The 119,536-nt window shown below is 57.1% G+C and overlaps 4 protein-coding genes across 11 annotated transcripts; 3 read left to right on the plus strand and 1 right to left on the minus strand.

Annotated features, from left to right (window-relative positions):
- Positions 1-52,206: 52,206 nt before the first annotated feature.
- Positions 52,207-54,916, plus strand: LACRT (lacritin). Its single transcript, XM_025987745.2, has 5 exons — positions 52,207-52,345; positions 53,508-53,546; positions 53,958-54,062; positions 54,353-54,454; positions 54,775-54,916. Exons 1-5 carry the CDS (start codon positions 52,288-52,290, stop codon positions 54,825-54,827), a joined length of 357 nt encoding a protein of 118 aa, XP_025843530.2. The 5' UTR covers positions 52,207-52,287; the 3' UTR covers positions 54,828-54,916.
- Positions 54,917-79,185: 24,269 nt separating this feature from the next.
- Positions 79,186-88,313, plus strand: PPP1R1A (protein phosphatase 1 regulatory inhibitor subunit 1A). Of its 4 annotated transcripts, none has more exons than XM_072765150.1 (7): positions 79,186-79,427; positions 83,774-83,834; positions 85,278-85,315; positions 85,620-85,683; positions 86,105-86,257; positions 87,685-87,791; positions 88,145-88,313. In XM_072765150.1, exons 1-7 carry the CDS (start codon positions 79,344-79,346, stop codon positions 88,151-88,153), a joined length of 516 nt encoding a protein of 171 aa, XP_072621251.1. In that variant the 5' UTR covers positions 79,186-79,343; the 3' UTR covers positions 88,154-88,313. The 4 variants fall into 4 exon arrangements, with proteins under 4 accessions (XP_072621251.1, XP_072621248.1, XP_072621250.1 ...); XM_072765147.1 differs by having other exon boundaries at positions 79,219-79,427; positions 88,148-88,313; XM_072765149.1 differs by having other exon boundaries at positions 79,228-79,427; positions 85,653-85,683; positions 88,148-88,313.
- A 909-nt stretch (positions 88,314-89,222) lies between these two features.
- On the minus strand, positions 89,223-117,282 carry PDE1B (phosphodiesterase 1B). 5 transcript variants are annotated; one of them, XM_072765121.1, is made up of 17 exons: positions 117,164-117,282; positions 115,996-116,128; positions 114,917-115,038; positions 98,872-98,985; positions 98,071-98,253; positions 97,876-97,942; positions 97,447-97,563; positions 95,281-95,421; positions 94,832-94,932; positions 94,615-94,740; positions 94,417-94,518; positions 92,278-92,398; positions 91,927-92,008; positions 91,578-91,686; positions 91,102-91,232; positions 90,556-90,674; positions 89,223-90,443 (listed from the first exon to the last, which is right to left on the minus strand). In XM_072765121.1, exons 3-16 carry the CDS (start codon positions 115,024-115,026, stop codon positions 90,571-90,573), a joined length of 1,608 nt encoding a protein of 535 aa, XP_072621222.1. In that variant the 5' UTR covers positions 115,027-115,038; positions 115,996-116,128; positions 117,164-117,282; the 3' UTR covers positions 89,223-90,443; positions 90,556-90,570. The 5 variants fall into 5 exon arrangements, with proteins under 5 accessions (XP_072621222.1, XP_072621221.1, XP_072621220.1 ...); XM_072765120.1 differs by lacking the exon at positions 117,164-117,282 and adding an exon at positions 116,530-116,622; XM_072765119.1 differs by lacking the exon at positions 117,164-117,282 and having other exon boundaries at positions 115,996-116,505.
- LOC140599856 (uncharacterized) lies at positions 99,175-102,494 on the plus strand (the record flags this gene model as incomplete). Its single annotated transcript, XM_072765146.1, has 1 exon — positions 99,175-102,494. A coding segment is annotated over one exon (1,371 nt), but the record flags the coding sequence as incomplete, so codon positions are not given.
- Positions 117,283-119,536: the final 2,254 nt, after the last annotated feature.

Raw genomic sequence — 119,536 nt, forward strand, 5'->3', positions numbered from 1 at the left:
TCCTTCCCGCGTGGCTTTCCTCATCAGAGTGAAAGCTGAAGTCCTCGAGAGGGCCCGCGAGGACCCCAGACTCGGCATCCTCTGCCACCAGGCCCTCCTGCTCCCTCCTGTGTCCCGCGTGACCTTCCTGCCCCATGGTCCAGCCCCAGGCCCCGGGCCTGCCCCGCTCCCCCGCAGACACCTGCACCCTCGCTCGTCGCAGCTCACGTGCCCCGCCCAGAGGTCTCCCCCCGGGGGGCTCCCTGGTGCCCGTCTCCGTCACCTCCTGGAATCGCACCTGTATCCGTTTGCACCCGGTGCCCCCTCCGCTCAAAAAAAAAAAAAAAGACAGAAGCTCGCGACTACGAGGAGCTTTTCTGCTTTGCCGGCCCGTCTTCCTCGCTCGGGGCCCAACTTGGAAAATAGAAATAAATCTGGTCATTTAACACCGAGGGGATGTGAGGCCGGGATAAGCACACAGGTGGGACGAGGTGGGCAACCAGGGCCGAACGGCAGAAGGGGAGGAGGAAGGCGAGCACCGGAGCCTGGTGAGGGGCCTGCGGTTGAGGACACGGCCCTGGGGTACGGGGGGGGGGGGCGGGGGCTGCCCAGGAGGCCCTGCAGGACCCACCTTCGGCGTCCACAGGGGAGTCGGCCAAGCTGTGTGCTTCCCCCGCAGCGAGCACGTCTCCGGGCCGCAGAGGCCTGCTGCGGGTGCCGGGTGCCCGGACACACCTCGCGGGCACAGGCGGTCATGGCCCAGCACCCGGCTGGCACTTAGAGCGCGACGACAACCGGGCTCATTTCAACCCCCACCCCAGCCGGGGCAAGTGAGCCCCCGGCCTCCCTCACGCACGCTTCCTTGCCACCGGAGGAGGGGGCATCTCTGAACCTTCAGAGCATCCTCTCCCGGGGGCAGAGCAACGGGGCTGCACCCCATGCCAGCCCCCACTTCTCGCCTCGAGCCGGGGAAAGCCCCTGCCCTTGGTAGGGGGTCGGCCGACACCCGAGTTGGGCCTCATTCCCTGGGGAGGCCTTCCTGAGCCCCAGCCCCCAGGGCAACCAGTCTCCCCCCAGGAACTCAAGCAGGAGGGGGGGTTTCTAGGACAGTCCCTTCATCATCTCTTTCAGAGTCTCCCACTGTACACGGACGTCTCCCTCTCCCGCCTGGTCCCTCCCTGTCTCCCGGTGCGTGTGTCTCCATCTCATCACGGGTCTCTGCCCACCCACCCATGCTCAGCCCCACTCTTCCCTCTCTCTTGACTCGTTCAAACACGCTCTGCTCTGTGCAGGTCCCCTCAGTTCTCAGGGACCCGGGCAGGGCTCAGATCCCTTTGCCACAAGGGCCCTCCTTCAGTTGCCTTTGTCCCTCTATCCTTCACCTGGCCCCAGACCCACTGAGCGTCTCTTGCTGCTACCTGAGGGCATTTGCTTTGTCCCTTGGCAGGTGTTTCCCAGGCTCCCGTGCCAACCCATCTGGTATTTATTTTGGCTTTGCTCTGGCCCTGCAGCGCACTCTCCAAAGGTCATGGAGGAAGCAGGCTGGGGAGGAGGGGTGGGCAGTGGTGGAGACGGGGACCCTGTAGGAGAAGGTGTTTTCCAAGTCCGCTACCCTGCGTCCCCTCCATAAGCAGCACACACAGCTCCAAGCTCTCAGCCTGGAATGCCCCTAGGGCCAGTGGCACGCTGGGAACCTGCATGAATCAGCCTCCTTCGGATTCAGCCCTGACCCTGTCGGAAGGCTCCCCTGGGGCTGCGGAGTTGTTACATTCCTTCATCCAGCTCCCATGACCTGCCCTGCTCCTTTTTTTTTTTAATAATAAATTTATTTTTTATTGGTGTTCAATTTGCCAACATACAGCATAACACCCAGTGCTCATTCCGTCAAGTGACACCCTCAGTGCCCGTCACCCAGTCACCCCCACCCCCCACCCACCTCCCTTTCCACCACCCCTAGTTCGTTTCCCAGAGTCAGGAGTCTCTCATGTGCTGTCTCCCTTTCTGATATTTCCCACTCACTTTTTCTCCTTTCCCCTTTATTCCCTTTCACTATTTTTATATTCCCCAAATGAATGAGACCATATAGTGTTTGTCCTTCTCCGACTGACTTACTTCACTCAGCATCATCCCCTCCAGGTCCATCCACGTCGAAGCAAATAGTGGGTGTTTGTCGTTTCTAATACCTGCCCTGCTCCTTGAGGCACTTCTTCCCCCAAGACTGGCCCAGAAAAGTTAAAATTAAATTAAATTAAACATATAACTTGTGATATAGACAGATACCCAATATACCCAGACCTCGAACAGAGATGCCCTAGCGCACACGTGTGCTCCGCTGCCTCCTGAGCAGGGTCCTGGCCCCCCCCTGAGGTGAGCTCACAGCACGGCTCTACTGCCCCACGCTGCTCCCGCCTGCCCGGCCCCTGCTCCCGAGCTGTCCGGAAAGGACATGCAGAAATCTCCTGGATCCCACTCCACTCCCCGCCCAGAAGCCCTCCCATACCCCTCCGCCAGCAGTTGGTCAACGACACGGCCTACGCCCGTCTGCCCAGAGCCCCTTGCCTCCCGCATAAATCAGCTACAGAGCACCTGTCCCAGCGAAGAATTCACAGGGAGCCTGGAGGGCAGGGGCAGTAAGCCCTGCGGCTCCGCGTCAGAACCTTGGGTGAACTTGCAGGGTCTGCCACTGCCAGGGAACCACGTCCCCCTTCAGTGAGGCCTTGCTTGCTCTCCCCACCCCTTACACACACACACACACACACACACACGCACACGCACACCCCTTGTGGCTTCACCCTGATTATAGACCTCAGAGAGTAAGAAAACTCCACGACAAAAATAACTGTACAATCGGAGAAGGACAAACATTATATGGTCTCATTCATTTGGAGAATATAAAAATTAGTGAAAGGGAATAAAGGGGAAAGGAGGAAAAATGAGTGGGAAATATCAGTGAGGGTGACAGCACATGAGAGACTCCGAACTCTGGGAAACGAACTGGGGGTGGTGGAAGGGGAGGAGGGCAGGGGGGTGGGGGTGACCGGGTGATGGGCACTGAGGAGGGCACTTGGCGGGATGAGCACTGGGTGTTATTCTGTATGTTGGCAAATTGAACACCAATAAAAAATAAATTTATAAAAATAAATAAATAACTGACCGTAGATCTCTTGTCTTAAAGAAGAGAGACAACTTCCACCCCAGAGGCAGAGGGTTGTCTTGTTTGTTTGGTTCTATTTTGTCTGTTGCCTAAAAATATACCCTGAGGATCTCTGAATGCGTTTTGTTGGAAAAGTGAGGTCCCCAGAGGCAACAAGAAACCAGGACAGATACACAAACCAGTGGACACAACAGCCCCTGCAAGTGGTGGGCACTCCACAGACACTTGTCTTGGGAACGAGTGAGGGGAAAAAGTGAAAAAATTAGGAGAAAGGGACAACAGGAAAGGGACAGTAGAGAAGTCCAGGAAGAGGCCCCAAGAGGGAGCCGGACAGTGAGAAATTCTGCGTGAGCCATGACCAGTGAACATACCCCGTTGGTGGTTGATTGTCAACATAGAACTGTCGTCCTGGGATGTGTCACCAACAGCTTCATGCTGGTGGCGCTTAGAGGAATTCAGACAAGGGGAACCAAGTCTTATATTTGGGGACATTCAAAGCCGATATAACAGCCACGGGGAAATAAGATAGATACTTGGGGGAATGAACCGGACTCGCCTCATATGTCATTTTTCATGTATAGAAAGGACGTACTACAGAAAGCTGGAGAACAAGGAGACTCCCAGCCTTGAGAAAGACGTTTCTGCAAACACGCAGTCATAGTCTGTATCCACAGAGCAAAACCGCATTCTCACAGCGAAAGGTAAAGTCGGAAAAAACGCTGATCCGCCCGCCCCAGCTCCACCTACACAAGACAGTCGGGGATCCCTGCCCGCAGGCAGCTATGGATGGGATGGCATCTGCCTAGGCCCCTTCCCCTCCAAGCGTTGTCCCGACCCTTTAAGGAAGCTAAACCCCTCCGATGCGTCCAGCTGGTTCTTCATTGTTGCCAACTCAGAGCAGGAAGAGAGGGCGGGAATGGAATTCTACTCAAGACAAAGCAGAGGGAACCAAGCATTTGTGGCCCATTTGGGACATTTCAGGATACAAAGGCCCCCCAAGGTTCCTGGAATCTCAGCAGAGAACACAAACCCTAGCGTCCTTCACACCCCACTGGGCAGCTTCTTTTTCCCCCAAGGCCTCTGCACACATGAACTTACAGGAACATAAAAATCCTATTTGTCCAAGTCATTTCGTGATTGAATTGGCAATTCACGTATCTGGGCTTGCCTCCCTGGTGCCTCGGGGGATGAAAGGATGGGTCGGGCGGATGGGGACTTGGGACCCAGTCCAGGTCCCATCAGGGCTTTAGAACCAGCTCCAATTGCCAAAAGTAGATAAAGGCACAGAGTTACCCCGGGAGCTCCTTTCCTCCTATTTAGGATTCCATCTCATCACAGCTTCCTGTAAGAACCATCCCAGTCCTCAAACAATTCCCTTTGCCTCACATTTATGTCACCTTCAATGACAGGGGTCCCCTAAACCAATTCCACTAAGCTGATTTGTCCTGGTTTTGCCTCTCCCTTTCCACATCCAAGACTCCCAATAAGTCTCTAGCGTGAAGCCCTGCCTTCTCCTTCTCCTCTTTTCTAACTCCACCTCATGGGTTCCTCCCTTCAGGAAGGTTCCCAACATGTGTTGTCCCCCCCAACACACACATTTTCCCAGGATCTAATGATGCCTCAGCCTTCCAAGGCTTTGGGACCAAGGAACTTCACCAACTATGTCAGTGTCCTTGCTAAAGGCACGTCCAAGATCTACATGATGGCAAGGTGAGAAGGACTTTGTCACAAATAAATCAGAACTTCTACCTCCAAGGGGCCGTTGTCCTCTTCAAACTAGTGATTCTGAGAGGCAAAGGGCCATCACTTGTTCCAAAAGAGGACGAATTATCACTTATACGTGGAACCTAAAAAGGTCAAACTCAGACGAACACGGAGTGGAGTGGTGGTGATCAGGGGGTGGTGCGGGAAATGGGGCGTGAACTTCCAGTTCTAAGATTAACAGGTTTGGAGATCTAACGTCTATCATGGTGACGATGGCCAATAACACCGTGTCATATACTTGACTGTGGTTGAGAAAGTAGGTCTTGGGCAGCCCGGGTGGCTCAGTGGTTTAGCGTGGCCTTCGGCCCAGGGCATGATCCTGGAGACCCGGGATGGAGTCCCACGTGGGGCTCCCTGCATGAAGCCTGCTTCTCCCTCTGCCTGGGTCTCTGCCTCTGTGTGTGTCTCATGAATAAATAAATAAAATCTTTAAAAAAAAAAAAAAAAAAGAAAGTAGATCTTAGAAGTTCTCACCACATGAAAGATGTAGGAACTATGTGACAGGATAGAGGTGGTAGCGAGGCCCGCGGGTGGGGGTCATTGTGCAAAACACACACGTAGCAAATCAACAGCACTGAACACCCGGAACTTCAGGTGTGATATGTCAACTATGTCTCCATAAACCTATAAAAAAAAGAAAAGAAAGAAAGAAAAAGAGCATCTCTTGCTTCAAAATATTTGTGGAAATTGCTCTCTTGCAACGGACCTTAGAACCTCCTTAGCAACCAATGCAAACCCGAAAGCCTCGTATCGAGGCGGTCAAGCCCCATTTTCAACCCCAGCCTCTCTCCTTACATTCCTCACCTTGGCACGGAACGGCCTGTGACCGTTTCCAAATATCTACGCAGCCTTCACAGATCGGTGGTGCGTCACGTGACGTGTCACAAGGTGTTTTTCTGAGAAAGCAACCTCTTTGCCCTCTGGCCATACCTGGTGCCCTCGACCAAGGTGTTGACCAGTCACCTTGCATCTGCTCAGGACAACGACTCGTTACTGCGTTGCCGACAGGTGCTTCTAGAAGTCAAAGTGATACGTGTGAGATGCCTCCTGCAAAGACAGTTTACGCTCATGCTTGGCTATGTAGGTCCCTTCGCCCTCAGGCTAGGACGTCCTAGAGGGATTGGGTCACTCCTTCCCACGGAATCTATACTTTCCATCCTCTGCTCTCCAGGACAGGGCTCTGCACGCAGGTGTGAGAACTACAGAGAGAAGCTGCTGGACATGAGGACAGTCAGGCCCAGATCACTAGGACCTTCCACAGGAGGTCCACGGAGGACCCCTCTCGAGCCACCCAGGCACAAAGTGGTATGTTTTTTAACCATCTCAGGAGGGAAAAAAAAAAAAAAAAAAAAAAAAAGAACCATTTCTGGAGTAGGCCCTACCTCGGCCATCCTATGCCTTCCCACTCTGACTCCATTTAGGAGTGACATTAAACTTGGGCTTTTTTTTTTTTATTATTTTTTATTGGAGTTCAAGTTGCCAACATTTAGCATAACACCCAGTGCTCATCCCGCCAAGGGACACTTATTTTAAATTAATGAACAAATCTTTATTCAGATCCCCCTGGCTCCCGCCTCCACTCTTGTGAGTATATCCCCCTCCGATTCCTGGGTCTTGAATGAGGAGCCAGGCAAGGAGGGCTGGAGGGAAGGAGGTATTTCCTGATACAGATTCAGAGTCAGGAACTAATTTACTCTGAATAAAAAAGACTGATTCAAATAGTAGGACCTTCCCCTGTTGGGTTTTCAAGGCTTTTTCAAGGAGAAGGGGTGTGTCCACCTCTGTCTTTACAAGCCCAAGCACATATATGCACACTCACGTGTGCACGCACGTACCCCACCTGGAGCCTTGTCTTCGACCTCACACTCCCCCTTCCCACCCTGTCAAGGCCACACTACCCTCTCACTCACTCATGCTGAAACTCTCCCTCCCCCTCCCTCCCTCCCCAGGTCTGGTCAGCTGCCAAGCCCTGTCCTTGAAGACACCACAGTGTTTACCCAACTCATGCCCTTTTCTCCACTCCCTCTGTCCCCAGGAACTACTACCCCTCTTTTCTAGAGGCTTCTTATTACAGGTTGATTGATCTCACAATCTTTTGTGTTAAGTTCAATAACAGCCCCAGAACGTAAACTTATTGAAGGCAGGAATCTTTCACATTAATTTCTCTGATCCCCAGTGCCTACCAACTGGAGGGAAGCCCAGGGTGGAATAGCATAAAATGGGATTGAACAGAAAATGTAGCTGAGGCCTCAGTCGTCCAACGAATAGGAGCCTCACAGAACCAAACCATACACCTGGGCCTCTGCACTCCCTCCGTCCACCTGCTGAGCCTGTGAGGACAGAAAAAGAAGGAGATGACGATTATACAAAGCTTGATAGTAAATTTTCAAGAATGGACCAAATGACCAGAAAGTCACGGCATCTGCCCAGTGCATCATTAAAGAATAGGAAAGGAAGATCCAGGGATCCCTGGGGGGCTCAGCGGTTTAGCGCAGCCTTCGGCCCAGGGCGTGACCCAGGGGTCCCGGGATCGAGTCCCACGTCGGGCTCCCTGCAGGGAGCCTGCTTCTCCCTCTACCTGGGTCTCTGCCTCCTTCTCTCTCTGTCTCTCATGAATAAATAAATAAAATCTTAAAAAAAAAAAAAAAGAAAAAGAAACAGGTACCTCTGGAACACACACATTCAATTCCTTCCCTCTCTTTACATTTAATAACACTGAACCTGGGACCTATTACATATTAAAGGGCAAAATACTCAGAACGCGTGCTCCTATTTCTCAAGCCCCCATTTCTGTGAATAATTTCCTAATTAATTAACTCCTGAGGTCAAGAGTGAGGCAACTAGAGGAATGGGTCAATAGTGAGTAGTGATGCTTATTAAAGACCCTGCTCTGTGGTAGTTCCGGTGTTGGTGTCAGAGATCCAATCCCCTCTTAGGAAAGATTTGTACAAATTGCAAAGTTTGCAATGGTTGGCTTAGCGTTCAGCTCGAATGCTCTGCTGCTAGAGACCGTTTGGGCTTTTTTATTTTATTTTATTTTATTTTATTTTATTTTATTATTTTATTTTATTTTTTAAAAGATTTTATTTATTTATTCACAAGAGACACAGAGAGAGACGCAGAGACACAGGCAGAGGGAGAAGCAGGCTCCATGCAGGGAGCTTGATGAAGGACTCGATCCCGGGACCCCAGGATCACACCCTGGGCTGAAGGCGATGCTAAACCGCTGAGCCACCCGGGGACCCCCCATTTGGGTTTTAGAGTCCGAGTTCTTCCCTTTGCCCACAGCTCACCCATACACCACACATGCACACACATGCGTGCTCGTGCACACGCACACTCACTCTCCAGTGCGCTCCAGACTCAAACCCTCAGACATTCCTTCAATCCCTTTATCTAACCAACTGCCCAGATCCTACTACCTTTAAATATTTATCCAGAAACCCCCTTTTCTCTACCTACTGATCCTGAAGTACATCACAACTTCATTCTCTTCTAGGCTCTCCCTCGTTCGAAGCCAGATAAATTATCTGAGATAAATCATCCCAAATTTGATCCCAGGCCCAGTTGTGAATCCCTTGATGATAGGAATTTGCCACAGTCATGTCTCTAGAACTAGAAGCTAACAAAAAGTTTGTCTGTTGGAGAAGCGGGGCCCACACTTGCCATCCTGTCCCATCTCCGACTACCTCCCCCCCCACTGTCTCACTGAGAATCTCTCCCCAACACTCTTGATTAGAGAACCAACTGGCCCCAAGCCCCTCAATTCCTGCTTTATTTCTGGGACCCCGCTGCCTCCTGCAGACATACCTGCACGCCGGGCCCTACAGGGAAGGAGCCATTCAGGTGGGGCTGGGCTGCTCCCCACCAACCAGACATGCTGACCTAACCTCCCTCCAACGCTTCTCGCGGGGTCTGTCCTAGGGAAGCTCACGGGGCCGCACTCCACGAGGTGCCACGGAAGCCCACAGGCAAAATCCCTGAGCCAGACTTGAAAGAATGGGCAAGATTCAGAGAACTCCAGGAAAAGCTTTTAATAGAGTCTCTTAATCTGAGGCTGAAAGAATGAGTAAGCTTATTTGGTTTTTTTTAATTTTTATTTATTTATGATAGTCACAAGGGGGGGTGGGCAGAGACACAGGCAGAGGGAGAAGCAGGCTCCATGCAGGGAGCCCGACGTGGGATTCGATCCCGGGTCTCCAGGATCGCGCCCTGGGCCAAAGGCAGGCGCCAAACCACTGCGCCACTCAGGGATCCCTTGAATAAGTAGGTTTAGACAAGCTTTAAATGGGGCAAGGGCTCTCAGGTTTAGGAAACAACAGGGGACAAGGTATAAGTTAATGGAAAACGCTCCCACCTAAAAAAAAAAAAAGAAAAAGAAAAGAAAAGAAAATCTGCATCAAAAGCATAATGTCAAACAAGGGATTGAGGAAAGAAAAACCTAAAAATGTGGCCAGGCCAGATCATTAAAGGCCATGTTTGCTCTGCTAAATATCAGAGATTTATTCTGAAGGGCAACTGAGAGAGTTGGAGGATTTTAAGCAGGAAATAATAAGATCATATTTAAATTATAAAAACCATCCTGGCAACAACAGGAGGATGGATCAGACCATCGACAGGTGAACCTAAGACTGCTCCTCACTGGCATTAAGGGCTCGGCACTGAAAATGAGAAAAAAGGGCAGGAATCCAGAGATCTCTACCGCACTGCACGGCTAACCCGACGCGGGATGCGGGAGGCTAGGAGAGCCCCAAGACTTCGGACGTGGCATCTAAGAATGGACTCGTGCAGTTTGGTGGGATGAGAAACACGGAAGGAAGCGCCGTCGTGGGGGGAGAGTGATGAAGAGGACACGGAGTCTGCGAGGCCCACCAGCAAGCTGTGCAGACTAGTCTCGAAGCCCAAGAGCTACCTGGGACGGACAGAGATGGGCCTGATCACTGAGACGATGGTGAAAGTCGTGCAAAGGCCCTGAGCGCGGACAGTAGCCGTCGGGGGAGGCGACGTGCAAGTGGGGAGCACGTTTCCTTAGAAATGAGGAGAGGCTGCCGGCCCGTGGGTGCCCGGCGTGGTTCGCAGCAACACGTTGGGCCAAGGCCAGCAGCTCGTTTGTGACCCTCTCGCCGGTGCTCAGGCAGAGAGGGGCAGGGTCAGGCGCCGAGCCGGCGGCCTTGGGATTCTGAGTCGGGATTGCGTGTAAGGACTCTAGGCCAGACTGCTTTTCGTTTAAGCCAAACTATGAGCAATTTTGGGCAAACTGCATCATTATTTATCATTTAGGAGCCCGGGATAAACACCACCAGGTTATCTCGCTTGGGCTCAGTGTCCATGAACAATCTTTTGCTTCCTTCCTAGATTATTGTAAACTCGTTTTCTAGGAGGTTTCGGTCCTTGAATTCCCTGAAAGAAGATGAATATGTAGTGAAACAGTAGTAGAGAAGCGCTTGTCGTGCAGGTGACTTGTGATCGCTGAGATTATTACCTCCAAATGGGAGCATTCGGGGAAATGCAGCCGAGGAGCCTGTTCCTGGATTCTCCGTTCCCTTCGACTTCTGTTCACACACGGATTCTGGCTATAAGGGTCTCCTAAAACCCTGCTTTGACGTTTTCCCCTCCACTGGGGTCAGACCTGACACCTGCATCACTGGAAGTTGCCCTAATGTTCTCCTCTTTTCCTAAACAATACGTCAGAAGGGCAGGGCGGCCAGGCCCCCTCCCAGGGTGCAAGTGCAAGAGACCCAGGTGGCCTTTGACAAAGAAAGCATTTCAAGGTGTTAAATATTCTGCTGTATTCATTCCGATGACCTGATAGTTTCCCAGAGGCCCCAGCCATTGGCAGGTCACGTGATTAAGCATCGTCCACCCACGGAGCTCAAGGTGGACTATCTCTGGAAGATCCTTTATTCTGAACAGTTCCAGAGAAAAGCACAGAAAATTGCAGAATGGCAATCGCTTGCCATTTTTTTTAGCAAGTTATAATAGCACAATTGCTGAAATTCAGAGATGCATCATGCCTCAAATCATACGCTAAAAAAATCACAGAAGCAGAATAACTACTCAAGGTTCAAGGTGTGAATTCACAGACTTCAATCTGCGCCTCAGCCATCTCTGTCTGACACCAGGTCAGCTGGTTTTCCTCTCAAGAATATCCTTTCAATACGGTTTTATTACCTTTACCTCTGCCAACCTTCGCCAAAGTTGCATTTTATGGTAATAAATTTGAAGTTGTCAGCACCTTTAATTAACTCTTTTCTGTAGATCATAATATTTTAAGTGAGAAAAATACTCTCTCCCCGATTGCTGAGGTAGCTGGCAAACTCAGAAAATCCTGCCAAATAAAATACTTTATTCTAACTTTGTCTTAATGAAATGTGTAAATATCTCAGCCCAGAAATTTCCACAGATACTATCTTCTATTCAAAGTAGCATAACTTGACAAATATTTTTAGAAGGACAAAAGAATTGACAAGTCATCTTCCCTTATGATCCTTTGAATGTTTCACCAGATTGAGCGCTGCGACATCATAGGGCTTCTTAATTCCATCAAATTCCAGACTAAAATGTCAATTTGTTTGTTTAAATATAGAAGCTCTATCAAAACATTCTTCCCACGAGGTTAAGCTGTTCTAAAATCTCAAAATTAAACTTTGTAAACTGTTTGAGTGCTCATCATTTGATTTGTTTGGTTTTCCACTTGCTTTTATGGAAATAAATTTCAGTGTCCTCCTGTTGCAGGCCTTATTTCCAATCATTGCAATTTATTAAAAGCTTCAAACGCTGAAGTTCTTGGCATTTCGTTTAATGAATATTTTGATTAAAGACGTCCAATGAATTTTAAGCAAAATGTACTCAGAATTCACAGATTAATGTCTATGAATATAAATATTGGCCCCAGGGGATCCCCGGGTGGCTCAGCAGTTGAACGTCTCCCTTCAGCTCAGGGCATGACCCCGGGGTCCCAGGATGGAGTCCCAATGGGGCTCCCTGCAGGGAGCCTGCTTCTCCCTCTGCCTGTGTCTCTGCCTTACTCTGTGTCTCTCATGAATAGATAAATAAATGAATAAATGAATAAATAAATAAATAAATAAATAAATAAATAAATAAATATATTGGCCCCAAATAAAAATTACATGTGCACCATAGATACATTCCTATTTTTTTATCTCAAAACATTTTTACCACCACATTATGATCCACCAAAACTTATATTCGTATTATCACCATAAAAACAAATAATTTTTATCTCCAAATGTAAACTGTTTAACTAAATTTACAATAGCATTCCCAATAATGTCAAGTGGGCTTCCAAAATCTTTATTTTGATTCCATGAATTGGATGGAAAACTGAACCATTATTGAAGTTAGTTGATTTTTCTACTTGAAATATCTGATGACGTTCATATAAACGGGCATCTTTTAAATGTCTGCCAAGTCCTTTTGTTAATGAAGCCAATAATTTAGCAGCCAGAAGTTCACTTTTCACACACGCTCAAGAAAACTTGGGATTTAAAATTAACAAAACTAGTTTAGAACAGCCATCAGGGAAATACAAATCAAAACCACACTGAGATCCCACCTCACCGCAGTGAGAATGGGGAAAATTAACAAGGCAGGAAACCACAAATGTTGGAGAGGATGTGGAGAAAGGGGAACCCTCCTGCACTGTGGGTGGGAATGTGACCTGGTGCAGCCACTCTGGTAACTGTGTGGAGGTTCCTCAAAGAGTTAAAAATAGACCTGCCCTACGACCCAGCAATTGCACTGTTGGGATTTACCCCAAAGATTCAGATGCAGTGAAACGCTGGGACACCTGCACCCCGATGTTTCTAGCAGCCATGTCCACAATAGCCAAACTGTGGAAGGAGCCTCGGTGTCCATCGACAGATGATGGATAAAGAAGCTGTGGTCTATGTATCCAATGGAATATTCCTCAGCCGTTAGAAATGACAAATACCCACTGTTTGCTTCAACGTGGATGGAACTGGGGGGTATTATGCTGAGTGAAGTGAGTAAATCAGAGAAGGACAAACATCATATGGCCACATTCATTTGGGAAATATAAAAAATAGTGAAAGGGAATAAAGGGGAAAGGAGAAAAAATGAGTGGGAAATATCAGAAAGGGAGACAGAACATAAGAGCCACCTAACTCTGGGAAACGAACTAGGGGTGGTGGAAGGGGAGGAGGGCGGGGAGTGGGGGTGACTGGGTGACGGGCACTGAGGGGGGCACCTGGCGGGATGAGCACTGGGTGTTATGCTGTATGTTGGCAAATCGAACTCCAATAAAAAATATACAAAAAATAGGGCAGCCCAGGTGGCTCAGTGATGTAGCACCTGCCTTCAGCCCAGGGCATGATCCTGGAGACTCGGGATCGAGTCCCGCATCGGGCTCCCTGCACGGAGCCTGTTTCTCCCTCTGCCTGGGTCTCTGCCTCTCTCTTCTCTCATAAATAAATAAATAAGATCTTTAAAAAAAAAAAGAAAGTTAAAAATATATATATATACAAAAAATAGAATAAAATAAATTTAAAAATTAAAAAAAAGAACAGCCATTTTGTCTTTTTTTAAGATTTTTTTTTTTTTTTAGAGAGAGAGAGAGAGCTCAAGCAAGGAAAGTGTCAGGCAGACGGAGAGGAAGAACAGGCTTCCTGCAGGGGACCCTGGATCATGGGCAGAGCCACAGGCAGGCAGACACCCACCCAGCTGAGCCACCCAGGCCTCCCAGCACTCCGGTGTCTGAAATGGAGAGTAAATGTCAAACATTTTGTACACGTGTCATGTTCATCAACAACTCTCTCTAAGAAATGAATATTGGCTGCTTAATTTTTGTTTTTCGTTTTCATTCCTTTAGCTGCCAGAAGTGCTCAGAATTGTTAAAACCTCACCAAACAGTATAATAGGTAAATGAGATTTGTACCACAAAACGATAGACCAAAACCACTGTCACAAGGGAAGTCGGCTGCTTCCTGCCCGTCTGTTCCAGGCCTCATCAGCGTCTGGGTCCCAGAGATAGCTCCCGAAACGTCACAACTTCCCTGCTGCCTCTGTCGGCCTCTGCCCTGATTTTTGCTGCACTTTCCAGGCCACTGAACAACTGCTGATTCCCCAGGTGGCTGGCAGGGGGACCGTGTCAAATCCCTCTCCCACCGCCATCCAAGACCTGAAGGAAATCGCAGGCCCTAACTGCTCTAAGTAGGCACGCTCTTATCAGACAGAGTCCCGCATGCTGTCTTTAAAAGGGAGATGTTAAAAAAGAAAAAGAAAAAAGAAAAGGGAGATGTTAGGGGCACCCGGGCGGCTCAGCCGGTGAGCATCTGCTTTTGGCTCCGGTCGTGATCCCAGGATCCTGGGATTCGGTCCTGCATCAGGCTCTCGTGAACAAATAAACAAAATCTTTAAAAAATAATAAAATAAAAATAAAAGGGAGGTGTTAGTCAAATTGCATCTATAAAAGATAAGAAGAAAGGTCATCACCAGGTGTCTTTCTGATTTAACCATGTGTTAAAGTGCGAGCGTGGGATTCTCACGCTCCTCGGTGAGACCATCACTGAACTGCAAAGTGAAGACCTACCCAACTACCTCAGTTTATCTTAATGTAGCCATTAATAATAATAATACTGATTCTTGCTAATAAATGAAAAATCCAGGTCACCTGCTAACCCAGCCCAGACTCTGGGAAAAAAATAGGTCTTGACTGGGGCTGCACAAAGCAAAGCAGGATGTATGGCCGCCCTACTCGATAGTCACTTTAATTATTTTATACTCTTTACTTCTAGCACAGAAAGTATAAAATCCCAAAGTAATAACAAATCCATTTGACTTTTTAAAAAATGCTATTCGGATAAGGGGTATTTGTCAAGGATACCTAAACTGATAAGATGCCCATCAGAATTGCATTAACAGAGCTCAAATATTATTTCTCAGGTTTACTGATTAAGCTTCTCCACTGAAGTATATTATTGTATTCGTCTGTAGGAGAAAGTCAAGATTTTCTCTTTCTTTTTTTCCTTTCCTGGGAGAGAAAATGCTTGGAGGAGGAGCCCAGATCAGATTGCAGCCCCTTACTGGCCCCCTTTTCTGGTTGGGGTCAGGGGCAGAGCAGGATAAACAGGACTACGTACAGTGAAAACCTCTCTCTGGCCCATTTCTTCTGACACTGATGATTGTGGACTCTCTCTCCCGACTGGAAAACTCCGCTTCAATTTTGGCTTGATGAACAGCACCATTAGGGACTCTCAACCACACAGAATATATTTCCCATAGGATCCAGTTAAAATTCTTAAAGTTCTGCATTATGCCTCAAAGCCAAAGATTGACTCAATCTGACAAAAAATATGTTGAATTTCCTGTCTATCAGGCATGTTCCAGGTTCCTGTATGTCAGACATGGGACTCAACATTGACTAGAACAAAGCCAGGGAACAAGTCCAAGAAATCTTGGTCTTTTTGGAGAAAACAAGAATGAAGAGGGCCAGAAAAGTAGATCTCTTAGTATATTTCAAGATGGTAAGTGCCGTGACGCGCTATTAAGGAGTGTGGGTGAAGCCTATCAGAGAAGGTGATATGAGATGTGAAAAGCATTACTCAAATATGGGGACTGGAGATGAAGGGGAAGGTGGCATTCCAGAAATAAGGATCAGCCTGTGCAAAATCCCCGGATAAGTGAGAACAAGGCCCACTGAAGGTACTGACAGAAAAGCTGCATGGCCAGGACCCAGAGCAACATGTGAGACATGGGAGAGGAGGATGCTGGGAGCAGCGGGACGAGGCCGGACCACAAAGGGCCTTGTAGGCCATATTCAATTCTTGTTTTTAAAAATGCCAGGAGATGTTAAAGTGCAGGAGGGAGAGGAGATAATCCACAGAGCGAGACTTCCGAGAAGGCCGAAGACGGGATGAAGGTTAAGTCCTAGACGAGAGAGAAGAAAACTCTTAACATCATAACCGCGGAAGAGGGAAGAAGTGAATGTGAGTCCCTGTAAGATTGTAGACATTGGCAGGAAACAAAAGGAATTTATGCCCAAGCCCTTCTATGTTCCCTACGAAGCCGATGAGCCTACCTGCTGTGGGCAAGGCCGGCTGCGTGGGTGGGAGGGTGACGGAGCTACAGGAAGGTGGGCCGTGGCTTCTGTGCAGAACGGGAGTGCTGTGCGTTGGCCTGGAGCGTCGAGGGCCTGAGGTCATAAGCTCAACCTGTGAATGTGTCGTCTCTTGTCATTTCATGTATTTTCTTTTCTAGATATGCCCAATAAACCTGGAATAAGACCAGAGAAGGCAGAGAACTGGATTCATCAGGGGTAGAAGTCTCACCAGAGTGCATAAAAACAGGGCCGGGGAGTAGCGCTTATTGGCAAAAAGAGCCATCTAGGTGGTGGGCCGTGCAACTGAACCTGCAAAGGGAAACAAGTGGAGGCTGGAGCCAGCAAACATATAAAGAGAGAATAAAGAGGTCAGGGAAGTGAAATTTGGAAAATGGGTATAAAAGAAGAATCAGAATGGGAGCACTGGAAGGCTAGGAGGCTGTGGTCAGTATTTGTAAGTAGAGTAGCTCCGAGTAATGACAGGCCCCTGGACTGGCCACGGGAGCTGGGGTGAACGTCAAGACGAGGACAGGGAACAGGGGACACAGACCGCTGAGTGGGTCGTGTACGTGATCCCGGACGTTGTCTGGAGTAGTGAGACCAACGGGAAGCCCACCACCCAGGGGTCAGTGTTCCCTGAAGGAGGGGCTGGTGGGGAGCTCAGTAGATGCAACGGCGAGAGGGGGTGGGCAGAGGACCCGGGACTCCTTGAGGAGGGGGTGGTGGTGGTGTGTCCGGACGCCGCGGTGGAGTTCTGCCCCTCTCTCTCTGTGTCTCTCATGAATAAATAAATAAAATCTTAAAAAAAAAATTATTATGAAGACTGTTCTTTTTCCCCAGTGGTTAATTTTTTTTTAATTATCACTAATTCTCTTTCATCTGTAATTTCTAACTTGTATTATCCTGTGTTAAGAGAACATAGCCTTCAAGGATTTCTTCTTGGACAATTGATTCAGATTTTCTCTGGTACCTATTTAATCAATTTTTAAAAATTGGGTGTTAAAGAGAATGTCTGTTCTCTCTTCATTGGGTATAACATTCAGAGCAAGCTGGTCCGTTGTGTCATCCAAGTCGCCTATAAACAGAAGGATACCCGGTTCTCGTGAATCGTCACCTCCCGAGACTCACGGAGTCTTGTCTCCTACAGATATTTTGGCTTTGTCAGATACACCTCATTTTCTTTTTTTTTCTTTATTTTTATATTTTATTTATTCATGAGCGACAGAGAGAGAGAGAGGCAGAGACACAGGCAGAGGGAGAAGCAGGCTCCACACAGGAAGCACGGCGTGGGACTCGATCCCGGGACCCGGGGGTCATGCCCTGGGCTGAAGGCAGGTGCTCAACCACTGAGCCACCCAGGCTGCCCCTCATTTTCATTGTAACAGTTTTTGCTCTGTTTCAATGCAAGTTCAGTTCATAAAAGTTTGTAACCATTCTATCTTCCTGGCATATTGTACCTTTCTTCCAGCAATGCCATTTGAAATAGCAAAACACATTTCCTTTAATTATTTGGGTCTTGAATTCTATTCCTCCAGACATGAATATCGCCACCCCATTCACTTCATATGTGTTTAGTCACCCTTCATTTTCAACCGTTGGGCATCATTTTTTTGGTATGTCTTTTATACAAGAAATCTAGGACTTCAGTATATTTTCTAATCTGCCGTTTATTTTCCTGTTGTTCGTTATTTCCTTTTTTTTTTTTCTTTTGTTTTCTTAACCTTTGCTGGATTGATCAACCCTTTGTTTTGTTCCTACTCCTCTATCAGTTTGGAAGATCTATAACTCAGTTAGGATTTGGTTTGGCCACATGAATAGAAACTCCAAAATAAGCAGCTTAAAGGCATGCTTTGTTTTTTGTTTCTTTTTCTTTCTCCTCCAAGCCAAAAAAAAAAAAAAGTCTAGAAGAAAGTCAGTCCAGAACGGGTCTAGAGGCTCCCCTGGCCTCAGAAATCCAGCCAGCTCTTCTCTTTCGGCTCCCCCATCCTTAGAGCATGACTCTCATTTCTCAAGACCCTGAGCGTCTGTGAGGACGTTAGCTGTTGTGTCCAATTGCCAAGCAGGAGGAAGAAGAAGGGCGAGCCACAAAGGGCCCAGGGCAGCGGAGTCAGCTCTTCATAAAAATAGTGAAAGGGAATAAAGGGGAAAGGAGAAAAAATGAGTGGGAAATACCAGAAAGGGAGACAGAACATGAGAGACTCCTAACTCCGGGAAACGAACTAGGGGTGGGGGAAGGGGAGGTGGGCGGGGGGTGGGGGTGACTGGGTGACAGGCACTGAGGGGGGCACTTGGCGGGATGAGCACTGGGTGTTATGCTATATATTGGCAAATTGAACACCAATAAAAAATAAATAAATAAATAAATAATAATAAAGGAGCGTTTCCTGACATTTCACACGGCACTTCCATCTACATTTAGTAAGGTGCCCACTACTTACTGCAGGAGAGGCTCGGAAATGTCCCCTAAATAGACACATTACCTCCCTAAATGAAATCAGAATTCTATGACCAAGGAAGAAAGCAGGACTGGATACCAAATAGGCAAGTAACACGTTGCCACTATCCACAGCCTGGATGCAGTCTATTAGTAAATAAAATTTCTAACAAACCTATTTAAATCTATTTTTGCATCAGTATCGTCCATTAGCATCCATGATTTTCTACCCCCAAAACGAGATCTCTATTACGTATGATTCACCCCTGTTCCATTCAGTCTTCCAAGATCTTAACGAAAGAATGTATGATTTTATTTCAGATACTGTTAATTTTCATGTCAATATAATATATGACATATAAGATAGTATATAATTTTATATACAGCTATACGTGATTATCATTAAAATATCTATAATAATAGTACAGCAGTTGTCACCATGATGGGGACTATATTTCTATTTCAGGAATCATTTCTTTATAATTGTATTAAACACAGTGATCATAAACAGAATTTTTTACATTTAGTTATAAATTCTGTGAGCTTCTGTGCTTATCACGCTTTCTTCTATATCCGGTTCTCCTCTCTTGAAAATGTATCGTTTGTGCACCAATTACTCCCAACCCGGAGCCTGAGGGACATGCTTTCATAGCTCCTCGATTTGGCAAGAGAATGTTTGACCACAGAACTGCGGCTTGAGACCTTGGCACTCGGCTCCTTGTCCTTCAGCTTTCTGTGTGGCACGTAAGACGCTGCTAATCCGATCTGCTTTCCTTTGTGAGTGATTTATTTCCCTGTAAATTAATAAGACTTTTCCTTAGCCATAAAATTCAGAAATTTAGATGGGGGTGTCTTTCAGAATTCCTACCTGTCCATAGGGGGCTCTTTGGATCTAAAGTCTTACGTGTAAATTCCCCTCAGGGAAATCTCCTTCTATTATTTCTTTGACTTTTTTGTCTCCCTTCTGTTCTCTTCTCTTTAGCTTCTCTTAAACGAATACCTGTTCTTCTGGACCTATCGACAGCTCTTAACTTTCTACCCAGAATTCCAATTGTTTTTTTATTTGACATTACCAAAACACACCTTAATTTCCAAATCACTGGTTCGTTCTTTAGCTTCATACTTTCGGTTACTCAGCTCTCCTACTAATTGCTTTCTTTTTACATCATCTTTAAATCTTAAGTCTTAAAAAAATAAAATAAATAAAATAAAATAAAATAAAATAAAATAAAATAAAATAAATAAAATAAAATAAAATAAAATAAAATAAAATAAAATAAAATAAAATAAAATAAAATAAAAATCTTAAGTCTTTCTTGGGAGACCTGGGTGGCTCAGTCGGTTAAGAATCTGCCTTTGGCTCAGGTCCTGAGATTGAGTCCTGCATTGGGCTCTCTGCTCAGTGAAGAGTCTGCTTCTCTCTATAGATAGATAAATAGATAGATAGAGAGAGAGAGAGAGAGAAATCTATATATATAGATTTATATATAATATATTAATTAGATTTATTTATAATATATAATATATAATAGATTTATTATATTACATTTGATATTATAATATATCAAATATATTTGATATACATCAAATAAATATATATCAAATAAATAAAATCTAATTAATTAATCAATTAATTAAAATCTTAAGTCTTTCTTGTTTAATGGCTCCTCATAGAAATCTATCCTAGTTCTGTGGATTTCACAGCCAGTTGATGTTCTGTAAATAATTCTATATAAATCTAATGTATAATAGAATAGAATAATAGAATAGAATAATAATTCTAATAAATCTATATATAGATTATATATCAAATAAATAATTCTGTAAATAATTCTATATAAATCTAATATATAATAGAATAGAATAATTATTCTAATAAATCTATATATAGATTATATATCAAATAAATATATATCAAATAAATAAAATCTGATTAATCAATTAATTAAAATCTTAAGTTTTTCTTGTTTAATGGCTCTTCATGGAAATCTATCCTAGTTCTGTGGATTTCACAGGCAGTTGATGATCTGTAAATAATTCTAAGCTTTGTATGAAATGAAAAAAAGGTGGTTTCGTTGTGAATCGGTTATCCCATACATTAGTCCTGGCTCTTCTTTTTCAAACCGTTCACGTTCCTCAAATATTTGGTGATTCTTTGTTTTAATTGAGGTTCCTTTAGGTCTCCCTGTCCTGACACTCAGTAATGCTATAAACATGTGGCAAAGGTTTCTACAACTTACTGTGTGTTGGTTTCCAGGATAGATCTGTCTCCTGGAAGGCCTAGAGGGGCACATGGGATGAGGATGCTGACTGAAGGGTTTCCCGTTACGGTCTGTGGCTGTAGGGAAGTTGAGCCTGCAGACAAGCGGGCACCTCCTCCTAAAGGACAGTCCTGCTGCTCTTCTCCTTTGTGACCACCTGAGGGCTCAGAGCTGTGCAGGTCCGGTCCGCTCCTCTGTATGCTCACTCTAGGGCAAACCCTTCAGCCAGCCACCCTGGAAACAGGAGGATACGGAGAGAGAAAGACTAGCCCGGCTATTCCAAGAATAACCATTTGCTTATTTACCTTTAGGAGCATCCCTTTGCCCGTGTCTCTTGGGCTTATTGATTCCTGGTGTCAAGTCTCTCCTGGGGGGAGTTCCTGAGGGAGGAGCTGGTCTCACTTCTGCAGTAGCCCCCTCTGGTTTTTATTTCTGCTTGTTTTGAATCACCTGGTTCCAGGAGCTTTCTTTTCCTTCCAGCCTTTAATGGGAAAGCTTTTAATTGGAAAGTATTAATCCATTCAACAAATACTTATGAATTCGTTTTCTGGGCTCTGGAGATACAGCAATGAACTTCCAGATTGAAAGAGGCTAAAAGAGATATGAAAACCAAATATGCATCATCCAAGATTCAGTTCTGGAAAAAAAAAATCAAGGCCTAATAGGGAAGAATTGTTTTGCTCATGTGTTTATTTTTGCTATAAGGAATATGATTGGGACAGTTGACATCATTTGAATGTGGATTAAATGGTAGTATTGTATCTGTTAATCTTCTGATTTTTTTTAAAGATATTTATTTATTCATGAGAGAGAGAGAGAGAGAGAGGCAGAGGCACAGGCAGAGGGAGAAGCAGGCTCCATGCAGGGAGCCCGACGTGGAACTCGATCCCGGGACCCGGGGGTCACGCCCTGGGCTGAAGGCGGTGCTAAAACACTGAGCCGCCCGGGCTGCCCCCAATTTTCTGATTTTAATGAATAAGCCATGGTTATTTAGAAGAATGATCTTTTTTTTTAGGAAATACACATTATGTATGTATGGGCATCCTCTCTCAAATGGCTGAAAATAATAGTAAGTGAGAAAATGGTAAAACTATTATCAACTGAGCAGCTGGGGCAAAGGGTCTACAGAATTCTGTTCTTTGTTGATTTGTGCAAGTTTTCTTAAAGTTTGAAAGTATTTCAAAACAAAACATTGCCTTTTTTTAAGAATATGGCAGAGAGTGATCAAGATATCATCTTTTCCTACTAATAATTCTGTTAATGGGGAATAAGGTTCATATCTACATAAATGAGACTTTCTACCACTTGATCCCAGAATGAAACACAGCTGCCCGTCTATTCACAGACAGGGCCGGGCCACCACAGGCCATCCCCACAGGAAGTTCCTAGCTTGGGGGAGGACAGCAGAATGCAAGGCTTTCTCTGAGCAGGTTGGGCCCCAACAAGACACTTGACCAGTGACACCCACCCAGTATCCTCTTCCAAACTCCCCAGCCATTTTAAGTCATTCCCTTTTTTTTTTTTTTTTTTTGAGAGCGAGAGAGAGAGAGAGGGAGTATGTGGCAGGGGTGGGAGGCAGAGGGAGAGAGAGAATCTCAAGCAGGCTCCACACCCAGCGGGGAGCCCGAGGCAGGGCTTGATCTCATGACCCTGAGATCGTGACCTGAGCCGAAATCAAGTTAGATGCTCAACTGACTTGAGCCACTCGGCATCCCTTAAGTCATTCTCTCTTAGGGGTGAAGTAAGGCCATGAGTATTATGCATGGAGGTTTCTCAACATGGAAAGAAACATTCTGAATGAAGGAAAACTGGTCAGTCTTCTCTAATAACATATGCCAAACAAAAGGTTAGTTGTGAAAGTATTTAAGGAGATACTCTCAGGGAGGTAATAAAGCTTAAAACACGCACACACACACAAAGAAGCCAATGGACCCAAACAAATGATTCACAGGAAAGAAAACACAAAAAGTCTAATAACCCTATGGAAGGATGTTCAAACTCACTGGTAACCAGGGAAATGCAAAGTAAAATAACAACCAAATGTTATTTATTTATTTATTTTTTGTCCATCAAATGGCCAAAATTTTCATCACTGATAGTCTCTAGTGGTGGCCAGTAAGGGTAAGGGAAACAGGGACGTTCGTACGGTATCGAGGAAGATATAACCAGAACGACTTTTAGGAAGACAGTATCTATCAAGATTTTTAATGAATCTATCTTTTGAACCAGGAATTCAACTTTTAAGGCTCGATCCTTCAAAACTTTTCACTTGTGTACACAAAGAATTCCACTTTAGTGTTACTAATAGTAGGGGGAAATTGGAAACAGCCCCCTAAAAATCCATCAGTAGGGAAGTACTTTAAAAAGAGAGAGTGCATTTATTCTTTGAAATACTAAGCTGATGGTTTAAAAGAATGAGATAAGGCTCTATGTACTAATAAAATAGGAAAGATACGTGAGAGGAGAGGTCAAACCATGAAGACATTGAGCTATAGACATAATATAGTCCTATTCTTTTTTTTTTAATTTTTATTTATTTATGATAGTCACAGAGAGAGAGAGAGGCAGAGACACAGGCGGAGGGAGAAGCAGGCTCCATGCACCGGGAGCCTGATATGGGATTCGATCCCGGGTCTCCAGGATCGCGCCCTGGGCCAAAGGCAGGCGCCAAACCGCTGCGCCACCCAGGGATCCCTATAGTCCTATTCTTAATGTCTAAGTCCACACCTGCCTTTGTAAGTGGGTCATAAAAGATTTGAAAAGACGCATAGAAGATTAAGATAGCTTCTCACAGGGAAGAGAAAAGAATTTCAATTGTCGAGTAAAAGGGAATTTTCACCTTGCCATATTTCCTGAATTTTTATGAAAGCATACATTGCCTTTGAATTTTTAAATAATCAAAATGAAAAAAAAACACAGTCTGCTAAGCATGCAAATGTGTAGTTATATTAGCATTGAAAAATATTACCACAGAGCATCCATTGAGAAAAGCCTACATGACAAAATTCTTTTGAATAAGACCTTTTTGTCTTTCTTTTGGGAGAAGCCTGCAAGAAGGAAATAAAAAGGAGGGATACCAAGTATCTTCCCTTCTAAGGCAAGAGCTCTACACCTTCGGAGGCCAGAGATGTTTCAAAGGTTCCTGCCGTTCTCCATCACCAACCTCCAGATTCTATGAAAGAAACTGGAGAACTATTGGAGCTTAAAGCCCCATGGTTGGGGATTCCTTTGGAGAGGAACGTCACGGTGCCAGCGAGGAAGAGCGCGCATCTCCTCTCACATTAAGCTTCACATTAAGCTAAATGAAGGACGTGTCAAGAGAAGCATTTAGACAGCATGATGTGTGTCCTCTGGGTTTGAAGGAATGAGAACTGATATTACCCTTTCTCCAGAAAACTTCAAAAAAGAAGAAGCTGTGCCTGTCGCACATGTCCAGAAGCTGGCAAGGCAAGTGTTGCATGGGTTTCCCATGGGCCAGAGATAGGGTCCTTGGGGAAGGAGCCTCACCAGGTTGCCTTGAGATCAACTCCACTAGGAGGGTACCCTGTAACATGACACAGGAGAGTGGGGGTCGGGGACACAGAGGGGAACATCGCAGCCAAGCCAAAGGTAGTGCAAGTGAGAGACCCTCAGTGATGGGAGGAGGCAGTGGATAACCCACGACTGCAAGAAGCAATCATACGCGGGATCTGCTGCATCCGCTGAGTGCCACCACCAGGCTACCTCTGCCGGTTTCCCGTATCTCTCCTCTACTCTATTCCGATCCTAGAAAAGTCAAATGCAACCTCATGGATGGGGAAGGAGTAAAAGAACAGATGGTAAAAGGAGAGATTAAACTTGCCCTGCGTTCCCTCCCCCACTACGTGCTTCCAAGCCAAAATCATCTCTAAGGGAAAGGAAAGGTTTCAAGTGGATGGAAGTTCAGGGTTTTTATATTATACTCAAATAGACCTTTTATTGACTGACAGTGTTTGAAAAAGATATAAAAACTGTTTGCAATTTCATCCAGGCACAGGAAGAAAGATTTTACAGAGCAAGTGTCCAAAACTGGTGATGAAGTCCAGCTCATTCAGGAAACCACTCACATCTGTAAACAGTGGCAGTGATCCCACAGCCACACTGTTTCGCAGAAAAATGCTCAGCTGTTCTGCATTGTTACCTTTAGTCCAGGAGTGAGGTTTCTCTTGAGGCTCAGCCTCATTCGAGATGTGTAAGTACATTCGCTCTGCTCAGAGAGGCTTTTGAGAAACTAGAGCTATTGTAGGACAATTGTGGGAAGAGAGACCAGTGGCCTGGGAGGGTCCAAATTCAGGGTTGGCTCAGCACTGGGTTCTGACGGGCCACTCCCAGCTCCTGAACACGGCGTCCAAGACCCCCGCGGCCTCCTCTTTCCCAGCTCCGCTCTGATCCTTCTTGTCTCCCCCACCCCTCTCCTGTCAGGTCCCTGGGAGAGGACACCCTAGGCCTGCAAGCATGCAACTGTATCTTTCTGTCTTGAACTTACGCTGAGATTAAAATCTTTGAATCTGCCTAAGTGTGTAGACTGGGATAAAAGAAGACACAGAAACAATCCGTGAAGAAAACAAGAGGAGACGAAGTCCTGTCACATGCTTGTGTGTAGATGCCCAGATAAACTGAAAAGCGTAACAACAGCTCTCTCTGGACGGTAATGTTCCAAGTGACTTTTTTCACTCTCGATTCTTTTTATCGTCCCACATTTTATTTTGTTAATTGTTCTAAAATTACCATAAAGTATATCTGTATGAAAATATATATATATTGAAACGTCTAGATGGACAAGTCAAGGCCGGCGTCTTGGGAGAACACCCGCAGCACCGTGCAGATATGATGGGGAGTGGGATGCTAAGAGCCTGCTGGTTGCAAAATAGAGGTGTGTATCTGCAGCCCCCTTTCCATCAGCATTTAAAGAGAGTCAAGTCTCTGTCATCTTTTTTTTTAATAAATTAATTTTTTATTGGTGTTCAATTTACCAACACACAGAATAACACCCAGTGCTCATCCCGTCAAGTGCACCCCTCAGTGCCCGTCACCCATTCACCCCCACCCCCTGCCCACCTCCCCTTCCACCACCCCTAGTTCGTTTCCCAGAGTCAGGAGTCTTTCATGTTCTGTCTCCCTTTCTGATATTTCCCACACATTTCTTCTCCCTTCCCTTCTATTCCCTTTCACTATTATTTATATTCCCCAAATGAATGAGAACATACACTGTTTGTCCTTCTCCGATTGACTCACTTCACTCAGCATAATACCCTCCAGTTCCATCCACGTTGAAGCAAATGGTGGGTATTTGTCATTTCTAATGGCTGAGGAATATTCCATTGTACACATAAACCACATCTTCTTTATCCATCATCTTTCGATGGACACCGAGGCTCCTTCCACAGTTTGGCTATTGTAAGTCTCTGTCATCTTAAAAAAAAAATCCCTCCTTCAACATCCTATTCCTGAAACACACAGGTCTGTCACCACCCAAGCCAGACTTCTTGAAGGCGTCCTTGCTCATTGCCCTCACTCCATTTCCCATTGACCCCTTCATCACTTCTCAGGAAGCAAACCGACCTCTACTTCCCCTCCTTGGCCAAACTGCTGAGATCTGAAGAGTCCTTCTCTCGCTGACCATCGCAGTCACAGATGACAAAGTGCCTAGGAGGCCAGAAGGTCTACTTATGAAACACCAAATAGGGCATTGCCCCCACCAGACACACGGAGAATTCTGGGGGACTCGAGGACCCTTCATTCAAGACTGTGAACTATTCTTCTTCTTGAATGACATGGTTTCGAGATCATTATTTTTGCTTTTGGAAACCATGTAGGAGGAAAAAGTCAAACCACAGGGTCTAAATGGGAGAGAACGAATCAAATATTAAGATCGAGACTTAATCCCTTAATAGTTTGGTCATGAGCTAGAAGAAAATGCATTAAATGAAAATTAAAATATGAACATCGTTTACAACAAATAAACCTGAACTGCCACATGTCCAAATTAAGAATAAGAGAGATTGAATTGAAAAAAAATTTTTTTTGAAAAAAAAATGAAAAGAAAAAAGAGAGATTGAATTGAAAGACTGAGAAAGGAAGTAGAATGTAGGGATTAGAGCATGCCCTCTGGGGACAGGCGACCTGGAGGCAGATGCCATCGATGCCACTTATTAACCTGGACAAATTGCGTAAGAGCCCTTGCTTTAATTTCCAAATTTATAAAAACACACAGATTAACAGGATTAGGGCCCCACCCGCTATGCTCTCCTTCCCAACACAGTATCTAGTACACATTCATGCTTCTATTTTTGCCATCACTATATCGCCAGCCCCAAATTCTTTCCTGGTTTCCATAACTATATATTTAACTGCTTAAGTAATATCTTGGATAACACTCAGCCAGCTCAATACCACATTCTGGAAACCAAATTCATTACTCCAATCCATCCTCCAATCTGTGCTTTCTCCAGTGTTCGAAAAATATTCTTATTTTTAAAATATTTATTTATTTACTTGTTAGAGGGAGAGAGAGGGAGTGGGGGCAGAGGGAGAGGGAGAGAGAGAACCTTCAAGCAGTCTCCCCACTGAGCACGGAGCCCAGTACGGGGCTGGATCCCAGCACCTGAGATCACGACCTGAGCCAAAATCAAGAGTCGGCTGCTTAACCAACTGAGCCATCAGGCTCTGCATGTTCAATAAATATTCTTTTTTTGGGGGGTGGGGATCCCTGGGTGGCTCAGCGGTTTAGCACCCGCCTTTGGCCCAGGGCGCGATCCTGGAGTCCCAGGATCGAGTCCCACGTCGGGCTCCCTGCATGGAGCCTGCTTCTCCCTTCTCCTGTGTGTCTGCCTCTCTCTCTCTCTCTCTCTCTCTCTCTGTCTGTCTATCATGAATAAATAAATAAATAAATCTTTAAAAATATATATTCTTTTTTTTTCAATAAATATTCTTAATGATGGATTTCTCTTCTTTTTGTTTATTCGTATTTTCGAATATTTTATTTTTTCAAGACTTTTAAATAAACACGTGCAATGTAAGTAGTGAATACTTTTATTTGTAAAAAGAAAACTAGTCAGCAGAATTAAATTCATAAAAGAAATATCCAGTCAGGCTTAAAAGGCTTTTTCCCAAAGGACTGTTAGAGCAAAATCCGGATACATGGATGTCGGAGTAACCGGAGAGAGGAGGAAGAGGACAGAAGTCCTTTAAGGTTCATGGGGTATTTCTTGGTAACATAATGTGGTTTCAGGAGGGGGCAAAGGAGGTGACTGAAGAGAGGTGAGGGGAAGGAGGAGCTGGGGAATGGGATCCCAAGCAAACCCTCCTGCGACCAGAAAATCTTCCCCCAACGTAGGCAACAAAGGAAGAGTCTTACTGAACAGGCACCTGCCGGAAGGTGACGCGCATCACAGGTCAATCCCTGAGAAGACGGAGAGAAGTCTCACGGCCTGGTGGAGCCGAGGAGGGACGGGCACAGCACACACGTGATGTCCAGGATGACAGCAAGTCCCCAAGGAAGGGGTCTGACGGCGGTTCCTCTAAAGCCCCCTGGCCACTGGGGCGGCCTGTATGGGGAGGGAAGGTGCACGCCCCTGCCTGGAGGAGGGGAGGGGAGGGGGCTGCTGCCAGGCCTGGGGGGGGAGGGCAGGGTCCCCGTGGGTCGCATTTCAAGGCGCCGCTCCCAGGCCCTGAGCCAGAGCTTCCTGAGGCTGTAAAACCTGCAAGAAGCCCTTTTAAAGATTCACATGTCAGAGAGGCAGGAAAAGGTGGAGATTTCGAGATTTCGAGTTTTCCAAAGTAAAGCCCCAGAGGAAGAAGAAGAAGGGCGAGGCACAGAGAAGGGGAAGTTTGCAGGGAAGAGAAGGAGAGACCAGGTCACGGGGGCCTAGCCTAGCGCTCTGCTCCCGTAGGGACCGCGGGTCGGAGGTGACCCCCCAGCCCAGGTCATTCTGTGCCTCACTACTCGCCCGGGACTGGGAGGGGGCCTGCTGATGGTGACCCCGCACGGGCAGGTAAGGCCCACGTGCCAGTGTCTAGAGACACCTGTTGTTTTGTTCTTGGAACCACTCTATTTTTTTTTAAGATTTTACTTATTTATTCATGAAATACACAGAGAGAGGCAGAAACACGGGCAGAGGGAGAAGCAGGCTCCATGTGGGGAGCCCCACGCGGGACTCGATCCCAAGACCCTGGGGTCACGCCCTGGGCTGAAGGCAGAGGCTCAACCACTGAGCCCCCCGGGGGGTCCCTCGGAACCACTTTAAATAACGCACAATTTGTGACAGCAGGTGGACTTTGAAATTCTGAATTCCTTTAGAAATACCAGTTACTATTTTCCTACGAACATCCTGCAACACAAACATATATGTTCGCACCAGAATATGTACTACACGCACACGCACACGCACACACGCACAGGCTTGTGTATCTACTCTGAAAGCCCCACACAACCCCGTGGTAGATAGGGACAAGCACACAGAGCAAGACGTGCCCCCACTCAGGCCCCGTGGAGCATCCTCTTATGAAGACCCCAGATGTGTATATTCCAGGTCTTTGTCCTATAAAACAAAGATCCTCTACCTGAGTGACTCAGACCCCTAAGGGTCCGCGGAGGTGGTCATGTAGGGCCTCTGCCTATCTGCAGTCTTTCACCAACTGTAATAATAGTTGCACGTGTAAGCAATAAGGATATACAGAAGACAAAATATAAAATATCCCTCCTTTTACTTTAGATTGCATAAAAGTGATGTTCTAACCCTAAATAGTTTATGCCGATCAAGATATAAGTGTCTTACTTAATACAAATGCAGAATTACTCACGTACCTGGATGCCTGGTAGCATAAAACTTAACATTTTGCTCGCCCCAGAGCCCCTGGGTGGTTCAGTTGGTTAAGCATCCAACTCTTGATTTCGGCTCAGATCGTCATCTCGGGATCATGAGATTGAGGCCTGCCTCAGGCTCCACACTGGGCTTGGAGCCTGCTTAAGTTTCTCTCCCTCTCCTTGTCTCCTGCTGGCCCTCCACCCTCCCCCATGCATGCACACACATGCTCTTCCTTAAAAAGAAAAAAAAATTATATACATATATTTTTTTTTTTCCACCAGCCTCTTCTATGTCTAAAGGGAAGAGGGTCATCTTTAAGCAGATGTTCATTATGTGAGGAACCACTAAATAGTTGTTTTCATTGTATAGTTGCAAAATGGGTAGATACCACTGTCCTAGGGGAAGAATATCATCAGGCCCTTTACACGTGGCTGGACAGATCTAGTCTATTTAAGATCCCCCCTCGCTAGAGCAGATCCCTGGAGTGAAAGTGGATGAATATGCACAGAGTCCAACAAGGATCCCAAGATGAGAGGGACCAAGACACTGACCCTTTCCCTCCTGGGATTAAATAGGAACACAGTCCCCTCGCGTCGACTGAAGTCATATCAGTGTTGGGGGGGGGGGGCGGTGTATGCCCAGAAAAGGGTACCAGGGGTCTCCAAAAGGGATTGACTACCCAAGGCCCAGGGTAGGATGTTGAGGTGCTGGTTCCAGCCCAGCATGTGGCTGTGATCAAAGAAACCCTTTTACCTAAAACTCCGGCCTGGTGCCGAGTCTGGGGAACAGAGGTCAGGGCATGAGACCATCAGAGAGAACCATGACCTTGCACCTGAGCCTGGCGCTGGCGCTCCATCCTTCACCGCCCCGGCTGCCGCTCTAATGCAAGAACTCAAAGCCGGACATTCGCCTTCTCTCGGATTCATCGGCCTTGTCACCTGCAAAACGAGTGGGGGAGACACTGAAAAGGAGGCCAAATTGCTTATGGTGTATCCCTGCCTGAAGTTAAAACCAGGAAGATTAGAGCTTCCCAGGCTGCCAAGAGGAAGGAGGGCCGTGCCCAAAACCATAAAGTCGCACGGAAATCGGTAGAAGGAAGAAGATGGGAGTCTTCAAGAATTAAGCACTTGACGCAAGACCCTTAGTTCCCCTCGCTGGGCAAGGCCCGAAGGCTTATCCCCTAAGGAGCGGGAATCCGTTTGGATTATGAGAGAGAAGCCGAGCGCTATAGTGGAAAGAGCCGGGACCGAGAATCAGCCAACCAGGGTGCGGTGCCAACACGGCGACCGAGAGGAGCATTTAAGCAAAAGAAGCAGCCCTGGTCGGGGAAGGAGCACTGACCCGTCAGAGGCGCCACTCGTGCTCCTGACGGAGGTACCGAAGGGGTGCAGGGGGGCTGCAGTGAAAAGTCTAGACCCACCGTCAACTTTTTATTGCAAAACAAAATACAGGTACAGAAAACCGCCCGAAATAAATGCATGTTTACTGAATCACTTAAGGCCAAAACCCATACAGCGCACCACCCATATCCCAGGATGCTGCCAGGCACCATGGAGGCCTATCCGTGTCCCATCCCCATCACACCTGCCTTCCTCCCACCAAAAGTGACCACCATACTGATGCTTATAGCATTTTCCTTCTGTTTGTTCACGGCTTTATCAGCCAACTGTGTATCCCTGTCCACCATAGTTTAAAATTCCTTTTTTTTTTTTTTTTTTTACATTCTGTAGGGTTTTTTAAGTCCCTTAATCTAAAGGTTTCCCCCTCTGCACCTGTCTTCTCCTTTCAGCACATCTACAGAAGGTGACTTTCGACCTGCAGACAGTTGACCTGCAAAGTTTCTGACTGTCCAGATTTTTGCTGATTCTGTATTTTCAGTAAACTGACAGCTGAACCCAGAGCCTGGGTTGATCCTTTTGATAAGACTGTCTGTCGTTTCTGGTTCTTTCGCCAAGAGACAGATAGTTTCTGATCCTCCTTTTAGTGCATGATGCTAACAGTTACCGATGTCCGATGCTGAATCCACTAACTAACCAAAAGTTGCAAAGTGGTGACTTTCTAACATTTTTTTCATTTATTAAATGGTTAAAATGCATTTATAGGAGACACCTCCTTCATATACTATGTGGTTGCCAGTGGTACGGTCCACATAGGCAGAATTAGTGCTCAATTATTTCCCTTTATTTACCAGTTTTAGAGATAATGAATGAATTTTCTGTCATCCTCCAAACATGACCAATAAGCCAGACCAGAAAAGCAAATGCTCCATGACCTCACTTATATATGAAATCTAAAAGAGCCAAATTCATAGAAATCCGAAGTAGAATGGGGGTTGCCAGGAGATGCTGGTCAAAGTGTGTAAAGTTTCTGTTATGCAAGTTGAAAAGTTCCAGAAATCTCATTTCAGTGCCGTGACTGTAGTTGCCAATACTGTGCTGTATACTTGAAATTTGCTAGGAGGAAAAATGTTAAATGTTCTCACCATAAAAAAAAAAAAAATTTAACTACATGAAGCAATGATAATTAGCCTGATTATGGTGGTCAGTTCACAAGGCATATGTATGTTAAAACATCATATTATACATCTTAAATATATACAATTTCCATTTGTCAATTATACCCTAATAAAGCTGGAAAAACTTAAAAATCAGTTAGTGAATATAATTGATTACATTAACAGAATAAATTATTATTAACAGGATTAACACAGTAACAGAATAAAGTAAGTTATATGATTGTCTTAATAGATGCAGAAAAGCATAGGATTAAATTTTATATCCATTCATGATTGAAAAATACTTTAGCAAACTAGGAATAGAAAAGCACATTGTCAAAAAAAAAGCACATTGTCAAGCTAGAATATCTTTTTTTCCCTTTATAAGATTTTATTTATTTATTCATGAGAGACAGAGAGAGAGAGGCAGAGACACAGGCAGAGGGAGAAGCAGGCTCCATGCAGGGAGCCCAACATGGGACTCGATCCCAGGACCCCAGGGTCACGTCCTGAGCCGAGGGCAGGGGTTCCGTGGTTGAGTATCTTTTCTAAAAGATCTACATTAAATACAATATTGATGGTGAATCGATGAAACTTTTCTACCTGAGATCAAGAATGAAACAAGCATACGTGATTTCACCACGTCTGTCCATTATTGCACTAGAGGCCCCAGCCATGGCAAAAAGGCAAGAAAAAAAGTGTAATAATTGGAAAGAAAGAAAGGAAACTGTCATCACCCCCCAACCACACGATCACAACATGATTGTAGATGTCAAAAATCCCAAAGAACTTGCCATCAGGTCATTAGGTAATTGGAGCAAGGTCATCGGATATAGGTTCAACTTAGAAAAACCAGTGGTACTTCTATCTACACGGGGAGGTAACACTTAGAAAATGAAGTCTAAAAATAGCATTTATAATAGCATCACGAAGTCAAAATCGCAGCAATAAGCCTAGGGAAAATTTTCTTCATAGCAGCTACAAAACATCGCTAATATTATACTACTAATCCAAAACTATTAATAAGCAAAGGGATGGGTCGTGATGTCCATGAATGGAGAGACTCGATATTGTAAAGCTGTTATCCCCTAATCGATCTATGGATTCAATGTCATCCCAATAAAAATCCCAGCAAGTTTTTGTCCTGTGTGGGAAAAAAAAAAAATGATTCCTAATTCTTAAAAACACGGGATGGCCAAACAGCCCCAGTATTTACACTATCTGACATCATACAATAATAGTAGGAAAATGACAATATTAATACCCCATACCACAATCAATTGAATATATAAGCAGCTCGTGCTGTGCTTGCCTTTTAAACTCTCATTTACTTTTAATTCCTTGTGTTTAACGCTTGCCACCGCCCCCTGCGAGGTCCTTCAGCTCATCCGGCGCTCCCTCTCCAGCCCATGCCTCAGGACGCACACGTTGATAATAGGGACATAAAAATCTCACTTGTTCTTTCCTTGGAGTCTTAAAGATGTTCCTCCCTTTTTTTTTTTCCTTTTTTTTTTAAGATTTTATTTTATTTTATTTTATTTTATTTTATTTTATTTTATTTTATTGAAGTCATCTGTACACCCAACGTGGAGCTCAGGCTCACGGCCCTGAGGGGGAGTCGCATGCTCCCAGGCCTGAGCCGGCCGGGCGCCTCCATCTCGCTCTTGCACAGCTTCACCTCCGCAAGCCCATAACACCCAACAAGGCCCACGGGCTCCCGCTGCCTTTCGAGCCCAGGACTCAATGACACTCGGCCTTAGTCGCTTACGTGGGCTGGTGCCCGGAGCCGAAGCCACGCACTTCCATTTGCAGCTTCAAATCTGTCCGATATCAGGAAAGTTCTTGAAGTACAGATTTTAGTTGGTTCAGTTCCTTCCCCTTGATTTTTCTCCTTTGGGGACTTGTACCTCCGGGTCTGTGGGTCTCCTTTGCTTCTCTTCAATGTCTGTCACTTCCTCTCGAATTTTCTGTCTTCTATTTCTGTTTGTTTTCGTTTCGTTTCAAACTGTTCCTACTTTCCACTTTGATTTTCCTGGCATTTTCTGTTTTGTGAATTCATCTTCCCATTCTGGCTCACGAAGTCCACTCCGAGGGGATCGTTTTTTTCCCCTTCTGCTTCTCATTCTTTCCTGAGCTTGACCGCTTTGTTTCTGAGTTCACAATTCTGACTTATGTCATATTCTTTTATATCTCACATCGTTTTCTCAATGCCTTTTGTCTCGTTTTGAAATTAATGATTACAAGGTTGGATCTTTCCTGTGGATACGTTTCCTCGGCTTGCTTTCCTTGTCTGTAGGGATGTTATCTTGCTTTTTCTTTTTTATTAAAAAAAAATTAGGGGATCCCTGGGTGGCTCAGCGGTTTAGCGCCTGCCTTTGGCCCAGGGTGTGATCCTGGAGTCCCGGGATCGAGTCCCGCATCAGGATCCCGGCATGGAGCCTGCTTCTCCCTCTGCCTGTGTCTCTGCCTCTCTCTCTCTATGTCTATCATAAATAAATAAAATCTTTAAAAAAAAAAGAAAAAAGAAAAGAAAAACCAAGGAATGTCTAAAAAAATAATTTACATTTGACAACAATACTTTCCTCTTGCTCATTTTTAAATGAAATCAGTACCGCTGGACTTTCAGAAGGAACGTGGCTTTTCTAACGTTGCCGAGCTCCCTCTCCTGATGCTCTCACCGTGTTAAAATAACAGTATTTATACGGCAGCTTAACTCTGGGACACTTTCTGGCTTTGTTCCCCTACCCCAGCTTTATATTTTCTTCCCTACCTTGTGTCTCTCTTGTGTCTTACTCAATTTTTATTCGACTCTCAGAACCTTCTCCTCCCTTCCATTGTGGTCTTGCACCATCCATCCTTAGGGCCCCAGCCCGCGCCCTTCACACTTCACGCAGGCCTGCCCACTCATGGAGCAAGAAAAACCCTTCTCACTTCCAGCTACTCTTCTCAGACTGGTCTGCAATACCTTCCAGGGAAGATCTTTGGGGTCCTTAGGGGGTTTCTGTTCTGGAGTTTGCAAGGCAGCTTGCCGCTGCCCTCTTCCTTCCAGGTGGAAGGAACACGCTCTCCTGTCGGCCGGTGACTTGCTCTCCTCCCCTCGTGTTTGGGGCTGGAGAGGTGCCCGTCACCTAATTTTGTTGTAAATGCCGTACATGACTTTCAGGTTTTGCTCTCCAGCGACTCTACCTTTAAGTGGATATTCAGAAAGGAAAAAAAAATTAGATGTATGCTGCCTCCGCCCCGTTCTCTTAGAATCCCGCTCCCTCCGCTACCGCCAACAAAAGCTAGTTTTCCCAAGACCTTAACGCCATGCTACGGTGTCTAGAATTCATCCTGCAGGCAAAGGGTTGACAGAGGTTTTGAAAGTAAAAGCGGACGTGACTCGATGTGCTCTCAAATGTGCTCTTAATGCTCTTTAATGTGACTTAAAGCTCATTCTCGCCAACCAGGAGCAGAAAGGATGGAGGCAAGGAGACCAACCGGGAGGTGACTGTCCTAGTACAAACGAGAGCTCGGGCATTCTGGACTTAGGATGGATGCGAGTGCTCGGACTTAGGGAACTCGCCGGTGCCCCTGACACCTGACACGCACGTTGCCCGCACACGTTCCGTACTAGGAGCTACATACCCTTTTATTTCCCGCAGTCTGGCTGCCTCCCCCAAGGAGCCAGGCTACAGCGCCCAGGCTGTAACCCCGCTGTCCTTCACATCAGGCCTCTCCGCAACACTGCGCCTCAACCACCCGGAGGGGCAACGGCGTGCTGCCCAGGTCCCCCGTGTCTCCCAGGTCGTGTCTCTTGGTCGTCCCCCAGCAGAGGCTGCAGGAGGGCATCCCCACCTTCCTCCAGGGCATGGTCCTGGTCTGAGGTTGCCGACCCCCGTCCCTTAGTGTCCTCCTTCTCGGGGGTATCCTTGGAGTTGGACGGAGCCTCTCGGGATCGGGTCAAAGGCGGAAGCCGCACACAGTCGGAGCGGTGACTCGGGGCTGCTGCTCAGGACCCCACAGCCCCCACTTCTGAGGTCTCTGGCCTCAGGGAGGCAACAGGTTTAGAGTGAGACCCCCGTCCCCCAACAGGCCAGGAGGCACAGCTGAGCCGCGGGACGCAGGGCATCCCTCCTTTGCCCGCAGGAGGTGGGAAGCAGGAAGCGATCTCTATTTCTCTGCAGCATTCATTCATTCGGCAAACACACATCAAGCACCTTCCATGGACGAGCGCCGTGGGATTACCAAAAATGAGACTGGCTGGACTGGGGGGGACGAGGGGTCTGACGGAGGCAGGGGTGGCCTGAGAGCACTTCTGGGGGGACGGAGACCACGGATGGAGGCCACGGCTGCCTCCCCGACACCCTCCGGCCTCCTCCTCCTGCACGTCTTCAGAATGGCCCGTGGGCCTGGGAGATGCAGGAAGCACAGGAGCCCGATAGAAAACTGTCCTCACGCCAGTGTTTCTCCGGGGCCAGCGTGCGTGGGGCCAGGGGCAGAGCGGCGGGGAGGAGAGGCGGGAGCACGGACTCGGAATCCTCCGTGCTGAGAGCTCCTGGCCCGGGCAGGCCGCCCGGCATCAGCCCCAGGCCCCGGGAGGCCGCGGACGGTCGGCACCGACGGCCGCGGGGCCTCGGGACAGCGGCAGGGACAGAGGCCAGCAGAGGGCCTGTGGCTCTCCAAGGAGGCCCAAGGGGCCACGGGCGAGGCTGCAAGATGCGAGCGGGCCCTTGGAGCCACCCAGCACGAGGGCCCGGGCATGCCCAGGTGACACACCAGGGTGACACCCCAGGGCCAGAGGTCGCCGTCTGCAAGCAGCGACTGCAGCAGAGGGGAAATCAGATGGAGGACGCAGAAGCAGGCGACTCCACGTCACCGATCAGAGGCGACGTTGGGGCCTGGACGTGTCCCACTGACCGAAACCGTCCCTCGGTGGGTCCCTGGCCGCCGCTGGGCTGCAACGTGACGGCCCCGAGCCCCGAGCCTCCCTGAAACCTCAGCCCTAAATTACCCCCCGACCTAACCCGCCCCTTTCCTGACTCTGGGCCCGGGAGCTGAGCAAGAGCCTGTGCGGGGACGAGGGGCAGCCAGGCCAGAGCCGCGGCCCCAACGGCTGTGCAGGAGGCACCGTGTCGCGTCAGCCCGGCCGCCCTGGGCTCCGTCCTCCTGGCCCAGCACCGGCAGCGCACAGCGTTCAGGGCGACTGCACGGGGGGCCGCTTGGGCACCGGGGAGCCAGCCCTGGCGGCCCAAGGGGGGCCTCTGCGTCCTGCCCCCAGGCCTGCTGGGGCTCCCGGACAACTGGCCAGAAGCGCGAGGCCCCGCGTCCCAGTCCCCCGGCCTAGGAGCTCGGTTGAGCCCCCGCCGGAGGCCCAGGTTGTAGAGCTCATGCCCTGAGGAATCACGGCTTGACTTATCCAGCTGCACATTCTTTGTGCAGAAGGGAATATTTCAGTTGAGTTTTGGGCGATGTCAGAAGAAAGGTTGTCAAGAGAAATCTAGAAAACTCAGAGGCAAATCCGAACATTTAAAACAGAGTATCTTGGGGTGCCCGGGGGGCTCAGCGGTGGAGCACTTGCCTTCAGGCCAGGGCAGGACCCCGGGGTCCCGGGGTCGAGTCCCGCGTCGGGCTCCCTGCATGGAGCCTGCTTCTCCCTCTGCCTGGGTCTCTGCCTCTCTCTCACGAATAAATAAATAAAATTTAAAAAAAAAGAAGTCACCGCTCTGGAAGGCCACCCTCACGCCAGTGGACCCCGCTGCTCCCAAACGGTCGCCCTTTGCAAACGACTTTTCAGAAGCAGTCGGGGAGACACAGAGGGAGCCTTGTGAGGAAGCAACCAGCTGGAGCTTCAGCCCAGACCTCTGTCCACCTCCTTCCTCACCAGTGACTCCAGCAGTAAATATCAGCTCACCTTCCGGAAGGACACGATGTGTCCCTTTGGGATGTTCAAGGCCTGGGACGTTGACCCGGAGAACGGTTTGCTGACAAGCTTGTACAAGAGCCAGTCGGTTTACCTCCCGCTCACACCTGACGCACCCGACCCGGTGACTGGTTGGCTTCTAGCAGCTCAGGGGAAACCTCGCGCGTGCAGCGGCCGGAGGTGCTCGCCAGAAAGGCCAGTGAAGTCACAGAGTGGTCGGCGGGAGGTGACCCGGCAAAGGCACCTTCTGGCCGTGTCTTAGGTGCAGGGACCGTCGTTCCCATCCTCCTAGAAGAAGGGCCGCTCCTCCCTCCGCACTCTGCAGGCCCCGGCCTACAGCTGAGGGCCGGACTCCGCACCCAGGCGGAGAGGAATGGGAAGGAACCCCCAGGACAGGGGGAGGTCCCGATCGGCCCCCCAGCAATCACCTGGGTGTTTAACCAGGCACCCAGGAACAGTCACCCGCTCGAATAACCCAGAGGACTGGGGGGCCCTTTTCTTTAACCGCATCCAGGGAAAGGGACTTACAGTCCTCAGGGCGTCCCCCTGTCCCTGCTCCCTCCCAGGCCCCCTCCCTCTCCTGTTTGGGTAACAGCCTCAGCGTGCACATGGGTCATTACACAGCTGTTTTAAGTCAATAAAAAAAACATCTTGTTTTAAATTGATGGGGAAAAAAGTCTTTACCGCGCAGACGTCTGACCCCTGACCCCTTACCACCGTTCCTGGGAGCACCCACCCCTTTAATCCCTGAAGCACTTTCCGGGGGAGAGGGGCAGGTGGGGGGGTGCAGAGGCTGCTGGCAGCGCTGACTCCAGCACCCCCAGGGCCAATTTCCTCCTGGAAAGGACTTGTGCAAACAGCCAAGAACTGTTCCTGTTGGCTGTGCCACGATGTGTCAGGATGGCTTCTGAATCAGGAAGGAAGTGTCCTCCTCCGCCTACACGTTCCTTCCACCCCAGCACCCGCCACACGCACGCCAGACCCCACACGCACCACGTGCACGCACACCGTGCTCTCCTCCCACCTCCGACCCTCCCCTGCACTCGGTTCCAGATCTCCAGGACTGGAGCAGCGCCCACCGCCCATTCTCCTGCCCGTAAGGCCTCCGGACATTTCATCTGACGTTGCTGCCTCCTCCTCCTACGAGCCCTGCGCTACCTTAGACCCTCATTTTCTCCCCTCTTCCTGGTACTCCTCACTCTAGGCCATATGAATACCAAAGGCTTTAGTTTAACTCTATTAGCTCCAAGCCTGGACTGTGAGCTCCACGGCTCCATGGCAGCCCTGTCACGCTGACCTCTTCGATGCCAGTGTCAGTATCTGCAGAAGGACTGGGGCCACCCCCCACCCCTACCTTCCTCTGATTTCTCCGTGCTCGACCCCACAACGGCCTCCACCCGACCTTTGCTATGAGACTTGATTCACCCCCTGACTCCCAACTTTATTTCCACCATAGACTACAGGAACTAGCCGGCTTTTCCTCCTGAGGATCCTGCTGGAAGCCATTACTTTAACACAGTAGCACGATTCTCTCTCTAGCAAAATATTCCCCGTATCTCAACCTGTCCCGAGGGCCCTTCCTGGGGAGTCCGACCGTGGACCACCTAGGAATCCAGAGCCCAGTGCCAGCCCTCTTCACCGTGGAGCCCCAAAGAGGCTCTCCACGCCTTTGAGAGCATGGAAGCTCTCTTTATGGGAAGCTCAAGGAAGCTTCCATAGCCTAAGTCACCAGATTTCTACACCACAGGCACAAAGCCCACCTTGCAAGCCAGAGGGAGTTATCGGGCGAGATTCACTTAGTAAATCCCACAGATACTCCAGCAAAGTGCACATCAAGGGACTGAGTGTATCAGTGAAATTCCCAGTTTCCAGTAGATCAAGCTAAACATAGTTCACCAGTTCCACATGCCTTCAGCCCAAATTCTGAAGGTATTCTCGCTTTATCCAAAAAAAAAAAAAAAAAAAATAGGGCCTTTGTACTGTGTTAGGCATTTTTTTTACTTATTTATTTGTGTGTGTGTGTTAGGCATCTTGATTTGGGCTGGGGGTACATAGACAAACAGGGTCTCTGCACCCCACAGCTCGCGTGGTGCAGGTGACTCAGCCCTGTGCAGGCCGCCCGGGGAAAGGCCGGGCGATGCTGAGAGGGGGAAGCACAAGGAACCCACAGGGACACTCCGCCCAGCCGGGTGGGGACGGGAAGGAGGACAGGAACGCCACGGAGACATCTGGGAAGAAGGTCCTGCTGATCTGAATCTTGGAGGACGAGTAGAAAGACGCCACGCCCTCTAGACCCACCTAGACCTGGGAGGGCATTAAAGACAGCAGGCGGAGGAGAACGCAGGAAGAGGCAGACAAAACGAAATTTATGCAAGAGATTGAAAGAAATTTGAGATGACTAACCCAGAGTCCCGATGATGGAATGGGGGGGAGTCGACGTGGAAGGGAGACAGGAGCCCCTCGTGAAAGGGCGTGTGAGCTCGCCCCACCTCGAGAATTCAAAATCACTGGACGGCTGGTAGACGGAAGACTTGCCGAGGCTTGTGGAGGGAAAGTCGGGCAGGGGCTGTTTCCTCAGTGGAGATAAATGGAGAAGGCCTAGGAACGACAAAGAGGCAGCTGTAACGAGGGAGACTCGATGGGCGTCCGTGTCCTTGTAACCCAGGTGGCCAGGGAGAAGGACAAATGCAAAATTCCCCTTAGGTCTCTATTTAGATTGCTCGGCGAAAGGCGGTGCTGTCAGAGCAGAAAATAGGGAGGGACGATGAGCAGGGGACGGCGGGGAGGACGGAGCCGGATGAGGCCCTCTGCAGCTTGGAGGGTTTCAGAGGTTTCCCTGCCTCCTGTGACGGCCCGTCAGCTGCTGGGGACTAACGTCCAGGCAATGGATCGGGCTGCGGTGGAGACGTGGAAGTCGTAAGTGTGGGTCCCAGGAGGCGTCAGAGTGTGCGTAAGAGAAAAGGAGAAAGGCTAAGACAGAGCACCGCGGAGGTCCCGGGCGTCTCTTCATGTGCCTGGCGGCCCTGGGTACGTCTCCTCTGTCTGTTCGCGTCTTCTGCCTATTTTTTTTTTTATTGGATTGTCTGTTCTTTGGGTGTTGCGTTTGACAAGTTCCTTAAAGATTCCGAATTGCCCTTCACCTGCAAAAGATATTTGCAAATCCAGGGCAGCCCCGGGGGTGCAGAGGTTTCGCGCCGCTTTTGCCCCGGGATGTGATTCTGGAGACCCGGGATCGAGTCCCACGTCGGGCTCCCTGCATGGAGCCTGCTGCTCACTCTGCCTGTGTCTCTGCCTCTCTCTGTGTGTCTCTCATGAATAAATAAATAAAATCTTTTAAAAAAAAAGATATTTGCAAATCCACAATGAAGCACAAAATCAACAACTCCGGAAATGACAGGTGTCGGTGGGGATGCGGAGAAAGGGGCACCTCTTACACGGCTGGTGGGAACGCAGGCTGCTGCAGCCGCTCTGGAGGACAGTGTGGAGGGTCCCCAAAAAGCTAAAAAATAGAGCTGCCCTATGACCCAGCAATTGCACTTCCAGGTATTTACCCCAAAGATACAAATGTAGTGATCCGAAGGGGCACTCCCACCCCGATGTTTATAGCAGCAATGTCCGCAGTGGCTAAACTCCGGAAAGAGCCCACATGTCCTTCGACAGGTGATGGATAAAGATGTGGGGTGCACACAACGGAATAGCCCTCAGCCGCCAAAAAAATGAAATCTTGCCGCTTGCAATGATGTGGCTGGAACTAGAGGGCATCACGCTAGGCAAGATACCTCAACCAGAAAAAGACGATTATCACATGGATCTCGCTCAGTGTGTGGACTCTGAGAAACAAAACAGAGGATCGTGGAGGAAGGGAGGGAAAATAAAACAAGATGAAATCAGAGACGGAGACAACGCATGAGAGACTCTTAGTCACGGGAAACGGACTGAAGGGTGCTGGGGGGAAGGGGCGGGGGATGGACTGAGGAGCGCATGTGATGTGGGAGCCGGCGGTAGACAAGGCTGATGAGTCACTGACCTCTGCCGCTGAAATTAATAATACATTATACGTTCATTAATTGAATTTAAATTTAGAGAGAGAGAGAATAGAACAGTGGAGGACTGGAGGACAGGGAAGGGGCAGGGGAAGCTGAGTCAAGGGCGGAGGGGTGAGGGGTGGCCAGAAAGAGAGGTTGGGAGGGAAGGGGAGAAAGGGGGAGCCCCGCCCTGGCTACGCTTGTGAGCCGTCCCGTCCCCGTGGGACTTGGCAAGTGCCCTGGAGGATCCTACCCCCAGGACCTGAGACAGAGCCAGAGGCCATGTGACGCGTCCAAAGCCACTCGGCTCCTAAACGGTAGACGAGCCCCCCACCCCTGAGCCCGGGGACCGGGGGGGAACGGCCTTCCTCCCCTAGGCCGCGGTGCCCCCCACCTCTGCCCCTTCGCCGCGTGCTGCCCTCCTGCTAACTTACGGGGAGACCGTCCCGGAGTCGAGCGTGGTCGGCCGGGGCCGAAGACGCCTTAAGCATCGCTCCTCGGCCTTCCAGCTGTGATCGGGCGAAGACTCCTTGGTAACATCTGCAGCTCATGGTGTGGGGAGCCCCAGAGAAGGTCCCCGCGTCCCCGTCCGCCCGAGGGCAATCTGCTGAGACAGACTTGGCCGGCTGTGGGGAAGCCCCAGCCACCCCACGGCCTCCCGAGGAGCAGAGTCGGACTTCCTGGGTCACAGGACCACGTCCCCTCCCGCCAAAGCCCCCTCCCCAGAAAGGTGTCACCAGAGATAATAGCCCAGGGGACAGGTGGGAAGGGGAAGGGAGAGGTAGGCAGGGGATGCCCAGATGCGACTCGGGTTCACACTGGCCCCGGAGCTGCTGCCCAGGAGTGGCCCGCGGTGAAGGTGGGCACCGGCCAGCCCTCGTCGGACTTAACAGGTGGCCCTGGGGCGGGAGAGGAGGGGAGGGAGAGAGCACACCACTGGTAGACTGGTCACCATTAAAAGAGGCCCAGAAAAAAAAATAAATTAAATAAATTTTAAAAATAAAATAAAATAAAATAATAAATAAAATAAAATAAAATAAAATAAAATAAAATAAAATAAAATAAAATAAAATAAAATAAAATAAAATAAAATAATAAAATAAAAGAGGCCCGGAAAGACAGTGGAACACGCCAGATCCTGGGTCGTCTGAGGACCCGGCGTGTACCTGCCTCTGTACACCGAAGCGTGGGGTTCACGGCTTCTCCTCCTCCCGGCAGCTCGGGCTAGGCCCCGTGCCTGTGAACATGAGCCTTCCCCCGCCCCCGTCCTTACACTCCGCAGGTGACAGGCCCTCCCCTCATCCCTCCCCTCGTCCCTCCCCTCATCCCTCCTCAACAGAGGCAGTTCTCCCAGGTGTGTCCTGAGACCCGCTCCTGCCTCCCACCACGCTCTCCACGCAGGAGCCCTCGGATCGACCGCTGGCCCCCTCTGGCACCCGCCTGGCCCTACAGCCTGGTCTGGTTTGTCCTCGCTGCTCCGGCCACTGTGGCGTCCTTCTTCTCCTCCAATAAGCCAACATCTCCCACCTGCCTGGACTCTTGCACATCTCCCTGCCCTTCCTCACCCCATTCTTTTACCCACCCCCGGTCTTCAGATGCTTGACCCTTTACGTCTCCACCCTCCAGGTCTTCAGATGCTTGACCCTTTACGTGTCCACCCTCCAGCGTAATGGGTTGATTTCCTCAGAGCAGCCTCGCTGAGGCCCCAGAACGGTCCGGTCCGGTCCCAATCATCGGTCCCACTGCCTCCTGTACGCCCCCTCCCACCACCACCACAATGCAGTTAAATCATTGGTCATGGAATTAAGTTAATTCCTGCAAGCTCCCCCGCGGACCGCCAGCTTCCCCAGGCAGAATCCTCCTCGAAGCTAAATGCTCCACCTCTGACGCGTATCCGGCGCTTCTAGGTGCCTCGTTTATCTTGCGGAAAGAATGAAAGGAAGGAGGGCTGGGGCCTCACAGCACGCGGTGGCCAGCACCCATCCTGTCCCATGGCTGAGGCCAGGTCACGCCCCTTCCATCTTAGGTACGAAACTTAGGCATCGGGATCCCTGGGTGGCGCAGTGGTTTGGCGCCTGCCTTTGGCCCAGGGCGCGATCTTGGAGACCCGGGATCGAATCCCACGTCGGGCTCCCTGCATGGAGCCTGCTTCTCCCTCTGCCTGTGTCTCTGCCTCTCTCTCTCTCTCTCTCTGTGACTATCATAAATAAATTTTAAAAAATTAAAAAAAAAAAAAAAGAAACTTGGGCATCGAACAAGGCATGGAGGAAGGCCAGAGAATGATTCCTTTCGCATAGGGATGTTAGGAGTAGCGCAGGTCTGTGGGTTGGCTAACGGAGAGGGGGCTCTGGTGTAGGTGTTGCAAGGCCTTCATGGCGGGTCCCATGTAGCAGACATTTCTCTCCCGTCTGTCCACACCCACACACTCTTGTGACCGAGCTCTAGGAGCTTCAGGCGGCCCCGGTTGGATTTGGCTCCCCCACTGCACCCTACCTCACGTGGCCGCCCTTTCCTCCTTTGCCGAGGCCCCAGGGGCTGCTCTGCCCCGGGATGAGGGAACCATGAGCCCCACCTCCCCTCCCCGCCCCAGCCCTGGGTGGGAGGCTTAATGATGGAGCGTGAATGAAGGGAAGGAGGAAGTAGAAGAGGGATCCAGGGCAAGGAGGGTTGCGATTCCCACCTCCAGGAGGCAGGGGCAAAAGAGACTTCCTGGAGGAAAAAAAAAAAAAATCATGTGCTGGAGCAAGATAGAGCCTAGGAGAGAAAAGGGAATCCCTATCTGGAAAGGAACTGGGCGACCTGGAAATATGGGAAAGTTTGTCTGGAATAGCAGAAGGAAGAAGCATGGAGGGGAAGGGTTCGTCAAAGGTTTCTTTTTTTTTTTTTTAATAAATTTATTTTTTATTGGAGTTCAATTTGCCAACATACAGAATCACACCCAGTGCTCATCCCGTCAAGTGCCCCCCTCAGTGCCCGTCACCCAGTCACCCCCACCCCCCGCCCTCCTCCCCTTCCACCCCCCCAGTTCGTTCCCCAGAGTTAGGAGTCTCTCATGGTCTGTCTCCCTTTCTGATATTTCCCGCTCATTTTTCGTCAAAGGTTTCCATCACGTCCCACCCTCCCCAACACTCCATCCAAAAGCTCCCCTGTGGCTCCCCGTATCCCACCACATGGCTCCACTTCCTGGCCTGACGCTCAGGGCGCCGGTGATCTGCATCAAGCCTACCTCTCAGATCTAATTTCCCGGGCCCCCACTTCTTGCATCCTTCACATCAGGCAAAATGAATGACTTCCTGCTCCCAACTTCCCTTCTGGATACCTGTCTAGCCCCTCACCCGTCCAGGCCTAGCGTGCTTCAGCCCCAGGGGCTCTCCAAAGCCTGCCCCTGCCCCGCTCTGGCCAGAGCCTAAGAGTTTCTCCGTGTCCCGCCTCTCTGCGAGGCAAGCGTCCCCTCCCGCTGAGCTCCATCCCTCCCACACCTGTGCTCACAGTCCAGCCTTGCAGAGGACCTTGCTCCGCTTCACGGTTTCTGCTGTGCCCCACTCACATTCCCACGAGGGAGAAGCTAGTCCCCTGAACAAAACCTCGCCACACTAGGAGATTGGTTTAGGGGATGAAAAACGGAGCGTGGGGGGTGCCAGACAGGGGCAGGCATTCTCTCTTGTCTTTTCTTCACCCTCAATTATCATCCACTCAAGAAAAGTCCCTAAAAGAGAGGAATCATCTTTGAGGCACCAGGGAAAGACCTGGGAGATGCTAAAACTCAAAAGGTGTAGGAAAGAGTGAATGTCCCCTAAAGCAAGGCCTGGAGAGGGTAAGCACCATGACTAGGGGTGAGGAGGGAGCTCTTGTCCCTTGCACCCTCTCACCTCTTGAAGCAGCCAACACGACCAATGCAGAAGCCCCAGGGTTAGGGCAAAAAAAAGCCATCAAAGCCATCAAGGATGTTCTAGATCCAACCGCGGGCAGGGAGCGGGAGGGTTGGTGCACACCTGCTCCACACGCAGGGTTGCTGGGAGAGTAAAATTTGCTGTGCGTATCCCAAGGCCTCCCAACCTTCCCGTGAGAGAGCAGTTGGTCCCCTCAGCAAAGCCACTTCACTTTAGGGGTCTCCGTGGTGCCTGGGGAGGGGGCTGGAGGTTCTCTTACAAATAAAACAACCCTTGAGGTGCCTGGGTGGCTCAGCCGTTGCACGTCTGACTCTTAGTTTTGGCTCCGGTTGTGAGCTCAAGGGCCTGAGGTCAGGCCCTGGGTCACGCGCCACGTTTAGCATGAAGTCTGCTTGGGATTGTCTCCCTCTGCCCACCCCTTTAATAAATAGATAAATATTATAAAAGATAGAGAGACGATAGATGATAGATGATGGGTGGACAACCCTTCTGTCCTCAATGAGCATACGTTCCAGAAAATGGCCAAAATGGAGCAGAAGATGTTATTAAGGGACTCACAAAGCCAACATCACCTACAATTCAAGCTCTAGAAATCAAGGATGAAGGTGAGTGTGTCCCGAGGTGAGTGGGGCATTGGCCTCAGCAGAAACATGCCCACCCCTCCCCCAAGGCCACTTCCCTAAGTCAACCCCACACAGAAGACCTGGGACCCCCACCGCCCCTCCCCACTGGCCTTCCCTCCTGCCGTGTCTTCAAATATCTCCGGTTTCTCCTCCATATTCCAGCTACCACGGTTGCCTGGTGCCAGATCGCCCGGGGCTCGGCCCCAGCCCTCCCCCTGCAAAGCCTGCCCAGGTGGGAAAGAGGAGCCCCTTCAGCCTCTGGCGAACCTCAGCCTCCGTCCCAACTTCCGCCCAAGGCCCTCCAGGGGTTGGGTGAGGCTGGAAAGCAGAAGGCAGGGTTGAGGGGGATGGACAGGGTGGAGCCGCCGAGGCAGCACTCACATTCCCTGCCCTCTCACCCTTCCCTCTCCAGCTTCAACTCTCTCTCCTCCTGTCTTTCAACCTCCTTTTCTCATTTTCCTACACGGATCCTATACGATGACATCCATGATGTTAAAGATGAAACTAACTTGGGGCCAAAACTATAACGGGAAACTGCAAAATGATGCCCAGAAGCACCAGGCTTTAGCACAGTAGCATTAAAACCTAAAATTAACAATAATAATAATAATAATAATAATAATAATAATAATTTAATTTAATTTAAAAACAAAACCAACAAAAAAATAAAATAAATAAAATAAAATAAAATAAAATAAAATAAAATAAAATAATAAAATAAAATAAAATAAAAACCATGGGATGCCTGGGTGGCTCAGTGGTTGAGCATCTGTCTTTGGCCCAGAGCGTGATCCTGCGGTCCTGGGATCGAGTCTCACATCAGGGAGTCTGCTCCTCCCTCTGCCTGTGTCTCTGCCTCTCTCTGTGTCTGTCATGAATAAATAAGTAAAATCCTTAAAAATAAATAAATAAATAAATAAATAAATAAATAAATAAATAAAATATAAATAAATAAATAAAATTTTAAAAATAAAACAAAACCATTATTAAACTGAAAGCACCAGGGATCCCTGGGTGGTGCAGCGGTTTGGTGCCTGCCTTTGGCCCAGGGTGCGATCCTGGAGACCCGGGATCGAATCCCACGTCGGGCTCCCTGCATGGAGCCTGCTTCTCCCTCTGCCTGTGTCTCTGCCTCTCTCTCTCTCTCTCTCTCTGTGTGACTATCATAAATAAATAAAAATTAAAAAATAAATAAATAAACTGAAAGCACCAAACTTAGAGTAAATGTGTGTGTCGTCCTTAAGGAGAAGTCAAGTGAAAAGCACAGTCGGGCCCCCACCGGCTGGAGGAGCCCCCCCATGAGGGCACCCTGGTCCTTCACCCTGAACCGCAGCTTCCAGACTGCACCTTCCGCAGAGAGCTCCCAGAAAGTTCTTTGACTCACACCCGCCCCCTCACCCTAGTCCGCAGGGGCTGAGCCTCAGTTTCCAAGCTGGCTGCCGTCTTATTCCCCATTTTCCCTGCCCACTGACATTCTACTGTGGGCCAGAATGTTGAGCGAGACTTTGTCCACGGCCCCGGAGTTGGCACTAGGGTGCCCTGCCAGAACCCGCAGGCCACTTGTCCCTACATTCCATGGGGGACTTCTGACACCTGGAGCATTACACCCCCCTGCTCTGCCCCCTGGGACTCACCAAGAGTTGGAAAAGCCACCCAACCCCAACCAGCCCCGGGACTAGCATTCTCTCACGTGGAGTAGGAGAAAAATCGAGTCATCGAGGGCACCGGCTCTGTGGGGAATTCAGTGCGCCCACCAAGGGGATTTTTCTCGAATGCCCCCTTGAAGGCGGGGAGATGCTCTCACCATCCTCCAAGTCAAGTAAGGGGCTATAGGAATCACTCATAGACCGGAGGTTCTAGTCTAAGGGGCCCTCGCTGGATGGGACCTTGCCCCAAACTGGCCTGGAGCTGCCCGGGCTGGAGCACAGAAGGACGGCTCGGGGGACAGCCTGTGTCCCCAGGGAGTGGGGGAGGCCGCACTACTATAAACAACCACCCAAAGCGTAAAGTCTCAAACACATAAGTTTGCATCTTTCTCACGTATCAGATTCTCTTATATATATAAATTTATTTTTTATTGGTGTCCGATTACATTATCAGATTTGAGGGAAGAGGGCAGTGGTCAGTCTTTTCCGTGTCGTCATTTAGGGACTCAGGCTGGCAACTGTCCTGCCGACTTCAAGACCTGCCCTCATCGAGGCCATCCTGTCATCTCCATCATCGTTCCAGCTGCAGAAAACTCCTTCTGAGGAGCGTGCAGTGATTGCTTGCAGGTTTGTGTGGGCGACACTAGCAAACGGTACGTGTCGTCGGCAAGGACTCAGTGTCGTGGCCACCCTTACCCGCAAGGGTTGGGAAGCGTCTCGCGGGAAGACGATCAGATGACAGTCGTGTCCCCGTGGCAGCTTCTGCCGTAGGGCAGCGTGAACAACAGAAGTGGCTGCTTCTCACCTGAGACTTGTCGGGGCAGGAGGTTTCCCCTGCAAGGCCCTGGAGGAGATGCAAGCGGACACTCCCGCCTCAGCCTCCGGAGCCTTGGGAGGGCAGGGAAGAGAACTGGGGGCGTCCCGGTGCACTCGTGGACACACTTGGAGCAGCGGTCGAGGCCCAAGAGTCTCCTGGAGGGTCCCAGGCCAGGGGGCAGGGGGCAGCACCTGGGAGGGAGCTGGGCCGTGGGTCCCCGGCAGGGCCCCCGGGAACGCCGCTTGTTGACGGGTCCCATGGCCACGGCGGGAGCCAGGGGAGGCTGAACACCATCCCCTTGGGGCCTGTCACCCCCTGCGTCCGCGGAAGTCCCTAGAGGAGCAGACGAACGGAGGCCACGCCGGAAGCTGAGGACCCTGCCCTGAGCGAAGGTCGACCAGTTACCTCAGGAGATCTCGGCCCGCCCTGCCCCAGCTCCTGAGACTTGGGCCACCGCCTGCCCTCTCCTGTCGCTCCAGCTGAGCGTCTGCTGGGGAAAGAGCAGGAGGGAACGTCTTGAACTGGAAGGACCCTTGGCAAGCGAAAGACACTGAAACACGTCGAATCGGCTCAGTAGGTCCCTACAACGTGGGAAAGGGAGGCTTGGAAGGAAGCTCCGTTTGCAGAAGAAGAAAACGCCGCTGGACCCTGGCGGGTGACTTAACTGCTGTTCCCAAAGACGAGACTAACCCACGAGGACCAGGATCCGCCGTCACGGAAAGAGTCAAGGGCCGGACGCCCGGCTCAACGCTCCAAAAGCTCCGGGAAACACAGACAAAGGGACACGGAGCGACAGAGCGAGCGCGGCCAGACGCGACATCTGAGGCCTCCAGCTCCGGGGGGCAGACTCCGCACTATTTTTTGCAACTTCCCTGTAAGTCCCAAGTCATGTCAAAATAGAAAGTAAAAACACCACATGAAATGTAAAGACGGAGGAGGGGGAGGAGGAGAAATAAATAAACGAGGCGACTTCACATGGAAATCCAGATCCCCTTCTCCCTGGGAGAGGTGGGACGCCTGGCGGGGTCCGCTCGAGGGGGGCCGAGCGCTCCGGCTCCGCTCCTACCCCTGAGGTTGGGATGCGTCGCTTGTCCTTGCCCTGTTGCCTGCCTTGCGTAGACAACAAGCAGGACACGAGCAAAGAGCCACTGGCGACAGAGTCAGCGTGGATGTCCGCTGCCCTAGAAGATGAGACGTCATCACAGAAGGTGGCTTCTCACCCACGGACATGAGCTGCAGCCCTTTTCTTTACTCTCCAAGCCCAATTCCCTGCTAGGCCGTAAAGCCTGGGGTCACATTGCCTCTGCGCCCCCGTTATAAAATACTGACATTCTCCTATGGGACAGACGTCCGCGCCTTCCCTCTCACGCCCACTTATGTCAATACCTGCCTCGTTAACTCAGGAGGCCACGCGGAGGATCAGAAGAGGAAACGGGCTGAGCAGTGACATTTGAAAAGACCCTGCTCCGTGACAGCTCCGGGGTCGATGCCAAAGCCCTCATTTCCTCTTGGAAAACGCTTGTGTAAATAATCGGTTTGCTCCTGCTGCATTTTTTCGATGTGCTCGTGGAAACTGGGCTCTAGACTCGGAGCCTGTCCTACTATCGTGCATACACGGACGCAAGCACCCACGCACACATCCCAGGGCACTGATACAGTCAAAACTCTCCGCTGACCCTCAGGGTCTCCCCATCACGCTCGGGCCAACACCACCACACCCCAAGGCTCCCAGGCCCGAACCCTTAGGCGAGTGGTCAATGCTAAGTCCTATCCCTGGGGTGATTCAGTGCACCCCTCTTCTTCACCTACTGGCCACCATCAGATGCCACATAAATCTGAACAATCAAATTACACAGGGAGGTAGTGGGCGACCAGTTACGTTCACCGGTTCCCACTCACCACGTTGGGAGTCGACCAGCTGCCCGAAGTGACTGTCGTCTGACCTGGAAGTCAAGGATGGATGAAGCAGGGCTAAGGAGGGCCCGAAAGGACCCGCTCCTCATGCCTGTGGTGTCCCACCCTATCAGTTTTCTCTTCCTTTATCTCAAGAGGAGACTAATGCCCTAACCCCGGCACCTGCACGCCCTCATGTTATAAACCTCCTGATACCCCCTTTCCATACACCAACCTCCAGAGCAGCCTTGAGGCGGAAAAGCCTGCAGGACCACTCGGGGCCTAGGGAAAGCCAACGCCAAGCAAATGTAGAACCACAGACTGGTATCCGGGACCCAATTCTCCACCCACCGGCGCCTCAGTGGGCTCCTGTTCCTACTTGACCTCATTCTACTTAGCACTTAGCACCAGCCTGAGCCAAACCCACCCAGAAAGAGGAGCCCTCTGCAAACTACGAGTATCCCACCCATCTGCCTAGAAACGTATCGTCTCAAAAAATGCTTAGCCGTGCATTATCTTACCCAATCTCCATCACCGTCCTCCACCTAGGAGCTGTAACTCCTGGACGGCAAAGGAAAACCCTAAAGTCCTCCAGGACAGAACCACGCACTGCCCTATGTCTAATGACAAAGCCAGAACTTGAAACCCCGACCTCTCGAATCCCAGCTCAAGGAAGGAAGAAATCCCAAGCCGAAGAGAATCATCTGCTCTTCTGGACTGTTCACACCATGGGTCAGCTCCCCACTTGGAGGGAGAACCAAGTTCCAAATTGGGGGAACCACCATGGTCCTGGAATCACAAGATCCCGTCAGAAATGTGGGCTCCCATCAGTTGGGCCTGAAGATGGAGGTTGACGGGACCCACGTGGAGCTGGGGAGTTCCCCCTGGCAGGTAGATAATGGCTCCGAGCGCAGGGGACAAGTCTAGAGAAGTCACTTGTGCCTCCAAAGCTGTCCCCCTCCAAAGAGGAGGAAGGAGCCATGGACTCAGTCCCCAAATAGTGTGGCCTCCTGGCGAAGGAGGTGTTGGGAAAACCCTCAAGGCCCCCACTGAGTCCTGTGGGCATCAAGGCAAGACGTAGACAACGTGACCTTCCAGACCCACCCAACCTCCTCCAGGGAAGCTGCCTGTCCTCTCCCGAAACCCCCGACAGACACATTCCAGAATCTCCCCCAAAAGAAAACTGGCTCTGCACCGGGTCCCTGAGACCTCAGAGACGGGACCCATAGGGCAAGTGGGACGAAGAAGAAAGGAAGGAGGAAAAGGACGGCTGGAAGTCGGCAGGGGAAGGACCTCCCGGCACGGCCCCACCTAGCCCGGGTTGGCTCAGCGCGTGACAGTTTGGGGAAGAAGGGGAGGAGGAGGACACGGAAGTCACACGCCTCCCAGCTGGGTTCCCATTGGCCCTTGGGATCCTTAAAAGGGCCCGGCAGCACCAGCACTGGCATTCTCGGACCCTCTGCGGATTCTGTGGGTGCAGCTCCCGCGTCGTCCCACAGCATGAGGTTCTCGGCTCTCCTCTGGCTGGCGGCTCTGGCGGGGGCCCTGGTCTCTGCCGGTGAGTACGGCCCTCCCCCTGCAGCGCCCCGCAGCCCCGACACCCGGGGCTCACCTCCAGGCTTCGTTCCTCTCTGATTCTCCCAGCGGGGTGCTGGCTCCCCCTGCCCCTGCGAGGGACTGACCCCTGCCGCCAGCTTTCTACCCGCAGGCCCTTTACTCCCCGGGTGGGGACCCAGGAGCCCCCTGGCTGTGCCTAGTCTCCCGCTTCATCTCTTCACACGCCGTCCTTTGCCCACTGTGCTCCGGCCACCTGCCCTTCCTGCGGGGCTTCCGGGCCACGCACACAGCTGGGCGGGTTGTCCCCTTGCACAAGAGCACCAGGCAGGGAGCAGCGGGGACCGAAATCCAGCCCATACTCCGCGCGCCCGTGGCCCCGGGTCTCAGGATGCCTCTTTCGGAGAAGAGTCTGAAAAGCACTATTCAGGCCAGGACGGCCCTGCTGCTCCTCGAACCCGGGGACCTTCCTTCTTGCTCTTGCCTCTGCCTGGAAGTCCTTTCCCGTCCCTGTCCCCTCCCCGCAGCCAACCCCGAGTGTCACCGGCCCGATGCTGTCTCATCCGTCACACGTCAGTGTAGATGGCAATTCCTCAAGAAAAGCCTTCCCTGCAAATGTAGGAATCCTTAGACCCCTTATCACACCCCTCTGTGCTTGCCCTCCCGGCACCATCACGCTGTGACCCCGTGACTATGTCCTGGAGTGGGAGCTGGGTCAGGGCGGGGTCTTCCCACGTCCTGGGCACTGAACCCCCCTCCACTTAGCAGAGAGCTTGGCGTGAGCATCGTGCTGAAAGGATAAAGACAATGAGGGCTTGGGTCCGAGCCCAGAAACCATTCAGGCATGACCCACGGCCCCTGCGCTGTCCCCGTCTGCCACGGGGGGGCCCTGAGCGCCTCCAAGCACCGCCGGTTCCCCGCGGGGATCTCAGGGCATCCTCACAGGCCAGAGGCAATGGGGAGAACCGGCTTCCAACAGCCGTAGGACGGGTTAGACACCAGAAAGACCGCCCGGTGGATCCGCCGATGGGCGAGGAGGACCAAGGGGGAAGCGTGTCTCCTTGAGCCCATAAACTCTCCCAAGGGCTGAGGATAAGGCGCGGGAGGCGGGATGGGCTCGGTGGGTCAGGTTCAGTCCTCACCGCTGCCTCTTTCTCCCGCCGCAGAAGGTGACTCCTCGGATCCCGCCCCAGGGGCTGCGGCCGGTGAGTCCTTCCCTCCCTTCGGGCTCTGCCTGCAAGGGGAGAGGCCGGCACCGGGGTGGGGTGGGGGCCAGAGGCGAGGGAAGGGCCCCTGCAGGGTGCACACTGCTAGCTCATCGTTGTCCGCCCTCACAGGCAGGAGGAGCCCTGGAGGCTTTCACGGGGGCACCGGCCGCACCCCCACCCCCGTGACCTCTTCCCGTGCAGGCCGCACCTCCTGGGACCGTCCGTCCTGCTGAGGGTTAGGGGCTCCCTGCAGGGGTTGGAGGGGGGGGCACTCAGCCCCAGCAAGGCCTCGAGGGTAGAGACCTTACCGGACCTGGGGCGTCCTGGGGTGTCCTGGGGCCCTGCGGCTCCTTCCAAGCTAGGACACGCTCTGACTTTGCTAAAATCAACAAATTGCACTGTCTGTAGCCGACCCCGGAGGCTCGACACCCGCCGCGGACCCCGCTGCGCCCCAAAAGGCGGCCCAGGAGCCCGAGGGCGCTGCCCCGCATGGAGAGGACCAGAGCCCACTGAGTGAGCTTCTCCGTCTGAGGGCGGGCGACAACCCAGAGGGGTGTCGGGGGGCTGCTGGCGCTTGGCCCACGGAGATGGGCCCGGGGACAAGCACAGCGGGGGGCGCGTGTGCACCCCGACCCGGAGCTCTGCGGGGTGGCTTGCGGCCTGCGTGGTTTCTCCCCCGGCCCCCCCCTTCCCCGCGGGGAAGAGCGACCACATCTCGTGAGGGGCGGCGGGAGGGGAAGGCGGGAGTTTTCTTGAAATGACGCGACTTTCCTGCTAAAGTCATTCTTCTGCTCCCCAATTAGAATCCCTGGTAAGCAGAGGTCTCACGCTCGCAGGACGCCGCCTAGAAGGAGCAGAAAAAAGGCTGGATAAGGGACGTCAATTCAGGAAAAGTCTTTATGACCGTGAGTGCATCCCAGGGCAAAGCCTTGTGGGAACAGGAGCACCCGGCACCCAGCTTCGGGGCCCTCACAGCCCCCCCGAACCTTCCCTCTTTCAAACGTCTCCAGTTTCTCATCCACACTCGAGCCATGTGGTTGCATGACGCCAGGTTGCACCTGGGGTCTGAGCCGCAGCCTGAGATCCCGCCCAGGTGGGGAAGAGGGGTCCCGGGGGCCGCGTGAGGTTGGAAAGCAGAAGACAGGGCTGAGGGGGATGCACAGGGTGGAGCCGGGGCCAGGGTGGGGGGGGCCCGGGCCACATCCCAACCTCTACATCCTCCTAGGTGGAGCCGAATTTCCACGAAATATGAAAAACTTTGTTTCACAACTCAATTAGATGGAGTCTGAGACGCCGAAGAGGGGGGTCCCGGGACTCCAGGCCCCAGCCGCGCTGCAGCCCCTTGTGATTAAACTGAAGCATCCCACTCGCCTGTGTCTGTGCTCTGTGGGGGGGCCCCGGGGAGACTAGGAGCGGAGCCCTCCCCAAAGCCCAGGGCCGGGCGGCGACCGTGAGGTCACAGCCTCCCGCGAGCCCTTTAGCCCACGTGGAGCCACGGCCACACGCACTGGGCCTCCTCCCCGGTCCAACCCCTCACTGCGGCGCCCAGTGACATTCGGGTGTTTCCAGAAATCAAACCAGTCTCCAAAGCAGCAGGATTTGTCCTGGGGAAGACGGTCAAAGCCTGAGTCATCCTATTAAAGCCACGTTCTGCTGCCCCCCTTGCCCTCCACTCACAGCTTCTCCACCGCCACGGCCACGGCCACGGCCACACCCATAGGGTCGGGTCAGGAACATAAGGAGCCGCCTAGAGAGGCCACCTGGACCCGGGACAGGGATGCACCGGCTCCTCCCGCACCCCTGCTCCCTCCCCCGAGCCAGGACCGCCCCTCACACCCCTCACGCACCGCACCCCACACGCCGCACCCCACGAGCTGCGGAGGAGCCCAGCCTCTGCCCGAGTAGGCGCCCCAGATCCCGCAGCCCGGCCCGCATGGCCCTTCCCCACCCTGCCCGACACCCCTCCCGTAGCCCTGGAGGCGAGCGCATCCGACCTGGACCCTGTTTTATTATTTTTTTAAGATTTTTTATTTATTTATTCATGAGAGACACAGAGAGAGAGAGAGAGGCAGAGACACAGGCAGAGGGAGAAGCAGGCTCCATGCACCGGGAGCCCGATGTAGGACTCGATCCCGGGTCTCCAGGGTCACACCCTGGGCCAAAGGCAGGTGCCAAACCGCTGAGCCCTACAGGGAGTCCCTAGACCCAGTTTTAAATGAAAACGGGAACGCATGTCCCTTCTCCGTGGCCCCTCCACGACCGCACACCCTCCAGTCGGAGGCCCCCCAAGTGCCGATTCTAATCACCACTGGGTCACCCACTCCCCACCCCCGTAGACCGCCACCCTCTTTCTGTGTCCCCAAAAATGATTCTGTGGAAGCCCGAACCCCTGGCACCTCGGGACGTGACCTTATTGGAAATCGGGTCCTTGCAGCTGTAAGGAGCAAAGTCCTACCGGGCGGTGCGGGGCCCCTAGTCCAACGTGGCCATCGTCCTTCTACGAGAGAAGCTTGGACCCCGAGTCGCCCGAGAGCCGACGGCCACGAGACAGTGGGCTCAGGACCGAGGGTGGGCAGCAGACCCTAGAAGGGGGCAGCACGATTCAGAATCGTCCGTTGGGCCTCACGGCGGGAAACCCTGGGCTAACACACGCTCCCATCCCCAAGGCCACCCCGTCAGCTCCCGGCTTCACCCTATAACCAGAAGCTCAGAGTCTGTGACCCCGGGCCTCGTTGCCTCCGCCTCCCAGGCCCTGGCAACCCCCAGCCCCGCTCTGTTCCTACAGGCCGGAGGTTTCCGGATCCCACCTAAGCGGAATCCTACAGTCTTCGTCTTGCTCCGACTTCTCTCCCTTAGCGTGAGGCCCTCAGGCTCCACCCACGCGGACGCACTTTTCCTTGTGGCTGAATAACATCCGCCACGTTGACACGCGTGTCCGAGAGCTTTCACGGCACAAACCTTTCACCACCTTCGGTACACGTGTTCCTTTTTTTTTTTTTTTTTTTTTTTTTGTACATGTATTCCTGAGTATTTTTGTTCCTTCTTTTTTGTTTTGTTTTTTTTTTGTTTGTTTTATTTTTTTTAATTTTTGTTCCTTCTGACGCTATCGTAAACAGCATTGTTTTCTTAATTTCTCTTTCTGATAGTTTGTTCTAAAAAAGAAAAAACTTTTTTAACCAATTACCCCTTCACACATCTTAAGGCTAGCATCTAGATTTTTTTTTTATTTTTTTTTATTTTTTTTTAAGTAGGCTCTGCACCCAACATGGGGCTCAAACTCACGACTCCGATACCAAGAGTCACAAGGTCCACTGACTGAGCCAGCCAGGCACGCCGAGATATATGATTTTTTTTAAGATTTTGTTTATTTAAAAAAAAAGATTTTGTTTACTTATGAGAGAGAGAGGCAGAGACACAGGCAGAGGGAGAAGCAGGCTCCATGCAGGGAGTCCGATGTGGGACTCGATCCCAGGACTCCGGGATCACGCTCTGAGCCCAAGGCAGATGCTCAACCACTGAGCCACCCAGGGGCCCCATATATAATTTCTTCCAATTTAAAGTAATTTAACATACAGCACAGCACTGGTTTGGGGATCAGAATCCAATGATTCGTCACCCACATCCGACACCCGGTGCTCATCCCTCTTGGTGCCCGTCTCCCACTCAGCCGGTCCCCTCACCCACCTCCCCTTCAGCGACCCTATGGCTTGTCTCCCTCTTCGTCTTTATCTTATTTTATCTTTCCTTCCCTCCTCCTATGTCCTCCTGTTCTGTTTCTTAAGTCCCACATACGAGTGAAGTCCCACGGTACTTGTCTTGCTTTGACTTACTTCACTTGGCACCGTCCCCTCTGGTCCCACCCACATTGTTGCAAACGGCAAGATCTCGTCCCTCGGGGCGGCCGAGCCCTGTTCCACCGCACACGCACACGCACACGCACACACACAGCCCATCTCCGTCCGGGCATCACCGCTCCAAGGACTCTGGGCTTCTCCCGTGACTTGGCAGGTGCCGACGGCGCTGCTACAGGCGCGGGTGCGCGTGCCCCTTGCAGTCGGCACTTCTGTATCCTGTGCATAAACGCCTAGTGGCACACTTGGTGGGTCACACGGCAGCTCTATTTCTAATTTTTTTGAGGAACCTCCCGACTGCTTTCCAGAGTGGCCACGCGAGCCTGCGTTCCCAGCAACAGCCCCTCCCCTCCAGGTCCCCGCCGCCACCTGCTGTTCCCCGAGTCCCTCATCTCAGGCTTTCCGACAAGCACACGGGGCCACCTCCTCGTGCTTTCGAGCCGTATTTCCCTGGTGATGGGACATGCTGAGCATCCCTTCGTGTGCCCGTAGCCATCTGGATCTCTTCTCTGGAAAAGGGTCTATTCACGTCTTCTGCCCATTTCTTAACTGGATTATTATGTGTGTTGAGTTTGATAAATTCTTCATCGATTTCATTTCGTTGTGTTTTGTTTTCCTACATTTTTTAATTTAAATTCAATTTGCCAGCATATAGCATAACCCCCAGGGCTCATCCCGTCCAGCGCCGCCCTCCGTGCCCATCCCCCAGTCACCCCGTCCATCCGCCCACCTCCCTTCCACAACCCTTTGTTTTTCAGAGTTAGGTGTCGCTCGTGGCTTGTCTCCCTCCCTCTCTAATTTTTCCCACTCATTTTCCCTCCTTTCCCCTATCATCCCTCTATTTCTTCTATTCCCCGTATGAGTGAAATCATATGATGATTGTCCTTCTCCCCCTGACTCCCTTCACTCAGCTAATCCCCTCCAGTTCCATCCACGTCAAAGCAGGTGGTGGGCACTTGTCCTTTTTTTTAAATTTTTTTAATAAATTTATTTTTTATTGGTGTTCAATTTGCCAACATATAGAATAACACCCAGTGCTCATCCCGTCAAGTGACCCCCTCAGTGCCCATCACCCATTCACCCCCAACCCCTGCCCTTCTCCCTTTCCACCACCCCTAGTTCGTTTCCCAGAGTTAGGAGTCTTTATGTTCTGTCTCCCTTTCTGATAGTTCCCACTTATTTTTTCTCCTTTCCCCTTTATTCCCTTTCACTATTATTTATATTCCCCAAATGAATGAGACCATATAATGTTTGTGCTTCTCTGATTGACTTATTTCACTCAGCATCATACCCCCCAGTTCCATCCACGTTGAAGCAAATGGTGGGTATTTGTCGTTTCTAATGGCTGAGGAATATTCCATGTACACATAGACCACATCTTCTTTATCCATCATCTGTCGATGGACACCGAGGCTCCTTCCACAGTTTGGCTATTGTGGACATTGCTGCTGTGAACATCAGGGTGCAGGTGTCCCGGCATTTCACTGCATCTGGATCTTTGGGGTAAATCCCCAACAGTGCAATTGCTGGGTCGTAGGGCAGATCTATTTTTAACTCTTTGAGGAACCTCCACACAGTTTTCCAGAGTGGCTGCACCAGTTCACATTCCCACCCACAGTGCAGGAGGGTTCCCTTTTCTCCGCATCCTCTCCAACATTTGTGGTTTCCTGCCTTGTTAGTTTTCCCCATTCTCACTGGTGTGAGGTGGGATCTCATTGTGGTTTTGATTTGTATTTCCCTGATGGCAAGTGATGCAGAGCATTTTCTCATGTGCACGTTGGCCATGTCCATGTCTTCCTCTGTGAGATTTCTCTTCATGTCCTTTGCCCATTTCATGATTGGATTGTTTGTTTCTTTGCTGTTGAGTTTAATAAGTTCTTTATAGATCTTGGAAACTAGCCCTTTATCTGATACGTCATTTGCAAATCTCTTCTCCCATTCTGTAGGTTGTCTTTTAGTTTTGTTGACTGTATCCTTTGCTGTGCAGAAGCTTCTTATCTTGATGAAGTCCCAATAGTTCATTTTTGCTTTTGTTTCTTTTGCCTTCATGGACGTATGTTGCAAGAAGTTACTGTGGCCGAGGTCAAAAAGGGTGTTGCCTGTGTTCTCCTCTAGGATTTTGATGGAATCTTGTCTCACATTTAGATCTTTCATCCATTTTGAGTTTATCTTTGTGTCTGATGCAAGAGAGTGGTCCAGTTTCATTCTTCTGCATGTGGATGTCCAATTTCCCCAGCACCATTTATTGAAGAGACTTTCTTCCAGTGGAGAGTCTTTCCTGCTTTGTGGAATATTAGTTGACCATAAAGTTCAGGGTCCACTTCTGGGTTCTCTATTCTGTTCCATTGATCTATGTGTCTGTTTTTTTTATATAAATTTATTTTTTGTGGGTGTTCAATTTGCCAACATATAGAATAACTCCGCACTCATCCTTTCTAATGGCTGCGGAATATTCCATTGCATATCACACGTCTTCTTTATCCATTAGTTCCTTATAGATTTTAGATCATCTGATGTCATCTGCAAATATCTTCTCTCATTTCATAGGTTGTCTTCCCCGTGCAGAAGCTTTTTTTTCTTGACGACGCCCCAATAGTTCATTTTTGCTCTTGTTTTCCTTGCCTCGGGAGACGCATCTAGTAAGAAGTTGCTGAGGCTGAGGCCTGTGTTCTCCTCTAGGGCTCTGACGCTTTCCTTTCTTACATTGAGGTCTTTCATCTATTTTGAATTTACTTTTGTATATGGTGTAAGAACCTGGTCCAGTTTCTGCATGTGGTCGTCCAGTTTTCCCAACACCATTTGTTGAAGAGACTCTTTTTCCCACTGGATGTTCTTTCAGACTTTGTTGACGATTAGTGGACCTTAGAGTTGGGGGCCCATTTCTGGGTTCTCTGTTCTGCCCAACTGCTCTGTGTGTCTGTTTTTGTGCCAGGACCACACCGTCCTGATGACTCCAGTTTTGTAATAGAGTTTGAGGTCTGGAATTGCGATGCCTCCTGCTTTGCTATTCTTTTTCAATATCATTTTTGGCTAATCACGGTCTTTTCTAGTTTCCATACAAATTTTAGGAGCGTGTGTTCTAGCTCTGTGGAAAAGGCTGGTGGCATTTTGACAGGGATTGCATTAAATGTATAGATTGTTTCGGGGCGGTAGAGACATCTTAACGATATTTGTTCTCTCGATCCATGAGCACGGAATGTTTTTCCATTTCCTTGTGTCTTCCATTTTTTTTCATGAGTGTCCTATAGTTTTCAGTGTATGGATCTTTTACCTCTTTGATTAGTTTTATTCCCAGGTATCTTATGGGTTTTGGTGCAATTGTAAATGAGGTCAATTCCTTGCTTTCTCTTTCTGCCGCTTCATTGTTGGTGTATAGAAACGTAACAGACCTCTGTATGTTGACTCTATGTGCTGTGGCTTTGATGAATTCATGTATCAGTTCTAGCAACATTTGGTGGCATATTTCGGGTTTTCTATATAGAGAATCACGTTGTCTGCAAATAGTGAATGTTTGACTTCGTCATTGCCCATTTAGATGCCTTTTATTTCTTTTTGTTGTCTGACTGCTGAGGCCAGGACTTACAGGGCCGTGCGGGACAACAGTAGTGAGTGGACATCCCTGGCGTGTTCCTGACCTTAGGGGAGAAGCTCTCAGTTTTTCCCCATTGAAGATGATGTTACCTGTGGGTCTTTCATATATGGCCTTTATGATGTTGAGGTATGTTCCATCTATCCCTACTTTCCAGAAGGTTTTTATCAGGAAAGGATGCTGTATTTTGTCAAATGTTATTTTCTGCATCTATATTGGGAGGCTCAGATGGTTCTTGTCCTTCCTTTTATTAATGTGGTGCATCACATTGATTGATTTGTGGATGTTGAACCACCCCTGCAGCCCAGGAATGAATTCCTTTTTTTTTTTTTTAAGATTTTATTTATTTATTCATGAGAGACACAGAGAGAGAGAGAGGCAGAGACACAGGCAGAGGGAGAAGCAGGCTCCATGCAGGGAGCCCGATGTAGGACTCGATTCTGGGTCTCCAGGATCACGCCCTGGGCCGAAGGCAGGCGCCAAACCACTGAGCCACCCAGGGATCCCCAGGAATGAATTCCTGATCATGGTGAATAATCCCTTTAATGTACTATTGGATTCAATTAGCCAGTGTCTTGTCGAGAATTTCTGTATGCATGTTCATCAGGAATATTGGCCTTTAATGCTCCTTTTTAGTGCAGTCTTTGGTTTTGGAATCAAGGTAATGCTGATCTCATAGAATCAGTTTGGCATCTAGAGCTTTTTATTCAAGGTTTAAATAATTGCAAACGATGTATATTAACGTCTGTCATACAATCCGCATGGCTCACTACCTCACTAACTTCAGGTCTTTGTTCAAATACCACTTTTTCAGAGAAGCCTTTCCCGGCCAGCCCATCTAAAATTGCCACTTTCTTGGGGCGACTGGGTGGCTCAGTCGGTTAAGCATCTGCCTTCAGCTCAGGTCATGATCCCGGGGTCCTGAGATCAAGCCCCACATTGGCCTCCCTGCTCAGCGGGGAGAGTCTGCTTCTCCCTCTGCCCCTCCCCTCGCTCCTGTGCTCGTTGGCTCACTCTCTTTCCCTTTCATATAAATAAATAAAATCTTTAAAAAAAAAAAAAAAGAAAGAAAGAAAGGAAAATTGCCACTTTCCTCCCATATGTTCCCAACTTTATTTTTGTCCTTAGCACATCTTTTTCTTCTTGTCAGCTTTTTTTGAGGTATTATTTAATGCACCAAAAAAAAAATGGCACATATTCAATGTAAACATTTTGGCGAGTTTGGACATATGCATACACCCATGATACCATCCCACAATCAAGGTAATAAACATATCTCCAAGGGATTTCTTTTTTTTTTAAGATTTTATTTATTTATTCATGAGAGGCACAGAGAGAAAGAGGCAGAGACACAGGCAGAGGGAGAAGCAGGCTCCATGCAGGGAGCCCGACGTGGGACTCGATCCCGGGACTCCAGGGTCACGCCCTGGGCTGAAGGCTGATGCTCAACCTCTGCAAAAGATTTTTGTGTCCACTTGCCGTGTGTGTGCGTGCATGTGCGTGTTATGAGCACTTAGCATCTTAGCACCGGATCCGCCCTCTTCACAAGCTAAGCGCACGGCACGGTATTGTTCACTACAGGCACCAGGCTGTGATGCAGGTCCCTAGAGTCCGTTCACCTTGCAGCCCTTCTCACCCTCTTGTATCCTATATAATTTACTCACCTGCCTGTTTTCTTCACCAGGATGTAAGCACTGTGAGGACAGGGGTTTCCGTTCTTCTCACCGATATAGCCCCAGTGCCTAAAACAGTTTCCAGAACATACCAGGCTCTCAATACACATTAGCCGAAAAAGTGAATGAATCGCCACTTTCACCCGCCTCTGCATTCTCATCCTGTGACATCTATTTGTCCATACTCTTGTTTTGTGCAGGTCTCAGCCTATCGGTAACACACGTGGCGCCCTTGTGCTTCTTATTACGATTGCAAGATGCCCTTCGGCAATAACATCGTGGAACCTGGAAGACGAATCAAAGCTTTATGACTTATGAAACCTGAAAATGCTGGGCCACCCCGCAAGGCCGTGGGGAAGAAAGAGCATGCAGGCCTGGGGGTCTGCTTTTATTGGGGTCAAGGGTGGGGACCTAGGGCTTCATAGGCTCACTCTTCATTGGTGAACCTAAAATATAAGAGCGGGAATTTAAAGTCCTGGGAGAGAAAACACCAGCAGCACAAATGGTCCGTCACGGAACCCCCCGAGAGCTCTGAATCAGGAGCCCGGCGAGCGAGGAAGGGGGCTGGCTCTCCGCGGAGCCCGGCCTGGCTAGTGCGTGCTGGAGACGACCCTCTTGGAAGCGGACGCCTCCTGGAGGTGATGCTGCGCCTGTCAAAGCTTACGCCGGGCACTTGCATGACGAGAAAGAGAAAGCCCAACCGCCGGGGGTTTACACTACACGCCCCTAGTCTCAGACCACTTTTGGCACCTGTGCTACGTCTTCACCAGACAGGAAGCTGGGGGAGGCAGGTCTGGATACAGGAGCCATCCGGGTGTCTCCAACTCTCTAGGTAAGAGACGCTTAGCAGGGGGTCCGCGTAGCGAACGGGGAGTCGTGTAGGAGCCAACCCCGGAGGCCCGGACCCGCACACAACGCTCCTCCCATCTTCTGCACTAATACCCACTCCCCGGACTCTGGGGGCACCTGCCTTCCCGCACCCCCACCCAGCCCGGGTCCTCTGGCCCCACAGGGGAAGAAATCTCCAGGACCACACATCCAACCCGAGGTGCGTTTGGAGGCGCAGTGATCACGACAAGCCTGATGCAGGGGACCAGCTTCCCCAGACGCCGGTTCAGAGAACCTGCAGCCCGGATGGAGCCTCCTCAGCCCCAGAGACAGTGGCCCGGCAGAGGGACGTGGGCAGGCAGGCAGCCCTCGTGGCAGGGGCCTGTCCAGCCCAGCACGGTCACCTGGTTTGGGAGGGGTGGGCCACCTGGGTTGGGGGTGGTGGGTCACCTGGCTTGGGGGGGTGGGTCACCTGGCTTGGGGGAGGTGGGCCACCTGGCTTGGGGGGGTGGGCCACCTGGCTTGGGGGGGTGAGCCACCTGGCTTGGGGGGTCACCTGGCTTGGGGGTTGGGCCACCTGGCTTGGGGGGGGTGGGCCACCTGGCTTGGGGGGGGTCACCTGGCTTGGGGGGGGTGGGTCACCTGGCTTGGGGGAGGTGGGCCACCTGGCTTGGGGGGGGTGGGCCACCTGGCTTGGGGGTGGGCCCGCAGGGTCACTGCAGGGAAACCAGCCAAGGTGCATGCAGACCCATCTGCGTCCAGGTGGAAGGCTAACCACAGCTTTATACCCCCCCCCACTTTCGTGAAATGACCAAAATAATTAATAATAATAATAATAATAATTGTTTAATTAAAACAGGCTCATTTCCAGGTTTGCGGTTGTGTTCCTGCTTCCTGGGGTTGCGGATGGCTCATGTGCAGATAGGGATCATATTCTAAATAAATCATATACAAATTAATGGGGGGGGGAACGCTTAGTAACATAATTCCAAATGTAAAGAGGGGGAGCAAAGACTCCTCTGCCAACGTCTCATCCCTGAAGCCAGCTGACTCGATCACCACAAAAACAATAAGCACAGATACGGAAGTTCCAGTTTGGATGAAAACAGAAGGCGCTACAACCCCAAAGAACGCTTTCGGTGGAGAAATCCTGCCAAGTTCCCTGAAACTGGAACCGAGCCGCGGGCGGATGGGAGGATGCTGGCTCAGCCCCGGAGGGCCGGCCCCGCGCAGCTGACCAGGCGCTTCTCTAAGGGACACGAGCACTGGGAGCAGCGAGCTCGAGAGCCCTGCCGGTAACCAGACCCGCCGTGTGTACGCTCTCCGCTCCCGAGACACACAACACCCAGCAAAGGAAGACACAGGTGGAGGCAGCGCTCCTTAAAAATAGAAGAAAACTGGAGCCTCGCTGGGGGAGGGCGCCCCGGGAGCCGGGCGCTGGGTGTAGAGTTGCGGTTGTGCAAGATGAACAAGCTCTGCAGATGCCTTTCGCAACTACTGAAAGTAACACCAGTGATCTTACAGTGAAAGTGGTTTCTAAATAAAAAAATTATTTTTAAATGGGCGCCTGCGTGGCTCAGCAGTTGAGCACCTGCCTTCGGCTCAGGGCCTGACCCTGGAGTCCCGGGATCGAGTCCCACGTCGGGCTCCCCGCATGGAGCCTGCTTCTCCCTCTGCCTGTGTCTCCGCCTCTCTCTGGGTCTCACGAATAAATAAAAAGTCTTTAAAAAGTGGTTTCTATGGTAATTCTATGATATGTGTATTTTACCGCAGTCAAAAAATTAAAATTAAAAATAGAAAACTTTAATCTGTAGGTTGAACGGAAAAAATGGTTCAAAAAGACCAACGCTGGGTGGCTCAGTCCGTTAAGCATCTGCTTTGGGTTCACTCCAGGACCTCGGGGTCCTGGGATGGGGCCCCACTTCGGCTCCTTGCTCCGCGGGGAGCCCGCTTCTCCCTCTCCCTCGGAGCACATCCCCTCCGCGCACCCCTGCTCCCGCTCGCTTTCTCTCGCTCGCTCGCTCACTCTTCTCTCAAATAAATAAATCAAATTAAATTTTTAAAAAGACCAATGCTGAGAACTGGCCTAATGCAATTCTTTATCTTTAAAGATAAAGAAAGGGTCGCTGGGCATTCGGGCAAAACTACCAACACATTCACTGAGGGGAAGAACATATTCCGGTTGCCTCCAGACCACACCAGCAAAAGACAGTGAAGAAATCCCGAAAGCAGGCAGCCCCGGTGGTGCAGCGGTTTAGGGCCGCCTGCAGCCCAGGGCGTGACCCCGGGGTCCTGGGATCGAGTCCCATATCGGGCTCCCTGCATGGAGCCTGCTTCTCCCTCTGCCTGTGTCTCTGCCTCTCTCTCTCTCTCTCTGTGTCTCTATGAATAAATAAATAAAATCTTTAAAAAAAAAAAAAAGAAAGAAAGAAAGAAAGAAATCGCTAAAGCCCTCGGGTGGCGGGGAGGGGAGAAAAGTGAGACCCAAGCACTTTGTACTGAATCTAACGTCCCAGGCTAAAGGCAACAAATATTTCCAGGATGCCAAATTCAGGGAATTTCACTCCTGGGAACCCTTTGCGGACACGCTCTCAGACACGAGCCCCAGCCAGCCAAGAGATAAACGGAGAAAATGAGGTAAAAGGACCAGCTGTGAGGGCTACATCCATCTCAGCGCAAGAAGGAAGCCGAAGACGTCCCGGACTTACGGTTACAGGGCAGAAGGCAAGTGCTATAAACTAGGACGTGACCAGAGGTCAGCGTGGGGAAGACGGGGATGGAGAAGCAGGCGGGACTCGATATAAATAAGCTGACACGCGTGACTTTCATAGTCGGAGCATCAAGAACTATTTTTAACCTGCTGAAGCAAGTAACAGAAGTGCGAAGGGAACCACTGCAAGAAGTAATAATAATCCCTGAAAGCCAGAGGGTAGAGAGACGGGCGCAAGGGGAAGCAGCTTAGGGTTTTAACCGTTGCCGGCAGAGGGAATCAACACAGAACTGGGGACGTCGTTTGAAGATTCGGTTACGACCATATAACCATGATCTTTACAAAGATCATCCCTACAGGACTATAGACAAGCCCTGAATGTCTTAGGTTTCATCCGAAGGGCCACACGTGAGAGGGAAGAAAGCAGCACAGGTCGCACCGCGGAACATAGTGAGGGGCAGCGCGGAGGTGAAGCCGGACCGGACGCACCTGTGCTACGTACGGATGGATGGAAACTGCACGACGTCATGCGTTAAATGCAGAAGAGCCTCAGGCCGGACCCCAAGGCAACCCTGAGCTACGAACGGTGGATTAAGGGACAGATCCGTGACGAAGCCACTGTTTCATTTTGTCTTCCCCGCCACCTGGCCGCATTCCTGGCTTCCTCCCTGAATAATTCAGTGCAAAAGCCAGGGGCAGGCAGAGGCGGGCCAGACAGGTGCCCGCGTGGGCCGTGGGCCGGGGGGACCGGGGATTGCCCGAGAGCCGAGCTGGGTGGTGCAAGTGCAAAGAGATGAGGAGGGGGCCTGCCCCGGGGAGGCAGGGGGAAGGGGGGGCAGGGGCCTGGCGTGGGGATCAGAGCCCAAGGGGGCGCAGAGGGGAGTCCACCTGCTGCGGGTGAGTGGGCCGGACTCTCCGGGTGCCACACTGAAGCTGGACGCAACAGGAGCCACGGTTTTCAGGGGCACCCGGGTGACCCAGTCGGCAGAGCCCCTGACTCCTAGCTTGGGCTCAGCTCGCGATCTCATGGGTCATGAGAGGCAGCCCCCCCCCCAGTGGGCTCCGCACTCAGCGGGGTCTGCTCGGGACGCTCTGCCTCTACCCCTTCCCCCACTCGTGCATGCTCCCACTCTCTGTCTCTCCCAAATAAATCAATGTTTAAAAGAGAAAAAGAACTCAGCTTTCAGTATATATACAAATAGACGTAGAAATCCACGGCGATGTAAACGGGCACGTGTTGTACATACACGTACACAGGTAGGTCCATACACGCGCCTCGTCCCCCGCTGTGACCACGGAAGGGCCTGGAAGCACTGACGTCTCAAGAACATGGAGCACCCTGGACCCATATCTTTATTTTTTTTTTAGGATTTTATTTATCTATTCATGAGAGACCCAGAGAGAGAGGCAGGGACACAGGCAGAGGGAGAAGCAGGCTCCACGCAGGGAGCCCAACGCGGGACTCGATCCCGGGACCCCGGGGTCACGCCCTGGGCCGAAGGCAGGCAGATGCTCCACCGCTGAGCCCTCTGGGCGCCCCTAAAGCCCCGAATCTTTGTTCTAAATACCATGAAGGGAGCAGAGTTCCTCGGAGAAACGGCTGAGAGCGGGCAGGGCCAGAGCAGGGAACGTAGGACGCCGCCGCGTCTGGAAGGTGTTCTTGGGCCTCAAGAGGAAAAAGTGCTCAAAGCCGGGTGCAGACACGACAGAAGAACGCGGGGGCGAACCGGGAGGCTGGCGCACCCCCACTACCGCCGGCTTGTCGCAGACTAACCGCGCTTGATGGAGAAGAACATTATAAAAGATAATAATAGTAACAAAATCATAATTCATTGACGAAATAGGGAGTCGTGAGCCCGTAATGACATAAATGAATGAACGGACGGGGACTCGAGAAAGAGTTTTCTTACAGCGGAATGACAGCTAATGAACGTAGAGGGAAGAATGAACTAGAAGATCACCATGGGGCAGCCCTGGGGCAGCCATCAGCGAACCAGCAAGTCTCCCAGAGGCGTCAGTGAGGGGCTCGAGCCGACTGGTGACGGTTCGGTGAGGAGCAGGGCATTTGCGTGGCCTGGACCTTCCAACAAAAGGCGTATTGACCTCAAAGAGGGAAAAGCGTGGGGCGCCGCCGGGGTGGCTCCGTCGGTGAGGCGACCGCCTGGGCTGGGTCATGAGCCGGGGCCGGGATCGAGCCCTCATGGCTGCGGCTCCTTGGGCCCGGAGCCTGCCTTTCCCCACCCTCCGCTCCGCCCTCCCCACTGCTGCGGTGGTGGGGAGGGGACAGCTAAGAGGGAAAGCCCTCGAGGCGGAGTAGCCTCCTCTTCTCTCAACCCTGGGCCTACAGGTGGCCTGCGATGTGCACCCACCGACCACAGGTACAGGTACGTCTGGAGAGCAGGGGTGCAGGGAGGAGGGCGCCTGGGGTCAGCGCAGCGGGGCCTCCCAGCAGCCTCCCAGTTGCAGATATTTGGCCATTCGTGACCTACAGAGAGGCCATATCCTATCCAGAGGGGCTGATCCTTACACCCCTGCTGTGGGGCCGAAGGAAATAAGAACTAGGTTTCCAAACAGGAAACGGAGAAACGCAGTCCTCAGTGCTTTATGCATAGTCACTCGACCAATCCTTGCAAAAAGGGACCAAAAGATGCGATCCCCATTTTCAGATGAAGAACAAGAAGTAACGGGTTCTCACCGCTGTTGTTGGTGTGTCCTCCTGGAATCAGCTGGGGGGGAGGGTGGCCACACGCGCCTGCCCCCCAAGGCCTCCCAGCTGGGTCCAGATAGGGCAGATTCTCTGGTCACCTGAGTCCCGCTGCTCAGGGCAACTCACCTGCAAGTGACAAAATAAGCACGACCTGGGGCGCTGGAGGTTGGGGGGGACTCAGCAGGTGAGCATCCGCCTTGGGCCCAGGACATGACCCCAGGGTCCCGGGATCGAGTCCCGCGCGTCGGGCTCCCTGCATGGAGCCTGCTTCTCCCTCTGCCTGTGTCTCTGCCTCTCTCTGTGTCGCTTAAATAAATGCATAAAATCTTTATAAATAAATTAATTAAATTGAATTAAATTAAACAAAGAAGACAATCAGGATCGGGGACAGCCAACCAAGCATCACTTACCAAAGATTAGCACAAATTATCTGGAGCCAGAATCTCACCCCCGCTTCAGCGGCGCCCAGGAGGCTGCAGGCCCGCGATGCCTCCGGTGCCCTCGCCCTTAGGAGCCCCTGCGCTGGAGCCCCCAGGCGGGTCCCGGGTCTCCTCCAGGGCAGGATGCACCCCCCCGGGCTCCCTCCCCGCCTGGGCCTCCCCGCAGAGCACCCAGCTCACCCGAGGACGCGACCCAGACGTTGCCAAAGGGGCCTCTCCTCCTCCGCGGCTGCCCGGGGACAGCAGGGAAGGGGCGCCCGGCCCCAATGCGTGTGTGCATCGCGGCAGGGAGGGCAGCGGACGCAGAAGCCACACTGCTCGGGGCCGTCGCCCGGCTGCCCAGCTCCCCACCCTGCAGGGGGGCCCCTGCCTCCCGGAGGAGATCCTTTCCACCGGCATCAGTTTTCAAATTACAATTTTGTTTTTATTGGAGTTCGATGCCAACAAAGAGCATATCACCCCGGGCTCATCCCATCAAGTGCCCCCCCCCAGTGCCCGTCACCCAGTCACCCCGACCCCCGCCCACCTCCCTTTCCACCAGCCCCTGTTCTAAGTACAAGTCACCACAAATGTACCGGCTGAAAACAACACACATTCACCATCCGGTGGTTTTCGAGGTCAGAAACCTCACATGAGCCCCCGGGGCAAGAGTAGAGGCGCCAGGAGGGCCGCGTGCCTTTCTGGAGGGGGGACCCGTGTCTGCGCCCCTCCCGGCCTCCGGAGGCCACCTCAGCCCTGGGCTCTCGGGGCCACTGTCCCATCTCCAGAGCCGGCCGCGTCCAGCCGGCCCCCGGGGTCCCTCCTCGCATCCGAGATTCCCCGTGACTACGCGGACCCAGCGCATCCGGGTAACCCCCTATTGTAAAGGCAGCAGATCAGCGACCTGAAACCCAGGCCCTATTTAGGCTAACGGGTCTACAGATTCCGGGGATCGGGACGTGGACACCTCTGGGGCCACGATCTCGTGGACACCCGGGTCCTCCTCCCGTGGGACCAGCCCCGCCGCCCCCTTAGGCCTTGGCGCCACTGGGGTCCATTGCCAGAGGCCCGACCACCCAGGCAGGTGCTAAGGTCTACACCTGCCCCACTGCCCCGGAGGAAGGCGGGTCAGCCAGTCCCTCCCGCCCGTCGGCTCCGTGTTCCCCAGGGCGCCGGGGCCAGGCCACAGCCTCCAGGACCCCAATCCAGACTCACCTCTCCCCAGGCCAGGCCCGCTCTCACCGCCCCCCCATACGGCCTGGTTCCCCATCCTCACCGGCCGCAGTGTCACTCCCCGACACTGACTCATCCGTCACGGCTGAGCCTTGGTAGCTTTGACACCTCTGGCCACCTCCATCTGCCCCCACCTGCCCCTGGCCACCCCCCGGCAGCGCTCCGCTTCTCTGTGTCCAGCACGCAGCCCTCCCGTCCGCCTCCCCAGCCACAGGGGCTGGTTTGCAGCTCCTCAGGCCTGTGCTGGACCTCCCCCGACCTGGGCCTCCCCACCTGGGCCTCCTCCCCGCCTGGGATCCTCCCCACCTGGGATCCTCCCCACCTGGGCCTCCTCCCCACCTGGGCCTCCCCACCTGGGCCTCCTCCCCACCTGGGCCTCCCCTCCTGGGCCTCCTCCCCACCTGGGCCTCCCCTCCTGGGCCTCCTCTTGACCTGGGTTTACCCCCCTCCTGGGCCTCCTCCCCTCCTGGGATCCTCCCCACCTGGGCCTCCTCCCCTCCTGGGCCTCCTCCCCTCCTGGGCCTCCCCCTGGCCTGGGCCTCCCCGCCTGGGCCTCCCTGCGGGGTGTCGCTCCATCTGTGGCCCCACTACCTGCAGGTGCTTAGCGAGGACCCGAGCCCACCCCGAGGCCAACCCCTGGGCGCCGCCTGGTGTCTGGAACCCGAATGAGAAACTACATTCCTACTGGTACAAGCAAGAAAAAGGGGGTTTGAAGCGGGAGGTGCTGCCCTCTGCTGGCCCCTGGGCCCAGCCGCGGCCGGCGTCCCCCTCCCCTGGCACAGAGACGCTGCCCTGTGGGTTCAGAACCTGCTGCCCCTCCTGGCTCGAGCTTACCTGTCCAGGTGCTTCCATGACGAGATGTTAAGCTCAGGGTCTCAGGGACGCCCGGGGGCTCGCGGCTGGGGGTCTGCCTTCAGCGTGACCCCGGGGTCCCGGGATCAAGTCCCACATTGGGCTCCCTGCCTGGAGCCTGCTTCCCCCTCTGCCTGGGTCTCTGCCTCTCTCTGGGTCTCATGAATAAGTAAATAAAATCTTTTTTAAAAGAGAAATTGTTATTTAAAAAAAATACAATTGCAGGTAAGCACCAAGACACAACGGATGAAATCGTATTTATTTACGTATTTGAGAGAGGCCCCCGTCGCCGGGAGCAGGGGAAGGGGCGGAGGGAAGCCCAGCAGCCCCCCTCTGAGCGCAGGGCCTGGGCCGTGCATGCGCCACCCACGGCCTGAGCCGAAACCGAGACGCACGCACTGACACGACGGGGCCACCCAGGCACCCCGAGTTTTAAGGCCAAGTGCCAAGTCACCCTAAGACGAATTCCGAGGGGATCTTTAAGAACTGGTTTCTGGCCGCCTCAGCCAGATGAAGGGTATTTTTTTTTTAAGTCCTAACATGGAGTGAAGGGAGGATTTGGGGGGAGGCACAGTAGGGATAGAGGAAGGAGAAAGGGGCCCCTGCCTTAGAGCAGGCCTAGCGGGCGCCCAGGGGTCACCCCAAGAGCCGAGTACGGAGCCTCTAGAGTTGAGGGCCTGGAGGAGCCGAGGAGCCGAGGAGCCGAGGAGCCCGGCCAGAAAACTCCACTCTGGGCCGTGGGAGAGGAGCAAGCGAGCCCCGTGCACCCCTCGGATGCTGCCCTGTGGGGCTTCCTCAAGGGACTAGAGGACCCCGACGGCTGGGGAAAGGGGCTCACGTTCCCCGAGTCGGGGAGCCGGCGGAGGACGGGGGCAGAGGCCCCAGAGGACATAGAGGGGAGGGGCCGGGACCCTGCCCGCCGGGGGAGGGCGACGCTGCCCATCAGCCCCCGGCGCCCCGGCCCTTCCCCGGTGCAGCTCACTGGGGGGGACGGGCAGGCCTGGGGGGCGAAGGAGGAGGGGGGACCGGACAGACAGGTGGTCGACCCAGCCCCCGGCCCCCAGCCCCCCAGCCCGGGCCTCGGCCGCTCCCACTGAAGCAGGGCCCACAGGCGGCGGTGACAGCAGACGGCCAGGTTGTCCCCGCTCCCGCGCAAGCCTCAATGCCTGTCTCTTACTTGACAGCGAGCAAGATCCTTAGGATTATTCCCTGGTTTGGGGGCACCTGGGGGGCTCAGCGGGTGAGCATCCGCCTTCAGCCCAGGACGTGATCCTGGAGACCCGGGATCGAGTCCTGCGTCGGGCTCCCCGCAGGGAGCCTGCTTCTCCCTCTGCCTGGGTCTCGGCCTCTCTGTGTGTCTCATGAATAAATAAATAAAATCTTTAAAAAAAAAAAAAAGTCTTCCCTGATTTTTTACACGAGGGGAAAAGTCAGCCCCACTGAGCAGCCCAATAAAGTATCGCTGCCCTTCTTCCCTGGTTCACCCCCTGGGCCCTTCACCCCTCACTCTCCAGGAAGAGCCCCCCAGGCCTCTTGAGAGCCAGGCCAGCCCCTCCCATAAGTGCTGAGCCCTTTCCCCGGGGGAGACGGGGAGACGGGGAGGCAGGGCCCCACACAGCGCTCGGGTGAGGCAGTCCCCCTGCCCCCCGGGGCTCTCGCTGCCGGGCTCCTGGCGTCTCCAGAACACTCGTGTGCACCCAGAACCTCAGGTGCGGCCTTGTCTGGAGATGGGGTCTTGGCGGACGTGCTTGGTTGCAGCTCTCGAGATGAAAGCGTCCTGGATTTCGGGGGGAGCCCCGAAGCAAGGAGAGGACGGGCCACAGAGAGGCACCGGCCCCGTGCCAGGAGCCCCCGGGGCCACCAGCAGCTGGGAGAGGCCAGGAGGGGGTCCTCCCTAGAGCCCTGCCGGCCCCTGGATCCCAGGCCCGGGCTCCAGGACCGCGGCCCAAGTCCCCGCCGCTCGAAGCCGCCCAGTCGGAGGCACCCTGTTCCCCTGCGCGTGGCCCCAGCCTGAGAGGACGGGAGGGCGGCTGGCTGTGACCTTGAAATGACCCCCCCCCCCCCCCGGGGCCCTCCCCTGTGAGCCGCCCAGGGGCCCTCCCCTGTGAGCCGCCCAGGGGGAAGCCCAGGCACCTGCCCCCACCTCCGACAGCGCCAACCACACACCCCCACCCCCACCCCTGGCGATGGTCCAGAGCCCCGGCCCTTCCCTCCCAGGCCTGCTGACCTGCCTCCTCCTGCCCCGCGGCTGCAGAATTTTCCATCACATCCGCAAGTCCAAGTCATTAGGTTCAATCATTAACAGGGCGGGTGCCAATTAGCGGGCGGCGGGGGTGATGAGGAGCTGATCAGGCGAGGGCAGGCGGGGGCCCTGGCAGACGGCGAGGCTTGTCCCGGGGGTGCCCACCCCTAATCCTGAAGGCTCGGACCTCCCGGTGCCTTCATCTCTGCTTCGCCCAGAGTCAACGAGGAAACGTTTCCAGGGACGAGCCCCGGCTACCCCCGCCCATTCCTCGAGGGCCCAGTGGGTGCCAGGCCGGAGCTCAGCATCCTGGGGACTCCACCCTGGGGACATCGCCCCGTCCCCTCCCGGCCTGTGACATCAGGGATGCCTGACTTTACAGCGGGGAAAGCGGAGCCTCAGAGGCCAGTTTTGCCCAAGGTCATGGAGCTTCGTGCCCCAGGGACACTGCCCAGAGGCCTGGTGATGCGGAAGGAGCCCCCAGCCCGTGCCCCACTGTGGGGGGGGGGGGGGGGTTGAGGGTCGATGACCGAAGGGTTCAAATGCGTCCCAAGAGGCCCTCGGGCCCGAGCCCGCTTCAGGCTCAGCCGCTGCTCTGCCAAAGCCACCACATCGGGCTCGTCGGGAGCCGCGCTGGCGTGGGTTCCAGGCCTCGGAAGAGCCGCTTCCTCTCTCTGGCCTCAGTTTCCCCTCTCTGGCTCCCAGGGCATGGGCCACGCTGCAAGTCCCCCCCCCCACCCACCCACCCACTACCCGGTTACGGCTCAAGAAGACACAGAGCACTTTGCAAATGAGCAGCCCCTGTGTTTGAGTCACCAGCTCTGGCTCGGTCCCCAAGAGTGCCAGCTGCAGGGGGGCGTACCCAAGCCTGGCACACTGGCAGCAACGGGCTTTTCACAGCCAAGCCGGGCGCGGTGCAGGCAGGCGGGGCCTCCCAGCTGCCCCCTGAGCAGCCCCCCCCCGTGCTACGGCCCAGCTCGCGGACAGGTGTCCCCGGTGGGCGTCGGAGGCCCGGGGGCAGGGTGCCCACACCTCGGCTGCAGGCCCAGCCCTGCCCCGCAGCTGCTCCCTCCTCCTCAGGACTCCCAGGCGTTTCCAGAGGAGCAGAGCCACTTCGAGGGACAGGCTTTCCTGCTCCCTGAGGATTTTCCGAGCACGGGCCCCAGCCCAGAGCCCGCTCGAGGAGCCTCCAGAAGCGTGTGAGGAGCTACAGCAAACTGGTGTGAACATATGGCTCCCCGGGGGGGCCGCCTGGGTGGGGGGTGCTCCTTCGCCCACGAACCAGCCCCCCGCCTCACGGCCCCAGAGCCCCGGGGAGAAGGGTGCACCCAGCAGGCCTCGGCCCGCCCACGGCCGTCGCGTCGGAGGGAAAGGCCAGGCCGAGGCCCAGGTCCCTGCCTCTGGCTGCAGCCCTGGGTCCAGACGTCCCAGCCTGTGGCCGCGGCCCCTCTAACTCAGGATGGCAACGTTCCTAAAAGGGTTTATTTCTTCATGAGAGACACAGAGAGGGAGGCAGAGACGCAGGCAGCGGGAGAAGCAGGCTCCATGCAGGGAGCCCCATGCAGGACTCGAACCCGGGACCCCGGGGTCAAGGCACATTCTCCTCCGCGGAGCCACCAGGGGCCCCGGGATGACAACATCTGAGAATGGGAAGAAACCCACACAGTCACCTGGCCCCCTCCCGTCAGGGATGAGAAAACAGACGGGCGTGTGCCTGGGGGTCGGGAGGAGCGACTGCCCCACCACGGAGGCCCAGAGACCTGGGCGCAGAGGGAGGAACTGACGTCTAAGCCCCCAAATGCCCCGCGGGCCCGGCCCAGCCTGGGCTACAGAACCCCCAGGCCTGAGAAGTAAAGCAAGATCCTAGTCCGTGCGTCCGTCCCGGGGGTGTGGGATCGCTGAACTCACACCTGACGGGCTGCTGGGGTGAGGGGGACATGAACCAAAGCAGAGCGTGCTGAGGGCCAGGAGCAGCCCACGGACCGGAGCAGGCCCGCCCAGCCCAGGGCCGCACCTGCCCCGCACCTGCCTGCCCCGCGGGGAAGGGACGGGGCGGCCCCCGCCCACCGCCCACCACCCGCAGCTGCTCAGGCTCCCACCCCACAGGCTCGGGCAGGGATGCAAGTGAAGCCAGGACGCCCTCGCAGGCCCGCTGTGCCCCACCGGCACCCCTCCCCGCCCTGCCCCCACAGCACCCAGCGGGCTCCTCCCTCCCTGCGCCCTCCTCCTCGCCTCCACCCCAGCACCGGCTGCTCCGGGCCCTCCTCCCACACGGCCCCCAGCAGCTGCCTCCCCTCCTCGCCCCGAGAACTGGAGCTTGAGGAGGCAACACGACGGTGGCCGAGGACTCTGGGGGGGTCCCCGTGGCCGGAGCAAAGTCTGGGGGGAAGGGAGTGTGAAGGGGCCGGGCACAGCACGTGGGGGGGGTCCCTCCCCGCGGGACCAGGCAGGAAGAAGGGCCGCTGCGGGCTGCTCGAGGCTCTCCCGGGCGCCGGCGCCCGCAGGCGATGTTCAACCCTCTCGGGCCAGACTCTTCTCCCATTTTGCAAATGAGGAAACTGAGGCTTGGGGACGGGATTCTGTGGCCCCAGAGTCCCTGGTTCAAGTTCCAGGGTCCTGGTGGAATGGGGCCAGGCAGGGCCGAGTCCCCGACTCCGGGACACTGCGGACTCCATCCTCTGGGAGCCGACAGGAGGGAGGCGAGGCGGGGAGGCCGGAGCAAGTGCCTGCGAGCTGACGGGCCGTGCTCCCCACCCCGTCCTTGCCCTCCAGGCCTGGGGTCCTCGCTCCCCCTCCGTCCACCACCACTTCCAGCTGAGAGAGGAAGGGACAGGGCACCCCCCGCACCCCGCCCCGTCCACGGTGGCACCGCTCCCCGCAGCCAAGGGAGGAACCCGCAGAGCATCCGCGGGGGGGCCAGTGGATTGGGTGGTGACCGGGCGCAGGTTCAGGTGCAGACGTAGGTGTGTGTGCGTGTGTAATGGAGCACGATGTGGCCGCAGAAAACGAGGGGATCCTACAACACGGATGGGCCTTGGAAGCAGCGCGCTGCGAGACGTGAGTCCCTGCATGACCTCACCACACGCGGACTCTAGAACAAAAATTAAAAGAAATAAAAAAAACAAACAAAAATCAAAGTCCTTGAGAAGGACGTCAGCTTTGGGGCGATCGGAGGCAGGAGGAGGGGCAGCGGGGATCGGAGGACGGTGGCCAAGAGGTACAGCCCGCAGGTGTAGGGAGGAAGGGGCCGGGGCTGGGGCGCGGACAGAGAGCTGCGCGGGCGGCGGGGAGCTGGAAACGGGGTGACTCCTGAGTTCTTACACAAAGAGAACATTTTTCCCCTTTTTTCTCCTTTTTTCTCCTTTTTTCCTTTTTTTTCTTTATGGTTACCTATGCGAGACGGTCGCCAGCTGCACCTGTTGTGGTGACCGCGCCACGATAGGCCTCAGTCATCGTGTGAGCTGGGGTCTGTGCCTCCAACGTACACAGTGACGGACGACACGTATTTTTCATTAAAACCAGGGTGGGGGGAGCTTGTAAGAGGGTTGCTGGGGTCCCGGGGCGCTGACCCGCAGCAGGAGGGGTCGGTCCCAGGGGCCAGGGACCCGCAGGGCCCACGTGGCTGCAGAGCAGGCCTGGCCAGACCGACCGCAGGAGCCCAGGCCTGCCCCAGGCCTGCCCCAGGAGACTGAGCTGCCCGGGCTGGGGAGGGCCCGAGGTTATTTTGGGAGGTAAAGGGAAGGGGGGGTGACCTCCAGGTCAGGGGAGGGTTCCCCGAGAGCGGAGGCGGCCAGAGCTGAGGCTGCGCCCCCCCCCCCTCCCGGGGTCGCGGGGTTCACAGGGCCCCGAGGTCACAGTAACCTGCCGGGAACCTGCGGGTGCTGCACTTGCGCGCCCCTCCCGCCCCTGCCTCCCCGGTCCTCCCCCAGGGGTGCACCCCCCGCCCCGGCCCGGCCCCTCCCGCCCCAGGCCTGCGTGGTGCCCACCGGTCCTGCCACGCCCCGCCGGCCTCATCCCTCCTCGCTGGTCCTGAGCCGCGCCTGGGCCCTGCCAGGCCAGGAAGTTCCCCCGCGAGTCTGACCTGCATCCCCGGGACCCCCCCACCCCCGCAGTGCACCTGGAAACCGAGCACCTGCGCCCCCCCCCCCCCGCCTCTCCCCTGCGCCCCCACGGCTGAGCCACAGAGCCCAGCCTCGCGGGCCCCGCCCCCGGGTCCTCCCGCCACGGCCCCCGCCCGCGCACCCCGAGGACCCCGAGCCCTCCGCCGCCCGCTGCCCGCCGGGCTTTCACCTCCGCTCCAGCGTCGTACGCCCCGCGGGGGTCTCCCTCCGCCTTGGCCACCGCCCCCGGCAGCGCCCCCGCCCCCAGGACCTGCCCCGCCGGGGGAGCTCCCGCCCGCCCCACCCGCACGCACCCCTGCCCCACCCGCACCCCACCTGCCGGCACCCCTGCCCCACCTGCACCCCGCACCCCGCCCTCACCCCTGCCCCACCCGCACCCCACCTGCCCGCACCCCTGCCCCACCTGCACCCCGCACCCCGCCCTCACCCCTGCCCCACCCGCACCCCACCTGCACGCACCCCTGCCCCACCTGCACCCCGCACCCCGCCGGCACCCCTGCCCCACCCGCACCCCACCTGCACGCACCCCCGCACCCCCACCTGCACCCCGCACCCCGCCCTCACCCCTGCCCCACCCGCACCCCACCTGCATCCACCCCTGCCCCACCCGCACCCCACCTGCACGCACCCCTGCACCCCACCTGCACCCCGCACCCCGCCCTCACCCCTGCCCCACCCGCACCCCACCTGCACGCACCCCCGCACCCCACCTGCACCCCGCACCCCGCCCTCACCCCTGCCCCACCCGCACCCCACCTGCACGCACCCCCGCACCCCCACCTGCATCCCGCACCCCGCCCGCACCCCCACCTGCACGCACCCCGTCTGCACCCCCACCCGCATCTCCGCCTCCACCCCTGCCCGCACCCCTGCCCCACCCGCACCCCCACCTGCACGCACCCCTGCCCCACCTGCACCCCGCACCCCGCCCGCACCCCTGCCCCACCCGCACCCCACCTGCACGCACCCCCGCACCCCCACCTGCACCCCGCACCCCGCCCTCACCCCTGCCCCACCCGCACCCCACCTGCATCCACCCCTGCCCCACCCGCACCCCACCTGCACGCACCCCTGCACCCCCACCTGCATCCCGCACCCCGCCCGCACCCCCACCTGCACGCACCCCGTCTGCACCCCCACCCGCATCTCCGCCTCCACCCCTGCCCGCACCCCTGCCCCACCCGCACCCCACCTGCACGCATCCCTGCCCCACCCGCACCCCCACCTGCACGCACCCCCGCACCCCGCCCGCACCCCCGCCCCGCCCCGCCCCGCCCCGAGCTCGGGGACCCCTGGCGCCCGCCCCTCCCGCAGCCCGCGGCGCGGCCACGACGGGGTTAAGGCTCGGGCTGGGGGCGGGGCGGGGAGGGGCGGGGGAGGGGCGGGGGCGGGGCGGAGCCGCCGGGCGGCCGCCGAGGCCCCGGGGCCGGGAGCCGGGAGCACCGAGCCGGCAGCCGGGAGCCGAGCGCGCAGGGCCGGGGCCGGGGCCGAGCGGAGCGGAGAGGGAGCGCCCGACCCCCGAGCCCCCGACCCCCGACCCCCGAGCCCCCGAGCCCCCGAGCCCCCGCCATGGAGCCCGACAGCAGCCCGCGGAAGATCCAGTTCACGGTCCCGCTGCTGGAGCCGCACCTTGACCCCGAGGCGGCCGAGCAGGTGCGGGGCGGGCGGGGCGCGGGGACCCGGCTGCGGGCCCAGGAGCCCGGCTGCTCCGTGGGACCCCAGCCCCCTCCTCCTCCCCCCTCTCCCCTCCTCCAGCCCCCTCCCCCCTCCCCCCGGTGGGACCCTCAGCCCCCTCCCCCAGCCCCTCCTCCAGCCTCCTCCCCCCAGCTCCCCTCCCCCTCCCCCACCCCCCTCTCCTCGCGGGACCCCCAGCCCCCTCCTCCTCCCCCCTCCCTCCTCCCCCAGCTCCCTCCCCCGGAGGGACCCCAGCCCCCTCCCCCAGCTCCTCCTCTAGCCCCCTCCCCCTTCCCCAGCCCCCTCTCCTGGTGGGACCCTCAGCTCCCTCCCCCCAGCCCCCTCCCCCGGCCCCCTCCCCACCCCCACCCCCACCCCCGTCCTGCACCCCCCCAGGCGACCCCGCGGGAGTTCCCGAGCTGGGGGGGGGGGCGCCCGAGGCCCCGGCAGCCTCGCGGGAGGGGCCTGGGGCCGAGGCCGGGACGCAGGCAGGGGTGCAGGCAGGGGTGCAGGCAGGGGTGCAGGCAGGGGTGCTGTTCCAGGACTGGACCGGTCCGGGGCCCCCGCCCGCGAGAACCGGAGGAGCCCCCAAGGGCGGGCCGGGGCGGGGGCGGGGGCGCTGGGTCTGCGGCCGAGGCCCCCCCCAGCCTGTGCACGTGGGTCCCCGCTCCCAAGTCCTGCCCTGGGAGCCGCTGGGGGCGGGGGGCCGGGCCCTGCTCAGCCTGGCGCCCAGGGCGTGGGGGTGGGGGGTGGGGGGTGGGAGTCCGAGGCCCTGGCCCAGGCAGGCCTGCTCTATTTTTAGCTCGGAGCAGCCTGGCAGAGGCCGCGTGGATGAGTGTGAGCAAGCGTGTGTCTCAGGGAGAGGGAGCGTGCGAGGGTGACCACCCGGGGCCACTACGACGCCCGTTTGCCAAATATTTGCTCATTTGCTCATTGCTCCATCTCTGTCCCCTGGCCTGGCCATCCCTGCCCTAAGGAATCCCCGGGGGTCACCAGGTCGGTCCTGCCTCGCCCCCCAGCTGGCTGCCAGGGCTCTGGCCGGGCCTCCCCCCGGGGAAAACCTCTGGGACCTCCTGGGATGGGCCAGAGCCTGTGTCCTCCGCGTGGCCACAGCTGTTGGGGGCATCAGGTCGGGCGTGAGGGAAGGGCGGGGACCACACTGTCCCTGGATGTCAGGGGCCCTAAGTGTGGGAGGGGGTCGGAGCCTGCACCTACCTCCTCTCCCTGGGGGCGCCGGGGGTGGCAGTAGGAGGGGAGCCCTGGAGCTGGTGAGGATGAGGAGGGTGGAGAGCCGGAGCCCGGGGAGTGTCCCACCAGCGTCAGGGGCCAGGCCACTGTGCCCCGCACCCCGAGGCAGGGCCCTGAGATGATCTCAGACCCCGAGGAAGGGCCCGTGGGTGTGCGGGGGAGCGGGCGGCCGGGCTGAGGCGCCGGGAAGCACTGCCCTCCGCCGGCGCGGGCGGGTCTCCCTGCCTGACACCTGCACCTGTTTGGTGCTGGAAAGGCAGGTGTCAGCGTGTGGGGTGGGGGGGCAAGGCCTGCGGCTTCAGGGGGACACGGGGAGCTGGGCAGCAAAAAGAGAGCCGGGACTTCCACCCGCTTTCCTCTAATCTTCCAAAACTGGTGTCCACTAGACACCTGCTCCCTGCCATCCGGCCTCCACCCCTCCTGCAGGGCCCCCGGGATTACCCACGCGAAGGGCTCCAGGCGTGGCCGGAGCCCCTGACCCAGACTGACCCGAGCAGGCAAATGGGGTAGAAGCCGTGGGTTAGGGGGACAGAACGGCAGGGCTGCCTGGGCACCCACGGCCGGGGGCGCGGCGGCAGATCGGGGCCAGGCCCCAGGTGCCCTCGAGCGCTGGGACGAGACCCCACTTCGAGGAAACGAAGGGACCGTCTGTTCGTTCCCTAGTAGTTCGGGTGCGGGGAGGTGTTCGAGGAAGGTGGCTGCACCCCCCCCCCCCCCCCCCCGCTGTGGGGACCCTGGGTGCCTAGGAGTCCCATTCAGGGCTCGGAAACTGGTTAAGGAAGGGGCATCGGACGGCTCCCGAGGCCCTCGCTGACACACGTGGGTCCTTCCTAGGCTCCCGCCTCCCCCACCGCCCCCCAGCCCGTCCCTGTGACTCCTCTACCGCCAGCACCCCGTCCACCCACAGTAACAAAGAGGAGCCCCCTCCTAGGGAGGGGTGGCCCTCATCCGCACGTGAAGCACACGCGCACCTGCTGGTGCCAGCGCATCTGCATCAGGACTGGCCACACGGGCCCACGGCTAATGGGGGGGGGGGTCATGCACACACACGTGCGCGCACATTCAGGACCAGTACTGCCAGGGACCTTGGAATGTCACCCCAAACAGATGTCGCTCCAGAGAAAGCAATGACCCGGCCCAGCATACCCTCAGCATATGCGTCCCACTTCTTGGGGGACAGTCCCCCTCTCGGAGCAACACCGCGCCTCTACTGTGGCCGATGCCCACCTGCTGGGCACAGAGAAGGGCGGGCGTCTTACCCACCCCCAGTCCTGGTGACACCACATCGTGGACACAGACACGTAGAAATTTGATCCCTCGGTGTCCTCACCCTGCTGCCTCAGCCCCGGGTCACGTGAGCTCCTTTCCCAGCCATGTGGCCCTCTGTCCCCTCTTCTGCCCTGGAGGGAACCGCAGGGACGCCGGCCCCACGGTCCCCTCACCGCCCAGCCTCGAAACCCTCCAGAGAAAAGGGAAAAGCCACAAGTCCCAGGAGTCCTTGGACGGCCTTCAACAGCGGTCACCTTTGTGGGCAGCCTGGCAAAGGAACGCAGGGGCCCGGGGACGCTCGGCTTTTGCCCGTGAAGTCCTTAGAACGGGACCCCGGAGCCGGGTGGGATGGGGCGGTCCCGCGGGGGCTCCTGCTGGTGGATTTACCACCCCGAGGATTCCCCCTGCCGCGCTTCCTGACCTACTGGAAGGGCAGTGAGTCCAAGGAGAGAGAGGACTTTGGGGAATGAGCCGGGGAATGCAGCTTCACCCCTGCGCCTGCACCCTCACCCCTGCACCTTCACCCCTGTGCCTTCACACTTGCGGTCTCACCCCTGCGCCTTCACGCCTGCGCCTTCACGCCTGCACCTTCACCCCTGCACCGTCACGTCTGCACCTGCATGCCTGCACCTTCACCCCTGCACCTGCACCCCTGCGCCTTCACCCCTGCACCCTCACGTCTGCACCTGCACGCCTGCACCTTCACCCCTGCACCTGCACCCCTGCGCCTTCACACTTGCGCCTGCACCTGCACCCCTGCGCCTTCATACCTGCACCTTCACTCCTGCACCTGCACCCCTGCGCCTTCACCCCTGCACCCTCACGTCTGCACTTGCACGCCTGCACCTTCACCCCTGCACCTGCACCCCTGCGCCTTCATACCTGCACCTTCACCCCTGCACCTTCACCCCTGCACCCTCACGTCTGCACCTGCACGCCTGCACCTTCACCCCTGCACCTGCACCCCTGCGCCTTCACACTTGCGCCTGCACCTGCACCCCTGCACCTTCACCCCTGCACCTGCACCCCTGCGCCTTCACCCCTGCACCCTCACGTCTGCACTTGCACGCCTGCACCTTCACCCCTGCACCTGCACCCCTGCGCCTTCATACCTGCACCTTCACCCCTGCGCCTTCACCCCTGCACCCTCACGTCTGCACCTGCACGCCTGCACCTTCACCCCTGCACCTGCACCCCTGCGCCTTCACACTTGCGCCTGCACCTGCACCCCTGCACCTTCACCCCTGCACCTGCACCCCTGCGCCTTCACCCCTGCACCCTCACGTCTGCACTTGCACGCCTGCACCTTCACCCCTGCACCTGCACCCCTGCGCCTTCACACTTGCGCCTGCACCTGCACCCCTGCGCCTTCACACCTGCCTTCCCCACGTGGCCCCCTGGGCAGCTGGGGCCTGAGGGGTGCTCTCCACAGATGCCAGGCCACAGACTGTTCAAGCCTGTCTTGGGGGCGGGGGGCGGGAACACCGAGGGACGAAGCCTGTCCCTCCTCCCGGGTGGTTTCTGACCACTGGTCAGGATGGACGGAAGGACAGCAGCCAGGGATCGATTCCTTAGAGCAGATGCAGCTGCTGAGACGGAGAGCTGGGGACATGCAGGCGCAGAGAGGGGTCAGGTGGGGCCTTCGGGGGCCCCAGGGGAGAGGGATGGGCCCGAGCATCTCTGACCCGGACGGTAGGGCCAGTGCAGGGGCATTTTCGAGGTGTGTCCAGCAGGAGCCTGGGTCCCGCTGCCCGGCGGCACCGGGCGGGGCTTCGATGCCTCCACGTGCGCTCGACCTCTTCCCTCAGATTCGGAGGCGCCGCCCCACGCCTGCCACCCTCGTGCTGACCAGTGACCAGTCCTCCCCAGGTAAGCCCGGGCTGGGCCGCTGAAGGCAGAGGGGCTGCGGGGCGGCTGGGGCCAGTGAGCGAGGAGGTGCGGGAGGGGTGCGGGAGGAGGGTGGGCCTGAGGGGCAGGGGCCAGCTCCTGAGCCCGGAAGCAGGGGCCGCATTGGCGGGACGGTCGCCTTTGCTCCAGAGAGATGGAGCCGTGCTGGGGGGACACACCTGGCTCCCGGGCCCCCAGGAGCCGGGCTGGTCCACTGAGTTCCAGTTGCTGCGGCAACAGCCTTCGGGTTGCTCCAGCAACTGCCATCCCCCCCAGCCCCCCGGGGCAGTGACAGCTGTGAGGGGAGGGACGGCTGTCAGCCAGCCTGCAGCCCTCCGGGAAGGGGAAGGTCGGGAGCACTCGGGGAGCAGCTGGCGTGGTCACCAGTGCACCCCGCGAGGTCTGGGGGGAACATGGTCTCGGGGAGCCTGATGGGATGGCGGGAGGCAGGTGCTGCTGCTAGTAAGCGAGCCTGCGGTTAGGACGCCCGAGTCCCGGCCTGCACCTGGCCATCCCCGGAGTGCACTCAGCCACCCTGGCCTGCACCTGGCCACCTGGCCTGCACCTGACTACCTCCGACCTGCACCCGGCCACCCCGGCCTGCACTCGACCACCCCCGGCCTGCACCCAGCCACCCTGGCCTGCACCCGACTACCCCTGACCTGCACCCGGCCACCCCGGCGTGCACCTGGCCACCCCGGCCTACACTCGACCACCCCTGGCCTGCACCCGGCTACCCCCGGCATGCGCCCGGCCACCCCCGGCCTGCACCCAGCCACCCTGGCCTGCACCCGGCCACCCCTGGCATGCGCCCGACTACCCCCGGCCTGCACCCGGCCACCGTGGCCGGCACCTGACTACCCCCAGCCTGCACCTGACCACCCCCGGCGTGCACCCGGCCACCCCAGCCTGCACTCGACCACCCCTGTCCTGCACCCAGCCACCCTGGCCTGCACCCGGCCACCCCTGGCCTGCACCCAACTACCCCCGGCCTGCACCTGACCACCCCCGGCCTGCACCCGGCCACCCCGGCCTGCACCCAGCTGGATCGCTCCTCCTCCCTGCCCAGGGCGAGCCTGCTCGTCCTCTAGTGCCCACCGCCCTGCAGGGTGGGCCCCTGACCCCCGACCCCGGGGGAGGGGGCAGTGCTGGGGAGGAGAAGGACTCCCGCACACCTCAGAGGGAGGAGAGGGGCCAAGGGTCCTACTCGGGAACCTCCAGGTGTGAGGCCAGGACGGAGACACTGACCTCGGAGTCAAGGACGGGACCGCGTGCGGGCAGGGGCGGCCCTCAGGGCCAGCCTCCCAGGGGCAGACGGGAGGCTCAGGGCTCGGGAAGGAGGCGATGGCCGAGGCTCCCCCTTGGGACGTCAGCCTCAGAGGGTCTCCCGTCCTCTTCACTTTCTGCCTTCCCTGTTCCCCCCAGAGATAGACGAAGACCGGATCCCCAACCCGCTCCTCAAGGTGAGCTGCTCGCTGGCGCTCAGCCCAGCCCACAGCCTGTCGGGGATCATTCCCCAGACCCCCCAGCCGGTGTGGCCTTTGGACCCCCGTCCTCTGCAGCCGCCTGCACGAGCAAGAGGGGACGCGCCCTGCCCCCACACCCAGGCCCCTTGCTCAGCACCGTGGGGGGGTGGTGCTGGGAAGCCGGGAACCCCCACACACCTTCTGAGGCCCACAACCCACCCACCCCCAGCTCCAACCCAAGAGCCTGCAGGCACAGAAGGGGGGAGGGCTGGCCTCCACCTGTGCCCTGTGTCCCTCACAGTCCACTCTGTCCATGTCTCCACGGCAACGGAAGAAGGTGACAAGGACCACACCCACGATGAAAGGTCAGCAGGACTTCCGTCCCCTTGTCCCCCGCGTGCGGGGGGCTGAGCACTAGACCTACTGACCCCTTTGGAGGGAGTCCTCGGGAAGTCCTTCACCCTCCCTGTTGCCAGCCCTGTGGGTGCCAGCTCCACCTCCGGGGGGCTGGGGGCCCAGGAGGACCCGCCTCACCTGCTGGGCAGGTAGGTGGCCTGGGGAGTGCACCCCACACGGAGGGGACTCGGGGATTCCTCGGAGTCTAGCCAAGACGGGGATCCCAGCCCCTCGGGAAGATCCTTGTTCCTAAAGGCCCCGCCCGCCCTCCCTCCCTCCCTGCAAAGGAAAGATGCTTTGCTGTGTAGCCTCAGTCGCCCAGCGATTGCCCCGCCCCAGCCCGGCCCCTGTCGCCAAGTGGCGGCCACGTCCCTCCCTCTGTGCCCCCAGAGCTCCAGATGATGGTGGAGCATCACCTGGGGCAACAGCAGCAGGGAGACGAGCCTGAGGGAGCCGCCGGGAGCTCGGGGACCCGGGAGCCCTGCCCGCCTGGGATCCCAGACACAGAGGCGGCCTGCAGGCCGGGCGCAGGGAAGGCAGCAGGTACTGGGGGGGGGAGCATGGGGGGGAGGGGGATGGCGGGAGGGAGGGGAATGGGGGAGCCAGGGTGCGGGGAGGGCCATGGGGGGCTGGGGGGCCGCCGTAGGAGGAGCAGCCTCACCTGCGTGGGGTCTGATGGCACAGAGCCGGCCAGGCCTAGGGCTGCGCAGGGCTGGAGGGCATGACCTGGCCCCGCTCTGCCTGCCTTGCTGCCCGGGAAGGCTCAGGGCCTCAGCCTCGGGGCCTCGGGCGGCCTGAGGTGACAGCACACGATGGCCTGGCCTCGGGGTGTTGGTGACAGTGGGAGGAGTCGGGTGAGGGCCCAGCCGCTGGGGCAGGCGCAGCACCGGGCGGGCGGGAGTGATGCTCAGGGGCGTCCGCAGCCCCGCAGACCCCGCAGACCCTGCAGACCCCGCAGCTTGGCAGCCCCCACAGCCCTGCAGCCCCGCAGACCCCGCAGACCCCACAGGCCCCGCAGCCCCGTCACCCTGCAGTCCCCGCAGACCCCGCAGCCCCCACAGACCCTGCAGACCCCGCAGCCCCCGCAAACCCCACCACCCTGCAGACACCGCAGGACCCGCAGACCCCACAGGCCCCCGCAAACCCCACCACCCTGCAGACCCCGCAGACCCCGCAGACCCCGCAGCCCCCACAGACCCCACAGGCCCCGCAGCCCCCGCCACCCTGCAGACCCCGCAGGCCCTGCAGGCCCCACAGCTCAGCAGGCCCCGCAGACCCTGCCACCCTGCAGACCCCGCAGCTTGGCAGCCCCCACAGCCCTGCAGACCCCACAGGCCCCGCAGCTTGGCAGGCCCTGCAGCCCCCGCCACCCCCACCACCCTGCAGCACCTGCAGACCCCACAGGCCCCGCAAACCCCACCACCCTGCAAGCCCCGCAGCCCCCGCCACCCTGCAGAGCCCGCAGCCCCCGCAGCTCAGCAGGCCCCGCAGCCCCCGCAGCCCCGCAGCCCCCGCAGCTCAGCAGGCCCCGCAGCCCCCGCAGCCCCGCAGGCCCCGCAAACCCCACCACCCTGCAGACCCCACAGGCCCCGCAGCCCCGCAGCCCCCGTGGGCCCGAGCCCGGAGCTCTCCGGTTTCACGACAGGCACCCGGGCTTTACCCACTGAGACACCCGCGGGCCCTGTCATCGGACCAGAAACGCCTCTGCACAGAGCGAGGGGTCCCGTCCATGGGGAGAGGCTGCACGTAGCCCGTATGGGGTCAGCTTTAGCCAAAGTGGACCCAAACCTTTTAAAAGTTTTTTTTTTATTATTGCAAATTTAAGAATAGGGCCCTGTAGTGATGGTGGCGATGAGCGGGAACAGCCCGACTGTCCAACCGTCCCCAGCGGGGTCCGGGGCCACCGGGGCTCAGGGCGGGGGCGAGCAGCCCCCCAACAGGCCTTCCCAGCGCTGCCTTTGCCTCCCCAGGGCCTGCAGAACCCACGCGCGAAGCTCAGGAGAGGGGCAGGGAGAAGCCCGGCAGCGAGGAACCCACGGCCCATATACCACCACCGGCCTCCCTGGGAGCCAAGCCGGTGAGAGCCCCCGCTGGCCACCCGGTGCTCGGGGGACAGGCTGCGTAGACAAGGGCAAGGGCTTGGATCTGGACTCGGGCTTAGGGGAACCCAGGGCCAGCTTCAGTCCCCGAAAAGCTGTTGTCCCGGGCAAGAAGACTTGGGGGTGTCAGGCACCCGGGCACAGAGGAGGGGCCGAGCCGAGCCGCAGGGGCAAGGATGAGGTCAGGCGGGTGTGAGGGCCTCCGCGAAGGGGTAGGGTGCCGGGTGCAGGGTGCGCAGCAGTGGTGCCCGCAGCGGGGCTGGCGACGTGGCCCGGGCTCCCCCCTGCTGGACTCGTCGGGCTCACCCCACCCTCCGCCCCCGCCCCACAGCAGGTGTGACTCGGAAGGAGGCATCCTGCCATCGACACTGCGGCTGGGAACGCACGGACACTGGATCTCTTTCTTATTCACTTTTGGGGAAAAAAAAAACAAAACAAAAAACAAAAAAAAAAAAACCCTCTTGTTTTTAAAAAGTGATAAATTTGGCGTTAGGTCCTCAGCATTTTCCTTCTTTCCCGGCTTGGAGACTCCCTGCTCCGTCCCTTCGCACCCTGCCCTCCCCGTCTGCAGCCCCGTCTCCTCGCCTCCTGTGCCAGGGAGGAGGAAAGAGGGAAGCTGGAGCCTGGGGGGGGCTCCCCGCAACCCGGCCCCGACCTGCAGTGGCAAGAGCGGTGTGAGGACCCCCAGGGTGTGGGAAGGAAGGAAGGAAGGGCCTGGGTTCTCTTTTCTCTTCTCTCAGTTGAAGGAAAGATAAGCAGCCTCGGGGGGGGGGGGGGGGGGCTGCCCTGCAGCTGCCGGACTTGGGGGGACCCAGGTGGGTCCCGTGGGACTGGGCAGGGGGAGCTGCGCCCGGGCCCTCGCTGTGGCCGTGGCACCTGTCAGTGCCGCGGGGACCTCCTTGCCCCGCCTCCGTGATTCCGTGCTCCAGGCCGGGACCCCCTCCGGCTCCGAGGCCACCGCCACCCAGTAGCCCACCCGGGGTCCCACCTGGTAGCCAAGGTGGCCGAGAGCACCGTGGTTGTGAACACAGAGGCCCTTGCTGGGACTCAAGGACCCGGGACCCGCCGTGTCCCTCGTCCTGGACGACACCCAGCCCAGGGGAAGACACTTTGTGGGGCAGCCAGGCCTCTCCTACCCGCTGCTCTGACTTTCCGGGGCTGGCGTGGGGAGGGGAAGCGGGGAGGCGAGGCTGGGCTTCCTCACAGAAGCAGCCCCGGGGGAGCCCCGGGGGAGGACGTGCCAGGTGCCAGGTGCTCCTCCGCCCCCGCCCGACCTCAGCTCTCCCCGCGGCTGCCCACCCTCGCGCGCAACAGGGACAGCACCAGCACCACAGCAGGGGTCGCTGGGCTTCGAGAGCGCGTGGGTGCAGAAGCTCGGGGCCCCTCCCAGCAGACACCGGGCACGGCCAGGCGGTCTCCCTTCTTTATTGATCTCTGGCTACAGCAGGGTTCCGGGAGACCGAGGGCAGGGGTGAGTCACATGCGTCTCTGCCCCGCTTGGGGTGGGGCGGGGGGCAGGGTCGAGGAGACCGTGGATATGGTCACGCCACAGGGCCCACTGTACAAATGCAGGTGGTATGTACAGGAAGGGGGAGGGCGGCCGCCCGGACGGGGGCCTGTCCTGGGACGAGGCCGCTCCAGAGCCTGAGGAGACGCGGGGGCCCAGGCCTGGCGGGTCCCTCCCGGGGAGGGGCCAGAACAGGGGGAGCAATGCAGGATGCCCGGATCACAGCTCAGCCTCCCCGCACCCCGGCCCCCCCGGCCGCCCTCCTGCCTGTGCGCCTGAGACGCACCCTGAGGGTGCTTGGCTGGGGAGACCTCAGAGCACTTTACAGACATTGGTCGGATGGGAGCCTCCTGGCCCCGGGGCGGACGGAGGGGGCAAAGGGCTCAGGACACCGGCAGGCGACAAGCCCCAGGGCCCAGGCCAAGCCCAAGCTCTTGAGGACCCCAAAAGGCCTCCCTTCTTCCCCGTCCACGCTTCAGATTGGGGGGGGAAGGAAGATTGGGAGGGAAGGAAGATTAGGCTGGGGAGGGGCGGGGAGGGGCGGGGAGGGGCGTAGGGCTGGGGTAAAGACAACACCCGCGTTCCCAGGCCCCTCGGAGCCCCCCCTCCGCGCTCAGGGCTCTGACAACCCCCAGCTCCCTGTCCTACTCCAGCCCCTCCCAGGGGAGGGAAAGGGGGACCCAGACCTGCCAGCTGAGATCTGGGGGGGGCTGAGGGGACCCCCAAAACGTATTGCTTAGAAACTTGGAGGCATAAAGGATGGGGGGAGCCCAGGGGCTGGCGTCTCTGACCCTCCCCCCGGGCCCGGAGGCCTCCGAGGAGCTCCCCTCTCCCAGCCAGGCATCAGGCCACAGGGCGGGGGGAGTCCGGGGGCGGGGGACGGGCACAGTGGCCACTGGGAGCCTGAAGTTCCCCAGTCTTGCTGCTGGGAAATTAAAGGGCGCCCCAGTGGGTGTCGGGTGGGGAGGGGCCCCTCCCCCACCCCCACAGTCTCTGGCGTCCGGCCTTTGGCCTTCGGGTGGGTCGTGCGTTCCTGGGCCTCCAGGCTCCCTTGGAGCAGATGGGGGAGCCGGTCCCGAGGGATGGTGCTGATGGCGTGGAACACGTGGGACTCGCTGAGGACCTGGGACACGGGAGCCCGCTGAGCCACGGCGTCCTGCGGCCTGGCTGGGCCTGCTCCCCTTGGCCCCCCTGCCCCCGGCGCCCGCCCCTCCCGCTGCACCCCACAGGCTCACCCGCCCAGCCCCGGGCTAGTCCAGGTTCCCGTTCTGGTTGTGCTCGTCCTCGGCCGGGGAGGGCAGGGCCTCCTCCTCACAGGGGGACAGTTCGTCGATGGACATCTGGTTGGTGACGCCTGCGCGGGGCCGGTTAGGAAGCTGCGCCCAGACCGCGAAGCACTGTTCCCCAGAACCCCAGGGGTACGAGGAGCAGCGCAAGGGCCCCCGTGCATCCTCCGCCTTCAAGATGAGCCACCTCCGAGCCCTCAGGCCATAGAGCTTTCCCGACCGAGGCCCCAGGTCACCCACATCTCCCGGGACCCCACTGGAGGCCGCAGCTTGTATGGGGTCCCCTGGGCTGCGGAGCTCGGCCGTTCCCAGCTCGTCTCCCGTCCCCGTTCTAGAACAGTCCGGGCCAGTCAGCCAGCCGGTCTGTCCTGTGATCTTTAGTCCAATCAGCCCCGTTCCCCTCTCTGGGAGCCAAGGGTGGCTCCAGGGCTTGGAGGGAAAGGTCGCGAGCGCCCCACAGCCCCCTCCGCCCCGCCGCCCGCCAGCGGCACCCACCACTTGCTGCCCGCTCCTTCCACTTCTGCTTGTTCTCCTGAATGTACTTGGTCCAGGTGGAGCGGAAGCGGACCACGTCAGGGTTGGGGTCTCCCACCTCCACGTCCAGGGAAGGCTGGCGCCACTGGAAACTACAGCAGGCCCCCGGCCGCTCGGAAGAGCCCTCCCAGCCCTCGGAGTCAAGGGGCCGGGGGGCCGGGGGGAGGCCGGGGAGCTCCTGTCCCCTCTCCCTCTGCCGGGAGCCCCTGGACCCTCCACTTCGCCCCCTCCCCTCCAACCTTCCCCCCTACTAGAAGGGAAATAAAAACAAGATGAGCAGAAAGGCAAGAGAGACAGAGCCGTGGGAGCAACAGAACTCGGGGGGCTGGGGGGGGCTGTCCGGCCAGCCCTGGGGGTGACGTGGGCAGAGAGGCCTGCTCTCCGCGAGTCCCTGTCCCGTCCCCAGAACCCGGACTGCCTGCCCCAGCCACCCTCACCTGGGCTGGTTCTTAGACTTGGAGTCGTCATCCACCAGGGGCTGGACACTCTTCTCGGCCACGTCGGTCAACACAGAGAACGTGGGCTCCACGATGAAGTCAATGAACCCTGCGGGGCAGCGGGGACACGGTGGCGAGGTCCCCCCCGCACGGCGGCAGGCCTGGGAAGTTCCCGCGGGGCAGCCTCCGAGCTGAGTCCTGGGACCCCGCGTGTGCACCCCCGGCCGCCACCCGGGACCCCTGGCCCTAGCGTGGGCCCACTCTGCAGGGAGGCCGGCCCTGAGGGTGGCCACGCGGGGAGCCTCCTCGCCCTGCCCGGCGCTCTCCTCCTGCGACAAGGGACACTCACCAATCTGCGACTGTGCCACCAGAGTGGAAGTGCGGTCACACAGCGGAGAAAAGGGCAGGCCCAGCTCGGCCTCCTTGTCGCCCTGGGGAGGAGCCGGGCGGGGAAGCTGGAGGGGGTGCCTCCGACTCCCAGGCCGGGGGCGCAGCGCGGGGAGCTGGGGGTGCTGGGGAGAGGGGGAGCCTCAGGGCCTTCCACCTGGAAACGGAGGTGGGCAAGCGGGGCGCCACGAGGGCCCGGGCGCAGGAGAGGGGCCTGTGGCCCCAGGGGTTGGGGATCCGGTGGGAAGGCCTGCAAACGGGGGGACCTGCAGGGCTGGGGCAGGGGGGCCGGGGCAGGGGGCTGCGTGGCTACCTGGCGGAAGAACTCCTCCATGAGCGCCTTGGTCCAGCGGCTGTGCACCGCCCACTGCTTGGTCGGGTGGCTGATGTCCGCCGCGTGCAGCAGCAGGGACAGGGCCTTGGGCTTGTCGATCCTGGGCGGGGCGGGCGGTCACGCGGGGACACGCAAGCTTCAGGGCAGGGAGCCCTGCATGGTGCCACACCCCCCACCACGCGCCCTTGGCTGCCCGCATGGCCCTTCCAGCAGCCTCAGGCAATGGGCATGCGCTCACGCGCCCAGGCACACGTGTACACGCACACATACCGGTACACGCACGCATGCACGCACACAGGCACGCACACACAGGTACACGCACGCATGCACGCACACAGGCACGCACACACAGGTACACGCAGGCATGCACGCACACAGGTATGCACACAGGTGCACACGTACACGCACGCAGGTACACGCACCGGTACACGCGTGCACATACACACACAGATGCGCACATGCGCGCGCACAGGTACGCACGCACACGTACATGCACGCAGATGTGTGCACACACAAGTGCATGCACGCACATGCACACAGGTACACGTACACAAGTACTCACGCATGCACACACACAGGTATGAGCACACATGCATGCATACAAGTACGTACCCAGGTACACACACACACATACGCGCACACACACAGGTACACGCACACACGTACACAAGTACACATGCATGCACAGGTATGAGCATGCATGCATGCATGCAGGTACGCACCCAGGTACATGCACACAGGTACATGCACACAGACGTGTGCACACACAGGTACACACACGCAGACACGCACACACACGGGTACACACGCACTGGTACACGCACACACGTACACATACGCAGATGCACACACAGGTACACGCACACACGCACAAAGGTACACACTGGTACACGCACTCAGGTATATGCACACAGATACGCACACACACACAGGTACAAGCACACGTGCATGCACACAGGTATGCACATTGGTACATGCACACGCACAGGTACATGCATGCAGATACCCACATGTGCACACACACAGGTAACCTGCATAGGTACACGCGTGCAGGCACACACAGGTACACGCACACAGACACGTGCATGCACACACAGGTATGAGCACGCAGGCATGCACACACACGCGCACAGGTACACGTACACAGATACACATGCATGCACACAGGTATGCACACAGACACGTGCACACACAGGTGCACACACACACAAGTACGGGCACGCACACTGGTACACGCAGATGCACACACAGGTACACACGTGCACGCACACACACCTGTACATACAGGAAGCAGCCCAAGTTCTTAGCACCAGAGGGCAAGGGTTCGAATCCCCGTGTACCCATCAGAGCAAGTCACTTAAAATTTCCTATTCCACCTTCCTTAATCCTAACCGGGAATATTAACAGAAGTGACCACATAGGGTCGTTCTGAAAATCAAATGACACACAACACACAAGTATTTACTAGCGCGTCTGGCACGGCGCTGAGCAGGTGTTCCCTAGAATAACGGTACCATTATAAGTGTTGATCATCCGCCAACGATGCCACGCGGCACGCTGTGCCCCGGGTCAGTGTACGTGAACACACACCTTCAGGACCCACAGGCTCGGTCTCTTCTCCGTCACACGCGTTTTTCTACTCCCACCCACTTGTAAGCACCATTCAGCGTGGCCACGGCCTCTGTTCTGTGCTTTCTTCCTTTCACCTCGCATGACTGCCCAGCCCTCCCAGCAAGGAGCTGGCGGCCAGCTGCGGCAGGGACGCCCACCGTGCCCACCCTGCAGCCGGGGGGGCGGGCAGAAAGGTTGCCTGGGTTTCCCGGCATTCCAGGGTGAGGCTGCCCTGCAGCAGCAGCCAGAGGCCCACCTCCGACTCCCAGCCCGGCGACTCTCCAGGGGCCACACGTCTCCCCAGGGCCGTGTGCACACACGTGTCTCACACACACACACACACACACACACACACACACACACGCGTGCGCGGAGATGGGCTCACACACCTGGAGCCAGGAGAGCTCCATCCAGCGAAAGACCTGGCACAGCAGTTCCCCGCGCGCGCCCCCGAGTCACACAGCCCGCACCCCGGCCCCGCCCCGGCCACACCCCACCAGGCGCCACCTCTCCAGCTGCTGCAAGGCCGTCTTCATGCACTTCACTTGCTGGAAATGGCAGGACATGTCCGTGGCCAACACCATCTCGATGACCAGGGCCCGTAGCTCTCTGCACCGACACAACCAGAGAAGCCGTCACCCCCTCAGCCCCGGCTGGCAGGAGGCCCGGGGCCCTCCAGGTCGCCCACTCCCGCCTTCGACTCACACAAACTCATCCTTGGTGAGGTTGATGAAAATGTTCATCTCGTCATCCTGCATCATGCGGAAGACGGAGCTGATGTGGTGGTTCTCCAGCACCGAGCGATCGTTGTACAGGATGGCGCACTCGGACCTGCAGAGCCAGGGCCCCCGAGCGGCCCCCGTGAGCCACCTCGCCCACCCCCGCTCGGCCCCTCTGGCCCCCGCCACAGCCGCCCCCTCACTTGGTCTGGATGTGGAAGCTGTTGGTGGTGCCCGTGTGCTCGTAGTCGTGGATGGCCGCAGCGAAGATGATGGCTAAGATCTCGATCTCCGACAGGCAATGCTGGGACAGAGGGCGGCGTGAGGGGCCTGCCCGGGGCCGCCACTGCCCGAAGGCCTGCAGCCCGGGCCGCACCTCCCGGCCTAGGCCAGCTCTTGGGCTAAGCCGGCGGGCCCCTCAGCTCCCTCTTCCCAACCTCGACCCGCCCGCCGCCTCCCAGCACACACCCCAGCACGAGCACGGCCCCGGAAGTCACGGTCCGCCCCGGAATTCCCCAGAGTGACGAAGATCTGACCCTCAAGCCTTTGCGAGACCAAAGCGAGGCAAAGGGAAAGGGGAGCATCGTCTAGGCCTCCCGGTCCTGCAGCCGTAAGGCCTTAGAAGACGGAGGGATGATCCCCGGGCACCTACCACCATCCCCGTGCGCAGCAAGAAGCAATGCACCGTCTGGGTGACGTCAGCCGCGTGGATCTGGTTGTGATAAGGGTTCTTGTACTTCCCGTAGCCCGTCTCCAGCGCGTCCAGGAAAGTCATCAGGAACACAGTGGGGATCTGCAGCGGGACGGAGAGAACCGGCGGCCCGTGGGGGTCTGCGGGACACGGGACGCGGGGGCAGCGGAGAAGGCCCCGGCTCTGCCGTCAGGTGAACACGGCTCGCACCCTGGCTCTACCACCTGCTGGCCCTTGACCCTGGGCAGGCCACGGGCCTCTGAGACTTGGTCGCGAGTGAAGATCATGCCCCGACCTTGCATTTACCCTCCGGTTAGTGCTCTCCAAACAGCAGCTGTGACGATGACTGTTCCCCTGGAGACTTTCAAGGAAACTCCCCCCTGTCTTCCGACCATCCCGTCCCTAGTCCAGTACCCGGAGCGGGGGCGGCGGAGGCAGGGAAAGAGCAAGAGGGCCGGGAGGGGCCTTTCCGGGCAGGCAGGGGTCACCACCTCGCCCAGGAGGGCTTTCCCTGTGCCCACCCCGACCCGCACACGCACACGCACCAGGGCAGCGCCCCGTGCAGCTATTATCCGCCGCCTGTATACGCCCTGGGAGCAGGCCTGCCTCCGTACAGGTCAGGTGTCTGCACCCGCCCCTAGGTCTCCTGAGGCTGCGAGGAGAGCCGGGTTTGGGACCTCGGGAGGGAAGCTTCCGTAGAGATGTAGAGACGCGGAAGTCCAGCCGTCCCCCACCCCCATCCCAGGGCTGTGCCCCACATTCAGGGAATTTTAAAGGGCCGTTTCCATGAGAACTGCCCTTGCTTCTGCGTTGCCATGGTGTCCCTGGAGGGGAGGGGAGGGAAGGGAAGGGATGCCGGGGAGGGGCTGGGTGCCCCGGAAGGGAACGCGGAGCGTGCAGGGCGGCTCCCCTCTCGGCCACCAGGGCGCGCTCGGCAGTAAGCAGGGTGGCCACCCGCCCCCCCCTGCCCTGGAGGAGCCAACTGGGCGGCCAAGCCCAGGCTGACACAGGTCCCCTGGGGGGGCCTCCAAAACCAGGCCTTGCAGGTAAGGAAGCAGAGTTTGGGAGAAGCTGGTGTCTGCAGCGTCTGAGAATCGTTTGGAGAAACATGAGCCGGGACAAGCCTTGGGGGAAGGAGGGCCCTGCTGTGGTCTGTCCCGGAGGGGACGGGACGGGATGGGACGGGGAGGAAGAAAATGAGGCTGCAGAAGGGGAGGCCTCAGGAAGGCACTGAGGACAGTCGCAACGGAGCACCTCGGGAAAGTTCTGGAAACCTGCGCGGGAGCCGTGGAACGAGGAGTCAAGGGTCGGGCAAAGGCTCCCACGCACCCAGAGCCCGTCGTGGTGAAGCAGAGGCGGAGGGCGGGGGATGCCCAAGCCCCCGAGAAAGGCCCCCTTGGGACGCACGTTTCCTCCGCCCCGACGCCCGTGTCCACCCCCACCTAAGCGCTGACCACACATTCCCCTGCGACTCCTCAGCCCCGTCACCCTGCACTTCCCAAGAGTGGCTTTTCCATGCGGAAGTGGCTTTTCCCAGCCCCTATTCCCAAAGGACACTCCCTCCCGGCACAGAATCTGGAAAGGACTTTAATCCCGTATTCTTCGTGGCCGGCCCAGCGGAGGAGCCAGTGGGGTCCACACGGCCTCCGCCCCTTCCTTCGGCCCTACCGGCCTTGCCGAGAGCTGATGCCCTCCCTAGAACCCCTCGGATGGAGGCTAGAGGGGAGGGGACGGAGGGGGGTGACCGACGATACCCCCTCCGCCCACCCCGGGCCCACCCTGTCCCCCTGCAGGGAACAAATGGAGAGATGCGAGTCCCAGGGGCACCGGCGGGCAGCATCTGGACCCTCGGCCCCGGGCGTCCACAGGCAACAGGCAGGGAGGTGAACCCCAAGCAGCCCGGAGAGGACACGTCCGGGAAGGAAGCAAAGCGGGACAGAGCAAGGTCCTAGGCCGGATGCTCACAGGCCCTGAGTCTCGTCCTAGAGGGCAGCAGGTGAAGTCCGCGGCCCGGGATGCAGCGGGTGACGGAAAGGCTGGGCAGGGGCCCCCGTGTGCCGGGGACCTTCTGGAACAGGAGTAATGGGAGCGGAGACCCCCCAGGAACAGGGCCGGGGGCTGCCCAACCTTAAAGCGGCTGATGAGGTTATGGCGAGTCAGTAACTCGAAGACAATGGTCCTCAGGGCGTGCTCATCTGCTGCCCGGTTCAGGGAGAAGACGTCGAAGCACCAGCGGTCCAGGTTCTGGGGAGACACGACGGGCTGGGCGGGGAGCCTCCCACGGGGGGAGCCTCCCACGGAGGGGGCCTCCCGGGGCAGCAGGCTTGCCCTCGGCTTCACGAGGACTCCCGGCGTTTGCAGACCCCCGGGCAGCGGCCTGTCCCCCCAGACAGTGGCTGGTGCGAGCTCCCGTGGAGGGTGCACACGTGGTTGGGGGAAAGCCGGGAATGACGGGTGGCGGGGAAGGCAACCGTGCCCCCATAGAGTCGGGAAGTCCCAATGCCCCTGCCTTCCCCCAACCTTCCCCTCGTCCCCAGAAACCCGGGGATCAGTCACCTTGAGACAGTTGAGGACCACAGTGGAATAGGTGGGGCCCACGGACGTGTACGTTCTCCGGAACATCCTGGGGGCGGACGCAGAGGCCGGGCATGAGGGTCCGGGAGCTGGGGTCTCATCGGGCGGGGCTGCGGGGGGCTCCGGGGCCGGGGGGCACGGCCAGGGGCAGGGGGAGGCCGGCACGGGCAGCCTCACCGCTCCACGAAGATCCCGGCCTGCACGGCGTGCACGATGCTCCGGAACTTGGGCTTCTCCTCGGCGCGGCGGCCCTTGGCCCGGGCCTGCTGGGTGAAGGTGGACGCCAGCCAGTCCCGCACCTCCGACGGCACCGCGTCCGACCGCAGCTCCTGCAGCTCGTCCTCCGTGTCCAGGATTTGCCTGAGGCCCCGAGGCGAGTCCCGCGTCCCTAGGCTGCTCCAGCACCTAAGGACGCTGCGCCCGGCTGCACCCACAGCTCCGGAGCCCCCCGCCCCGCCCCAGCCCCGGCCCCGACCCCGTTGTTTTCTTTATTTCTGTCCCTCTGATGCCTCCAGGACCGAAGCCGCCCGGCCTGAGCGGCGCACCCCGGGCCCAGGCACAACCTGGCGCAGGTGCCCCGGGGGTGGAACGCTGCCACGTAAAAGCGATTTGGCCGCGTCTAGCGGCCGCGTTAAAGTCCGAGGGAAGGCGGGGGTTCCTCTGAATGAACACGCGACGCATCACACCCAGTGCGAAGGCTCCACACCATCCACCGTGTTTCACGAGGACACCAGGCCCCGACTCACGCAAGAGCTCACGGGCCACGCGGGCCACGGCTCCCCCCACCCCCCGGGGGCAGGGCGCTGCAGGGCGTGGGGCTGGCCAGACCGCGGAGCCCGTCCCCCCGTCCCCCGTCCCTCCATCCCTCGCTGCCCTGTGTCCCCACCGGGCCAACTCCCTCCCTGTGCCCCCGCCCCTTCCTCCCGCCCTTCCTCCAGGCCCCCCTGTCCCCCCACCCCGCCCCGGGGCGCCTCTCACCGCGTCTCGTCTATGTAGACGGCCTCCAGCAGGGACGCCGTGTACTCCAGGTTCTTCTTCAGCTCTTCGATGTTGACCTCCCCGTTCTCCAGCTGCTTCACCATGTAGCGCAACCTGAGCGGGGCGGGGGCGGGGCGGGGGGTGCACTTAGGCGCCGGGACCTGGGCCCGAGAGCCCGACCCCTGGAGGTGCCTCAGTCTCCCACAATCCTCTCTGCCCGACAGCAGGAGGAACAGCAGCTGGCGCGGCTGGTGCTGGGCTCTTACTCCTGCCTGTCGGACACTGCCGACCCCCAAAGTCTAACCCCAGGTCCCCCGACCCTGCCCCAGCCACCTGCCTCCGTCTCCCCACATCCCTAACCCTGGGTCCCTGACTCCACCGGCCCCACCTGCCTCTGTCCCCCACATCCCTAACCCCGGGTCCTCTTCTCCACCGGCCCCACCTGCCTCTGTCCCCCACATCCCTAACCCCGGGTCCCCTTCTCCACTGGCCCCACCTGCCTCTGTCCCCCACATCCCTAACCCCGGGTCCCCTTCTCCACTGGCCCCACCTGCCTCTGTCCCCCACATCCCTAACCCCGGGTCCTCTTCTCCACTGGCCCCACCTGTCTCTGTCCCCCACATCCCTAACCCCGGGTCCCCTTCTCCACTGGCCCCACCTGCCTCTGTCCCCCACATCCCTAACCCCGGGTCCTCTTCTCCACTGGCCCCACCTGTCTCTGTCCCCCACATCCCTAACCCCGGGTCCTCTTCTCCACTGGCCCCACCTGCCTCTGTCCCCCACATCCCTAACCCCGGGTCCTCTTCTCCACTGGCCCCACCTGCCTCTGTCCCCCACATCCCTAACCCCGGGTCCTCTTCTCCACTGGCCCCACCTGCCTCTGTCCCCCACATCCCTAACCCCGGGTCCTCTTCTCCACCAGCCCCACCTGCCTCTGTCCCCCACATCCCTAACCCCGGGTCCTCTTCTCCACTGGCCCCACCTGCCTCTGAACCCCACATCCCTAACCCCGGGTCCTCTTCTCCACTGGCCCCACCTGTCTCTGTCCCCCACATCCCTAACCCCGGGTCCTCTTCTCCACTGGCCCCACCTGTCTCTGTCCCCCACATCCCTAACCCCGGGTCCTCTTCTCCACCGGCCCCACCTGTCTCTGTCCCCCACATCCCTAACCCCGGGTCCCCTTCTCCACCGGCCCCACCTGTCTCTGTCCCCCACATCCCTAACCCCGGGTCCCCTTCTCCACCGGCCCCACCTGTCTCTGTCCCCCACATCCCTAACCCCGGGTCCTCTTCTCCACTGGCCCCACCTGCCTCTGTCCCCCACATCCCTAACCCCGGGTCCTCTTCTCCACTGGCCCCACCTGCCTCTGTCCCCCACATCCCTAACCCCGGGTCCTCTTCTCCACTGGCCCCACCTGTCTCTGTCCCCCACATCCCTAACCCCGGGTCCCCTTCTCCACCAGCCCCACCTGCCTCTGAACCCCACATCCCTAACCCCGGGTCCCCTTCTCCACCAGCCCCACCTGCCTCTGTCCCCCACATCCCTAACCCGGGGTCCCCTGACTCCATCGGCCCCACCTGCCTCTGTCTCCCCACATCCCTAACCCTGGGTCCCCTTCTCCACCGGCCCCACCTGCCTGTCGCCCCACACCTCCCTTTGGCCCATGTTTCCTGACCACCCCTGCTTAGAAGGCCGGGGCGGCAGGATGCGGCAGGTACAGGCCCGCGGGTGGTGTTTTGCGCACGATGTGTTTCGTAGCCCGAGGGACCAAGAGCTGGGACGGCCATGTGCCCCCGGACAGTGAGCGGTGGGGTCCTCCGCAGTCGGGAGCCCCCATTACATCCCCAGTCACAGCTGGGAAGGGGCGGGGCGCACGTCCACGCACCCACAGGCCCCCCCAGCCCACCGTCCCTGGGTCCCTGGCGGGGATGCGAAGACACAGAACAAAGAGCAATCTGAACGCTTTCGCCTGGCCTCCCTCTATTCAGGCAGAGCTAATGGATTATGATTCCAGAATCCGTCAACCGGGACAAAGCAGGATTAACCCCCGCCTCCCCATGCCGTGCCGAGAACCTCGGGCAGCGTCTGACTGCACCCCTGCCCCGCAGCGGCTCCCCAGGGCCCAGGCGGTGCGGCGGGGCCAGGGGTCTCACGGATGCCCTGCCAGAGGGGCAAGGCCTCCTCTTTCACGCTCAGGATCGCTGGGGCTCGGTGACCAAGGGGAGACTCCCTAAAGGACGTCGGTGGGCGGGCCCAGGCAGCGCGAAGCACAGGACCCTCCTGACTTTGGATGGTGGTTTCGGAGCAAGCAGCTGACGACGGGTCCCCTGCGGCCCCCTCCCCCGCCCCGCCCCGCCCTGCCCCACCGAATACCCACGCGGGGCTGAAGTGGAGCCGCGACACTTCCCCACTGAGAGGAGCCTCAGAAACCCCAGGTCCCCCTATGAGTCAGGGAGGAAAGAATGAGTCAGGGACAGAGGCTGAGTCGGCGTCAGTCCCGGGGGTGTCGGGGTGTCGGGAGGGAGGACCACGGCGCTCCTGAACACAAGCAGCTCCCCAGTGCGAGTGCGGGGTCTCAGCAGCTTGGGTTGGGGGTGCCGGGAAGAGCCAGCCCGCACCCAGGGGCCGCCACCTGGCAGTGTGCGTGCAAGTGGGCGGGGGGGGGGGGGGGATGGGGGCACAGCAGACCAAGGGGACGCCCCGCAGCCTCTTCAGCGGCTGAGCCTCCGACCCCCCTCCCGCCCCCCTCCGGGACGTCCCACGGCACCTGCACCACCTGCAAGTGGCAGCTGCTGACCCACAAAGCCGGGGGGTGGGGGGGGGGGGTTGTTGCTTCTGGAAGACCTGGCCCAGCTGCAGCCCCACTGGGGGCAGGTCGGAAGCCACACACTAGAGGCCGGAGAGCTGCCCCCAGGGCGCAGAGCAAAGAGGTTCCTGCACCTCCGGGCCCCGCACCCCCCCCCATCCGTCCCATGGCCAAGGGCCCTCGAGGCTGCAGACGCACAACCCAAGAGGAAGGAAAAGCCCCCAGCCCTCGTGGTCCACGTGGCTCAGCCCTCCCTGGACCCAGCGCAGCTCTTCTGCGCTCTCTCGCCCCACATCTTGAGACGCTCGCCCAGCTCAGGCCCAGCGGGCGGCCGAGCCCACGCGGCTCATCTGCACGCAGCCGCGCAGTCGCTGACACTGCTGCCAGCCCCGGGTTTTATTTTAAAAAGCCGTTTCTCCTACGTTGTCTCATATTAGCCTCACGAAGGGCGGGAGTTGGGAAGAACCCACCAGCCCTATTTCCCGGGCAGGGACCGCGGCTCCGGGCACAGTCCTGGGAGGCAGGAATCCCTCCTGGCCCCGAGCCCTGGGGCGAGCACTAACTCACTCAGCATCTCTCAAGAATCACCGGCCCCAGAATTACCTGGGATACTCGTGAAACACTGAGACCCCAGGCCTCACTGCGCACCCACGGAACAGAATTCCTAAGGGTATGACCCACGGATCCGCGAACACGCTCACCACCACCCGGGGTGATTCTCACCCACTCCCACGTTGGAGAACCTTTCCCTCGGACCCTCTGTCCTTCCTCTGTAAACAGTGAAGATGATGATAAACCACCTGTGAAGGGCTGTTAATAAGAACTATTATTTATTTTATGACTTATACACGAAGTAACGTATGCAAAAGGCCTGACGCCTAGAGAGGGTCTCTCTAAAGGTGACGTGAGTGGGAATGAACCGACCAGATGGTGCTGGCCCCACCCAGCTCCCAGGCCAGGGCCTTCCAACACGCGCGCCCGCCTTCTCCGTCCCAAGTCCGGCGGGAGAAGAGGGAGGCTAGCGTGGCTGGAGGCTCGAGATGAGGAAGCCCCCGAACGTGGGAGCGGGACGATGAAAATGGCCAGGATCTCTCCTCCACCCGAGGAGGGAGGTTAAGGGACTGGCCCAAGGTCACACAACGTGGCTGTCCTGGTCGCCAGCAAGCCCGGCGCTCACACCGCTGGGGCCTAACTGCACACGACAGGTAAGGGGCCAAGGGACCTAACTGCACACAACAGGTGAGGGGCCGAGGGGCCTAACTGCACACGACAGGTGAGGGACCGAGGGGCTGGAGGCTGTAAGCCCCTCGGAGCGAGGCGGGGGCCCCTCGGTCGCCGCTCCCTACTCCGTTGTCTGCCCCCAAGCAGTGCTGAGCCCACGGGAGACCTGAGCAGCCTATGGTAGGACAGTGGCTTGTTTATCCCGCCACTGTACGGGACGCGCTCGGGGAAGGTTCATTAGATAAATAAAAGGGAGGGAGGGAGACTGGCGGGGAGGGGGGCTATCTCCCTGAGCTCACCAGAGATCTCTGAGGCAGGGTCTCCGCAACCCTAACGGAGAGCCCGCGGGGAAGAACGAGGCCGTGGAGCCTTCCTCCCACACAGCCTCCCTCCGCGTCTCCGCAGCCTCCACCCCGAGACCCCGCTCTTTTATGGCTCCTGTTGAAATCTGAACCGAGCGTGACCGAGACACCAGACGGAGCGGTGAGGGAGGGGAAGAAAGATTAAACAATAAACTTGACAAATGGGGAGTCAAGAAGGGGACCTGGACCTGGACCCAGGCGGCTGGAAGGCGCCAGGTGCTGACCCCCCCCAAGGCCTCTAACTCCCCGACAGCGCCCTCTCCAGCCGGGCAGTGGCCGCTCCGGTTCTCAAGTCCTTCAGAGTTGGGAGCTCCCCAGACCCACGGCCCGGCCTCCCCTCACTTTCTTCTGCAGGAAGCGCTACTTCCCTGCCGGGGCAGGTCCTCACCCAGGCCGAAGGAAAACTGGAAGCTTCCGCAACAACCCCCCTCCACCTGCAGCCCTAGCCCTGTCCCACCACACCCACTTCTTTCCCCTTCTCCCTCGGCCCCCGCAGCCTGGGAACAGCCTCAGACCCCGACCCCTGGAAAGCATCAGTCGGCCCCAGCTCCAGGCAGCACGCAGGAAGGGGAGGCTGGGGTAGGCATGATCCCCGCGCCCCAGGGGACCTCAGCTCCCCCACCAGTTCATCTCTGGATCATCACGGCTGATGATCTGGCAATTTCCAAAGCCCCCGTACTACTTCCCACACCCACACTCCTAGAAGGCCAGGGTAAGTGGGGGGCTTCGGACAGAGCAGCCTCAAGGCCCAGGGCTAGGCGTTGGGAGAAGGAACTGATTCCCTTTGGGGCTCTTAGCCCCGATGAGGAGATCTCAGAGGAATGTGAGGTCCCACGGATGCCGGGGTGAGGAAGGAGAGAAGGCGGGTGGTCACAGCCACGGCGCCTGCCTGCCACGGGCAAGAGGGAGCAGCACAAAGGAAAGGGAGATGGGAATGGGAGGATAAAGGGAAGGGCAAGACAGGAAGGGGAGAAGTGGGCACAGGTGCACGCAGCACGTGAGGACCAGGTCTCGATCCCCCTCCTCCTGCCGGCGGTGACCCCAGGCGACCTGTCCTCCTCCTGCCCTCGCCCTCCTCGGCCCTGGTGCCTACCTGAGGATGGGGCCCTGGAGGTGGCTCCTCTGCACAGGAACAGGGTTTGCCATGGGAATCAAAGCGTCCTACTCCAGAGCACCCAAATCCGCCCGGGGCCCCAGGGCCCCTGCAGGGAAGGGCCCCTCCTGGGCCCAGCTTGATCTCCCAGGACCCAGCTACTGCTCCTCCGGGGAAGGAGAGGGAGACCAGACAGGCAGCCAGCAAGGGCGGGAGGCCCCGGGAAAAGTTTCACATCGGAATCGGGAATCGGACCGAAAACAAGAGCCTGTTCTCAGAAGAATCCCAGAAAGGACAGAAATAGCACAGTCCGGCCCCCTGCTCCGAGGAGGTGGGGCTGCTCCCGGGAGAGGGGGCTAGTGCGGGTGCGGGCCAGGGCCTCCCCGAACCTGCGGGAGGGCAAGTGCCCCAGGGTGAGGCCTGCAGAGCCCCCGGGCCCAAAGCAGGGCCCCCCAGCCCCCCAGCCCCCCAGCCCCCCAGCCCCCCCAGGCATCCTTCACCACCTGGAAGGACGGAAGCGAGGCAGGAAGAGGCCAGACCCGCGGGAGGGGGTCGGGGTCCGGGTCCCCCCCCCCCCCCCCCCCCCCCCCCCCCGCGTGAAGGAACCTGGGGCGCCCCTGCTGGGCCCCAGGTTGGGCAGGTCACTCCCACCGCCAGCCCCCACTTTCCGCATCTGGAAAACCAGGACGGGGGCGGGGGGGGGGGGGGACTGGGAGTCACTGGGGGTGGGACGCGGTGGGACGCCCGCCCGGGGACCCGCTCGGCCTCCAGGCTCTGCCCCCGCCCAGGTGGGGGAGGGGCTCCCGCGAGGTGGGCCCGAGGGGCCTGGGGTGACGTCACCAAGCCAGGCGCATCAGGGCCGCGATTGGTCAGCGGGGGCGGGGCGGGGCGGGGCTACGGGGGGCGGGGCTACGGGTGGGCGGGGCTAAGGGGCGGGGCTGGGGCGGGGCTAAGGGGAGGGCGGGAGAGGGGCGGGCGGGGGCTAGCGCCGCAAGCTGCACACCGGTGGACCAAGCTCCTTCCTCCCAGGTCGGGCCCAGGAGGCCAGGGAGGGTGCGGACAGGACGGTTTAGACCAGAGGGTGCAGACAGGAGGGTGCAGACAGGAGGGTCCAGCCCGGAGGGTGCAGATGGGAGGGTCCAGGCCAGGAGGGTGCCAGACAGGAGGGTGCAGACAGGAGGGTCCAGCCGGGAGGGTGCAGACTTGAGGGTGCAGATGGGAGGGTCCAGCCGGGAGGATGCAGATGGGAGGGTCCAGGCCAGGAGGGTGCCAGACAGGAGGGTGCAGACAGGAGGGTCCAGCCGGGAGGGTGCAGACAGGAGGGTGCAGACAGGAGGGTCCAGCCGGGAGGGTGCAGATGGGAGGGTCCCGGAGGGTCAGGCTGGGAAGGTCCGGCCAGGAGGGTACAGACGTGAGGGTGCAGACAGGAGGGTGCAGACAGGAGGGTGTGGACGGGAGGGGGGGCAGGGGGGGCGGGGGGATTGGGGGGGTGACAGGAGAAAGGGGGAAGAGAAGAAACAGACCAAGAGCCAGGATTTTACGACGGGAAGTCTTCCTCCCCACTGCCGTCCCCGAAAAGCGGAGAGAAATTTAAAAAGCTTGTCGCTGTGCCAAAGCCGTGAAGGATGATAAACAAATGAAGTTCGGGAACCTGCTGTTTCTCAGCCTCCCCGCGACCCGGGACAAGTGGAAGTGGGCTCCGACAGCAGCGGCAGGAGCGGCAGGAGCGGAGGTTAAACATCCACAAGTCGTTCTCCAGTGAACTCCTGTAGCCACGAAGCGGGGCCGCTGCAGGTCTGGGAAGACAGGAAGCCCCCCCCTGCGCCCCTCTCATGTTCTCAGCGCTCCCACCACACACACACACACACACACACACACACACACACGGTAGTGTTTTTAGAGAAAAAGGACTAGGCCCAGAGTCAGAGCCCCGGGGTGGGGGGTGAGGGACAAGCCCAAGGCCTGTTGGTGGCCACGCCTGCCTGGAGGGCTGGGGAGAGGGGAGGAGTGCGCGGGGGGGGGGGGGGGGGGGCCAGTGGCCTGCACGGCCTGCACAGCCTGAGACGCCAACAATCAGGAGCCAGGGCCGCCCCCCTCCCTCGGCTCACTCCAGGCCCTCAGTCCAGGCCCCCCCACCTCAAGCAGGCACTAACCTCAACCCACCCACGGCAAGCGGAGACGTCTTAGACTAGAGAAGCCTTGGAGGGAGATGATACCTTGTCCATCCCTCTGCCCTCCTGCCCAACAGAACCCAGAGCCGGCTGGACAAACGACGGCTCGCCCCGTCACCCCACACAATACGCGTTGCATCGTCCCCATACGAGCGTGCACCCCATACGAGCCCACCCCAGCCTATGACCGTTATTAACCGTCCCTAACAAGAAAGGAAACCGGCCGGCCACTAGCCCTTCCTGGGGAAAACAGTCTCGCTCACAGCCACTCACCCGCGCATACACACACACCACACTTGTGTCCCAGCCGGGGTGGGAGGCGGGGCGGACGTGGGGTGACCCCAGCAGAGTCCAGCATGGGTTTGCCTTTAGCCTAAAAATCTAGTTTAAAAATAGCAAGGAGCACGACCATGATGCCTCAGGCCCAGGCCCAGGCCCAGGCCCAGGCCCAGCATCCCCCAAGTGCCCTGAAGGACAGGAGTGGGGATAGGTGACCCCGCCTCTGGTCAGAGCAGGACGGTGCAGGACAGGGGTGGTAGTGGGGTGTACGTGGGAGTGGGGTGGAGGGGAGCGGTTGGGGAAGGGATTCACCAGCTGATCTCAAGGTGCCAAAATCTCAGAAATCGAAAGAACCAAAGAAATCACCTAAATCCAGGGGAAAGAGGACATGAACTAAAATCAGAAGACTTGGGACGCCTGCGGGGCTCAGCGACTGAGCGTCTGCCTTTGGTCCAGGGCGTGACCCCGGGGTCCCTGGATCGAGTCCCCCGTCGGGCTCCCTGCAGGGAGCCTGCTTCTCCCTCTGCCTGTGTCTCTGCCTCTCTCTGTGTCTCTCATGAATAAATAAATAAAATCTTTAAAAAATAAAAAATAAATAAAATCAGAAGACTTTTGCCTAGACTTTATCATCATGTGTGACCCTGGGCAGGACGCGCGGAGCCCATTTCCTTGTCTATGAAATGGGAAAATAGTATGTGCCTCACAGAATGCACACAAGGACCTGCCGAGGTCGCACGAGAGCCCCTTGGGAGCCATGAAGCGAAGCGTCAATGCCACAGCTGACTCCTAGTCCAACTAGTCCGCTCAGCAAACGGCGGGTCCTCCGTGAACACTCGTACCCAGGACCTCTGGGGTGGAAGCGCCCCGGTGACCCTGCCGCCACCTCTCCGGATGTCTAGGGCTCATCCCTGGCTCCTTATCCCACAGCGGCCACGGGGCAGTGGAAGGAGGGGGGACGCGCAGAGCCCCCAGAACGCCCTCCCCCTGCCCGGCCCCGCCGCTCCCCTCACCCCCTGCTTCCCACTGCTATGCGGGCAGCCTCCCTTCTGGCAGCTGGCTGGGCACCGTGGCGGGGGTGGCTCCAGAATTAAAAATAGCCCCCCTGGTGGCAGAGCCGGGGCGCCATGGGCGGGGGGGGGGGGGGGGGGGGGGGGGGGAGGCCCGGACAGAGGGGGGCGGTGGGGGATGGAGGACGGGTGGGAAGGACAGAAACGGGGAGAGCACAGGGAGAGGAGGGGGCCGCAGGGACAAGGGGGCAGAGAGGGAAAGAGGGGAGACCTGAGAGAGCCGGAGAGGGCCTGGGAAGGACGGCGGCGAGGTGGGGGGGTGGCTGGCTCCCCCCACCCTGCCCGCCCAGAAGCTGCCCTAGCAACGGCCCAGTGAGGAACAGGGTCGGCCAAACAGCTTGAGCCTCATCCGGACTGCGGACCCCAGATATCCCGGCCCCTGGCCCACACCCAGAGTCCCTCAGCCTTAGACCTGAGCCCTTACGAGAGGGAGGGACTGGGGGGGGCAAGAAAGTCCAGGGGAGGCTGGGGACAGAGGAGGGCCCCAGGACACAGCGCAGAAGAGGTCCCTCGGGCTCCCGCGTCCCCACGCCCCCTCCCTGCTCTGCTCCCCCCTGCTCCTTAACTGCCGCCCCCCGACCGCCGACCCCGACCCCGACCCCAACCACCGACCACCGACCCCGACCGCCGACCCCGACCGGCCTCCAAAGCGCACCCAGCACATGCTCCAGCGGACTCGGGCGTCCAGGGGCCCAGCAGGTGCTGGAGGCGGCCTGGGACGGGAGAGGGAGGGGAAGCTTGGGGGACTGGCGGCAGGTGTGGCGGGAGCCGCACAAGCGTGTGCAGGCGGCAGGCGGGCCCCAGCCCTGGCCCCACCCGACCAGCCGTCCCTGGGCAGCACCTTCCCCCTCTGCTAGCCTGTCAGATGTCGGATGTCGGGGTCGGCTGCCGGGGGCAAGGTCACCCTCTCTGACTAGCTCGCTGCCTGCCCAACTCGCCCCTACCCTGACGCTAAAGGGAGGAGGGCGGCTTTCTCCCTCACCAGAGGAAGGTCACGTTCTAACCTCCGTGAACTTTTCAGGAAGTTCTCCCGCATGTCTATCTTTTTTTTCTTTTTTTTTTTTTTTTTTTTTCCTGCATGTCTATCTTTACTCCATCTTGCTGCAATTAAAACGACAGGAAATTTTCTTGGCAACTCAAAAAAAAAAAAAAGGGCAGGACAAAGATGTCTTTAGGGTGAATCTGGTGCACTCTGATTTATGATATTTCTTTAGGGCTGGAATTTCTAAAGCTCCTGCTTAGCAGAGACACAGTGAGCGTTCAGGGAGCCTGGCAACACTGCTGGCACGTGTGCTCGCTCAGCCCAGGCCCCAGAAGTTTCCAAAGGCGGTGGGCATGGAGAGCTGGGGGGTGCTGCACCGACACCAAGGGCTGATGAAGAAGACGCTGCTCTACCCCCAGGTCCTGCCCGCGGGAGAACCACGAAGCCCCCTGGAGGCCGAGCTCCCTTCCCAACACCGCTCGGGGCCAACGCCAGCTGGCAGCCTGATCCTGCCACTGCAGCCACAGTAGCTGTTGGCAAAGCTGACTTCTCTGCAGCTGCGGAATCCACCGGCCCAGGAACCCGGCTGCGCCCAGCAGCACCACCTGCAGCACCCCTTCCCAGCTCTCCTCCAGCCCCAGGGCCCCCAGGCCCCCCCAGGCCCCACCCTGCCCTTCCCCCCGCCACGACCCCGTCACAGCTCCCTCGGTGGACTCGGGCCAGGTCTGGGATGCTGACGCAGAATCCGAACCTGATGTTTCCTTCCCAGAGCCACACAGATGCAGCGGGAGCGCAGGGGAGAGGAGCAGGTGCGGGATGGGGGGGCTCGGGACAGAGCCGCAAGAGCAGGGCCAGCAGGGACCCCCTGCACTGCACGGAGGACAACAACTCACTCGCTTCCCTTCCCCTTCCCAGGAGCCTCCTTCCCCCTCGATTCCGATCTTTGCCCCAGTCAGCCCCCCGGTGCCCTCCCAGTTCCCCAGGACCCTTACGTCTTCCTCCCGGAGGGGACCATCTCATTATCTGGGACAACTCCCAGTCTCTCGGGGACCTCACCTGCACCCCACCTGCTGCCCTGGTTTTGTCCCTTTTCCTCTGCTGCTATCCTGAGCTGGAAAATAGCTACCCAGCTTCCGCACCTGAGAAGACGAGCCCCCAGAGAGCAGAAGGCAATGACTTGGCTTCCTCCCCAGGGCGGCTGGGAGGTGAGGTCACCGAGAAGGCAAAACAAAGGCCTTGCAGAAAGAATCCTCCGGGGGGTCGCAGACACCCTGTGCCTCACCCTGTGCTGCCAGCATCACACGTGGGGTGGGGGCGGAGGCCCCAGGCATTTCCCGGCTCCAGGCCAAGCTGAGAAAGGGGTGCGGGGTGGGAGCAGGGAAGGCCAGAGAGGCCACGTCCAAAGGAATAGGGAGGGAGGAAGTGGGACGAGAGAAGAGCAACTGCAGCCCAGCAGGGAAAGATGGGAACAGAGGAGAGGGACGGGGAGCAAGGGTGCAAGAAAAACCAGAGACGGGAAAGCAGAGGGAGCAGAGAGGCGGGAAACAAACCCTCCACGATTCCTGGAGAGACTCAAAGGAGAGGGAAAGATGCGCTTCAAGGGTCCCCGCTCCTCCACCCCAGGGGAGCGGCCAGAAACGAGGGGAAGGTAGGCGACAGGTAGGCGACGCCGCTCACCTCATTGACTTCAGGAGCTCCCTGGACCGCGGGCAGGTGCAGGGCTCCAGGGAAGTCCAGCCTCTCCCTCTCCCTCTCCCTCACCCGCGGGCCTCCCAGGGCCAGTGCGACCCACCTCGAGCCACCTCACCTGCCTCCCGGCAAAAGTGACAAGTGCAACCTCCACGGTGGAGTTTCCTCTCTCGGTCTTTCTAACTGGCCTCCTGGGGCTTCTGGGCCAACAAAATGACGTTTGGGTTTGGGTTCTAAGGGACTTTCGAGATTCTCTAAAGCAGCATGCGGCATCCCTGCTCATGTCCCCCCCAAGGCCCAGACACTCGGGATCGATGCCAGAGGACAGTTTCTCCGACGTTCCCGGATTCACCAGTGGCAGCCCCTGGGCTCCCCGCGCCCACCAGGGCCTAGAGCTGCAGCCGCCCTCTCCCCTGGGGTCTGACCACCGCGTAAAGGGGTGACAGGGGCAAGTCCTTCCTTTTTCCTCCGACCTCAGTGCACATCCTTTGCAGGTAGCCCCCCCTCCGCCTTCCGCTCTCCAGGCGCAGACACCCGCCCCGCCCCTCCAGACGGCGCCCGGTCAACGGGACTCCCCAGAGTGGTGGCCCAGACGCCAGGCCCCAAATCTGTTGGGCAGTCGACAGCCCTGCCTCTTGGTCTTTATCGGTCTCCCCTCCGAGCCTCTCATTCCCTCCCCCCACCCCACCTCCCAGGGAGCAAGGTCTCGGGTGCGGAAGACACTCTAGACTTTATCATTTAAGACTCGCTCTCATACGCGAGGCATCCAGTGAGGAACTGAGACTCGGACACACTCCGTGGCTCCAAGACGTGGGAACATGAAGTCGGAGTCCACACACAGGGCCACGCACATCCTCTCGTCCACGCACAGGACGGGCTCAGGTGCCCGGGTGCGCGCAGGCCTCCCCTCACGTGCCATTCATAAGCCTGAACACCGAGATGTCGTCACGGAGCTCCGAGGCCGCAAGCTGTCCCCCCCCCCCCCCTGCCGCACGCCGGCCTTCACCCACACACGTATGGGTACACGCCAGGCATTCATGGTCTCATCCTGACGCGCGTCGTGCACACGTCCACGTAACGGCTGCGTGTCCTCTCTGCAACTCCTTCAGCTCCAGGCTCCGGCCTGAGTCCTCAGACCCGGTCCCTCTTGAACATCAGCCTCTCAGAAGGCAACGTGGCCTCCTTTTCTTCCATTTCCCCCCATCCCCTGCGACCCGCCCCCCTCCGCCCACGAACAGGAGCACGTGCACCGCAGAATCAGAGCCACACCTGGGCTCCGTCATATACACGGGTGACCGTGAAGTCATTTGCTCACCCCTTTGTGAGAAACGGCGTTTCTCGAGTGCCTGTTCCGTTTCAGGTTCCGCACTAGACTCGGTTAAAACAAAGACGAGCCAAAATAATCCCCAGCTGGGCCCTTGCTCGCGCTCAGCTGTAATGACCTTGAGCCACAGCTTGGGACAAGTGGCCCAGCCACTCGGGAGTCCTGAGTACCATGTGAGGAGAGGAGAGAGGAAGGGACTGTGCGCACCACCCCAGAGGAAAGGGGAGTTCTGTCTGTAAAATTCCAGGAGAAACTGGGGCAGGGGGAAGAAGGTGATGCTTGTGGCATCCTGGGAGAAAGGATTCCCGTGCGTGTGAAGCCCCCAGCCCACTCCGCCAAAGGAAAAGATTAGGCAGGAATGATAGAGGGAGAGTTTTACGGCTTGGATGGATGTAGCAAAGAGAGGAACAGGGAGCCTTGTCCACTCCTACTCCGCTTGTCGGACCTGAACCAGACCATATACCCCACAGGAGCAGGACGGGGCCTACGAGGCCCACCAGCATACCCCAGCCTCCAGCTCACCGCCTGAGCCTCAGGAGGACCCGGCTACTAGATGCTGAGTGAATGAATGAGCTAAGGACGGCGAGCCAATCTCTGTTTGCAGATTTTCTTGATTCACAGAAGACACAGAAAGCCCCGCGCTGCAGAGCCTCCCCTACACCCCTCAAAGCCCTCGGTCTCAGAGCAGCGTAGGCAGCCCGGTTAAATCCTTCATCTGAGGGTTCGAAATGCTCGTTCTGCTCACCCCATCGTCTCCAGACTCCCTAGCCCAGCCTCTCTCACGCCCCCACTTACGAGTCTGCTTAGGTAGGAAGATTTTCCTGCTAGGTAGAGGCGACATCCCATAGCTAGAGACTCCTCAGCTCATATGCTCCAGATTCTGAATGAATCTTTGGCCGAGTCCTACTGTGGGAAACAGGATTCCTGGATGCCCTCCCCAAGAAGAAACTGCCCTACAACTTATATTAATATGGGCTTTTTAACCAGAGGCAAAAGCACCAGACCCAGGCTCCCTGGAGACGAGCTAGATTAGATGCCCCAGATTAGAGATTAAAAGGATTGTTGGGGGGGCGGGGAGATAGGAGATGTCGTGTAGGGGAATCGAGGCCTTTATGTGCACGTCTTCGTTCTACTCAGTACCCAGCCATGAGATAATGGCATCCGTCCCCCATCCCCTCACTAAGGCCTCCCCAATATTCAAACGGCCCAACCCAGTAATCCATCAACTAGGGATCTACCCTGATATCAAAATCTTTGTCCAGTTTGGGAAAGTGAGATTGAGAATCTATTCGTGCGGATTAATAACATGGAAATGAGACTTCTCTGCGTGAGTTATTACATGCAGCTAGCACTTAAGGACCAGACAGCTAAAGTAAGGGGAGGCCGGAATAATTCAGTCCGTAAGCTTAGTGACCCCTGTCCAGCCCCATCTCCGGTAAGGACATCTCAGCTAACGCACTGCGTAGGGGCAGCTGCCTCTACTCCCTTCTTTCCCTGGGTTTCAACGTCTCCTCTGGGGATCCTCTTCTCTCGCCATTGAGCACTTCTCATACTGAAGGAAGAAATGGGAATTTGCTTCCAGGAGAGACTTTTGGCTAGAAAGGTATGGGAGGCAGTGAAACAGGCACAAACCTGCCCTTGCAGGGCCCACTCATTACCTGGAATGGAGGCAAGGAAAGGATAGGCCGAGGGCCGGGGCCGGGGGCCAGGGGCCGGGGCGCATCCCTGGGACACCTTGAATTCTCTCATTTATAATCCCCGAGCTCCCTTCTTTGCCTTTCCACCACTTCCTTACCTGTCACCCGCCCCAAGCTTCGTTACCATTAACAGAGCATCGTTTTTCCCCGTCAAGAATCGCTCAGTGCTCCTCCCAACAAAAATCAATTCAATCCGGCTTTCCATTTCTTCACCCCAGAACTCATTCCAAGGCTGCGCTTCACAGAGCCCGGCAAATTGCATTGGCTGGAGGCAGCAAAGGACAGGAACCGAGAAGCACAATTTGGATGCCGAGCCTCGTTGCCCACCGGGGCCTGGTCGTCCCTAAGGCCTCGCTAAGCAGACCCACCCGCCCAATGGCCGGGCGTCATCTTACTAGCACGGGCGAAGCATTTTAAAAACAAAACAGTCGTGAGCATCTATGCGTCGTCTCCTGCCACCTGTCTCCCTCCACCGGGACCCAGACACGGAGAGCTTCAGTGCTCACTCTTCAGGATGATGGGGAGGAACTGGGTTTCGGGGCTGTGGTTCCTGCAGTGCCTCCCTGAACCCCTACAGCCTCTTTCCCGGGACTGCTGGGAGTCGCATCAGGGGGACGGGCACCTTCCCTCCTTGTCTGATTAAGAATCCACAGACTGCGGAGGTTCCTGGATGGCGGCTCCCCGGGAGGTGAACGTGCTGCATGGGTTGACTGTGACCCACTCGTCTCCCTCTCTGGGGAACAGAAAGAAAAGTTGCTTCCGTCCCCTGGGACGGGACTATGGGGTACCTGAGTCCCTCGGTGGCCTGTTTACCCGTCATCCGCCCCCCCCATGCCCTCCTCCTGCAACAACAAGAGAAGATGCCTAAAGGTGCTTGGAGATCCCTGGGAGACCCTACAGCCACAGAAGGGTTTTGACGTCGCCCGGCCTGTCAGCCAAGGTCCCTCCCCAGCGCCCAGCTCCCGGGGACCTCGTCCAGATCCCGGCTGCCCACGGGGTCCAGCCCCGGAGCACCCGGTCCCCACCCCGTCCCCACCCGTCCCCACCCCGTCAGGCGCAGGGGGCAGAACCCCCGGTGCCAGCGGACACTGGGGACCCACAGGTTGGCCCGAGCATCCCCGCGCGCTCCGCTGCAGCTGTGCGCTCCGCACACCGAGCGCCCCGCGGCCCTCGCGCACACGCGTGTGGTGTGCACCGGCGTCCGCACGGCCTGGACACGGGTGCGTGTGAGTCAGCGGCAGCCCCGCGCGAGCCCGCACAGGTGGCGGCGCCCGGGGTGACCTGCCCCCGAGTGTGCGAGGTGCCCCCCCCCCGCCCCGGCCCCGCCGGCCCCTCCCCGCGCGCCGGGACTCACAGCGACCGCAGCTTGATCCACATCTTCTTGCCCGGGGCCGACTTCAGCTCCAGGGGGCACGGGCAGTCGGGCTCCAGCATCGCGGCCGCGCTGCGCGGGGACAGCTCCATGCTCGGCCTCGCCTGGGTCGGGGCAGGGCGCCGCGGCTCAGCCTCCGCCCTCCGCGCCCCCGCCCTCCCCGCCGCGTCCCCGGCCCCGGCCCCGGCCCCGTCCCCGGCCCCGAGCCCCTGCGCTCGGCCGCGGCCCCGCTGCGGCTCCGGCCCCTGCGCGCGCTGCACCCGGCTGCGGCTCCGGCCCGCCCCCCGCCCCGCCTCCCGCCCCCCGCCCCGCCTCCCCCGCCTCCCCCTCCCCTGCGGGCGATCCCCCTCCCCCGCGCCTCCCGCAGGGCCGCGGGGCTCACGCAGGAGCGGCGCCGAGGGCGGGCACGCAGGGGTGGGAGGGAGGGGGTGCGCGGGGGTGCGCCTGGGTGCGCGCGTCTGGCTCTGCGCCTGGGTGTGCGCGCGTGTCCGTGTGTGTGCCCGGGGGTGTGTGCGCGTCTGGGTGTGCGCCTGGGTGTGCGCGCGTGTGCCCGGGCTGGGTGCGCGCGTGTCCGTGTCTGGGTGCGCGCGTGTCCGTGTGTCTCCGGGTGTGCGCGCGTCCGGGTGTGCGCCTGGGTGTGCGCGTGTGCCCGGGGTGTGTGCGCCCGTGCGGCCCCGCGCATCCCCGCGCCCCCTTGCGCCCCCGCCTCTGAGCCCAGCCCCAGGTGCGCCCGCGCCGCGGGTCCCTAACGCGCTGGCCCCGCAGGTCCCCGCCGGCCTCCCTGGGGGCGGGACCGTCTTCCCAGCCTCGCGCTCCCCGGGGCAGGACAGCTTGGGGGGGGGGCTCCTTCCCGGCTCCCGGCTCCCGGCTCCCGCGCCGCCGCCCGCCCAGCCCCAGGGCCCCGCAGTCCGCCTTGGGCACCGGGGACGGACGCGGCCGCCCAGGACCCAGCACGGCGCGGGCGGGCGCACGGCCTCCCCCAGCGGCCCAGTCCCCCGAGCCCGGCCCCCAAGCGCCCCGGGAGCCCTCACACTTGCTCTCCTGCCTCCATCACCACCTACCTCAGCCGGGTGGGGAAATCCTCTGCGAAGGGAGAGTGGAGATGCGAGAGGTGTCGGTCCCCTAGGTCCTGGTCGCACACAGGCCTCTGATCCAGGATCCCGGGATGGGACTTGTAACTTGGAGGACTGGAGGCTGGAAGGAGGGTGGTCAGGAGAAGGTATTCACTCCATTCCAAGTGTCGGGGGGAGGGTCCCCCCTGCCCAGGCAACGGGGAGAGAGGAGCAGAGGCGAAGTGGCGGGTAAAGACGTCCAACATAAAAGAATCGCCTCTTAGGTGATCGGGTCAGGGCAGGCCTTCAGACCCCAGACCCCGGACGGCCCAGTACCCGCAGAACCCGCTCCCCGCAGAGGCCCCCACGGAGGGGACAGCAGGGCCAGCAGCAGGAGAGGCAGACAGCCTGCGGCACTTGGCCCGCGGGGCCTCTGGCGTGTGCCTCGGAGCCGCTCTCCCCTCCTCGCCCGGGAGGAGCCCCCGCCAAGACAAAGCTGCAGCTGAGACCCGGTCGGACTCCCACACACCCCAGCTCTCCAACCTGGAGCAATCACCTTCCCGAACAACTGGAAAAGAATGGGCTGGCAGCTACAAAAGAATTGCAAATGAGCATCAGCGTTAAGGAGCTGCCCAAATTAGGCAGATATTTAAACTAAGAGAGGCGGAAAAGGGGCGGGAGGTGTACCTCCAGGGGGACCTCGACGGGCCGGGCCTCGTCAGCGCGGCGGCAGATCCCACCCTGCTGCCCCGGGCCCCCAGCCCCTGCCCCATTTTAAGAAAAGGAAAATTCACCAAAGCAAAGCAAAGGTTATTCATGAAAGACACGTTAGAGTCCATCTAGCCCAGCCCCCTGCGTTCAACAAAGGGGAAAACCGAGCCCAGGGAAGTGATGGTCCCACAGAGGGTCAGCGCCGAGCCGGGCCAAGCCTCCACCCTCCTCCTCCCCGCGCTTCTCCATCCTGTGGCTCTCTTTCTCCTTTAGTCACCGGTCCCGGTGTTTGACCTCAACCCCATCCTTCTGGCACTTTCATCCCCCGACTGTCTCCCCCACCTCCTCACAGATAGGAACCCCATTTGCCTGCTCCATCCATAGGCTCTAAAGACCACGGCTGTTCCCTCCCTGTCCTCTTGCCCCCCCCACCCCCGCTTTTCCAGGCTGCCTCTGCCAGCCTCACTCGTCTCTCTCCTTCGTGCCTTCCGAGCTGCCCCTGCCCCTTGGAGCCCCTGCCTCCTCACTCCCCGAACCCCACTAGCCTCCCAACCAGCTGGCAGTTTGATAGAGACCAAAAATGATGCTTTGGCAGCGGTGACGGATGGATGTGATGTGCCTCCCACGGGAATGCTATTTAAAGGGGCGGCCTCACCATCCTCTCCTTCCAAAGTGACAGGAGAAGAGCCTGCTCCTCAATCTCTCCGGAGCTGCAAACTCAGCTCAAGTTAACTTCTGGCTTCCTCACCCTGCAGCCTGGCCTGTGCTCCCGCTTCCTGCTCAGGTGGGAGGGAGAGTACTTGACAACTCACGGAGGTGTGGGGGCTGAGGGGGGCTCATCTTCATCTCTTTTGATGACAGGTTCTTAGGAGGAGCAGGAGGCCCAGGGGGGGACGGGAGGCACAGTCTTCCCCCAACCTCGTGAGTGCATTTCAGCCATGTGCCAGCTTCTTCTCGGAGTCAAACTTTGTTGGAGAAGAACGGGGAGAGGCCTGCCTTCCCTCCTGGGCCCTGGCCCAGCAGCCGCTGTTCTCTCCCTCGCAGGTGGAGGCCCGCAGGTGACAGCCCCGGGCCAGGCCCAGCCGCTCCGTGAACCACCCGGGTGGCGGGAGCTGCGTGGCACCGCCCGAGGAAAGGGAGCTCGGCTGCCAGCATGTCACCCCAGGCCTGGTGGGAGGGGGCGTCCCACCTCAGCGCCGCACACAGCTAATGGAGGTGCTACTGAAACCACCGCACTAATGAAACTGCTGAGGCTGGGACCTACTCTCTGCCTGCAGACAAAACGGTCGAGTCAGGCTCTCTCCCCACACAGTTCCTCACTTCCTTTTAAGGCGTAAATAAAACAAGCCTGGGATGTGAGAGCAGCTGGTTGCGTCCCCAGCAGTCAGGGGTCGGAGGCCCTCCTGGTCAAGGAAGCATAGGGTCCCTACGCGTTCATGAGATGCTCATGGGTCCGTCAGGGCACCCGTCCCTTCACCTCTAGACACTCACTTCTTGTTTCGGGTGGTAAAGCCTCGTGCCCTCACCTCCTCCTACGTGCTCATTCTGGAGCCTCGGGATCCTAACAACCAAGTCTTCCCAGATGGCCCGGCGGTCTGGTCAGGTAGAAATGATCCAAGGATTGGTATCAGACGTGGTCCCGGATCTAGATGTACTGCTAATGTGTGACCCTCGTTAAATCATTAAACATCTCTGCATCTGTGTGCCGGCCTAAAATAGGGAGGCCTTCCCTGGCTCCCCTGCAGAATAAAAAGATGCTGCTTGCAATGACTTTTTTTTTTTTTTTTTTTTTTTTGCAATGACAACGTTTTAGAAAAGAACAGATCTCTGCTGCCAAGGGTAAGGGAAGGGGAAGGGGATATGGTTGCAAAAAAAAAAAAAAAAAAAAAAAAGCAACGTGAGGATCCTTGCGGTGACTGGCCTGTTCTGTATCTTGACCGTGGTGGTGGCCGCTGCACAAACCGACTCGTGAAAACGCTGTTACATACACACGGAGCAAGGAGAATGAGTAAAACTGGGGAATCTGGATTAGATCATGACATGCTATTATTAGCACAATACCCTCTAGTTCCATCCATGTCATTGCAAATGACAAGGTTTCATTTTTTGATAGCTGAGTAGTATTCCATTATATATATATATATATATATGGCATATATGGAAGTCGGCATCTCGGTAATGATAGTACACTATGGTTACGCAAGGGGTCACCTACGGGAGAATCTGGTAAAGGTATAGACGCTCTCTCTGCGTACTTTTTTTTTTTTTTAGTTGACACTATGTCTCTGTTGTTTCTTATAAGTACATGTGGATGAACTGTCTCAAAAAAAATTTTTTTTAATATTTTTTTATAAGTAAGCTTTATGCCCAACATGGGACTTGAACTCACAACCCTGAGATCGGTGCCCAGCCAGGCACCGTTCTCTCAATAAGAAATTTTATTTTTTAAAGATTTTATTTATTTATTCATTCATGAGAGACACAGAGAGAGAGAGAGAGAGACAGAGACACAGGCAGAGGGAGAAGCAGGCTCCATGCAGGGAGCCCGACGTGGGATTCGATCCTGGGTCTCCAGGATCACACCCTGTGCCAAAGGCAGGTGCTAAACTGCTGAGCCACCCAGGGATCCCCTCAATAAAAATTTCAATTTAAAAAAAATGTATCAGGTCTACCCTCCCTTCCCCTGCAGCAACGTGTCTCGCGGTCCTCTGGGAGACTCCTCTCAAGGAGCTCTACAGGGACATGGAAGAGGGTCTCCACGTCAAGGACAAGATCCCAGCGGAGAGATAAGGGCCTAGGAAGAGTTGCTAAGAGGCTCCCGAGCCCTTTCATCCTCATC

The sequence above is a fragment of the Vulpes vulpes genome, chromosome 8 (genome assembly GCF_048418805.1).
Source record: "Vulpes vulpes isolate BD-2025 chromosome 8, VulVul3, whole genome shotgun sequence".
In the NCBI taxonomy this organism is placed as follows: Eukaryota; Metazoa; Chordata; class Mammalia; order Carnivora; family Canidae; genus Vulpes; species Vulpes vulpes.

Coding starts and splice junctions, on each gene's coding strand:
- PPP1R1A (XM_072765150.1), top strand. CDS start 79,344: ATGGAGCCCGACAGCAGCCCGCGGAAGATCCAGTTCACGGTCCCGCTG. Junction 85,316..85,619: donor TCCCCAACCCGCTCCTCAAG/GTGAGCTGCTCG, acceptor TGTCCCTCACAG/TCCACTCTGTCCATGTCTCC. Junction 85,684..86,104: donor GACCACACCCACGATGAAAG/GTCAGCAGGACT, acceptor CTGTGCCCCCAG/AGCTCCAGATGATGGTGGAG.
- LACRT (XM_025987745.2), top strand. CDS start 52,288: ATGAGGTTCTCGGCTCTCCTCTGGCTGGCGGCTCTGGCGGGGGCCCTG. Junction 52,346..53,507: donor GGGGGCCCTGGTCTCTGCCG/GTGAGTACGGCC, acceptor CTCCCGCCGCAG/AAGGTGACTCCTCGGATCCC. Junction 53,547..53,957: donor CGCCCCAGGGGCTGCGGCCG/GTGAGTCCTTCC, acceptor CACTGTCTGTAG/CCGACCCCGGAGGCTCGACA.
- PDE1B (XM_072765121.1), bottom strand. CDS start 115,026: ATGGAGCTGTCCCCGCGCAGCGCGGCCGCGATGCTGGAGCCCGACTGC. Junction 94,741..94,831: donor AGCTTCCACATCCAGACCAA/GTGAGGGGGCGG, acceptor CTGGCTCTGCAG/GTCCGAGTGCGCCATCCTGT. Junction 94,519..94,614: donor CTCACCAAGGATGAGTTTGT/GTGAGTCGAAGG, acceptor GTGTCGGTGCAG/AGAGCTACGGGCCCTGGTCA.